The sequence below is a fragment of the Salmo salar genome, chromosome 18 (assembly GCF_965601325.2).
Source record: "Salmo salar chromosome 18, fSalSal1, whole genome shotgun sequence".
Classification (NCBI taxonomy): Eukaryota; Metazoa; Chordata; class Actinopteri; order Salmoniformes; family Salmonidae; genus Salmo; species Salmo salar.
Genome location: NC_138308.1, coordinates 74778073 through 74922251, shown reverse-complemented (window position 1 = coordinate 74922251; position 144179 = coordinate 74778073). Strand labels below are relative to the sequence as shown.

Here is a 144179-nt window from a genome sequence, read left to right as displayed (position 1 = left end):
TTTGATTTGACGTATCATTGGCGTTATCGTAACAATCCCCAAAACATGTCACTACAATTCTACTGGGTCACTACTGGAAAAGCTAATTTGCTTACCCTAAGTACTTTAAACAATGCATAAACATAATGTCTTGCATTTTGTTTTATCATTGATATATAAACCAAAACATGTATGATGTGTAACTACACAATATATATAAAAGTATGTGGACATCCCTTCAAATCAATGGATTTTCCCATTTCAGCCTCACCCATTGCTGACAAGTGTATAAAATCGAGCACACAGCCATGCAATCTCCATAGACAAACATTGGCAGTAAAATGGTCTTACTATAGAGCTCAGTGACTTTAAACATGGCACCGTCCTAGGATGTCACCTTTCCAACAAGTTATTTTGTAAATTTCTGCCCTTCTAGAGCTGCCCCGGTCAACTGTTAGTGCTTTTATTGTGAAGTGGAATCATCTCGGAGCAACAACAACTCAGCTGCAAGGTGGTAGGTGACACAAGCTCATAGAAAGGGAATGCATAAAAATAGTCTGTCCTCCGTTGCAACACTCACTACCGAGTTCCAAGCTGCCTCTGGAACATCAGCACAAGACCAGAATGCCAAGCGTCGGCTGGAGTGGTGTAAAGCTCCCCGCCATTGGACTCTGGAGCTGTGGAAACGTATTTTCACGCTTCACTATCTGGCAGTCGGCAGACAAATCTGGGTTTGCCAGGACAACACTACCTGCCCAATGCATAGTGCCAACTGTATTGTTTGGTGGAGGTGGAATAATGGTCTGTTTTTCATTGTTTGGGCTAGAACCCTTAGTTCCAGTGAAGGGAAATCTTAATGCTACTGCATACAATGACATTCTAGACGATTCTGTGCTTCCTACTTTGTGGCAACAGTTTTGAGATGGCCCTTTCCTGTTTCAGCATGACAATGCCCCCATGCACAAAGTGAGGTCCATACAGAAATGGTTTGTCGAGATATTTGTAGAAGAACTTGACTGACGTGGACAGAGCCCTGACCTCAACCCCATTGCACACCTTTGGAATAAATTAGAATGCCAACTGCAAGCCAGGCCTAATCGCGCAACATCAGTGCCGACCTCACTATTGCTCTTGCGGCTGAATGGAAGCAAGTCCCCGCACAAACTCCATATTAATGCCCATGATTTTGGAATGAGATGTTCGATGAGCAGGTGTCCACATACTATTGGTCATGTAGTGTATTTGTAATTACTGTTTTTCATGGTTGCAAAGGTGAGGGGCCTCCCGAGTGGCGCAGTGGTCTAAAGCACTGCATCGCAGTGCTAGCTGTGCCACTAGAGATCCTGGTTTGAGTCCAGGCTCTGTCGCAGCCGGCTGCGACCGGGAGACCCATTGGGCGGCGCACAATTGGCCCAGCGTCATCTGGGTTAGGGGAGGGTTTGGCCGGCAGGGATGTTCTTGTCCCATCGTGCACTAGCGACTCCTGTGGCAGGCCGAGCGCAATGCACGCTGAAACGGTCCATGTGCACACCAGGTTTCTACAATATTTGCACATTATTCTTTTTTAATTCTTTAAGTTTTGTCAAGATGGTTGTTAATCATTGCTGAAAGCCCTTTTCATGCCTTGCCATAGATTTACAAGCCGATCTAAGTCATTCAGGTACATTCAATGTTGTCTTGGTAAGCAACTCCAAAATAAAAAAATAAAATATATATATATATACACTGCTCAAAAAAATAAAGGGAACACTTAAACAACACAATGTAACTCCAAGTCAATCACACTTCTGTGAAATCAAACTGTCCACTTAGGAAGCAACACTGATTGACAATACATTTCACATGCTGTTGTGCAAATGGAATAGACAACAGGTGGAAATTATAGGCAATTAGCAAGACACCCCCAATAAAGGAGTTGTTCTGCAGGTGGGGACCACAGACCACTTCTCAGTTCCTATGCTTCCTGGCTGATGTTTTGGTCACTTTTGAATGCTTGCGGTGCTTTCACTCTAGTGGTAGCATGAGACAGAGTCTACAACCCACACAAGTGGCTCAGGTAGTGCAGCTCATCCAGGATGGCACATCAATGCGAGCTGTGGCAAGAAGCTTTGCTGTGTCTGTCAGCGTAGTGTCCAGAGCATGGAGGCGCTACCAGGAGACAAGCCAGTACATCAGGAGACGTGGAGGAGGCCGTAGGAGGGCAACAACCCAGCAGCAGGACCGCTACCTCCGCCTTTGTGCAAGGAGGAGCAGGAGGAGCACTGCCAGAGCCCTGCAAAATGACCTCCAGCAGGCCACAAATGTGCATGTGTCTGCTCAAACGGTCAGAAACAGACTCCATGAGGGTGGTATGAGGGCCCGACGTCCACAGGTGGGGGTTGTGCTTACAGCCCAACACCGTGCAGGACGTTTGGCATTTGCCAGAGAACACCAAGATTGGCAAATTCGCCACTGGCGCCCTGTGCTCTTCACAGATGAAAGCAGGTTCACACTGAGCACGTGACAGACGTGACAGCGTCTGGAGACGCCGTGGAGAACGTTCTGCTGCCTGCAACATCCTCCAGCATGACCGGTTTGGCGGTGGGTCAGTCATGGTGTGGGGTGGCATTTCTTTGGGGGGCTGCACAGCCCTCCATGTGCTCGCCAGAGGTAGCCTGACTGCCATTAGGTACCGAGATGAGATCCTCAGACCCCTTGTGAGACCATATGCTGGTGCGGTTGGCCCTGGGTTCCTCCTAATGCAAGACAATGCTAGACCGCATGTGGCTGGAGTGTGTCAGCAGTTCCTGCAAGAGGAAGGCATTGATGCTATGGACTGGCCCACCCGTTCCCCAGACCTGAATCCAATTGAGCACATCTGGGACATCATGTCTCGCTCCATCCACCAACGCCACGTTGCACCACAGACTGTCCAGGAGTTGGCGGATGCTTTAGTCCAGGTCTGGGAGGAGATCCCTCAGGAGACCATCCGCCACCTCATCAGGAGCATGCCCAGGTGTTGTAGAGAGGTCATACAGGCACTTGGAGGCCACACACACTACTGAGCCTCATTTTGAATTGTTTTAAGGACATTACATCAAAGTTGGATCAGCCTGTAGTGTGGTTTTCCACTTTAATTTTGAGTGTGACTCCAAATCCAGACCTCCATGGGTTGATAAATTGGATTTCCATTGATTCTTTTTGTGTGATTTAGTTGTCAGCACATTCAACTATGTAAAGAAAAAAGTATTTAATAAGATTATTTTTTTCATTCAGATCTAGGATGTGTTGTTTAAGTGTTCCCTTTATTTTTTTGAGCAGTATATATATATATATCTATATTTTTTTTTAAAATATTTTTTTTATATATTTTCTTTATTTTGGAGTTGCTTACCAAGACAACATTGAATGTTCCTGAATGACATACATATATATATATGTTGGTTTTGACCCAAAAACACAACACTTTGTAGGACAAAGTTAATTTCTTTGCCACATTTTTTGCAGTTTTACTTTAGTGCCTAAATGCAAATAGGATGCATGGTTTGGAATATTTGTATTCTGTACAGGCTTCTTCCTTTTCACTCTGTCATTTAGGTTAGTTTTGTGGAATAACTATGATGTTGTTGATCTATCCTGAGTTTTCTGCTATCACAGCCATTGAACTCTAACTGTTAGTCACCATTGACCTCGTGGTGCAATCCCTGAGCAGATTCTTTCCTCTTTGGCAACTGACTTAGGAAGGTTGCCTGTATTTCTGTCTCAAATCAAATTGCATTTGTCACGTGAGCCGAATACAACACGTGTAGACTTTACAGTGAAATGCTTACTTACAAGCCCTTAACCAACAATGCAGTTAAGAAAAATACATGTTGAGTAAAAATAGATAAGTAAAAAATAAGAAATAAAAGTAATTAAAGAGCAGCAGTAAAATAACAATAGCGAGGCTATATACAGGGGTACCGGTACAGTGTCAATGTGCAGGGCACCAGTTAGTCGAGGTAATTGAGGTAATATATACATGTAGGTAGAGTTAAAGTGACTATGCATAGATAATAAACAGGGAATAGCAGCAGCGTAAAGGGGGGGGGCAACGCAAATTGTCTGGGTAGCCATTTGATTAGCTGTTCAGGAGTCTTATGCCTTGGGGGTAGAAGCTGTTGAGAAGCCTTTTAGAACTAGACTTGGGGCTCAGTAGTGACTGGGTGTCTTGATACCCCATCCATAGTGTAATTAAACGTAATCTGGCTAAACCGATGGAAGTGGTGATGCTCTGGTGGTGGGTGGGGCCTGTGGGGTGAGCTGTGTCTGGTGGGGCGTTTAAAGAACGTGGCACTTGGTAGACAAACACCCCATGCCGCACTGGACAGAGGACCACCCAGAGACCCCTACCAGACCACTGACCACCAAGGAGCCCCAGTCCCCCTCAACGCCAGACCCAGCGCACCCCACAGGCCCCACCCACCACCAGAGAATCATCACTTCCATCGGCTTAGCCAGACTGGACCGGGCCCAGCCTACTACCCCACACCAGACCACTACCTCTACCAGACCAGAGAGGAAGCCCCCCGGGCCAGACCTGGCCCCCCTCCACTCCACAGGGCCCAACAGCAGGACCAGTGCAGCTACGCAGAGGTCGTCAGAGGACAGGAGAACCCTGTAGGATTGAGTGAGATTAAACAGCTCCTCCAATACATCTGCATTAAACACACACACACACATTGTACTAAAAGTTTACTTGTTCAATAAATATATATAACAAAAAAAAAAAAAAAAAGTCCTCTCACAGTCAACTGCGTTTATTTTCAGCAAACTTAACATGTGTAAATATTTGTATGAACATAACAAGATTCAACAACTGAGACATAAACTGAACTGAGACATAACCTTCCATAGACATGTGACTAACAGAAATGGAATAATGCATCCCTGAACAAAGGGGAGGTCAAAATCAAAAGTAACAGTCAGTATCTGGTGTGGCCACCAGCTGCATTGAGAACTGCAGTGCATCTCCTCCTCATGGACTGCACCAGATTTGCCTGTTCTTGCTGTGAGATGTTACCCCACTCTTTCACCAAGGCACCTGCAAGTTCCCGGACATTTCTGCGATCCAACAGGTCCCGGACGTGCTCAATCGTCACGACCATCGTATGAATAATTGGACCAAGGCGCAGCGTGAGTAGAGTTCTACATTTTAATGATAGTGAAACTTCCAAAACAACAAAGATATAACGATCGTGAAATACATAGAGCACATAGGCACTCCTACAAAACAATATCCCGTATAGCAGGTGGGAAAAAGGACACACTAAGTATGATCCCCAATTAGAGGTAACGATATTCAGCTGCCTCTAATTGGGAACCATACACACACACCAACATAGAAATGTAATACCTAGAAAAACCCCTAGTCACGCCCTGACCTAAAACACCATAGAGAACTCTCTATGGTCAGGGCGTGACAGTACCCCCCCCCCCCCAAAGCTGCGGACTCCGACCGCAAAACCTGAAACTAGATGGGGAGGGTTAGGGTGGGCAACTAGCATCGGTGGCAGCTCCGGTGCGGGACATAGCACACGCTCAGACCATGGATCCGGCCATGGAGCCGGGCTGAACGACGTACCCAGACTGGGCACCGGCGCAGAGGAAGGCTCCAGCCATGGAGCGGGGCTGGACGCCGTGCCTGGACTGAGCACCGGCACAGAGGAAGGCTCCGGCCATGGAGCGGGACTGGACGCCATGCCTGGACTGAGCACCGGCACAGAGGAAGGCTCCGGCCATGGAGCGGGACTGGACGCCGTGCCTGGACTGAGCACCGGCACAGAGGAAGCCTCCGGCCATGGAGCGGGACTGGACGCCGTGCCTGGACTGAGCTCCGGCACAGAGGAAGCCTCCGGCCATGGAGCGGGACTGGACGCCGTGCCTGGACTGAGCACCGGCGCAGAGGAAGGCTCTGGCCATGGAGCGGGACTGGACACCGTGCCTGGACTGGGCATCTGCGCAGTGGAAGTAAACACCCACTGGTGGAAGAGTGCGGGGAGCCGGCACAGGACATACCGGACTGGGGAGGCGCACTGGAGGCCTGGTGCGTGGAGCCGGCACAGGTTGCACCGGACTGATGACACGCTCCTCAGGGCGAGTGCGGGGAGCCGGCACAGGACATACCGGGCTGGGGAGGCGCACTGGAGGCCTGGTGCGTGGAGCCGGCACAGGTTGAACCGGACTGATGACACGCTCCTCAAAACGCCTGCGCTGCAGCATACTCCTAGCCAACATCTCTCTCCAATATCCCTCCTCAAACTGCTCCATCGACTCCCAGACGGTCTCTGGCTCTCTCCTCGGCTTGGCCGACCACCCCTTGTGCCCCCCACAAAAAAGATCTTGGGGTTGCCCTTGGGTTGTTTGTGGCCGCGGACCCCGGCATCGTTGCTGTCCTCCTTTACTCCTTGGTGACTCCCGCCAAGGAAGGGTCTCGTATCTACCTAGTATCTCTTCCCATGACCAACTCTCCTTCACCTCCTGGGCACACTGCTTGGTCCTGTTTAGGTGGGATATTCTGTCACGACCGTCGTAGGAATAATTGGACCAAGGCTCAGCGTGAGTAGAGTTCCACATTTTAATGATAGTGAAACTTCCAAAACAACAAAGATATAACGATTGTGAAATACGTAGCGCACATAGGCACTCCTACAAAACAATATCCCATATAGCAGGTGGGAAAAAGGACACACTAAGTATGATCCCCAATTAGAGGTAACGATATTCAGCTCCCTCTAATTGGTAACTATACACACACACACCAACATAGAAATGTAATACCTAGAAAACCCCTAGTCACGCCCTGACCTAAAACACCATAGAGAACCCCGAGGGCTCTCTATGGTCAGGGTGTGGCATCAATGGGATTGAGATCCGGGCTCTTCGCTGGCCATGGCAGAACACTGACATTCCTGTCTTGCAGGAAATCATGCACAGAACGAGCAGTATGGCTGGTTGCGTTGTCATGCTGGAGTGTCATGTCAGGATGAGCCTGCAGGAAGAGTATCACATGAGGGAGGAGGATACCTTCCCTGTAACGCACAGTGTTGAGATTGCCTGCAATCTGGGATGCTGGCCTTCTAGGCAGAGTTTCTCTGTCCAGTGTCTGTGTTCTTTTGCCCATCTTAATCTTTCCTTTTTATTGGCCAGTCTGAGATATGGCTTTTTCTTTGCAACTCTGGCTACAAGGCCAGATACCCGGAGTCGCCTCTTCACTATTGACGTTGAGACCGGTATTTTGCGGGTACTATATTAATGAAGCTGCCAGTTGAGGACTTGTGAGTTGTCTGTTTCTCAAACTAGACAATATATGTACTTGTCCTCTTTCCCAGTTGTGCACCGGTGCCTCCCACTCCTCTTTCTATTCTGGTTAGAGCCAGTTTGCGTTGTTCTGTGAAGGGAGTAGTACACAGCGTTGTACAAGATCTTAATTTTCTTGGCAATTTCTCGCATGGAATAGCCTTCATTTCTCAGAACAAGAACGAGTTTCAGAAGAAAGTTCTTTGTTTCTGGCCATTTTGAGCCTGTAATCGAACCCACAAATGCTGATGCTCCAGATACTCAACTAGTCTAAAGAAAGCCAGTTTTATTGCTTCTATAATCAGAACAACAGTTTTCAGCTGTGCTAAAATAATTGCAAAAGGGTTTTCTAATGATCAATTAGCTTTTTAAAATGATAAACTTGGATTAGCTAACACAACATGCCATTGGAACACAGGAGTGATGGTTGCTGATAATGGGCCTCTGTACGTCTATGTAGATATTCCATAAAGAATCAGCCATTTCCAGCTACAATAGTCATTTACAACATTAACAATGTCTACACTATATTTCTGATCAATTTGATGTTATTTTAAAAATGGACAAAAAAAATGCTTTTCTTTCAAAAACAAGGACATTTAAGTGTTATCCTGTTTATCTCACTCTTAACAACTTAATAGTTAGTAGTTACTGTATTTCTGACTGTGCTATTCTTTCTTTTTGCAACATGAAATCACTATCAGTTAGCATGGCAGCGAGGTGTGGGGTCCACATGCAAAACAAGATTTCACCAAATGGGACAAACACCCCATTGAAACCCTGCATGCAGGGCAGAATTAGGCCAATATCCACTAATTATAAAAACTTTAAAAAAAAGAGCAATTCAGTTTTTGAAACATCTAAAATGCAGTGACCACCTCTCATATCATTACCAAGCCCTGCAATGCCAAGAGCTGAGCAAAGAAAAGTCCCCTCATACAGCTGGTCCTGGGGCTGAGTTCACAAACCTGTTCTACTAAACACACTGAAGCCTCAGGACCAGAACATCCAATCAATCAGAATAAAACAAATTACGACACAGTCAAAACAAAATCACGTTGCTTATTGGGAAACACAAGCACAAAGCAAAATGCAGTGCTATCTGGCCCTAAATCGACAGTACACTGTGGCTAACTATTTGGCCATGGTTACTGATCAAAACCTTAGAAAAACCTTGACAAAGTACAGGCCCAGTGAGCACAGCCTTGTCATTGAGAAGGGTAGACACAGGAAAACCTGGCTCCCTGTAGAGGAAAGGCTGTGCAACCACTGCTCAACAGCAGAACCTGAGACAGAGCTGCATTTCCTGACAAAATGTGGAAAATATAAAACAATTAGAGAGTGTAATTTCCCCAAATTTGAAACCCTTATTCAAGGTTTCAAAGACCTCTCTGGTGAGAATAGGCTACCCATCCTGTTGGGGGAGGACGCAGAGAGCTGTAGGTCGGCAGCGCACTACATTGCTGCCTGCCATAAGATGAGGGACAGTGTCTGACAGATCAACTAACCTGCACATGTCCTCTATGCTTATTGTTATTCTTCAATGTATGGTTATTTTGACCCTTGGTTAATGTTCTTACTGTTGTCCCATTGACAATTTTGATTCTTGTAATTTTAATATTGTAAATATCCAAAGTAAGCGTTGGAAATATGTACATTGTGTACACAATATGTACATCGTCAATCGCTGTGCAGTTGCCATACCGGGCGATGATGCAGCCAGTCAAGATGCTCTCGATGGTGCATCTGTAAAAATTGGTCAGTATCTGGAGGTGCTATGCCGACTTGGCAATGAAATTATCTAACATGTCGGGTGTAATATGTTGGGTTTTTTATTTAGTCTTTGTGAACTGCCTTAAAAACATTTTATTTGACTAAACACAGAGACAGTGTGGCACAAGTAGACTTAATTCCACTCCACCTCCTTTCTAGTTAACTGAACGTGTGGCTCTTGTATGCTATTCTGGTCGGTCTGAAATGATAAATATGACAAACTGTGGAAATGCAACATAAGCCATTTGAAAGCAAAATTCAATGGTATTTTAATGAAATAGTATATCCATTGACTCATGAAGAATAATCATACCTTTCCAATGTCATCATGAATCTAAAGTAAAAGATTTTCTTACTCCACTGTTTTTTTGTCATCTGATATGCTTACAACTATTATATTAATTTCATGGACTTTCAGTCCTTACGTTTTTTTCCCCACCTAAGCCTGAGTGGTTACACTTCTCCAGCCCCATCCTTAGCATCAGGCTATAGAAAATCAAGTAGCAGGGCTACCGTTTTGCTGAAATATGAAATCAGTATTGTGGCTTTCTTCTGAAACAACTAACAACTGGCCCTCTCTTCCTCCACATTAAACCTATGGTCCCCATCTGTCCCCTGGTGCCATCGATGGTGATTGGCTCCTTTAACTTCTCTTGTGCCACCCCCACGTGACAGTCATGTTCATACCGTTATAATATGATCTTTCTCATTTGAGTAAAATGTAAACATTATGTGAACCATCTGATAACTCTCTGATTTGACTAAACACACTGACCTGCATGGCACAAGTGAACCCCACTCCTCCTTTTCTCTGTCCCAAGTCAGCTATTTAGGATGTTGGTCATTCTGAAGGATTAACTATGAAAGGTGGTGTAGATATGATACACATTGTTTAATGTGTTGAACTCATCATCGGATGCAGTTTTGAGTCAACAATAGCCACCTATAGGTAATGTTAACATTCGTTTCTTATTTGCTTGTTTACTTGATATTGTAATTTATTTTAGGGGGGAGCCATTTAAAAGCATGATTTGCAATATTTACTGCTATTGAATTGTCAATTTAATTAATTATACAGTATAACGCAACCTGGGCTTTTGGGGCGGCAGGTAGCCTAGTGCATTGGGCCAGTAACCGAAAGGTTGCTAGATCAAATCCCCAAGCTGACCATGTAAAAATCTGTTGTTCTGTCCCTGAACAAGGCAGTTAATTCACTAGGCTGTCATTGTAAATAAGAATGTGTTCTTAACTGACTTGCCTAGTTAAATGAAGGTTAAATAATAAATGTAAAAAAGTACATTTGCACTGCAAATCTAGTATGCAGTTAACATTTCCTCCTCTCACAGGCTTTTATGCATGAGACTTGAATATCCTGTAGCTCTGGGTATTTTTTATTACTGTCTGAAGTGTCCCACTGTTGGCTTAAGGGTGAATATGACATTATCTATTCCACAGTTACCACAGCCAACACAAACTGGGGCTAGTTGGCTGTGACTCTCCACCGCAGATGCGGAAGGGCAACATAGGCATATTTGGTGGATTGAGACGCATCTCATGCACAAAAATAAAATAAAAAAACTCTAGCTTAAACTGACAGATTTTTGGGGGGATTTTTTCATTATGTTACTTAGATTGACACACCAATTCCAGTCAAATAAGATACTAAACTAAATTCCAATTCCAAATTCTCCTCATTGAAAAGCATTGAGGATAAATTGGATTTTCCATTTACTGAGGAGGAGATGCACTTCAGTACTTAATGCAGCTGGTGGCCACACCCGATACTGACTGTTACTTTTGATTTTGACCCCCTCTTTGATCAGGGACACATTATTCATTTTCTGTTAGTCACATGTCTGTGGAACTTGTTCAGTTTATGTCTCAGTTGTTGAATCTTGCTATGTTCATACAAATATTTACACATGTTAAGTTTGCTGAAAATAAATGCAGTTGACAGTGAGAGGACGTTTCCTTTTTTGCTGAGTTTGTGTCGTTTGTTACCTGGTTCTGACGCTGTTCTTGTCCTGTTCCATGTCTGTTCTACATTAAAATGTTCAACTCCCCGTACCTGCTTCTCATTTCCGGCGTCAGTCCTTAGACAACGACTTTTGGTCTTCAGCAATGTTGATGCAATTTTGCAAGTTCACATTTGAAAAAAGTTATTAATTCAAGTTTAGTCTCATTGAATGTACATATTATATAATTCCTAAGTCGTAGACGACCATGATTGTTACTACCAGTGGAGGCTCCTCAGAAGAGGAAGTGGAGGACCATCCTCTTCAGTGAATTTCATAAAAATTGAAATTGTAAAATATTTGTTTTAAGTTATGCTTTTTAGATAACTAGACTAATTATAATCACGTCACCAAATAACTGATTAAAACACTATTTTGCAAAGAAGATCTACAGTAGCCTCAACAGCACTCTGTGGGGTAGCACCATCATGTAGCCGGAGGACAGATAACTTCCATCCTCCTCTAGGTACATTGACTGACGTACAAAACCTAAGAGGCTCATGGTTCTCGCCCCTTCCATAGACTTACACAGTAATTATGACAACTTCCGGAGGATGTCCTCCAGCCTATCAGAGCTCTTGCAGCATGAACTGACATGTTGTCCACCCAATCAAAGGATCAGCAAAATAATATAGTACTGAAAGCATGAGCTACAGCTAGATAGCACTGCATAAAAAGTCATGAGTACTTGACTCAAATTAGAGAGAAAGACAATAGTTGAACAGTTTTGAACAAATTCATTTCTTCCAAAATGAAGGAGAAGCAAGAGAGAAAGCGCGAGAGAGATTGTCATTTTCTTTTTCACTTTCAGTTTCACTTACTTATCTAACTGCTTACTGACTAATGTTACTGCATGACTGACTGTAGCGGGTTTGCTAATGTATTGGTTATATTAGCTATGCTGGCTATGACGTTACTTTAGCTAATATGGTGACAACTATGTCGACTGTTTGTAGAGGTTTGGCTTGGAAAGGTTTTTACGCCTGGTCACATACAGCTGATTTGTTGTGCATTGAAGTTCACAAGCGAAGGGAAGAGAACGAATACAACATGACTGTTATGAGAGAGAACTCTGTATAAGCGAGATCAGGGGTGTATTCATTCTGCTAATTCTGTAGAAAAACGTTTCTTAAATGGAAGCAAACGGAACAAACGTGGATAAACATCCCTGAATTTGTCCAATAGAAACTCGTTTGCAACTGTTGGACTAATGATTACACCGTATATCAGATAGATGCCGGTAAGAGTATGCAAGGCGTAAACTTTCATTCAAAGGCTAGGTTGTAGCAACCTCATGATGGGTATAGGGAAAATTCAAGTATCATGTTGTAGCCTACACCTATCACTGTTACATTGAACTTGGTGAATGGAATATGAATGAGAGTCATCCAATATGCCATAATAGCATGGCCTTGCTGAAGAGCCGAGTGACTTTCAACGTGGCACCGCCGTCATAGGATGCCACCTTTCAGTTCATAAAATGTCTGCCCTGCTAGAGCTTCCCCGGTCAAGTTAAAGTGCTGTTATTGTGAAGTGGAAGCATCTAGGAGCAACAACGGCTCAGCCGCGAAGTGGTAGGCCACACAAGCTCACAGAACAGAATGCATAGTGTCAACTGTACAGTAGGGTGGAGAAGGAATAATGGTCTGGGGCTGAGCCCCTTAGTTCCAGTGAAGGGAAATATTAATACTACAGCATACAATGAAATTCTACACAATTCTGTGCTTCTAACTTTGTGGCAACAGTTTGGGGAAGGCCCTTTCCTGTTTCAGCATGACAATGCCCCCGTGCACAAAGCGAGGTACATACAGAAATGGTTTGTCGAGATCGGTGTGAAAGAACTTGGTTGGCCTGCACAGAGCCCTGACCTCAACCCTATCGAACACCTTTGGGATGAATTGGAACGCCGACTGCGAGCCAGGCCTAATTGCCCAACATCAGTGCACAACATCACTAATGCTCTTGAAGAAAGTCTTGTGTTCCAACATCTAGTGGAAAGCCTTCCCAGAAGAGTGGAGGCTTTTTATAGCAGCAAAAGGGGAACGCCTCCATAATCAATGCCCATGATTTTGGGATGAGATGTTCAACAAGCAGGTGTCCACATACTTTTGGTCATGTAGTGTAGTTGGTACGCTACAGATGTTTTCTTGAGATCGATTTGCGGGATGTCTCATGGTCTGACAAACACCACTGTAGCTCGGACATGTTCAACCGCAGATGCGGAAGGCCGACATAGGTGGAAGCGGTAGATTGAGAAGCAGCTCTCTAGCTAAAACGGACAGATTTTGCTGGTATTCTTTTTATATGCTACTTAGATTGAGGCACGGGTGAGTCAGGAGACACTTAAGGATTTGAAGAAATCATGAAAAAACAGTAACTAATGATTGTTACAGGTGTGAGAAATGCCAATAATGACTGTTTTTGCCCATGTGCTCCCTAAAATGTGTTCCTGAAATGATTGCTTCATTGAACAATTTGATTGCCTCGCACTGTGATTTGCTCCCAATGTTATTGACTCTGTTTATAACCTTTGTTTCTTCTGTTTGATGCGCAGCTGCCCAGGAAAAAGGTGCAGGTGAGAAGGAAGCTTTGGCAGAAGGCCTTTGGAAGCCTTGGTTTTACATTTGAGTTATTTAGCAGACGCTCTTATCCAGAGCGACTTACAGTAGTGAATGCATACATTTTTTTCCCGTACTGGTCCCCCGTGGGAATCGAACCCACAACCCTGGCATTGCAAACACCATGCTCTACCAACTGAGCCACACGGGACCATGCGAAGAGAAATATTAATTTGATGAAATGTTAAAGTTAGTTGTAGTGCTTTCCCACCACCGGCATTGGACCCTGCTTTTGTTATATTGTGTAATTGTTTTGTGTTCTATCCTCACTGCTATTTTGAATGCCATTTTCAAGGGGTTAAATGTCAATCTGGTGAAAATAATGGAAATAGTAATACTTAATTCAAATATCCTGAAATCATCAAAAACTGAGTGGATTATCAAACGAACACTATGGAATGGATGCATTCGTTACTTTTCATACAGTTATGCTTTAAGACATGCAAATATACAGTCTATTCGGAAAGTATTCAGACCCTTTGACTTTTTACACTTTGTTACATTACAGCTTTATTCTAAAATGGATTTAAATAGTTTTTTTCCCCTTATCATGCTACACACAATACCCCATAATGACAAAGCAAAAACAGGGGGGTTTGGATTTTTGCAAATACAAAAATACAAAACGGAAATATTACATTTGCATAAGTATTTCAGACCTTTTGCTCATTACTTTGTTGAAGCACCTTTGGCAGCGATTTCAGCATTGAGTCTTCTTGGGTATGATGCTACAAGCTTGGAACACCTGTATTTGGGGAGTTTCTCCCATTGTTCTCTGCAGATCCTATCAAGCTCTGAGGTTGGATGGGGAGCGTCGCTGCACAGCCATTTCCAGGTCTTTCCAGAGATGTTACATTTGGGTTCACGTCCAGGGTCATTGTCCTGTTGGAAGGTGAACCTTGCCCCCAATCTGAGGTTCTGAGCGCTCTGAAACAGGTTTTCATCAAGGATCTCTCTGTACTTTGCTCCGTTCATCTTTCCCCTCGATCCTGACTAGTCTCCCAGTCCCTGCCACTGACAAACATCCACACAGCATGAGGTTCCACCACTATGCTTCACCGTAGGGATGGTGCCAGGATTCCTCCAGATGTGACGCATGGCATTCAGGCCAAAGAGTTCAATCTTGATTTCATCAGACCAGAGAATCTTGTTTCTCATTGTCTGAGTCCTTTAGCTGCCTTTTGGCAAACCCCAAGCGGGCTGTCATGCCTTTTACTGAGGAGTGGCTTCCGTCTGATTGGTGGAGTGCTGCAGAGATGGGAGAGCCTTCCAGATGGACAACCATCTCCACAGAGGAACTCTGGAGCTGTCAGCGTGACCATCGGGTTCTTGGTCACCTCCCTGACAAAGACCCTTATCCCCCGATTGCTTAGTTTGGCTCTAGTAAGAGTCTTGGTGGTTCAAAACGTCTTCCATTTAAGAATGATGGAGGCCACTGTGTTCTTGGGGACCTTCAATGCTGCAGTATGTTTTGGTACCCTTCCCCAGATCTGTGCCTCGACACAATCCTGTCTTGGAGCTCTACAGACAATTCTTTTGACATCATGCCTTGGTATTTGCTCTGACATGCACTGTCAACTGTAGGACCTTATATAGACAGGTGTGTGCCTTTCCAAAACATGTCCAATCAATTGAATTGAGTGGACACCAATCAAGCTGTAGAAACATCTCAAGGATGATCAATGGAAAAAGGATGCACCTGAGCTCAATTTCAAGTGTCATAGCAAAGGGTCTGAATACTTATGTAAATAAAGGTATTACTGTTTTGTATTTGTAATACATTTGCAAAAATTTGTTTTTTTGTAACTATTTTTGCTTAAGGGTGTCGTGTCTTTACTATCATTACTGTGATGACGATTGTTTATCAAATCGATTAACTGTTTAATTATTACGATGATTAAATTAATCCTGTAACAATTAACTCATTAGCGTTCTTGGGGCACCATGGAAAAATATTATTTAACTGTTTTCCCGAATTAACTCTTAATGATATAAAGATCTTACATTTCAGTCAATCAGCCATTAATTAATTGTTGTCTTCTATCAGTCTCATTCTGAATGTCTGAAAATCCTTGGATATCTGCACGAACCCTAGCATAAATGAGGAATCAGTGATATACAAATTCGTTTAATTATTTATTTACTAACTAACTTAATCACACAGAAATACATAAACAAGCAGAATAGCTTACAGATTGATTACTACATAATGCAATGAAAGGTCCCTAGCAGACTAAACCGATATGACAGCTTGTTACACAAAATGAAAATGGAGGGGCATGTAAGAAAGAGCGGGAGAAAAGAGAAAGGACCTCACTATCGTACATTCAGCTGATAACTATACTCATGGAAATGCTAATACTTTGCACATGAACGTCCACTCATTCGAAAATAATTGCAATGTACATATTTACGAGTGTATGCCTTTATTGTCTCTGTTCAAATCGCCGGTCCATTTTCTGTAGAGTCAGTCGACTAAGTCTCTTTATTTATTTATTTAATTTCACCTTTATTTAACCAGGCAGGCAAGTTGAGAAGTTCTCATTTACAATTGTGACCTGGCCAAGATAAAGCAAAGCAGTTCGACACACAACAACACAGAGTTACACATGGAGTAAAACAAACATACAGTCAATAATACAGTAGAAACATAAGTCTATATACAATGTGAGCAAATGAGGTGAGATAAGGGAGGTAAAGGCAAAAAAGGCCATGGTGGCAAAGTAAATACAATATAGCAAGTAAAACACTGGAATGGTAGATTTGTAGTGGAAGAAAGTGCAAAGTAGAAATAGAAATAATGGGGTGCAAAGGACCAAAATAAATAAATAAATACAGTAGGGGAAGGGGTAGTTGTTTGGGCTAAATTATAGATGGGCTATGTACAGGTGCAGTGATCTGTGAGCTGCTCTGACAGCTGGTGCTTAAAGCTAGTGTTTCCAGTTTCAGAGATTTTTGTAGTTCGTTCCAGTCATTGACAGCAGAGAACTGGAAGGAGAGACGGCCAAAGGAGGAATTGGCTTTGGGGGTGACCAGAGAGATATACCTGCTGGAGCGCGTGCTACAGGTGGGTGCTGCTATGGTGACCAGTGAGCTGAGATAAGGGGGGACTTTACCTAGCAGGGTCTTGTAGATGACCTGGAGCCAGTGGGTTTGGCGACGAGTATGAAGCGAGGGCCAGCCAACGAGAGCGTACAGGTCGAAGTGGTGGGTAGTATATGGGGCGTTGGTGACAAAACGGATGGCACTGTGATAAACTGCATCCAGTTTATTGAGTAGGGTATTGGAGACTATTGTGTAAATGGCATCGCCGAAGTCGAAGATCGGTAGGATGGTCAGTTTTACGAGGGTATGTTTGGCAGCATGAGTGAAGGATGTTTTGTTGTGAAATAGGAGGCCAATTCTAGATTTAACTTTGGATTGGAGATGTTTGATGTGAGTCTGGAAGGAGAGTTTACAGTCTAACCAGACACCTAGGTATTTGTAGTTGACCACATATTCTAAGTCAGAACCGTCCAGAGTAGTGATGCTGGACGGGTGGGCAGGTGCGGGCAGCGATCGGTTGAAGAGCATGCATTTAGTTTTATTTGTATTTAAGAGCAGTTGGAGGCCACGGAAGGAGAGTTGTATGGCATTGAAACTCGTCTGGAGGGTTGTTAACACAGTGTCCAAAGAAGGGCCAGAAGTATACAGAATGGTGTCGTCTCTGGTTGTGTGAGTCTCTGGTTGTCCCGTGTGGCTCAGTTGGTAGAGCATGGTGTTTGAAACGCCAGGGTTGTGGGTGCGATTCCCACGGGGGACCAGTACGGAGAAAAAAATGTATGAAATGTATGCATTCACTACTGTAAGTCGCTCTGGATAAGAGTGTCTGCTAAATGACTAAAATGAAATGTAAAAAAATGGTTGTCCACCAGAGGTCACTATGTCCTTTGTAGTCGTAGCTTGTTCAGTGGCTCTGTTCCTTAGAATAGAGTGGTGAGAAGGAATTGTTCTTTGTCTTCGGTCGAGTTTCCTGGACTATTTTACATATATAGCTGCAGACTGTGAATGTGTAGTCTTTAGTTTTGTAGATTTCTTCACCATTTGTAACATATTCAGCTGGCGCTGCACATAGCTGGTCTAGAGAGTCTAACCATTCTAACTGCTCGGTCTTGTAGAGATTTTCTTCTCTGTTGAATGTTTCAGAGTTTCTAGCCATTCTGTACATTTCAGCTCACGCTGCCGGTCTCATTGGCCTATAGAGTGGTAGCCATTTCAACGTGGGGACTCCCGTCCTTCTGTTTTCTGGACAAATGTTAATTTAGTCAGAAGTGGGTTTTATGCACTCTGGGAAAAGGGGGCGTTCCATGACACCGACGTAATGTCTGTGCTGACTGACTGGTTAACCTGTTGGGGACCCCTTCCGCTCTAATCCCGGTATTGGGATTTATTGTCAAGAGACCATGGCGGGAAATTCAAAACTGCAAGAATCGAATAATTTCAATTTCTCAAACAATCAACTATTTTTCACCATTTGAAAGATAAACATCTCCTAAATCCAACCACATTGTCCGATTTCAAAGAGGCTTTACGGCGAAAGCATAAAGTTAGGTTATGTTAGGAGAGTACATTGAAAATAGCTGTGTGTAATGTTTTGTCAATTCAAAGACAGGCGTCACCAAAAGCAGATAACCAGCTAAAATTATGCACTAACCTTTGACAATCTTCATCAGATGACACACCTAGGACATTATGTTATACAATACATGCATTTTTTGTTCCATCAAGTTCATATTTATATCCAAAAACAGCATTTTACAGTAGCGGTGAAATTCAGATTTTTTTTCTCCCTCAAATGCTTCCGGTGAATCAGAGTTACAATTTACAAAATTACTATTCGAAAACATTGGCAAATTATAATATTGTCATTCAAAGAATTATAGATTAACATCTCGTAAATGCTACCACATTGCCAGATTTCAAAATAACTTTACTGGGAAATCACACTTTGCAATAAACGGGGTGCTGTGCTAAGAACAATAGGCTAGGATATACAGGTTAGCACCATATTGTAACCATCTAATATCAATAATACTATTGTCAATAATCCCTTACCTTTGATTATCTATATCAGAAGGCACTTCCAGGAATCCCAGGTCCACAACAAATGTGGTTTCTTTTGACAAAGTTCATAATTTATGTCCAAATAACTCCAAGTTGTTCCATGTTGTTAGCGCTTCGGTAGGCTACTCAAAAGTAGGGCGGGGGGGGGGGGGAAGTCACGATGAAAAGTACAAAAAAAAATCTATTTACGTTCGTTCAAACATGTCAAACGTTGTTTAGCATCAATCTTTAGGGCCATTTTTAACGTGAAACATCAGTAATATTTCAACCCGACCTCTCCTGTGTCTTGAAAAACGTTTTTGAAAAATGTCTCGCCTCACATGAACTCACATGAACGGTGCAGGTGCACCGTTCATGCGTGCAGGTGCACGCAATAATGAAGTGACGACATCCCAGGGACGTCAACTTCTCTTCCTTGTCATCCGGTCTCTGTTCATCATAGACGCTTCAAACAACTTTATAAAGATCGTTGACATCTAGTGGAAGCCGTAGGAAGTGCGAAATGAATCCTTTGTCACTGTGTGATCTATTAGCAATGACTCGAAAAATAGTACAGCCACAAGATTCTAATTTCCTGGTTGTATTTTTCTCAGGTTTTTGCCTGCCATATGAGTTTTGTTATACTTACAGACACCATTCAAAGAGTTTTAGAAAATTCAGAGTGTTTTCTATCCAAATCTGTTAATAATATGCATATCCTAGCTTCTGAGTTGGTGTAGGAGGCAGTTAAAAATGGGCACATATTTTTTTCAAAATTCTCAATACTGCCCCCTAGCCCCAATTCTCTCATTTATAAGGCTAACATCACATTTCATCTTCTCACAAATAGTTAATCATATAAGTCCCACTGTGGAGAGAGAGCGGGGGGGGGGGGGGGAATCTGGCGCCTATGATCCTCATCCCAACAGGGCAAGTCGTGACAAGGGCTTGTAAGTAAGCATTTGTGGTGGCTAATTTCTGCATTACCAAATGAGGAGAGTTACAAACTTCACACACCAGTCAGAGTTATACTTAAAACTACATCTTTAATAATTAAGATGCTTTTGCAAAAGCTCTTTGACTTTCAATGATGCGCTATCTCTAGTGAACCATTGAAAAGTGACTACACAAAAGTACAAAGATCTTTTATAGCCAAGATACACCCCTCTCAACGTACATGACGAACCACAGATACATAGAATGGGTCACAAGGTAAAGTTTTGTATGAAAGATATCTATAAAACATATCAGACAGCAACTGCTGTATCAACATGGTTCATTGTATAGACCAGTGTCTGGTCCTCCTACTCCAAACTGGAACCGTCTCTCCCTGGTACGGTATAGAACAAAACCATTAGCTCATGTCCTCTGGAATGCTCTTTAGGCATTATTATCAAAAGACATCGTAAATCTCCTCTGTCAGTGCTATCTCATAGAGGCCCATCCTCAGTAAAACACACACACATACACACACACACACACACATATGTAGACAATGTTCCATTTGGTCCTCTTGCCTTTCTGATATTCTGCATTGCACCAGAGACATGTAAAAGACAAGCCTGACCTCTCCCCTCTCTGGGCCCCAAGTGACTGAGACCCAGCTGAGGGAAAAGTGCAACTGAAAGACACCAGAGTCCAAAGGGATACATTCTAATGACAATTATCTCACATAAGCATATTATGCAAATAAAACATCTTAATTATCTATGTTACCCAACTAATTCTGATTCATCCGCCACACATTTCACTGTAAGGACTACACCTGTTGTAGTCAGTGCATTTTATTTACACGTCTGTAACACATCTGGACAAGAGGAACACCTATGTGAGAATGCTATTCATTGACTACAGTTCAGTATTCAACAATATTCTTCCTTCCAATCTCGACACCAAGCTCAGCGCCTTGGCTCTGAACACCACCCTCTGCAACTGGATCCTGGACCTCCTGACGGGCAGACCACAGGCTCTGAGGATTGGCAACAACACCTCCTCCACACAGGGGTGTGTCTTCAGCCCTCCCAGGGGTGTGTCCTCAGCCCTCTGCTGTACTCCCTGTTCACCCACGACTGCGTGTCTTTGAACGACACCAACTACATAATCAAGGTTGCTGACGTCACCACGGTTCTAGGTCTGATAACCAACAACAACGAGTCAGCCTATAGGGAGGAGTGGTCATTGGGTTTTTGGTCACCTCCCTGACCAAGGTCCTTCTTGCCCGGTTGCTCAGTTTGCTTGGATGGCCAGCGCTAGGCAGAGTCTGGGTAGTTCCATATTTTTTCAATTTCCCAATGATGGAGACCACTGTGCTCTTGGAAACTTTCAACACTCTAAAAATGGTTTTATGCCCTTCCCCAGATATGTGCCTCATCACAATTATATCTGGGAGGTCTTCAGACAGTTCCTTGGACTTCATGGTATAGTTTCTGCTCTGACATGCACTGTCAACTGTGGGACCTTGTATAGACCGGTATTTCTTTCTAAATCATGTCCAAACATTTGAATTGGCCACAGGATGACTCCAATCAAGTTGTTGTGACATTGCAAGGATGATCAAAGGAAATTGGACGCACCTGAGCTCAATTTGGAATGTCATTGCAAAGGGGTGTGAAAACGTATGTCAATTTGATTTCTGTATTGCATTTTCAATACATTTACAAAAATGTCCAAAAACATCTTTTCACTTTGTCATTATGGGGTATTGTGTGTAGAAAAAAATACATGTAATTAATTTTGTATTCAGGCTGTAACACAATAAAATGTGGAATACGTCAAGGGATATGAATACGTTCTGAAGGCACTGTACAACATAAGTCTCATGGCAAAACTATCACTATTTGGTTTATTACATAATGATGATTTTCTCTGAATAAAAATATTTAAAATCATGAAATGAAATGTGTTTCTAAAGTCTTCTCTTTCTGTCAAACGTTAGTTTTTGTAGTGAGCTTGTGATATCATATTAATGAAATAAACAAATACAAATATTACGTTTCAAAGATAACTAACCTACAGTAGCAAGGACGTTGGTGTAGAACAAATGTCCGATACACATTTTGATTTGATTGTTTTCTGTGCTATACGACACTTAGCAGAAGTATTTATCCAAAATAACTTACAGTACAGTATACCCATGGTATACAGAATGTGGTGAGGATTTCAAGAAGACGACTGTAGAATGAATAAATACTGAATTTGAGCGGTAGTGGAAATGTGGTCATATTGTGTGCTCAAGGGGTAGTCCTACAGATTCCCATCTTTCAATGAGAAGTTCATTCGAATTAGATCAGTAAGGGGTCTTGTAACTGTTGCCAAATAATGACATAACACATACAGTATTGCTAAGAATGTGAGAGTAGTGTGACTCCCCTACCTGGTCTCGAACCCAGGTCACCAGCACCAATGATGAACACCCTGATCATTGTCCCAATAAGGGATATCCTTAAGACATGTGCTTAATGGGCCAGTATAGTTACGCCCTGTCCAGAAGCAAACCTTAAGGGACAGATCACAATTTACTGGGGGGAATGGTGGTCCAAAATAGGGGAGGGTTTTCAAACTTTTTTTTTTGCTTTTGGGAGGGTTGTTTGATTTTTTTATTGGGCACAGGGGAGATTAGTGAATTTCTTTCTCCCCTGGTTTACATTTGCTCTTTTGCAGGTTTTACTATCTAATTTCTTCCATCCTAGCCAAATACCTCATCTGCTTGCATGCGCCTGACCTATATTGGAGGTGTTTTGGTACTTCCCTTATGCACTACACTTTTCTGTGTGCTCATTTTTTACTTTTGTTTCATTCTGTTGAGATATCTTCATTGGCTAAATTTAAATCTGATCTCTTTTTAATTGTGGGCTCCATATTTAGTTTAAGATAGGATATAAGTAGGTCTGTTGTAAAAAAAAATAACATTAACCTATTTCTGTAATTTGTTGGGTATGGTAGGCATATGGTATTACCCTAATAAAGTTTAGAAACGTTTGTGAAGGTTTGATATGGCTATTATTAAACTTTAGCTACTGAAAGCATATGATATGAAGGTAGTGTGCACCGGCCCTCCAACTGACTCAGACAGTTGAACTTGAGGCGAGGAAGAATGTTTCAGGCCTACCAGAGTTACTCCTATAATCTAACAATATAAATCGGCATCAAAATCCAAGTCTGGTGCTACCTGAGCCTGATGAACCATACATTAAAAACATTTTATGTATCCTACATTAAAAACATTTTATGAGCCCAAGCCCAGAAAGACCAAACGATTATGCCGTTATCCAATATGCCTACGATATAGGCTACCGCACATTACGCACAACAGAAAAACATAAAAAACTCATAGATGTAGCTATGTTAAAAAATAAGGTAACCCCCGAAAGCCAGACAGCGATGTGTAAATTAGCTGTGCATTCGGTCCTTATAATACTGTAGCAAATGCTACAGCAAATGTAAGTGCCACAATGGAAATAAGTCCCTGACTTTATTGTCCAATCCCAGTCACTTTTGCAATTATTTGTGTATATATGTATTTTTTTTATTAACTGAAAAATAAAATCAATCAATCATTCCAAACAGTGCAGAAGCAATTTGATGAATGGAAAGAGACATCTGTTACAAAACATTAAAAAGTTCAATGGCATTCAGAGATTGTCAAGCCAAGTCTTCGATACTGGGTAAGCCTACAAGGTATGGAGAGGTGTGTTCTCTGTTTGTTCGAGATTGACATAGCCTATTTATCGTTGTGTTGAAAACGCAAACCATGATGGTATGTTTTGTTTGTTGGTTGTGTGGTTCATTGGCACAGAAACCTGGTGGTGGACAATTTGTTGCATATATTTTATATAATTATAGATATGGCATCAAAACTTGATTCCCGTAGCTGATCATTGTCTGCAACCGGCTCTGATCGTGAAGTAATAAAACAGGCAGGGAGAGAGAGTGAGCTCCTCTGTGGTGGTCAGCGAACCGTCAACCTTCTGGCCCGCAGCCCTGCGTGGCATTGACTGTGCCACAAAAGCAAAGGGTCACTACAGTTATTGTTATTTGTGGTCATGAACCTTATTTTGCGTTAATTCTATGAGGGAGGAGGGTGTTCAATTTATTTTACAGTACAAAGGGAGGGTCATGTGAAAATATGTTTTATGTTGGGGACCAGAGTAATGACACCTTGAGTTGGAACAGATGTGTGATATAACCATTGAACATTAATATATTATATTCTGAGAACATGGCAACCATGTTCTTTATATGTTTGACGGGACGTTGGTGGAATATTGTCCGAACTCTCACAAAACTGGATACAGGAATGTTCTTGCGTTCCAATGAAATATTGGATATTCTGAGAACATGGCAACCACATTCTGGGTAAATTGTGTTTGACATTAGGGAATGTTCTCATAAATTTAACACCAAAACATGCTAAAAAGGTTCTCTGGAGGTTTTTGCAAACATACATAGAATGTTCCCCTTACTAAAGGAGAACTGGACAGTCAAAAAACTAGGGAATATTGCAGGTGACATTACAAAATCGCTCTCTCTCCCAAGAATTGTTAGCTGGGTTGAGTTGTCAACTAATGTGAATTGAATGTGAAATCAACAAAATATTGAACCATGTCATTTTGATTAAAGTTACAAACATTCCCCAAATTCCTTTACATTAATGATTTTTTTGTAAATGCAATCCCTTTTCCACGTTGATTCAACATCATCACATTGAATGTTTTGTTTTTTAAAGGACATGGAAACAACATTGATTCAACCAGTTTGTGCCCAGTGGAATGTGATCCCGTAGGTAATTGAACCCATAACATTGGCGTTGCCAGCATCATGCTCTTAACACGTGACCCACAGAGGACTGATCCAATATATCTGTCACGTCCTGACCCTTGTAAGAGATCATTTGCCATAGTAGAGCGGTCAGGGCGTGACAGGTGGTTGGGTTGGGTGGTTTTGGGTTTTCTGTTTATAGGTGGGGGTTTTCTAGTATTCTATTTCTATGTTTTGATTTCCAGGTTTTGGCCGGGTATGGTTTCCAATCAGAGGCAGGTGTCTTTCGTTGTCTCTGATTGGAAGCCATACTTAGGCAGCCTGTTTTCCTTTGGAGTTTGTGGGTAGTTGTTTTCCGTTTTGTATACGTACCTGACAGAACTGTTGGCTGTCGTTTTGTTATTTTATTGAAGTGTTATCATAAATAAAAGAAATATGAGCACTTTACACGCTGCGCCTTGGTCCCCTTTCAACGACCCCTGTGACAATATCTTGCTTGTTTGAAAATGAATACAATTTTCAGCATTAAAGCTACAAACAGCAGCCCTCCCACTTGACTTATGTCTGTCTGCCTTATTAGTGTTACCAAAATATGTAATGTTTTATCATCTCACGCCACTCCATTGTCAGTGCTCAGTGAGGAGGGTATCCATAGAATATTGCACTGCAAATAGCCAAATGGAGAGATGAGCCAAATGGAAAAAAGCCTCTGATGCATCTGTTATGAGATTTTCCATTTCTGTTTTTTGTCTTTCTCCCATTGCCTTGAGGCGTGTCAGAAGATGAATTGACACTAAGTACCATCTCAAACATATTAGAGTCCATAGATTATAGCCATTATAGGTAAAGCTCCTGGCTAAAAGATTAGTCGTCTAATTATAACTTTGCTCATCTTTGGTTGTACATTATTTGTGATGGATTGCCTCTGATGCTTGAGTAGCAAGCGGAATGCCACTTTAATAGTGTTTTCCATCTTCCAATCTGTTTACTCTCATTGCCATAATGGTTGCTGAAATGCTCAAATGGCTCTTGCCACACGTTATGAATGATGTCCTCCTGCTAAATATTTGTTTTACACCCAAATGAGAATGGTATAGGCGACGGAACATTGAAGAAAGAAGTCAAGCTCACATGCTGACATTGACACCCTCAACTTTGAGGACATCTTCCATCACTCACTTCGAGTTTTTCCCCCCAAAGATTGATTCCATGCTTCCCATCTCTCACTGCTAAAATAAGCCTAGACAGATGCATGACAAATGTTTCGATATCTATCGGAGGCCCATGACCTAGCCTTGTTTTTTGTCTGTGGATCCGCTGCCGATCCATCAGTGCGTTTAATCCCAACTGTCCCCACTGTCTGCTAAATGTCACATAAGTTTCCAGACAGCCTGGCTGTCACAGTGGAGTGTGTGGTTGTGTGTGTGCGTGTGCGACTGCGTGCGTGTCTGCCTTTCTGTGTGCGTGTCTGGCTTTCTGTGTGCGTGTCTGCCTTTTAGCGTGTGTGAGTGTGCATGTGTGTTTGTGTCTGTGTGTCAGAGTAAGGAGGGAGCCTTATCCAGAGCAGGGTAAATCCAATCGGTTACCTGGCGAGGCTCAGAGCAGCTCGATCGATGACATTTTCCGTTGTTGCTGATGAACTTCCCTCTCTGAAAAGGTGTATCAATCAGACCTGTCGTCAACCAGGGCTCTGTCTTGCATTTAAAATACATATCCAGCATATGGGACCAGACAGTGTCTTTTCCAATCCTGGTCCTATGGAGTAGGGACGTACAGAATGTTCAGGGTTTTGTTCCAGCCTAGTACCAACACACATTATAGGTCGCTTAAGGTACATAATCAAGTGCTTGATGATTAGTTGACGTGTGTCAGTACTGGACTGGAACAAAATATGGTGCATCCACAGGGTTGAAGAACACTACACTCTTAGAAAAAAAGGTGCTCTCAAGAACTGAAAAGGGTTCATCAGCTGTCCCAATAAGATATCCCTTTGAAGCACCCTTTTGCTTCCAGGTAGAACTCGTTTGGGTTCTACCTGGAACCAAAAAGGGTTCTCCTATAGACGGTTTGGTTGTTTAGCAACAAAATCAACGCGTGCGTAACTATGGGGCAAAACAGACGGGGTTGGCTTAGATCAGGGTTTCCCAAACTCAGTCCTGCCCTCCGGGGTCCACATTTTGGTTTTTGCCCTAGCACTACACAGCTGATTCAAATAATCAAAGCTTGATGATGAGTTGGTTACTTGAATCAGCTGTGTAGTGCTAGGGCAAAAACCAAAACGTGCACACAGGGGGGCCCCAGGACCGAGTTTGGGAAACCCTGGCTTAGATTGTTGACAACATGTAAACTATATTTTGTCTCCAAATGTTTATTGAAAACATAAATACATTTACACAATGACCACTTGTCTCTCATACATCGTTACAGTTGTTGGTTAGCTAGCAAGCCATTTTTTGCCATAGTAGCATAGACATGACATGAGTCAAATCACCTCAAAACATGACATGGTATCAATAACAAGATACAACAAGCTGACGAGCCACCTACAATGAGCCACCTACGAATCCCCACATGGCAGCTTCTTGTCATTTTTGCTAGCCAGTGTTGGGGAGTAGTGAACTACATGTACCGTAAAACTTAACTGGGCAAGGGCACACATTTCAGCAAATAAATGCTTGATACAAATAAACAGTGTGTCTAAATGAATTGTTTTCGAGGTTACCATGAATTACCATGAATTGTTTAAGGTTTAATGTTTGATTTGTTACATTAAATAATTCAGTAATGAATCAAAAAAATGATGGCAATCATCCGTTTTTATTGGCAGTAAGAAACTGCTAGCTATCGGCTGCTAACAGCTTGAGAACTGATAGCTAACTGACATGCACAAAACTGGTCAACAACTTCGGGAGTAGAGACTAAAGGTCTTCACGGATCCACCTGAACCTGAATACACGAGACCCGATCTGGGATCCGAACGTGTCTGGATCCAGAATTCTAAATAATGTCATGGGTCTAGGTCGGTTCTGATATGATTGTCACGGTTTCGGGTATGTCCAATTTTAACTGACTTGTCCGTAAGGGCCTGTAGACATCTGAATGTGACTGCTGCTATAGAGAGATAGAAATGTTATCATTTATGCTGCAGCTCTTGCTTTTCATGAGAGTAGAGAGTGCTTGTTGTTGTTGGCCAATCAAAAGTCATCAAAGCGGCAATAGGCTACAGTCATAGAGCCTTTGTTTGTGGCAAAAGTTATAAGCTATGTAATCAATGGAAGATGGAATCAAAATGGCAGAATTCAAAGTTAAAGGAGAAGGATTGGCTACAACGACCAAGAGCCACCAGGTAGGCTGCTACATAATATTCTGAATAGAGTTGCTGTTATTTGTTACTGTAGGTTAACCTGTTAGGGCTAGGGGGCAGTATTGACACGGCTGGATAAAAAACATACCCGATTTAATCTGGTTACCACTCCTACCCAGTAACTAGAATATGCATATACTTATTACATATGGATAGAAAACACCCTACATTTTCTAAAACTGTTTGAATGGTGTCTGTGAGTATAACAGAACTCAAATGGCAGGTCAAAACCTGAGAGATTCCTTTACAGGAAGTGGGCTGTCTGACCATTTCTTGAACTTCTTTTCCATCTCTATCATTTACTAAGGATCTCTGCTCTAACGTGACACTTCCCACGTCGTCCATAGGCGCTCAGAGCCCGGGAAAAAACAGAATGTCGTCATTCCAGCCCCAGGCTGAAACACATTATCGCCTTTCTCAAGTGGCCGATCAAGGGACACTGGCCTTATGCGCGTGACCCCGACCGCCCCCGCCTTTGGGATTTTTTCCTCTGTTTGCCGAAAAGGAGATTCCCTGTCGGAATATTATCGCTTTTCTACGAGAAAAGTGTCGTAAAAATTGATTTTAAACAGCGGTTGACATGCTTCGAAGTACGGTAATGGAATATTTAGAATTTTATTGTCACGAATTGCGCCATGTGCTCGACACTTCTTTACTATTTCGGATAGTGTCTGGAACGCACGAACAAAACGCCGCTATTCGGATATAACGATGGATTATTTTGGACCAAACCAACATTTGTTATTGAAGTAGCAGTCCTGGGTGTGCATTCTGACGAAGACAACAAAAGGTAATCAAACTTTTATAATAGTAAATATGATTATGGTGAGTGCTAAACTTGCCGGGTGTCTAAATAGCGAGCCCGTGATGCCTGGGCTATGTACTTAGAATATTGCAAAATGTGCTTTCACCAAAAAGCTATTTTAAAATCGGACATATCGAGTGCATAGAGGAGGTCTGTATCTATAATTCTTTAAATAATTGTTATGCTTTTTGTGAACGTTTATCGTGAGTAATTTAGTAAAATGTTAGCGAATTCCCCGGAAGTTTGCGGGGGGTATGCTAGTTCTGAACGTCACATGCTAATGTAAAAAGCTGGTTTTTGATATAAATATGAACTTGATTGAACAAAACATGCATGTATTGTATAACATAATGTCCTAGGGTTGTCATCTGATGAAGATCATCAAAGGTGAGTGCTGCATTTAGCTGTCTTCTGTGTTTTGGTGACATTATATGCTGGCTTGAAAAATGGGTGTCTGATTATTTCTGGCTTGGTACTCTGCTGACATAATCTAATGTTTTGCTTTCGTTGTAAAGCCTTTTTGAAATCGGACAGTGTGGTTAGATTAACGAGAGTCTTGTCTTTAAATGGCTGTAAAATAGTCATATGTTTGAGAAATTGAAGTAATAGGATTTTTAAGGTTTTGAAAATCGCGCCACAGGCTGGCAGTGGCTGTTACGTAGGTGGGACGCAAGCGTCCCACATAGCCCATAGAGGATAAGATGCCTACGAACTCCAAAAAGCAAGTTCTGCAGCCTATAGTTTTGTCTAAGCTTGATTATTGTCCAGTCGTGTGCTCCAGTGCTGCAAGGAAAGACCTAGTTAAGCTGCAGCTGGCCCAGAACAAAGCGGCACATTTTGCTCTTAATTGTAATCAGAGGGCTGATATAAATACTATGAATGCCAGTCTCTCTTGGCTAAGAGTTGAGGAGAGACTGACTGCATCACTTCTTTTTATAAGAAACAATGATGTGTTGAAAATCCCAAATTGTTTGCATAGTCAACTTACACACAGCTCTGACACACACACATATCCACCAGACATGCCACCAGGGGTCTTTTCACAGTCCCCAAATCCAGAATAAATTCGAGAAAGCTTACACTATTATATAGAGCCCGTATTGCATGGAACTTCATTCCATCTCGTATTGCTCAAATAAACAGCAAACCTGGTTTAAAAAAACAGATAAAGCAACACCTCATGGCACAACGCCTCTCCCCTATTTGACCTAGACAGTTTGTGTGTATGCATAGATATGTAGGCTACATGTGCCTTTTTAAAAATGTATGTAGTTCTTTCCTTGAGCTGTTCTTGTCTATTGATGTTCTGTATTATGTCATTCTGTATTATGTTTCATGTTTTGTGTGGACCGCAGGAAGAGTAGCTGCTGCTTTTGCAACAGATAATGGGGATCCTAATAAAATACCAAAATACCACTGCAGCCTCAATTAGCCTAGCTAGCTAACGTTAGCTAGCTTAACTAGTTTCTCCCAGTTTGATGCAGTCAAGACAGGTACTACGTAATCATATTTATTCCTAGGTACGACAGCTATTAGTCTACTATATTGCGAGTCGCCTTGGTTGATTTCTGTCTCTCATCTCTCCCTCCCTCCTCCCTGCGCCCCTTCCTCCTTCATGTGTCACTCACTCACAGTACGGCCACTTCCCCACTTGCTAGAGTGGCACCTCTCACTCCCTCCTCTAACTCAAACTTTATCAGCTCCGGTTAATATAGTAGCTTAAAATATTACTTTTCTGGATGCCTACACCTCCGATGTTACTACAGTAGGTGGCAGCATAGGCCTCTCCAACCCAGCTCCTCTTTTTAAATGTTCAATTTCAAAAAAAAATTATGTAACTCTTGCAAAAAAAAACACATCTGCTGACAATCTCTTTAAGTGTTGGAGAACCATCTGCTTTTTTCCTCCATCATGGAGACTGTGCACATTCCATGTGATAAGTTGGATTTTGTTGGTCTTTACTTGTATAGAATCAAAGTTTACCTTATTTGTTCCATCTATCATTGAAGAACCAAGTAAAACATTTTAGGAGACAGGACATATGATGGCGGTGGGCATTCCATAGAATAGGAGGATCATAGTATAAATACATAGTTATTGTATACATTACATACACTACCGTTCAAAAGTTTGAGGTCACTGAGAAATGTCCTTGTTTTTGAAAGATAAGCAAAAAATGTTTGTCCATTAAAATAAAAGTGTAGCCATCTTTAATGTTCTAAATGACTGTTGTAGCTGGAACCATCAGATTTTTTATGGAATATCTACATAGGCGCACAGAGGCCCATTATCAGCAACCATCACTATTGTGTTCCAATGGCATGTTGTGTTAGCTTTTTAAAATTATAAACTTGGATTAGCTAATTGATCATTAGAAAACCCTTTTGCAACTATGTTAGCACAGCTGAAAACTGGTGTACTGATTAAAGAAGCAATAAAGCTAGAAGCAATAAAGCTGGCCTTCTTTAGACGAGTTGAGTATCTGGAGCATCAGCATTTGTGGGTTCGATTACAGGCTCAAAATGGCCAGAAACAAAGAACTTTCTTCTGAAACTTGTCAGTCTATTCTTGTTCTGAGAAATGAAGGCTATTCCATGCGAGAAATTGCCAAGAAACTGAAGATTTCATACAACGCTGAAACTTGTCAATCTATTCTTGTTCTGAGAAATGAAGGCTATTTCATGCGAGAAATTGCCAAGAAACTGAAGATCTCATACAACGCTGTGTACTACTCCCTTCACAGAACAGCACAAACTGGCTCTAATCAGAATAGAAAGAGGAGTGGGAGGCCCCGGTGCACAACTGAGCAAGAGGACAAGTACATTAGCGTGTCTAGTTTGAGAAACAGACGCCTCACAAGTCCTCAACTGGCAGCTTCATTAAATAGTACCCGCAAACCACCAGTCTCAACGTCAACAGTGAAGAGGTGACTCCGTGATGCTGGCCTTCTAGGCAGAGTTGAAAAGAAAAGGCCATATCTCAGACTGGCCAATAAAAAGAAAAGATTAAGATGGGCAAAAGAACACAGATACTGGACAGAGGAACTCTGCCTAGAAGGCCAGCATCCCGGAGTCGCCTCTTCACTGTTGACGTTGCAACCCACTCCTCTTTCTATTCTGGTTAGAGCCAGTTTGCGCTGTTCTGTGAAGGGAGTAGTACACAGCATTGTACGAGATCTTCAGTTTCTTGGCAATTTCTCGCATGGAATAGCCTTCCTTTCTCAGAACAAGAATAGACTGACGAGTTTCAGAAGAAAAATATATTCATGCATATCTGGCCCAGGTGTGAAAGCCACAGGTCAATTTCAGAACGGGTCCAACAGATTCCCAGAAATCGGCCGATCACCCTCTAGTGGAGAAAGTAAGAACAGTCAAAGAGGAGAATAATTATTCTGTCAAGGACGTTTTTTTTCTTCTCCAAAATAGACATACTAAGACAAAAGAAGCGTGACACGGTGTGTAAATGATAACACATTCGAGCAGGAAATGAATAAATGTATTTAAATGCTGTAAATGAAGGCTGGAATTAAACAATTAACTATGCAAATGAGTGTGCATGAAGGAAATAGACACATGGCTCAAATAGAAACCTGTTTCTAATAAGCATCTCTTGTATTCAGTGATTTCAGCAAATAAATGCCCAGGCTATTAATTGAAGTTTTACAGTAGTTCAACTACTAATTAATCTAAATTCAGTGTTTTCTGTAGTTAATTACTTTGTTTGCTATGTAGTGGTGTAGCTAACAACTGGAATTACACAATACTCTTTTTTTTCCAAAAAGAAAAGAAAAAATGGGTGAAGTAGGCAATCATTTTCTTTCTTTTTCGGCATAAGACCTGCCTAATTCTCACTTGAAACATTGTTTTTGTGTTTAATAGGCTAAATTACAGATTATATTAACGTGTATGACACCAAAGTGATCTGTTTTTTCAATTTGTTGTCCATGGCATTTCAGATGATCATTTTTCACAAAGTAGTTTGGCTGTAGTGAAGTATTATTTTCAAAGTAACTTTAGTTCAGTAAACTATACTTTTCTTAAGGGTAGCCTTAGTGTAGCTGAACTTCTTTCAGTGTGAAGTAATTGGTAGCTTGGTAAGCTTTATTTTCTGAGTAGATTCCCTAACACTGTTGCTGGCTATCTGACTGTTCAGAATCATAACACCACGCTGTCTTCTGCCTAATCGATGATTGCACATCATTTTCATGATGTCGTCAGCCAACCAGTCTATGGGGACAGCTAAAGAACCCTTTAGGAACACTTTTTTCTTAGAGTGTAGGTGGATAGGTTTTTGGTGATGTCTGTAAGTTGGTGACGCCACATGCACGTATTGTCCTCATAATACCCTAAAGCGAGCACCCGTAGCAAATGTGTTGCCATTATTATTTTGCATAGAACAAAAGTGAGGAAAGAAGGGTTAATGATGCTTGATGATTTTCAGTGTAGCGGACACACTGCAACATGTTCACGTTATTTCTTATAAACAGATTACTTATTGACGTTGTACAATCAGTTAATGCATGTATTAATCACAATAACTTGTTAGAGCAGCAAATGTATGTGCTGGTCAAAACATGTTAGCTGCCATTTCACCTCAAAGAGAGAAAAGAAAGGAAGATAGAAGGATAGGATCGGATGGAGAGTCAGTCTGTGTGAAGGAAGAGATCAAGCGTCGGAGCAGTTATGAGATGGGTGTCTGATGCCTTTTCAGACGTGCTGTTTTGGCCGCTGCGCCAGTCAATCACAATTATAATGGCAATGGGAGACGAGAGCAGCGGCGCAGAAGGAGCAGGAGTGATAATTACAATGCAAGGGACAAGATAATGAGAACGCGCCTTGCTCTCCCAACCATTTCCTGTATTAACTGCTGACTGACATCCGACAACTGGCAATCACAGGTAATATTTGTGAAATCCAAAATGAATGAATTTGACGTTGGTGGTGGTGGTGGTGGTGGTGGTGTGTGTGTGTGTGTGTGTGTGTGATAGAGAGAGAGAGAGGGTGTTTGTTCATTTATGTGTGTGTTTGCGTGTATCGGCACACATGTGATTGTGAGTGCATGTGTGAGAACATGTGTCCGCACAAGCTGATGTGAGCATGTGTATTATGTACAGTGCATTCAGAAAGTATACAGACCCCTTGACTTTTCCCACATTTTGTTATGTTACATTCTTATTCTAAAATTGGTTAAATAAAACATTTTCCTCATCAATCTACACAATACCCCATCATGACAAAGCGAAAACAAGTTTTTAGAAATTGTTGTAAATGTATAAAAAATTAATTCAAAAACGTATTTACATAAGTATTCAGAGCCTTTGATATGAGACTCGAAATTGAGCTCAGGCGCATCGTGTTTCCATTGATCATCCTTCAGATGTTTCTACAACTTGATTATAGTCCACCTGTGGTAAATTCAATATATTGGACCTGATTTAGAAAGGCACACACCTGTCTATATGAAGTCCCACAGTTGACAGTGCATGTTAGAGCAAAAACTAAGCCATGAGGTTGAAGGAATTGTCCGTAGAGCTCTGAGACAGGATTGTGTCGAAGCACAAATCTGGGGAAGGGTACCAAAAAAAAAATGTGCAGCATTGAAGGTCCTTAATAAGAACACAGTGGCCTCCGTCATTCTTAAGTGGAATAAGTTTGGAACCACCAAGACTCTTCCTAGCGCTCGTCACCCAGAAAAACTGACAAATCAAGGGAGAAGGGGGTTGGTCAGGGAGGTGACCAAGAACCTGATGGTCACTCTGACAGAGCTCCAGCATTTCTCTATGGTGATGGGAGAACCTTCCAGAAGGACAACCATTTCTGCAGCACTCCACCAATCAGGCCTTTATGGTAGAGTGGCCAGACAGAATCCACTCCTCAGTTAATGGTCCAACAGCCCTCTTGGAGTTTGCCAAAGGGAACATAAAGAACTCTTAGATTATGAGAAACAAGATTCTCTGGTCTGATGAAAACAAGATTGAACTCTTTGGCCTGAATGCCAAGCGTCTAATCTTTAGGAAACCTGGCACCATTCCTACGGTGAAGCATAGTGGTGGCAGCATCATGCTGTGGGGATGTTTTTCAGGGACAGGGACTGGGAGACTTGTCAGGATTGAGGGAAAGATGAACGGAGCAAAGTACAAAGATATCCTTGATGAAAACCTGCTCCAGAGCGCTCTGGACCTCAAACTGGGGTGAATGTTCACCTTCCAACAGGACAACGACCCTAAGCACACAGCCAAGACAACACAGGAGTGGCTTCGGGACATTACATTATCTGGCAACAGCTCTGGTGGACATTCCTGCAGTCAGCATGCCTATTGCACACTCCCTCAAAACTTCTGTGACATTGTGTTGTGTGACAAAATGGCACATTTTAGAGTGGCCTTTTATTGTCCCCAGCACAAGGTGCACCTGTGTAATGATCATGCTGTTTAATCAGCTTCTTGATATGACACACCTGTCAGGTGGATGGATTATCTTAGCAAAGGAGAAATGGTCACTAACAGGGATGTAAACAAGTTTGTTCACAAAATTTGAGAGTAATAAGCATTTTGTGCGTATGGAACATTTCTGGGATCTTTTATTTCAGCTCATGAAACGTGGGACCAACACTTTACATGTTGTGTTTATATTTCTGTTCAGTATAGTAGACATTAAACATCTATAACCAAACTGGCTAATACTCTGTTGTTGATCGATGGTAGCTATAGCATGCCAGATGCTAATCTGAGTGCTACTACTAGCAGCAGTAAATCCAAATAATGGATAACACAAACATTGGCCACCATGATATCCTGCAAGTTATATCAGCCAATAAAGATCATGCAGTTTCGCAAAAATAAAGACATACCAAACAATTACATTTATCCTATTGGTTTTTATTTGCCCATTCATTTCTGCAAAACTTGCATTATTCTGTTGGAGTTGTTGTAGCTAGATCTGTATGAGTGGGCCAGTTCGTTTTGCATGGCCCGGTGCACTTATATAGCTGGCTATCTTAATTTTTTATCATCAACGAGCAACATAACATGACCAAACTCCAGGCCCCGTCACTGAAGCCGTCCACCGTGGCACAGTAACACCGGTGGTGTCAGTTGACTTGGAGCCTACAGAACTGGTTTTAGCTTCAGCTTCATGGCAAATCCACTCTTCCACTGTTGGAGAGCCATCGTAATCATTTGGGACAAAGTGAGGCCCGCATATGACTGAAGTGCCAGGGGCTCCCCAGACCCAGTCTGCCTGAAGCCAGTACAACTTTTTTCACATCTTTACCAAACATGCATGATGGTAAACAGTGCATTGCCACCACCACCAAGCCGTTCCTCTCTTGGCGTCAAAGCTGCAATGTATTGTTGGTATAGGAGTTTTTGATGAATGTAATTCCAATTGCGAAAATACAAATGTATATTTATTTGTTTAATAGACTTTTGCATTCAGACTGTTTAGATGTAATATCAGCAATCTACGTTGTTAGATTTGTGGAAATATAAAGTGCAACCTGTCCTTTAATAAAAATAAAAAACATCATCCCCAGCATCCCTCTCAAGTGTAGCAAGCTGCAGGCATTTATCTGTGTAGACTAATGAAAATGTGTCGTTATTGGGCTTAATGAAAATTAAGTTGTTTATGAAGTGCTTGATTACGAGGGTTTAATGTTTAATGTACATACTTGAGATGAGCAATGGGGTACACACATAATCGTACACACCGCAGATGCCCAAACAGCACTCAAGCAATATTATGCATATTGATTTTGATCAGAACAAAACATATACCCCGATGATAAATAGATACAGTATATACACTACCGTTCAAAAGATTGGGGTCACTTAGAAATGTCCTTTTTGTCCATTAAAATAACATCAAATTGATCAGAAATACAGTGTAGACATTGTTAATGTTGTAAATGACTATTGTAGCTGGAAAAGGAATATCTACATAGGCGTACAGAAGCCCATTATCAGCAACCATCACTCCAGTGTTCCAATGGCACGTTGTGTTAGCTAATCCAAGTTTATCATTTCAAAAGGCTAATTAATCATTAGAAAACTGTTTTGCAATTATCTTAGCATGGCTGAAAACTTTTGTCCTGATTAAAGAAGCAATAAAACTGGCCTTCTTTAGACTAGTTGAGTATCTGGAGCGTCAGAATTTGTGGGTTTGATTACAGGCTCAAAATGGCAAGAAACAAATAACTTTCTTCTGAAACTCATCAGTCTATTCTTCTTCTGAGAAATGAAGGCTATTCCATGCCAAAAAATGCCAAGAAACTGAAGATCTCGTACAACATTGTGTACTACTCCCTTCACAGAGCAGCGCAAACTGGCTCTAACCAGAATAGAAAGAGGAGTGGGAGGCACCGGTGCACAACTGACACTGGACAGAGGAACTCTGCCTAGAAGGCCAGCATCCCAGAGTCGCCTCTTCACTGTTGACATTGAGACTGGTGGTTTGTAGGTACTATTTAATGAAGCTGCCAGATGAGGACTTGCGAGGCGTCTGTTTCTCAAACTGGATATGCTAATGTTGTGCACCGGGGCCTCCCACTCCTCTTTCTATTCTGGTTAGAGACAGTTTGTGCTGTTCTGTGAAGGGAGACTCTTCTCTGCTGTAATGTTAAGATTTCAATTCACTGGAATTAAGAGCCTAGCCCGGACCATGACAAACAGCCCCAGACCATTATTCCTCCTCCACCAAACTTTACAGTTGGCACAGAGTCCAATGGCGGCGAGCTTTAGACCACTCCAGCCGACACTTTGCATTGCGCATGGTGATCTTTGGCTTGTGTGCAGCTGCTTGGCCATGGAACCCCATTTCATGAAGCTTCGGACGAACGGTTCTTGTTCTGACGTTGCTTCCAGAGGCTGTTTGGAACTTGATAGTGAGTGTTGCAACCAAGGACAGACAATTTTTACCCACTACGTGCTTCAGCACTTGGTGGTCCAGTTCTGTGAGCTTGTGTAGCCTACCACTTTGCAGCTGAGCCGTTATTGCTCCTAGACCTTTCCACTTTACAATAACAGCACTTACAGTTGACCAAGGCAAATCAAATCAAATCTTATTTGTCACATGCGCCGAATACAACCGGTGTAGACCTTACAGTGAAATGCTTACTTACAATTCCTTAACCAACAATGCCGTTTTAAGAAAATACCTAAAAAAGAGTCAATGTCAATGTGCGGGGGCACTGGTGTCGAGGTAATTGAAGTAATATGATCATGTAGGTAGAGTTATTAAAGTGACTATGCATAGATAATAACAGAGAGTTGCAGCAGCGTAGAGGGGGGGGGGGCAATGCAAATAGTCTGGGTAGCCATTTGATTAGCTGTTCAGGAGTCTTATGGCTTGGGGCTAGAAGCTGTTTAGAAGCCTATTGGACCTAGACTTGGCGCTCAGGTACCGCTTGCCGTGCGGTAGCAGAGATAACAGTCTATGACTAGGGCGGATGGAGTCTTAGACAATTTTTAGGACCTTCCTCTGACACCGACTGGTATAGCGGTCCTGGATGACAGGAAGCTTGGCCCCGGTGATGTACTGGGCCGTACGCACTACCCTCTGTAGCGCCATGCAGTCGGAAGCCAAGCAGTTGCCATACCAGGCAGTGATGTAACCCATCAGGATGCTCTCGATGGTGCAGCTGTAAAACCTTTTGAGGATCTGAGGACCCATGCCAAATCTTTTCAGTCTCCTGAGGGGGAATAGGTTTTGTCGTGCCCTCTTCCCGACTGCCTTGGTGTGCTTGAACCATATTAGTTTGTTGGTGATGTGGACGCCAAGGACTTGAAGCTCTCAACCTGCTCCACTACAGCCCCGTCGATGAGAATGGGGGCGTGCTCGGTCCTCCATTTCCTGTAGTCCACAATCATCTTGTTTGTCTTGATCACTTTGAGAGAGAGGTTGTTGTCCTTGCACCACACGGTCAGGTCTCTGACCTCCTCCCTATAGGCTGTCTCATCATTGTCGGTGATCAGGCCTACCACTGTTGTGTCATCAGCAAACTTAATGATGGTGTTGGAGTCGTGCCTCACTGTGCAGTCATGACTGAACAGGGAGTACAGGATGGGGCTGAGCACACACCCCTGAGGGACCCCTGTGTTGAGGATGTGTTGTTACCTACCCTTACCACCATCAGGAAGTCCAGGTTCTAGTTGCAGAGGGTGGTGTTCAGTCCCAGGGTCCTTAGTTTAGTGATGAGCTTCAACGGCACTATGGTGTTGAATGCTGAGCTGTAGTCAATGAATAGCATTCCCACATAGGTGTTCCTTTTCTCCAGGTGTGAAAGGACAGTGTGGAGTGCAATAGAGATTGCATCATCTGTGGATCTGTTGGTGTGGTATGCAAATTGGAGTGGGTCTAGGGTTTTGGGGTTAATGATTTTGATGTGAGCCATGATCAGCCTTTCAATGCATTTCATGGCTACAGACTTGAGTGCTACCGGTCGGTAGTCATTTAGGCAGGTTACCTTAGTATTCTTGGGCACAGGGACTATGGTGGTCTGCTTGAAACATGTTGGTATTACAGACTCGGACAGTGAGAGGTTGAAAATGTCAGTTAAGACACTTGCAAGTTGGTCAGCGCATGCTCGGAGTACATGTCCTGGTAATCCGTCTGGCCCTGCTGCCTTGTGAATGTTGACCTGTTTGAAGGTCTTACTTACATCGGCTGCAGAGAGCGTGATCCTACAGTCGTCCAGAACAGCTCTCATGCATGTTTCAGTGTTACTTGCCTCAAAGCAAGCATAGAAGTTATTTAGCTCGTCTGGTAGGCTCGTGTCACTGGGCACCACTTGTCTGTGCTTCTCTTTGTAGTCTGTAATAGTTTGCAAGCCCTGCCACATCTGACAAGCGTCGGTGCCGGTGTAGTATGATTCGATCTTAGTCCTGTATTGACACTTTGCCTGTTTAATGGTTCGTTGGAGGGCATAACAGGATTTCTCATAAGCTTCTGGGTTGGAGTCCCACTCCTTGAAAGAGGCTCTACCCTTTAGCTCAGTGCGAATGTTGCCTGTAATCCATGGCTTCTGGTTGGGGTATGTACGTACAGTCACTGTGAGGATGACATCCTCAATGCACTTATTTATAAAGCCAGTAACTGATGTGGTGTACTCCTCAATGCCCTTGGAAGAATCCTGGAACATATTCCAGTCTGTGCTAGCAAAGCAGTGCTGTAGTTTAGCATCTGCTTCATCTGACTACTTTTTTATAGACCGAGTCACTGGTGCTTCCCGCTTTAATTTTAGCTTATAAGCAGGAATCAGGATGATAGATTTATGGTCAGATTTGCCAAATGGGGGGCAAGAGAGAGCTTTGTACGCATCTCTGTGTGTGGAGTACAGGTGGTCTAGATTTTCCTCTGGTTGCACAGTTTCCCTACATTAAAGTCCCCCACCAAAAGGAGCGCCACATCTGGATGAGTGTTTTCCTTTTTGCTTATGGCGGTATACAGCTCATTGAGTGTGGTTTTAGTACCAGCATCGGTCTGTGGTGGTATGTAGACAGCTACAAAAAATAAAGATGAAAACTCTCTAGGTAGATAGTGTGGTCTACAGCTTATCATGAGATACTCTACCTCAGGCAAGCAAAACCTCACGACTTCCTTAGATATCGTGCATCAGCTGTTGTTCACATACATGCATAGTCCCCTGCCCCGTGTCTTACCAGAGCCTGCCGTTATGTCCTGCCAATGGAGTGTATGTTCTTAATGTCGTTGTTCAGCAACGACTTGGTGGAATATAAGATATTGCAGCTTTTAATGTCCCGTTGGTAGGATATACCTGCTTTCAGCTAGTCTCATTTCTTTTCCAGCCATTGAACATTAGCTAGCAGGACGGAAGGCAAGGGCAGATTAGTCACTCATCGTCTGATCCTTGCAAAAATCCTCGCAGTTCTAGCTGGGCAGAAATTTGACGAACTGACTTGTTGGAAAGGTGTCATTCTATGACGGTACCACTTTGAAATCACTGAGCTCTTCAGTGAAGCCATTCTACTACCAATGTTTGTCTATGGAGATTGTCTATACACCTATCAACAACGTGTGTGGCTGAAATATCCGAATCCACTCATTTGAAGGGGTTGTCAACATACTTTTGAAAATTTAGTGTATACTGTGCCTTGCAAAAGTATTCAGACCCCTTGGACTTCTTCACATTTTATTGCGTTATAAAATGAAATTAAAATGGATTAAATAGATTTTTTGGGCCAATAATGTACACAAAATAACCTGTCAGTGGAAGTAAAATTTGATAAAAAATGTATAACTAAAATAGACGTTGCATAAGTATGCAGCCACTTTGTTTTGGCCAGCCTAAATTAGTTCAGGAGTAAAATGTGGCTTAACAAATCACATAAGTTACATGGACTCACTTTGTGTGAAATAATAGGGGTTAACCCTTCCTTTGTCCCCCATACAGTGAGGAAAAAAAGTATTTGATCCCCTGCTGATTTTGTACGTTTGCCCACTGACAAAGAAATGATCAGTCTATAATTTTAATGGTAGGTTTATTTGAACAGTGAGAGACAGAATAGCAACAAAAAAATCCAGAAAACGCATGTAAAAAATGTTACAAAATGATTTGCATTTTAATGAGGGAAATAAGTATTTGACCCCCTCTCAATCAGAAAGATTTCTGGATCCCAGGTGTCTTTTATACAGGTAAAAAGCTGAGATTAGGAGCACACTCTTAAAGGGAGTGCTCCTAATCTCAGCTTGTTACCTGTATAAAAGACACCTGTCCACAGAAGCAATCAATCAATCAGATTCCAAACTCTCCACCATGGCCAAGACCAAAGAGCTCTCCAAGGATGTCAGGGACAAGATTGTAGACCTACACAAGGCTGGAATGGGCTACAAGACCATCGCCAAGCAGATTGGTGAGAAGGTGACAACAGTTGGTGTGATTATTCGCAAATGGAAGAAACACAAAAGAACTGTCAATCTCCCTCGGCCTGGGGCTCCATGCAAGATCTCACCTCGTGGAGTTGCAATGATCATGAGAACGGTGAGGAATCAGCCCAGAACTACACGGGAGGATCTTGTCAATGATCTCAAGGCAGCTGGGACCATAGTCACCAAGAAAACAATTGGTAACACACTATGCCGTGAAGGACTGAAATCCTGCAGCGCCCGCAAGGTCCCCCTGCTCAAGAAAGCACATATACATGCCCGCCAATGAACATCTGAATGATTCAGAGGACAACTGGGTGAAAGTGTTGTGGTCAGATGAGACCAAAATGGAGCTCTTTGGCATCAACTCAACTCTCCGTGTTTGGAGGAGGAGGAATGCTGCCTATGACCCCAAGAACACCATCCCCACCGTCAAACATGGAGGTGGAAACATTATGCTTTGGGGGTGTTTTTCTGCTAAGGGTCAGGACAACTTCACCGCATCAAAGGGACGATGGACGGGGCCATGTACCGTCAAATCTTGGGTGAGAACCTCCTTCCCTCAGCCAGGGCATTGAAAATGGGTAGTGGATGGGTATTCCAGCATGACAATGACCCAAAACACACGGCCATGGCAACAAAGGAGTGGCTCAAGAAGAAGCACATTAAGGTCCTGGAGGGGCCTAGCCAGTCTCCAGACCTTAATCCCATAGAAAGTCTGTGGAGGGAGCTGAAGGTTCGACTTGCCAAACGTCAGCCTCGCAACCTTAATGACTTGGAGAAGATCTGCAAAGAGGAGTGGGACAAAAACCCTTCTGAGATGTGTGCAAACCTGGTGGCCAACTACAAGAAACATCTGACCTCTGTGATTGCCAACAAGGGTTTTGCCACCAAGTACTAAGTCATGTTTTGCAGAGGGGTCAAATACTTATTTCCGTCATTAAAATGCAAATCAATTTATAACATTTTTGACATGCGTTTTTCTGGATTTTTTTGTTGTTATTCTGTCTCTCACTGTTCAAATAAACCTACCATTAAAATTATAGACTGATAATTTCTTTGTCAGTGGGCAAATGTATAAAATAAGCAGGGGATCAAATACTTTTTTCCCCTCACTGTACATACACTACTGGTCAAAAGTTTGGGGTCACTTAGAAATGTCCATGTTTTTGAAAGAAAAGCACATTTTTGTCCATTAAAATAACATCAAATTGATCAGAAATACAGTGTGTTTGTATTTGTATTTATTATGGATCCCCATTAGCTGCCAAGGCAGCAGCTACTCCACTTTCAGCCAGGAGAGATTGACATGCATATTATTAATATTAGCTCTCCGTGACGCCCTGTTCTGAGCCAATTGCAATTTTCCTAAGTCCTTTTTTTGTGGCACCTGACCACACGACTGAACAGTAGTCAAGGCGCGACAAAACTAGGGCCTGTAGGACCTGCCTTGTTGATAGTGTTGTTAAGAAGGCAGAGCATCGATTTATTATAGACAGACTTCTCCCCATCTTAGCTACTACTGCATCAATATGTTTTGACCATGACAGTTTACAATCTAGGGTTACTCCAAGTAGTTTAGTCAAGGCGAGACCCAAATGCACACAGGAGGCAGATGGTTGAGCTCCGATATTTATTATTTATTATACCAAAAGTGCTAGGCAAAAGGCAGGTCGGGGACAGGCAAGAGTTCATAAACCAGGTCAGAGTCCAAACAGTACAAGGGGATAGGCAGGCTTGAGGTCAGACCAGGTAGAGTGGTCAGGCAGGCGGATTCGGTGTCAGGACAGGCAAGGGTCAAAACCAGGAGGTCTAGGAAAAAACAAAGACTGGGAAAAATAGGAGCAAGTAGAAACACTAGTTGACTTGGCAAAACAAGATGAACTGGCACAGAGAGACAGGAAACACAGGGATAAATACACCGGGGACTAATGGGGAAAACAGGAGACATCTGGAGGGGGATGGAGATGATCACAAAGAAACAGATCAGGGCGTGACTGTATCCCCCCCCTCTAGCGATGCCTACATGGGCGCATACCTGGCTGGCCGGGATGTCGGCGGTGAAAGTTGGGTCCAGGATGTCTCTCGCGGGAACCCAGCACCTCTCCTCCGGGCCGTAACTCTCCCAGTCAACCAGATACTGGAAACCCATGCCCCGTGGTCGAACACCCAGGATGCGTTTCACAGTGTATGCCAGATGGCCATCGATTACATGGGGGAGGGGGGGGGGGAATGGGCCTGGAGACAGAAGACAAAGGGCTGTGAGACACGGGCTTAACCCTAGACACATGGAAAGTCGGGTGAATACGGATGGTACGGGGTAACACAAGACGGACAGCAGTGGAACTAAGGACCCTAGAGATGGAAAAAGGACCAATGAAACGGGGGAACAGTTTGCGGGACTCCACCCAAAAGGGCAGGTCCCGAGTGGAAAGCCATACCCTCTGCCCAATGCGGTAGCGAGGAGCTGGAGTCCAGTGGCGGTCCGCTTTTCGACGATACTTGGAGTTGGTCTTGAGAAGTGCTGCCCGAGCTCTTCTCCAGGTACATCGACAGCGGCGGACAAACATCTGGGCCGAGGGTACGTTGACCTCCTGCTCTAGTTCTGGGAAGAGTGGAGGTTGATACCCCATAGAGCACTCAAAAGGGGAGAGTCCCGTGGCTGAACAGGGAAGGGTGTTCCGGGCATGCTCCACCCAGACCCGTTGTTGGCTCCAGGTGGTGGGGTTGGTTGAGACCATGCATCTTAGGGTAGTTTCTAGGTCCTGGTTAGCTCGCTCCGACTGGCCGTTGGATTGGGGATGGAATCCGGAGGACAGGCTGGCCAATAACCCAATAAGGGTGTAGAACGCCTTCTAGAACTGAGACGAGAACTGAAGACCCCGGTCGGAGACCATGTCCACCGGGAGTCCATGCTGACGTGCTGGACCATAAGCTGGGCCGTCTCCTTGGCAGAGGGTAGTTTGGGGAGAGGGATGAAATAGGCGGCCTTGGAGAACCGGTCCACTACCATCAGAATGACAGTGTTGCCATCAGACGCAGGTAGCCCAGTGACAAAGTCCAGAGAGATATGGGACCAGGGATGATGAGGGACAGGTAGTGGTTGAAGGAGGCCAGAAGGAGCTTGCCATGGAGTCTTGTTCTGAGCACACACTGTGCACGTGGCGACGAAGGCAGAGATGTCAGAAACCATTGTGGGCCACCAGAAACGTTGTCGGAGGAAGGCTGGGGTACGACGGGAACCTGGATGACAGGTCAGCCTGGAGGAATGAACCTATTCCAGGACGTGGGACCGGACTGAGTTAGGGACAACAACAAAAATCGGTTAGCCGGGTCCTCTTCAGGTTCAGGCTGGAAACGTTGTGCCTTGCGGACCAATGTTTCAATACCCCAATCCACTGAAGCCGCAAGGCATGAGGTAGGGAGAATGGTTTCGGAGACCAAGGGTGTGGCAGAGGAACTGTATAGGCGGGAGAAGGCATCAGGCTTCACATTTTTGGACCCTGGGCGGTAGGAAATGGTGAAGTTGAATCTTGTAAACAATAAAGTCCACAGGGCCTGCCTGGAGTTAAGGCGCTTGGCTGCACGGAGATATTACAAATGTTTATGGTCGGTCCAAACCAAGAATGGCTGTTCTGCTCCTTCCAGCCAGTGCCTCCACTCTTCCAGCGCCATCTTGACCGCCAGGAGTTCTTGGTTGCCTATGTTGTAGTTCCTCTCTGCAGGATTGAGACGATGGGACAGGAAGGCACAGGGATGGAACTTCTGGTCCTGGGCAGATCACTGGGACAGGATGGCCCCCACTCCAACATCAGAAACATCAACCTTACCACAAATTGACAGGATGGATCTGGATGGACGAGGATAGATGCTGTGGTAAACCGATGCTTCAGGTCCACGAAGGCTCTGTCGGGCCGCTGGAGACCATGTGAACAGTACCTTGGGAGAGGTGAGTGCAGAGAGGGGGGCCGACAGGGTGCTGTAGCCCCTTACTTCTGCCATGAATTCTTCCACACAGCTGTTGACCAGGAGAGCACCCTTCCGGACATTAGGGTGATTAAATACTCTATCTTCGATCAGTCCGACGGGAACGAAGAGGGCTGGAGTTCGAAAATGAGAGAGCACTGGGAAAGGAACGCCCGGCAGGTACCAGGATTGCCTGCATAAAGCTTCGGAGGAGGTAAGCGGGGTTCTCGAGGAGCCGGGGAAGGGTGAACAAATCCACTAGTAGTAGAAAGGTTACTGGGTGGTTGGGAGGTTTCAGAGGTGGCGGGCTGCCTATGAGCTAACTCACTAATTTGCTCAATTATAGCTTTGAACCCTTGGTCGTGGTGTTCCGTCCGGGAACGACGCCCTTCCAAAAGGTCCAGCAGTAGCTCCTCATGCCTCCCAATGGTGGCTCCCCGCAGGGAGACAGCGTGACGGAGCTGGTCCTAGTCTGCTCGGTCTGCATTGACCAGTTCGTACTATAAGGCCACAAGGTGAGACCCAAATGCAGACACAGGCTCCTGCATTTCTCCTTGCTCCTATACCAGCAGCGTTTCTCCTTGCTCCTATTTTTCCTAGTCTCTGTTTTTTCCTGGCCCTCCTGGTTTTGACCCTTGCCTGTCCTGACGCCGAATCCGCCTGCCTGACCATTCTGCCTGTTCTGACCTTGAGCTTGCCTATCCCCTTGTACTGTTTGGAGTCGGACCTGTTCACTGAACCCCTGCCTGTCGTGACCTCGAGCCTGCCTATCCCCTGGTACTGTTTGGACTCTGACCTGGTTTATGAACTCTCGACCTGCCTTTTGCCTACCCCTTCTGGTATAATAAATATCGGCGCTCAACCTTCAAGGCAGAGTTCCTCTGTCCAGTGTCTGTGTTCTTTTGATATGGCAACTCTGGCTAGAAGGTCAGCATCCCAGAGTTGCCTCTTCACTGTTGACGTTGAGACTGGTGGTTTGAGGGTACTATTTAATGAAGCTGCCAGTTGAGGATTTGTGAGGGGTCTGTTTCTCAAACTACACACTCTTGCTCAGTTGTGCACCGGGTCCTCCCACTCCTCTTTCTATTCTGGTTAGAGCTAGTTTGCGCTGCTCTGTGAAGGGAATAGTACACAACGTTGTACGAGATCTTCAATTTCTTGGCATTTTCTCGCATGGAATAGCCTTCATTTCTCAGAACAAGAACAGACTCACGAGTTTCAGAAGAAAGGTCTTTGTGTATGGCCGTTTTGAGCATGTAATTGAATCCACAAATGCTGATGCTCCAGATACTCAACTAGTCTAAAGAAGGCCAGTTTAATCAGAACAACGGTTTTCAGCTGTGCTAACATAATTGCAAAAGGGTTTTCTAATGATTAATTCACCTTTTAAAATAATAAACTTGGATTAGCGAACACAACATGCCATTGGAACACAGGAGTGATGGTTGCTGATAATGTGCCTCTGCACGCCTATGTAGATATTCCATTAAAAATCAGCCGTTTCCAGCTACAATAGTCATTTACAACATTAACAATGTCTACACTGTATATCTGATCAATTTGATGTTATTTTAATGGACAAAAAAATGTGACCCCAAACATGTGACCCCAAACCTTTGAACGGTCAAGTATTGAATTTCAAGCACAGATTTAACTTCAAAGACCAGGGAGCTTTTCGAAAGCCTCATAAAGAAGGGCAGTGATTGATTGATGGGTAACAATAACAAATCAGACATTGAATATCTCTTTAAGCATGGTCAAGTTAATAATGATGATGTGGAGTAAATATAAAACCACCCAGACACATCAAAGATTCAGCCGTCCTTCTGAACCATTGGGGATTTTAAAACAGCTAACAGTTCAATGTCTGTGATGGTAGAAAATTGAGGATGGATCAACAACATTGTAGTTACTCCACAATAATGACTTAAATGACAGAGTGAAAAGAAGAATACAAACAAAAAAAACTTGCATCTTGGATGCAACATGACACTAAAGTAATACTGCAAAAAAAATACAGTAAAGGAATATACTTTTTGGCCTAAATGCAAAGCCTTGTGTTTGGGACAAATCCAACACAACACGTCACTGCCTCTCACTGAGTGACTGTCTCTTTATTTTCAAGCATGGTGGTGGCTGCATCATGGTATGGGTATGCTTGACATTGGCAAATTCTGTGGTTTTCAGGATGAAAAGAAACGGGATGGAGCCAAGCACAGTCAAAATTCTAGAGGAGAACCTGCTTCAGTGGGCTTTACACCAGCGACTGTGAGAGGAATTCACCTTTCAGCAGGACAATAACCTACAATACAAAGCCAAATCTACGCTGGAGTTGCTTACCAAGAAGACAGTGAATGTTCCTGAGTGGCCAAGTTAGTTGTGACTTAAATTAGCTTGAAAATCTATGGCAAGAGCTTGAAGAATTTTGAAAAGATAAATGGGCAAATATTGCATAATCCACGTGTGCAAAACTCTTACAGACATACCCAAGAAGACGCACAGCTGTAATCGATGCCAAAGGTGTTTCTAACATGTATTCACTCAGGGAGCTGAGTATACTTATATTTTAGTTATTTAATTTCTATTTATAAAAAATAAAAATACATTTTTGCAAATTGTTCACAAAAGAAATCACAATTAAATCAATTTTAATCCCACTTTGTGGCTAGTATATTAGACATTTTTTAAAGACTATCACAATGTCTGAAAGACACTGTTTGGAAAGATTAGTGTGATGTAAGCCTGATCAATTGACTAAGAAACAAGTCATGGCTACTCGTAATCAAATGTAAAATAATCACAAAAGTTATTCATTCTTGTTGTTACCATTCCAGAGGAGAATACAGTAACCTACATTTTGGAGGGAAACAGTAGAATACTCACAACCGTCCCGTTAAGAAGCCTCCTTGCCTTTCTACTGCTCACAACACATCACTCAACAGTCATCTAGCGAAAAAAATGAAGGAAGCTGCTAAAAGCTGTTTACACGCAAGCAGGCAGTGTGTGGGGGGATTACGCCAGTCCCTAACATACAAGCTCACTGCCATGGTCTTTTTATACAAGTGTCAAAGATAAGGTTACATTCTTTGCACGCGTATCAAACGTCACCGCTGGAAAAAGTTGAGCCCACTCGAGGATGATTGAAGGGTGGATTATTAGAGTGACGATTCTGCATGTTCCAGAAGATAACCTCCTTTTGTTGTGCTGCTGCAAATTATGCAAATTAATCCTGAATGAAGGAGGACGCAGAAGGAGAGCTGTGTGTCATTGCGCTTTTCCCTCATAGTCACTTGCTCATGCTTAAAACAAACACACACACACACACACACACACACACACACACGACTCACATGCATGCACATCTCACGTGTGTGCACATGGACACACAGATACACAGACACACACAAACACACTCACAGACCACACACAAAGCAAAGTTACTTGAGGGGGAAGACTGGAAAAGTTCATCCCTGGTTATTAAGTCTTTAAAGCTTGCAGCCTTCAGAGCCATTTGCAAAAACTTGTACTTAATTTTTTCTTTATATGTTACTTTTCCATCATGTACCCCTGTGTTTCACCTAGTGACAGAGTGGCTGCAAGTGGCAGCAGCCGGGGAATGGTTTCCTAGGAGATGGCGAAAGCAGCACTTGTGGATGTACTAGTGGTTCAATGCATTATGCCCCATTTCTACACCGAAGTGTCAGCCACCGACTTCTCAGCTCGGTAGTATGTCGACTGCATGATGACAGTGTAACACACTGTAATGATTTAAATGGCATTCTAGCATGGTAACGTAAAGAGTTTGATGTAAAATTTTGACTTGTGCATTGCAAAGTGGTAATCATCCAGCACTTGTTACCACAAGATCCCCAATTACTGAGTAATGATGACTCTATAGGGAAATTAATGCACACGTAAGATAATCTGAGATATCATCAGACTCCTTTTGTGGTAGACTGCAGTTCAACGGAAAATATCATCAGATCTCATTGAATCCCATCTAACTCACCAGTCAACAATATTGTGTGGTGGAAGTCTGAACGAAGCTATATTTTCCTGAAGAGTTGTTAAATTCTCAAAGTGAATCCTAGTGGTCAGATGATTTTGATATGGATGTGATATTTACTGTAACTGTTAGGTCAGTGTCACGTCTACTCCCGCTCCTCCCCTCCGCCGTTTGACGTCGCCGGTATAATAACCACCGGTCCTGGGATCCATCATTACGCACACCTGGCATCCATCATTACGCACACCTGCAGATCATTAGGATACTCACCTGGACTCCATTACCTTCCTGATTACCTCCGCTTTATCTGTCACTCCCTTAGGTTCCTTCCTCAATTGGTTTTGTTCCTGTGTTCATGCCTTATCGCCACTGTTATGCTGTCTCATTTCATTTTTGTTGTTTTATTAAACGTTTCACCTGCTTCTCGACTCACAGTGTCTCCGTTACAGAATACCAACTCAAACTATTTGAATATCTTTGACGGTCGACGAACAGAGTTACCTTCTACGTCAACACCATGACCAGCTGGCACAACTGGGGATGGCTATGGAGGAGGTTCTTCACAGATTGCAACATCTCGAACACACCCAGGAGGCGTTGCCTTCAACCAGCAGAGAATACTCTACAACCAGTCGAGCCAGCACAACAGCCCATTCAGCAACCCGCTCAGGTCAGCGATACCCGTTTATCCCTCCCGGATAAATATGACGGTACTCCATCCAAATGCCATGGCTTCCTACTTCAGTGGTCCCTCTACTTTACACACCAACAACCTCACCTTGGACGCACTCATTGCGATGGCCATCCTTCCCGATAACCTAGTTTGGGAGCGCCGGTACTCTCATCGCTTTTCTCCTTCCCTCAGTGAACACTCAGAATCAGAGCCTGAAACATAGAGGTAGGGGGTCACGCCTCCCCGTGGCGGAGCGTCACAGAAGGATACAGCTGGGGCTCTGTCTGTACTGTGGACAAAGAGGGCACAAGCTCCAGAGATGTCTGAATCCGGGATCCACAAGAGCCAAGGGACGGTCGTGATCTTTCACTCCCTGGGACAGGAGTGAGTATTCCATCTTCATCACTGTCTGCTAGGCTCTTTTTGGTGTCCATCACACTAGCTGACTGTCTCTCATGCACTGTGTCTACAACATTAGTGGATTCCGGACGGCGGGGATCTTTATTGACCAGACCCTTGCCTCCTCCCTTAACATCATCTCATACCCACTCTCCTCTCCTTTTCCGGTTCAAGCCCTTGATAGTCAGCACTTAGGATCCGGAAGCATCACCCACGTCACTCAACCACTCACCCTCACCGTGTAGTCCATTCATCAGTAGAACATCCCCTTCTTCATTACCAGTCCACAAGCTCATCCTCAGCCTCCCTTGGCTTCAACGCCATAAACCTACCATTTCATGGTCAAGGATGAGAATTACAGATTGGTCACCCAAATGCCAGAGGACCTGCTTCCCTGTCCCCTGTGGTTCCACGTCGGTTGAGAGTCCTGTGGTTGCCCTTCAGCCCAACATCCCGGAGGTATACCAGGATCTCCGGTAGGTATTCTCCAAGACTCGCGCCACCTGTCATCCTCCTCATCGCCCCTGGGACTGTGCCATTGACCTGCTTGCAGGTTCAGCGCCTCTGTGCAGATGCATCTACCCTCTGTCGGTGGCTGAGAAACAGGCCATGTACAGTGGGGGAAAAAAGTATTTGATCCTCTGCTGATTTTGTACGTTTGCCCACTTACAAAGAAAGGATCAGTCTATAATTTTAATAGTCGGTTTATTTAAACAGTGAGAGACAAAATAACAACAAAAAAATCCAGAAAAACGCATGTCAAAAATGTTATAAAATGATTTGCATTTTAACCTGTATAGGATAGGGGGCAGTATTTTCACGGCTGGATAAAAAATGTACCCGATTTAATCTGGTAATTACTCCTGCCCAGAAACTAGAATATGCATATAATTATTTGATTTGGATAGAAAACACCCTAAAGTTTCTAAAACTGTTTGAAGGGTGTCTGAGCATAACAGAACTCATATGGCAGGCCAAAACCTGAGAAGAATTCTACTCAGAATATTGCAAAATGTGCTTTAACCGAAAAGCTATTTTAAAATCGGACACCGCGATTGCATAAAGGAGTTCTGTATCTATAATTCTTAAAATAATTTATGTTTTTTGTGAACGTTTATCGTGAGTAATTTAGTAAATTCACCGGAAGTTTTCGGTGGGTATGCTAGTTCTGAACGTCACATGCTAATGTAAAAAGCTGGTTTTTGATATAAATATGACCTTGATTGAACAAAACATGCATGTATTGTATAACATAATGTCCTAGGAGTGTCATCTGATGAAGATCATCAAAGGTTAGTGCTGCATTTAGCTGTGGTTTTGGTTTTTGTGACATTATATGCTAGCTTGAAAAATGGGTGTGTGATGATTTCTGGCTGGGTACTCTCCTGACATAATCTAATGTTTTGCTTTCGTTGTAAAACCTTTTTGAAATCGGACAATGTGGTTAGATAAAGGAGAGTCTTGTCTTTAAAATGATGTAAAATAGTCATATGTTTGAAAAATTGAAGTTTTTGGATTTCTGAGGTGTTTGTAATTCGCGTCACGCTCTATCATTGGATATTGGCGAGGTGTTCCGCTAGCGGCACATCTAGATGTAAGAGGTTTTAATGAGGGAAATAAGTATTTGACCCCTCTACAAAACATGACTTAGTACTTGGTGGCAAAACCCTTGTTGGCAATCAGAGGTCAGACATTTCTTGTTGTTAGCCACCAGGTTTGCACACATCTCAGGAGGGATTTTTCCCACTCCTCTTTGCAGATCTTCTCCAAGTCATTAAGCTGGTGGGGATAGGGGGCAGTATTTGCACGGCCGGATAAAAAACGTACCCGAATTAATCTGGTTATTACTCCTGCCCAGTAACTAGAATATGCATATATATTTGGATAGAAAACACGCTAAAGTTTCTAAAACTGTTTGAATGGTGTCTGTGAGTATAACAGAACTCATATGGCAGGCCAAAACCTGAGAAGATTCCAAACAGGAAGCGCCCTCTCTGACCATTTCTTGGCCTTCTTTGTCATCTCTATCCAAAACAAAGGATCTCTGCTGTAATGTGACATTTTCTAAGGCTCCCATAGGCTCTCAGAAGGCGCCAGAACGTTGAATGATGACTCTCCAGTCTCTGGCTGAAAAAAAGTAGCGCATTTGGTAAGTGGTCGATCTGAGAACAATGAGACGGGCGCTCGCGTGCACGTGAAGAGTCCATTTTACTTTCTCTGTCTTTGAACGAAAACAACGACTCCCGGTCGGAATATTATCGCTTTTTTACGAGAAAAATCGCATAAAAATTGATTTTAAACAGCTTTTGACATGCTTCGAAGTACGGTAATGGAATATTTTGAAATGTTTTGTCACGAAACGCGCCGGGCGCGTCACCCTTCTTTACCCTTCGGATAGTGTCTTGAACGCACAAACAAAAAGCCGCTATTTGGATATAACAATGGATTATTTGGAACCAAACCAACATTTGTTGTTTAAGGAGAAGTCCTGGGAGTGCATTCTGACGAAGAACAGCAAAGGTAATCCAATTTTTCTTATAGTGAATCTGAGTTTGGTGAGTACCAAACTTGGTGGGTGTCAAAATAGCTAGCCTGTGATGGCCGGGCTATCTACTCAGAATATTGCAAAATGTGCTTTCACCAAAAAGCTATTTTAAAATCGGACACCGCGATTGCATAAAGGAGTTCTGTATCTATAATTCTTAAAATAATTATGTTTTTTGTGAACGTTTATCGTGAGTAATTTAGTAAATTCACCAGAAGTGTTCGGTGGGAATGCTAGTCACATGCTAGTCACATGCTAATGTAAAAAGCAGTTTTTTGATATAAATATGAACTTGATTGAACAAAACATGCATGTATTGTATAACATAATGTCCTAGGAGTGTCATCTGATGAAGATCATCAAAGGTTAGTGCTGCATTTAGCTGTGGTTTTGGTTTTTGTGACATTATATGCTAGCTTGAAAAATGGGTGTCTGATTATTTCTGGCTGGGTACTTTGCTGACATAATCTAATGTTTTGCTTTCGTTGTAAAGCCTTTTTGAAATCGGACAGTGTGGTTAGATTAACGAGAGTCTTGTCTTTAAAATGGTGTAAAATAGTCATATGTTTGAGAAATTGAAGTAATAGCATTTCTAAGGTATTTGAATATCGCGCCACGGGATTCCACTGGCTGTTGACTAGGGTGGGACGCAAACATCCCATCTAGCCCAGAGAGGTTAAGGTTTCGAGGCTGACGTTTGGCAACTGGTACCTTCAGCTCCCTCCACAGATTTTCTATGGGATTAAGGTCTGGAGACTGGCTAGGCCACTCCAGGACCTTAATGTGCTTCTTCTTGAGCCACTCCTTTGTTGCCTTGGCCGTGTGTTTTGGGTCTTTGTCATGCTGGAATACCCATCCACGACCCATTTTCAATGCCCTGGCTGAGGAAGGAGGTTCTCACCCAATATTTGACGGTACATGGCCCCGTCCATCGTCCCTTTGATGCGATGAAGTTGTCCTGTCCCCTTAGCAGAAAAACACCCCCAAAGCATAATGTTTCCACCTCCATGTTTGACGGTGGAGATGGTGTTCTTGGGGTCATAGGCAGCATTCCTCCTCCTCCAAACACAGCGAGTTGAGTTGATGCCAAAGAGCTCCATTTTGGTCTCATCTGACCACAACACTTTCACCAGTTGTCCTCTGAGTCATTCAGATGTTCATTGGCAAACTTCAAACGGGCATGTATATGTATTCTTGAGCAGGATTTCAGTCCTTCACGGCGTAGTGTTTTACCAATTGTTTTCTTGGTGACTATGGTCCCAGCTGCCTTGAGATCATTGACAAGATCCTCCTGTGTAGTTCTGGGCTGATTCCTCACCGTTCTCATGATCATTGCAACTCCACGAGGTGAGATCTTGCGTGGAGCCCCAGGCCGAGGGATATTCTTCCATTTGCGAATAATCGCACCAAATGTTGTCACCTTCTCACCAAGCTGCTTGGCGATGGTCTTGTAGCCCATTCCAGCCTTGTGTAGGTCTACAATCTTGTCCCTGACATCCTTGGAGAGCTCTTTGGTCTTGGCCATGGTGGAGAGTTTGGAATCTGATTGATTGATTGCTTCTGTGGACAGGTGTCTTTTATACAGGTTATTTAGCTGCGGTTAGGAGCACTCCCTTTAACCTCTTACATCTAGACGTTCCGCTAGCGGAACACCTGCTCCAATATCCAATGATAGGCGTGGCGCGAATTACAAATTCCTCAAAAATACAAAAACTTCAATTTTTCAAACATATGACTATTTTACAGCATTTTAAAGACAAGACTCTCCTTTATCTAACCACACTGTCCGATTTCAAAAAGGCTTTACAGCGAAAGCAAAACATTAGATTATGTCAGCAGAGTACCCAGCCAGAAATAATCAGACACCCATTTTTCAAGCTAGCATATAATGTCACAAAAAACAAAACCACAGCTAAATGCAGCACTAACCTTTGATGATCTTCATCAGATGACACACCTAGGACATTATGTTATACAATACATGCATGTTTTGTTCAATCAAGTTCATATTTATATCAAAAACCAGCTTTTTACATTAGCATGTGACGTTCAGAACTAGCATACCCCCCGCAAACTTCCGGCGAATTCACTAAGAATTTACTAGATTACTCACGATAAACGTTCACAAAAAGCATAACAATTATTTTAAGAATTATAGATACAGAACTCCTCTATGCACTCAATATGTCCGATTTTAAAATAGCTTTTTGGTGAAAGCACATTTTGCAATATTCTAAATACATAGCCCAGGCATCACGGGCTAGCTATTTAGGGCACCCGGAAAGTTTAGCACTCACCAATATCAGGTTTACTATTATAAAAGTTTGATTACCTTTTGTTGTCTTCGTCAGAATGCACTCCCAGGACTGCTACTTCAATAACAAATGTTGGTTTGGTCCAAAATAATCCATCGTTATATCCGAATAGCGGCGTTTTGTTCGTGCGTCCCAGACACTATCTGAAATGGTAAATCAGGGTCGCGCGCATGGCGCAATTCGTGACAAAAAAAATCTAAATATTCCATTACCGTACTTCGAAGCATGTCAACCGCTGTTTAAAATCCATTTTTATGCCATTTTTCTCGTAAAAAAGCGATAATATTCCGACCGGGAATCTCCTTTTAGCTAAACAGAGGAAAGTAAACAAAGCTTTCGGTCGACGCGGGCACGAGCCTGAGTCTCACAGTACTGTAACCAGCCACTACCCAAACGCGCTACTTTTTTTCAGCCAGAGCCTGCAAAGCCACGATTCAGCTTTTTACCGCCTTCTGAGACCCTATGTCAGCCGTAGGAAGTGTCACGGGACAGCTAAGATCCTCACTCTTCAATAAACAGAGACAAGAAGAACGACACCTTGTCAGACAGGCCACTTCCTGCCTTAAACCTTGTCAGGTTTTTGCCTGCCAAATGAGTTCTGTTATACTCACAGACACCATTCAAACAGTTTTAGAAACTTTAGGGTGTTTTCTATCCATATGTAATAAGTATATGCATATTCTAGTTACTGGGTAGGAGTGGTAACCAGATTAAATCGGGTACGTTTTTTTATCCAGCCATGAAAATACTGCCCCCTAGCCATAACAGGTTAAGAGTGTGCTCCTAATCTCAGCTCGTTACCTGTATAAAAGACACCTGGGATCCAGAAATCTTTCTGATTGAGAGGGGGTCAAATACTTATTTCCCTCATTAAAATGCAAATAAATTTATAACATTTCTGACATGCGTTTTTCTGGATATTTTTGTTGTTATTCTGACTCTCACTGTTCAAATAAACCTACCATTAAAATTATAGACTGATCCTTTCTTTGTCAGTGGGCAAACGTACAAAATCAGCAGGGGATCAAATACTTTTTTCCCCCACTGTAGGATTACATCCAAGAGGCACTCCAACAGGGTTTCATCCGCACGTCCACGTCCTCTGTGTCGGCTGGTCTTTTCTTTGTGGCCAAGAAGGATGGAGGGTTATGTCCCTGCATTGACTACAGAGGACTCAACTAAATCACCACAAAATATCGGTACCCACTCCCATTGGTGCCATCGAACAGCTCCGCAAGGCCTGGTTCTTTACCAAACTGGACCTGCGGGGTGCGTACAGTCTCATCCGCATCCGGGAGGAGGATGAGTGGAATACAGCATTTAGCACAATGTCTGGTCACTACGAGTACTTGGTGATGCCAAGTGATGGGGCGGCAGGTAGCCTTGTAGTTAGAGCGTTGGGCCTGTAACCGAAAGGTTGCTAGATCGAATCCCCGAGCTGACAAGGTAAAAATCTGCCGTTCTGCCCCTGAACAAGGCAGTTAACCCACTGTTCCTAGGCCGTCATTGTAAATAAGAATTTGTTCTTAACTGACTTGCCTAGTTAACTTCTAAGGGCTACGTGGGACGCTAGCGTCCCACCTGTGGGACACAGCCAGTGAAATATCAGGGCGGTAAATTCAAAAACAACAAAATGTCCTAATTCAACTTTCTCAAACATAAAACTATTTTACACCATTTTAAAGATACACTTCTCCTTGATGTAACCACATTGTCCAATTTCAAAAAGGCTTTACAGTGAAAGCAAAACATTAGATTATGTCAGAAGAGTACCCAGCCCAAAATAATCACACAGCCATTTTCAAAGCAAGCATATATGTCACAAAAACCAAACCACAGCTAAATGCAGCACTAACCTTTGATGATCTTCATCAGATGACACTCCTAGGACATTATGTTATACAATACATGCATGTTTTGTTCAATCAAGTTCATATTTATATCAAAAACCAGCTTTTACATTAGCATGTGATGTTCATACCCACCGCAAACTTCCGGTGAATTTACTAAATGACTCATGATAAACGTTGACAAAATACATAAATTATTTTAAGAATTATAGATACAGAACTCCTTTATGCAAACGCTATGTCAGATTTTAAAATAGCTTTTCGGCCAAAGCACATTTTGCAATATTCTGAGTACATAGCTTAGCCATCACGGCTAGCTAATTTGACACCCCCCAAGTTTGGGGCAACCTAAACTCAGAATTACTATTAGAAAAACTGGATTACCTTTGCTGTTCTTCGTCAGAATGCACTCCCAGGACTTCTACTTCAACAACAAAAAAATTGTTTTGGTTCCAAATAATCCATAGTTATATCCAAATACCTCCGTTTTGTTCGTGCGTTCAGGTCACTATCCGAAGGGTAACGCGCGAGCGCATTTCGTGACAATAAAATTCAAAATATTCCATTACCGTACTTAGAAGCCTGTCAAACGCTGTTTAAAATACATTTTTATGCTATTTTTCTCGTAAATAGCGCTAATATTCCAACGGGGCAACGTTGTATTCATTCAAAGGCTGAAAGAAAAAAATTGAGTCTCGTGACCTCGCATCTCCAGTCTCACTGTCCCCAGGCTGACCACTCACAAACAGAGCTGCTGTACTTTGCCCAGAGACAGCAGACACCCCATTTCACTTTCTTGGCGGCTTTAGAGAGCCAATAGAAGCCTTAGAAAGTGTCACGTTACAGCACAGATACTGTAATGTTGATAGAGATGCAACAGAAGGACAACAAATTGTCAGACAGGGCACTTCCTGTATGGAATCTTCTCAGGTTTTGGCCTGCCATATGAGTTCTGTTATACTCACAGACACCATTCAAACAGTTTTAGAAACTTTAGAGTGTTTTCTATCCAAATATATATGCATATTATATGCATATTCTAGTTTCTGGACAGGAGTAGTAACCAGATTAAATCGGGTACGTTTTTTTATCTGGCCGTGAAAATACTGCCCCCTATCCCAAAGAAGTTAACAGAGGGTCCAACAAATTTCTCCTATTTGTCTGCCTCTTCAGTCCAGGGTGCATTGCATGGCCGTTTCGCATGTCAGAGTCCACTCTGCGAGGCACATTGATCTGCAGGTTAAACATGCTGAGATTGAAGACTCCTAAATTGATAGTTCAGTTTGTTTAGGTGATTGTAAAGCTAAATAGGTACTTAACATGCTGATATTGAATTTGGTATTATGGTGTGAAGCTATGGGCTTGCTAGCCAGCCAGTCTATAGAGGGAGCATTACCTTGTGGGTTTTGTAGTCGATTTAAACTGCAACCAATTTCCACGACTTTCATGTTGTTACCAACCGTACTATAAAGACAAAATTAAACATTGGTTCACAAAAAATAACTAACACTGTAAATTATAGGAATTTGTGGTTTTGGGTGGAATATTCCTTTAAAAGCAAGATTTGCTTGATTTGTCTTCTCTCTTGCTTCCTTCCTTTCTCTCTCTAATCTGCGTATTTTCCCTAAAGGTCCGCTAGCGTCTGAGCTTTGAACTTCTTTTGCCCTGCAAAATGTCAATTAACCTGCCAATGGAAATCGGGGTGGCCTGACCGGAGGTTTGCCATCACCTTCAGGAAACTTCACTGCAAGGCATTAGTGTTTTACTGCGACTAATCTGAAAGTGGACCTGGCAGCTTGGCTTTATGGGAAAAGCCAACATGTTGCCACCATGATTGTAATTTTCTTCTCTCTCCCTCGGAGAGACTTTTACTTGCCAATGTGTCTGTGTCACATAGTCATTACATTGGTCTCGTTTCATGCAGCAAGTGGAAGAGGTACTTGTGTCTTCTCTGCCAGATAGCCTTAGGATAGAAGGGACATGTGAAATCTCACTGCCCCCTAGTGTTGAACTACACCAAGGACTTTGTCTTGACATGCCCTAACATAATACAGGGAGCTTCCGCTTTATTGAGACTTGAAAGTGATTTCCTATGGTAAAATAAATACTGATCTTATTGAATATCGTAATATGGTACTATATCAGCCAACTCAAATTTCAGAGGGCAAGTAACAAGATAAAGATCTGACCCAAATCAGATACAAACAACAAATAAAACAAACATGTATCAGAATCTACAGCATCTCATCATACAACCTGAGGAAGGTTGCTTGCGAGAGCTTCTTCTTCTTTAGCCTAGCCTCCAGTCTGCTCTCTCTGGGTACTTCATTAAGCCACCCTGTCAAATCTCAACATTTGGCAAATACCCAGAACGAACTACACCCCTACCGCTTTACTTCCCCAGCCAGCTCCTATTTAGGTTTCCACACAACTCTCAGGCTCCCAGTTTTTTAAATCTTCCAAAGCAATCAGATTTCACACTTTCAACTGACCCAAATTAGTGGCTTCTTCCTATCATCTACTAGCCCAAGTTAGAGACTTTTTCTTATAATTCGGTTCCTACAACTTGTCAGGATGAAGGTGAACAGAGGCCTGGGGGCTTGAGTGTGCATGTGTGTCTCCACACAAGTTCATATGAGGGAGTGTGGTCTAACGAGGGGAGAACGACTTCCCCCTCGCATTGAGGATTTCAAGTTGAAAGCTGTCTGCGCTACTGCAGGTATTGTTTCCAGAAAACAGGATCCCCCATTATAGTGAATGGGGAAATGGCCGTCTTCGTGTTCAATATTCTTGGATAACAAAAACATTTCCCCAACACAATCATGGTACCAATAATTGCTTTTATTTCACCAGATGAATGTCATTGAACCGATAATTTAAAATAACACACAGGCAAAGTTATCCCGATAATTTAGTTGCTAATGGCAACTTGAGATACTCCATAAGAGTGGGCAGCACTGTGCTAGCCTGCAACTTCACTTTGTAAAATAGCTCAAACTGCGCATGCAATGTTTCCAAAAACTCCTACATGTACCAAGATGGCAACACGCTGAAATGACACTTCCTGATCATCAAATGCACCACCGAGCATTCTCATAGGAAATAACGGGTTGACGTCATCGATGGCTTCGTCCATCTTTTTTACAGTCTATGGGTCTAACGGATTAAGGAAAAGACAAAAAAACGGAGAGAAATACAGAAAGGGAGGGAATGGAAAGGATATAGACAGAAACGGATATGGTTCAGAAAGAGAGTTCTGGAGGGGAAGAGAAATTGAGACACAGAAAGAGGAGGAATAACACCAGGAGAAACAACAAGGTTGGAAAGGAAAGTTAAAAAAAAATAGAGATGAGAGTTGATCTAGAGGAGGAGGATGTGATGGAAGGATGAGGACAGGAGGGAGAAGGAGGCAGAGTGAGGGAAGGGGTAAATTTAGCAAGGGGAAAGAGATTGAGGGAGGTTGACAGAGTAAAAAATCACATGGAGATGGAGTGTAGCGAGAGAGGGAGAGGGGAAAAGAGAGAGAGAAGTGAGAGAGAGGGGGAAATGAAAAAGCAGAAGCCTGCCTCTGACAGCGTGCTCAGCCTGGCTGATGGCTCCTAATGAAGTAAGTCAGCTGCAAAGGAGGAGCCGCCTGACAGGCAGCGAGTCAGAAGAGGAAACACACACATACACAACTCTCTGAGTCAGCCAAGACTTAAACACCCAAACTCTGTCTTTGACAGACAACCCATGCAATCAGGAGGAGACTTCTACCCAAATGGCAGGAAAGATAGAGATGGACACCTTACTTCCTTTTAGTTTTCTATGTTACGTCATCAATAGGGGTTTTGTGATAATCTAGGTGAGTTTACTCACCCTTGGAGTTAAAGAAAATAGTAACCCCTCAATTAATCACAAGCCTGACACCAAATCAATGAATTGTGGCGTCTAGTACACTGGTCTACCTTGATTGCAACCATACCGTTGACAGACTTGATATAATTGATGACAACGAATCACTAGTCTCATAGGAACTTTACAAATGCATGATCACATCTCTATCAGTCTTTCATTATTTCTTTCCCCTCTTCTCCTTCTCAAATGAAAAGTAGTCAGCTGGCAGGTCAGTTTGTTTTCAGTCAAAACACGGTCGACTGCCTCACAACGCCAACCTGAAAATAGGAAGAAATATTGGAGAAGACGTGAGCCGTGCAGTTTCCATTCAGCCTGGTTCTCTCCTAGACGCGAATGGAGACAGTCCTGAGATCAATACACTATTTGTGCATAGAAATTGTGCAGGGAGGGTAGGCCAATTAGCTATGATTAGCAAAATGGGCTGCGGTCGAGACATCGCAATTACTACAACAAATAACAAACTATAAATACATTTCTAGGCTGATTGCATGCAGGGATTATTGAGATTAGGGGTCCTTATCTTGTAGATGAAATGTATTTTTGTGAGAAATATCTTTAACCTGCTTATTATGGATTCTGTTATAATTTTGGAGAGACAGGCAACTGTTTAAGAGATGTGCAAGGGCGTTAGTTGCTGCCCTCTAGGGGACGAGGAGGTGAATAAAAGTAGTTTCTTCTTCTAAATCAAATCAAATTTTATTTGTCACATACACGTGTTTAGCAGATGTTATTGCGGGTGTAGCGAAATGCTTGTGTTTCTAGCTCCAACAGTGTGGTAATACCTAACAAGTAATATCTAACAATACACACAATCTAAAGTAATGGAATGAAATTAAGAATATATAAATATTTGGATGAGCAATGTCAGAGCAGCATAGACTAAGATACAGTAGAATAGGATACAATACAGTATATATGTATGAGATGAGAAATGCAAAATATGTAAACATTATGAAAGTGACTAGTGTTCCATTATTAAAGTGGCCAGTGATTTCAAGTCTATGTACACTACTGTTCAAATGTTTGGGGGCACTTAGAAATGTCCTTGTTTTTGAAAGAAAAGCTAATCTTTTGTCCATTAAAATAACAACAAATTCATCGGAAATACAGTGTAGACATTGTTAATGTTGTAAATGACTATTGTACCTGGAAACGGCTGATTGTTAATGGAATAGCTAAATAGGCTTAGAAAGAACTATTATCAGCAACCATCACTCCTGTGTTCCAAGGACACGTTGTGTCAGCTAATCTAAGTTTATCATTTTAAAAGGCTAATTGATCATTAGAAAATCCTTTTGCAATTATGTTAGCACAGCTGAAAACTTTTGTTCTGATTAAAGAAGAAATAAAACTGGCCTTCTTTAGACTAGTTGCGTATCTAAACTGCCCCAGAATCACATTAAGGCAATCGCGGCTTAGCATGGGTTTATCTAGCTTGGCTAGAAAGCAGTTCAAATGCTTTCACTATTCGTTTCCAGGTGTTCAATATTCCAGGGGCCTTTTTTTTAATTTATTTTATTTCACCTTTATTTAACCAGGTAGGCAAGTTGAGAACAAGTTGTCATTTACAATTGCGACCTGGCCAAGATAAAGCAAGCAGTTTGACACATACAACAACACAGAGTTACACATGGAGTAAAACAAACATACAGTCAATAATATAGTAGAAAAATAAGTCTATATACAAAGTGAGCAAATGAGGTGAGATAAGGGAGGTAAAGGCAAAAAGGCCATGGTGGCGAAGTAAATACAATATAGTAAGTAAAACACTGGAATGGTAGATTTGCAGTGGAAGAAAGTGCAAAGTAGAAATACACTGCTCAAAAAAATAAAGGGAACACTTAAACAACACAATGTAACTCCAAGTCAATCACACTTCTGTGAAATCAAACTGTCCACTTAGGAAGCAACACTGATTGACAATAAATTTCACATGCTGTTGCGCAAATGGAATAGACAACAGGTGGAAATTATAGGCAATTAGCAAGACACCCCCAATAAAGGAGTGGTTCTGCAGGTGGGGACCACAGACCACTTCTCAGTTCCTATGCTTCCTGGCTGATGTTTTGGTCACTTTTGAATGCTGGCGGTGCTTTCACTCTAGTGGTAGCATGAGACGGAGTCAACAACCCACACAAGTGGCTCAGGTAGTGCAGCTCATCCAGGATGGCACATCAATGTGAGCTGTGGCAAGAAGGTTTGCTGTGTCTGTCAGCGTAGTGTCCAGAGCATGGAGGCGCTACCAGGAGACAGGCCAATACATCAGGAGACGTGGAGGAGGCCGTAGGAGGGCAACAACCCAGCAGCAGGACCGCTACCTCCGCCTTTGTGCAAGGAGGAGCAGGAGGAGCACTGCCAGAGCCCTGCAAAATGACCTCCAGCAGGCCACAAATGTGCATGTGTCTGCTCAAACGGTCAGAAACAGACTCCATGAGGGTGGTATGAGGGCCCGACGTCCACAGGTGGGGGTTGTGCTTACAGCCCAATACCGTGCAAGATGTTTGGCATTTGCCAGAGAACACCAAGATTGGCAAATTCGCCACTGGCGCCCTGTGCTCTTCACAGATGAAAGCAGGTTCACACTGAGCACGTGACAGACGTGACAGAGTCTGGAGATGCCGTGGAGAACGTTCTGCTGCCTGCAACATCCTCCAGCATGTTTGGCGGTGGGTCAGTCATGGTGTGGGGTGGCATTTCTTTGGGGGGCCGCACAGCCCTCCATGTGCTCGCCAGAGGTAGCCTGACTGCCATTAGGTACCGAGATGAGATCCTCAGACCCCTTGTGAGACCATATGCTGGTGCGGTTGGCCCTGGGTTCCTCCTAATGCAAGACAATGCTAGACCTCATGTGGCTGGAGTGTGTCAGCAGTTCCTGCAAGAGGAAGGCATTGATGCTATGGACTGGCCCGCCCGTTCCCCAGGCCTGAATCCAATTGAACACATCTGGGACATCATGTCTCGCTCCATCCACCAACGCCACGTTGCACCACAGACTGTCCAGGAGTTGGTGGATGCTTTAGTCCAGGTCTGGGAGGAGATCCCTCAGGAGACCATCCGCCACCTCATCAAGAGCATGCCCAGGCATTGTAGGGAGGTCATACAGGCACGTGGAGGCCACACACACTACGGAGCCTCATTTTGACTTGTTTTAAGGACATTACATCAAAGTTGGATCAGCCTGTAGTGTGTTTTTCCACTTAAATTTTGAGTGTGACTCCAAATCCAGACCTCCATGGGTTGATAAATTGGATTTCCATTGATTATGTTTGTGTGATTTTGTTGTCAGCACATTCAACTATGTAAAGGAAAAAGTATTTAATAAGATTATTTCTTTCATTCAGATCTAGGATGTGTTATTTTAGTGTTCCCTTTATTTTTTTGAGCAGTATATAAATAATGGGGTGCAAAGGAGCAAAATAAATAAATACAGTTTGGTCTAAATTATAGATGGGCTATGTACAGGTGCAGTAATCTATGAGCTTTTCTGACAGCTGGTGCTTAAAGCTAGTGAGGGAGATAAGTGTTTCCAGTTTCAGAGATTTTTGTAGTTCGTTCCAGTCATTGGCAGCAGAGAACTGGAAGGAGAGGCGGCCGAAGGAGTCTTTGGGGGTAACCAGAGAGATATACCTGCTGGAGCGCGTGCTACAGGTGGGTGCTGCTATGCTGACCAGCGAGCTGAGGTAAGGGGGATCTTTACCTAGCAGGGTCTTGTAGATGACCTGGAGCCAGTGGGTTTGGCGACGAGTATGAAGCGAGGGCCAGCCAACGAGAGCGTACAGGTCGCAGTGGTGGGTAGTATATGGAGCTTTGGTGACAAAACAGATGGCACTGTGATAGACTGCATCCAATTTATTGAGTAGGGTATTGAAGGCTATTTTGTAAATGACATCGCCGAAGTCGAGGATTGGTAGGATGGTCAGTTTTACGAGGGTATGTTTGGCAGCATGAGTGAAGGATGCATTGTTGCGAAATAGGAAGCCAATTCTAGATTTAACTTTGGATTGGAGATGTTTGATGTGAGTCTGGAAGGAGAGTTGACAGTCTAACCAGACACCTAGGTATTTGTAGTTGTCCACATATTCTAAGTCAGAACTGTCCAGAGTAGTGATGCTGGACGGACGGGCAGGTGCAGGCAGCGATCGGTTGAAGAGCATGCATTTAGTTTTACTTGTATTTAAGAGCAGTTGGAGGCCACGGAAGGAGAGTTGTATGACATTGAAGCTTGTCTGGAGGTTAGTTAAAACCTCTATGGGCTAGGTGGGACGCTTGCGTCCCACCCTACTCAACAGCCAGTGTAATCCTGTGGCGCGTTATTCAAATACCTCAAAAATGCAAAAACTTCAATTTTTCAAACATATGACTATTTTACACCATTTTAAAGACAAGACTCTCGTTAATCTAACCACACTGTCCGATTTCAAAAAGGCTTTACAACGAAAGCAAAACATTAGATTATGTCAGCAGAGTACCCAGCCAGAAATAATCAGACACCCATTTTTCAAGCTAGCATATAATGTCACATAAACCCAAACCACAGCTAAATGCAGCATTAACCTTTGATGATCTTCATCAGATGACAACCCTAGGACATTATGTTATACGATACATGCATGTTTTGTTCAATCAAGTTCATATTTATATCAAAAACCAGCTTTTTACATTAGCATGTGACTAGCATGTGACTAGCTTTCCCACCGAACACTGCCGGTGAATTTAATAAATTACTCACGATAAACGTTCACAAAAAACATAACAATTATTTTAAGAATTATAGATACAGAACTCCTCTATGCACTCGATATGTCCGATTTTAAAATAGCTTTTCGGTGAAAGCACATTTTGCAATATTCTCAGTAGATAGCCCGGCATCACAGGGCTAGCTATTTAGACACCCAGCAAGTTTAGCACTCACCAAAGTCAGATTTACTATAAGAAAAATGTTATTACCTTTGCTGTTCTTCGTCAGAATGCACTCCCAGGACTTCTACTTCAATAAAAAATGTTGGTTTGGTCCCAAATAATCCATTGTTATATCCAAAGAGCGGCGTTTTGTTCGTGCGTTCAAGACACTATCCGAAAGGGTAAATAAGGGTGATGAGCATGGCGCATTTCGTGACAAAAAAATTCTAAATATTCCATTACCGTACTTCGAAGCATGTCAACCGCTGTTTAAAATCAATTTTTATGCCATTTTTCTCGTAAAAAAGCGATAATATTCCGACCGGGAATCTGCGTTTAGGTAAACAGACGAAAGAAAATAAAGCATGGGGTCGACTCGGGCACGCGCCTAAGCCCATAGTACTCTGATCGGCCACTTGCCAAACGCGATAATGTGTTTCAGCCAGAGGCTGCCTCGATATCGTTCCGCTTTTTCCCGGGCTCTGAGAGCCTATGGGAGCCGTAGGAAGTGTCACGTTATAGCAAAGATCCTCAGTCTTCAATAAAAAGAGCCAAGATGAACAACAACTTGTCAGACAGGCCACTTCCTGCATGGAATCTTCTCAGGTTTTGGCCTGCCATATGAGTTCTGTTATACTCACAGACACCATTCAAACAGTTTTAGAAACTTTAGGGTGTTTTCTATCCAAAGCCAATAATGATATGCATATTCTAGTTACTGGGCAGGAGTAGTAACCAGATTAAATCGGGGACGTTTTTTATCCGGCCGTGTCAATACTGCCCCCTAGCCCTAACAGGTTATTAACACAGTGTCCAAAGAAGGGCCAGAAGTATACAGAATGGTGTTGTCTGTGTAGAGGTGGATCACCAGCAGCAAGAGCGACATCATTAATGTATACAGAGAAAAGAGTCGGCCCAAGAATTGAACCCTGTGGCACCCCCATAGAGACTGCCAGAGGCCCGGACAACAGGCCCTCCGATTTGACACACTGAACTCTATCGGAGAAGTAGTTGGTGAACCAGGCGAGGCAATCTTTTGAGAAACCAAGGCTATTGAGTCTGCTGATGAGGATGAGGTGATTGATAGAGTCGAAAGCCTTGGCCAGGTCAATGAATACGGCAGCACAGTATTGTTTCTTATCGATGGCGGTTACGATATCATTTAGGACCTTGAGCGTGGATGAGGTGCACCCATGACCAGCTCTGAAACCAGATTGCATAGCGGAGAAGGTGCGGTGGGATTCGAAATGGTCGGTAATCTTTTTGTTGACTTGGCTTTCGAAGACTTTAGAAAGGCAGGGTAGGATAGATATAGGTCTCTAGCAGTTTGGGTCAAGAGTGTCCCCCCCTTTGAAGAGGGGGATGACCGCAGCTGCTTTCCAATCTTTGGGAATCTCAGATGACACGAAAGAGAGGTTGAACAGGCTAGTAATAGGGGTTGCAACAATTTCGGCAGATCATTTTAGAAAGAAAGGGTCCAGATTGTCTAGCCCGGCTGATTTGTAGGGGTCCAGATTTTGCAGCTCTTTCAGAACATCAACTGACTGGATTTGGGAGAAGAAGAAATGGGGAAGGCTTGGGCGAGTTGCTGTGGGGGGTGCAGTGCTGTTAACCGGAGTAGGGGTAGCCAGGTGGAAAGCTTGGCCAGCTGTAGAAAAATGCTTATTGAAATTCTCAATTATAGTGGATTTATCGGTGGTGACAGAGTTTCCTATCCTCAGTGCAGTGGGCAGCTGGGAGGAGGTGCTCCTTTTCTCCAAAGACTTTACAGTGTCCCAGAACTTCTTTGAGTTTGTGTTGCAGGAAGCAAATTTCTGCTTGAAAAAGCTAGCCTTGGCTTTTCTAACTGCCTGTGTATATTGGTTTCTAACTTCCCTGAAAAGTTGCATATCACGGGGGCTGTTCGATGGTAATGCTAATGCCTTTGAGGGGAAAAAGTGATGCTTATCTGTGACAGAGCATCAGGAGCTGCGCAGTTCCTGTGACATCTCGGCCTCTGCCGCCTTTTAGTTAGTCAATAAGACAGACTGGGAATATGCCACACAGTGTCGGCTGTCTCTATGCAATGTTGTTGGTCAAAAAGGGTTTTATTTTTAAGGTTATGTGTTGGGAACCTAGGGCAGGATTCAATCCGTAATGCAGAAGTAGCGTGGAAGATCCGGGTTATAGCTCAATTGAAATTGAAAAGCAATGTTCCCATGTTCGCAGAGAATGCATTCACTGTAAATGCTGCATGTCTGCTCAATCGGAAATTACCTTAGACCATAATATACGCTGTACTGTATGTATTTTTTATGTGAGAGCCCAAAAATAAGGGTATTTTTCATCAAGAAACTATAACACAGTGGTGTATAGCACAGGACATTGTGAAGTACAGTATCAGATAGTTTGTTGGTGTCCATTACCAAAATGGACACCAAACACATCTTGAATTTAAAAGATTAATATTCACCAATTTGCGCCAATAATGTCAGTCTTGTCTGATTTTAATCCTATTGATGTCTGTAAGCAGGAAGTTGCCCTGGGAAACTTTGTGTACGATGATGTCATCTTGCTGGGTCTACCTTGATGATAATGATGTCGTCTTACTGGACCTACCTTTAAGCAGGAAACTTAAAAATATCTGAAGTGAGACACTATTCAGTCAACTCTCTTTGGGGATGCCAAACGTCAAGTTAGTGCAAGCCTGGGGGTCAAGGGAGCTGTAATGCCTGCTAAATGAGTGGTGGCCCGCTTGCTCTCCAGTCCACGTCCCGTCTCGGTAGCGCACCGTCTGGGGAGTCCATCTCTTACCATAAATGAACAAAGCCTTGAGTGAGCTCTTCATCAGTGTGGACCTTCCTTTGTCAAGTGTTTAGTCAGTTAATTACTTGAGGGACCAGTCCATCTGGTGACCAATAAGCATATCATTTGCCTGCCTGTTTCCCTGCAGGGGTTTGGGGCCAACACAGTGACTTTTAGATAGGGTAATTGGTGAGCATGACACTAGCACCTGTGTTGGAACATGCAACATCTTCCAAGAGAATCATGAGTACTATGAAAAACCAACCTTTATGTAGGACTCTAGAAATATGGGTATTGATCAAAAGTTCTAGTTGCTTTGTAGTCAACTGTCAAGGTCATGCCAAAAACCACAAAGCTGGTTGAATAGTGTATGCAATTGAGGTATAGACAAAACAACCCTTCATTCCTTTACATGTTTGATGATCCCTCACCCATCTGAAAGAGTTGGATGGAATTAGTAATATGGTACAGGAGTTTAAAATGTTACAGTAGGGTCAGCCAAACAAAGTATCTCAGTACATGGATCTTTAATCCTGACACGATTCCTCCAAGTAGTGCTTAGTTGTGAATCATGAACCTAATAACAATGGCTTGATGGGCAGGTTTCATTGGAAAACGTGCAGCTGCAGTTAAGTTTAGATAAATTCTGACTGCTGAACTCAGAAAACACTGTCAGCCCCAGTAAGACCACAAGATGGTGCAATGTCAGTAGAAGTCGAGAGTGCACACTGGCAAAATTTGCTGTACATATCACCACGACGGTCTAAACAAAGTTGTGTGTATTAATCCTTTTTCATCTCTCATGGGCCCTGTGATGTATAACACGTGCTAAAACAGTTTTTATCCACAAATAATATCACAAGTATGTAGGAGAGACAGCACAATGGTTGTGTTAACATTTATGTGTGGACAAACTCTATTGTATCACAAAAATAGCAGTTGTATCACAACCATTGTGTCAAATGTGTTGCACATCAGTTGTACAACTTGAGTGTGTGCTTGGCCATGGTGTGGGGCTACATCACTATACATCCAATGGTGTGACAAACAATGTGAGATGCACATTGAAATCCCTATCACTTTAGGGTTCTGTCTGATGAAAAATAGTTGATACAGTGCAATAATTTCTCCACAAATATAATGTAGCTACAATATTTTGCACACTGTACAGTTAATTGAAGAACATGTCATTTAGAACTGTACAGGAATGTATTGTGTTGTTGTGGGCCTTGCTTCAGACAACGGTGACCATATATTTAACTTCAGTTACATTTAAAATCCATGACTTAAATATGTAGAACTATAAGATTTTTTTTTAAAGTTCAGTTGTGAGAGAACTCCATAAATTCTGCGTCAGTTCAGTTGTGAGGGATCTCCAGTTCAGTCGTTTTGTATTTTTAAAGACCTTGGCTATGTCCTAGTTATCTCTCCTTCCTCCCCCAGTGTGCACTAGTTCACTTCCCTTTTCTGAATTGAAAGGAAATGACTAGTATAATACATTTTGGGGAACTCCCACAAGGCCATGCATACACTAATCCAATGCTTTTAGATGTGTGGACTAATGAAGGAGTGCACACTTCAGAGCCTTATACTACGAATGTAGTTTGAGGAGTTAGCGAGGTAACTTTGATAAACTCTGTGTAATTCACAACATTCATACTACCGCAAATTGGAGCCCGGAACAGTCAGAGTCCAAATCAAAGTATGCGAAACGGAGCATGAAGGGCAGGTCTCATGCACGATTCAACTGAAATATTTCAAGGATTGTTGAATCGAAATGCATTCCAGGTGACTACCTCATGAAGCTGGTTGACAGAATGCCAAGAATGTGCAAAGCTGTCATCAAGGCAAAGGGTGTCTACTTTGAAGAATCTCAAATATAAAATATGTTGATTTGTTTAAACACTTTTTGGGTTACTACGTGATTCCATATGTGTTACTTCATAGTGTTGATGTCTTCACTACTATTCTACAATGTAGAAAATAGTAAAAATAAAGAAAAACCTTTGAATGAGTAGGTGTGTCTGTCATGGGTGTCGTAAGGATTAGATCAAAACGCAACGGGAATGTGTATACTCATCTTCTTTTATTCGGCAGAAAGAAGGAAAACCGAAACAAAACCCACGTATACAAAAAAATAAAAATACGACGATAACAGTCTTGTCAGGCACACAGCTAAATAAGAAACAACTACCCACAAAATCCCATAAAAAACACCCCTCTTAAATAGGACCTTCAATTAGAAGCAACTAGGAGCAGCTGCTTCCAACTGAAGGTCAACCCAACAAACACCACATAGAAATAGACATACTAGAACATAACCCAACAAACCCCGAAACACTCTAAACAAACACCCCTCTTAAAACAGAACATAGCCCAACAAACCCCGAAACACTCTAAACAAACACACCCCTGCCACGTCCTGACCAAACTACAATAACAAAAAAAAACTTATACTGGTCAGGACATGACAGTGTCCAAACGTTTGACTGGTACTGTATATTAATAGCCTATGGAAGTCCAGAGAGGACATACAGTTGAAGTCGGAAGTTCACATACACTTAGGTTGGAATCATTAAAACTTGTTTTTCAACCACTTCACAAATTTCTTGTTAACAAACTATAGTTTCGGTTAGGACATAACTTTGTGCATGACACAAGTAATTTTTCCAACAATTGTTTGCAGACAGATTATTTCACTTATAATTCACTGTATCACAATTCCAGTGGGTCAGAAGTTAACATGCACTAAGTTGACTGTGCCTTTAAACAGCTTGGAAAATTCCAGAAAATGATGTCATGGCTTTAGAAGCTTTTGATAGGCTTATTGACATAATTTGAGTCAATTGAAGGTGTACCTGTGGATGTATTTCAAGACCTACCTTCAAACTCAGTGCCTCTTTGCTTGACATCATGGGACAATCAAAAGTAATCAGCCAAGACTTCAGAAAAAACCTTGTAGACCTGCAATTTCTGAATGCCTGAAGGTACCACATTCATCTGTACAAACAATAGTACGCATGTATAAACACCATGGGACCATGCAGCCGTCATACCTCTCAGTAAGGAGACGTGTTCTGTCTACTAGAGATGAACATACTTTGGTGCGAAAAGTGCACATCAATCCCAGAGCAACAGCAAAGGACCTTGTGAAGATGCTGGAGGAAACAGGTACAAACGTATATATAGCCACAGTAAAATTAGTCCTATATCGACATAACCGGAAAGGCCGCTCAGCAAGGAAGAAGCCACTGCTCCAAAACCATTATAAAAAAGCCAGACTACGGTTTGCAACTGCATATGGGGACAAAGATCGTACTTTTTGGAGAAATGTCCTCAGGTCTGATGAAACAAAAATAGAACTGTTTGGCCATAATGACCATCGTTATGTTTGCTTGCAAGCCGAAGAACACCATCCCAACCATGAAGCACAAGGGTGGCAGAATCAGGATAGACTGGTGCACTTCACAAAATAGATGGCATCATGAGGGAGGAAAATTATGTGGATATATTGAAGCAAAATCTCAAGACTGTCACGGTTGTCGTAAGGAGAAGCGGACCAAAGTGCAGAGTGTGTGTCGTTCCACATTTTATTTTCAGCGTGAAACAATGCGATACATAAACAATAAACTGAACCAACAACAAACCGTGACGCAGAGGTGAAACATACACTACTCAAAGACCATCTCCCACAAACCCAGGTGGGGAAAAAAACCTACTTAATTATGATCTCCAATTAGAGACAACGAGGACCAGCTGCCTCTAATTGGAGATCATCCTAAACAAACCCAACATAGAAATACAAAACATAGAAAAACACCCCCTGTCACGCCCTGACCTACTCTACCATAGAAAATAACATCTTACTATGGTCAGGACGTGACAAAGACATCAGTCAGGAAGTTAAAGCTTGGTCGCAATTGGGTCTTCCAAATGGACATTGACCCCAAGCATACTTCCAAAGTTGTGGCAAAATGGCCTAAGGACTGCAAAGCCCTGACCTCAGTCCTATAGAAAATTTGTGGGCAGAACTGAAAAAGAGTGTGTGAGCAAGGAGGCCTACAAATCTGACTCAGTTACACCAGCTCTGTCAAGAGGAATGGGCCAAAATTCACCCAACTTATTGTGGGAAGCTTGTGGAAGGCTACCCGAAACGTTTGACCCAAGTTAAACAATTTAACGGCAAGCCTACCAAATACAAATTGAGTGCATGTAAACTTTTGACCCACTGGGAATGTGATGAAAGAAATAAAAGCTGAAATAAATCACTCTACTATTATTCTGACATTTCACATTCTTAAAATAAAGTGGTGATCCTAACTGACCTAAGACAGGGAATTTCTACTAGGATTAAATGTCAGGAATTGTGAAAAACTGAGTTTAAATGTATTTGGCTAAGGTGTATGTAAAACTTCCGAAATTGAGCTCAGGTGCATCCGGTTTCCATTGATCATCCTTGAGATGTTTCTATAACTTGATTGGAGTCCACCTGTGGTAAATTCAATTGATTGGACATGATTTGGAAAGGCACACACCTGTCTATTTAAGGACCCACAGTTAACAGTGCATGTCAGAGCAAAACCAAGCCATGAGGTCAAAGGAATTGTCTGTAGAGCTCCGAGACAGGATTGTGTCGCGGCACAGATCTGGGGAAGGGTACCAAACATTTCTGTAGCATTGAAGGTCCCCAAGAACACAGTGGCCTCCAACCTTCTTAAATGGAAGAAGTTTGGAACCACCAAGACTCTTCCTAGAGCTGGCTGCCTGGCCAAATTCCACAACCGGGGGAGAAGGGCCTTGGTCAGGGAGGTGACCAAGAACCCGATGGTCACTATGACAGAGCTCCAGAGTTCCTCTGTGGAGATGGGAGAACCTTCCAGAAGGATAACCATCTCTACAGCACCCCAACAAATCAGGCCTTTATGGTAGAGTGGCCAGACGGAAGCCACTCCTCAAGCCCGCTTGGAGTTTGCCAAAAGGCACCTGAAGACCATGAAAACCTAGATTCTCTCGTCTGATGAAACCAAGATTGAACTCTTTGGCCTGCATGCCAAGCTTCACATCTGGAGGAAACATGGCACTATCCCTACGGTGAAGCATAGTGGTGGGAGCATCATGCTGTGGGGATGTTTTTCAGCGGCAGGGACTGGGAGAGTAGTCAGGATCGAGGGAAAGATATTCTGAGCCAAGTACAGAGATCCTTGATGAAAACCTGCTCCAGAGCACTCAGGACCTCAGACTGAACAACGACCCTAAGCACACAGTCAAGACCATGCAGGAGTGACTTCGGGACAAGTCTCAATGTCCTTGAGTGGCCCGGCCAGAACAGGGTCTTGAACTCGATCGAACATCTCTGAAGAGACCTGAAAATAGCTGTGCAGTGACACTCCCCACCCAACCTGACAGAGCTTAAGAGGATCTGCAGAGAATGGGAGAATCTTCCCAAATACAGGTGGACCAAGCTTGTAGCGTCATACCCAAGACTTGAGTCTGTAAATCGCTGCCAAAGGTGCTTCAACAAAGTACTGAGGAAAGGGTCTGAATACTTATGTAAATGTAATATTTCAACAACCAAAAATGTAACATCTGCAAAAATGTATAAAAGACATGTGTACATTGAAGGGGATGGGGAACTATTTAATCAATTTTAGAACAAGGCTGTAACATAACAAAATGTGGAAAAAGTCAAGGGGTCTGAATACTTTTCAAATGTACTATGTTCTCTCTGGACTTCCGTAATAGCCTGCTGAATTTGCAAGGTAACTTTTCTTTCATTTTGATTTCAGCACAAATTAAAATATGGCACTGACTTGCCCATTGATTGATGCTTCATTATCTCAATGAAAAGTTTGGCGTTCAACTAGCCACGTGCGACATGCATGCGCATTTACAAGCCTGCTGGAGTTAGTGGAAGGCAGACGAGCCATATCCACCGTCGTAGAACAGATGAAGCCTGAGCTGGAATGGGAAGCTAACTGAAGCTGGCTAGCTTTAGAAAACCCTGAATAGATCTAACTTTCTTCATAGTATACCCCTCTGGAGAAAGGAGACATTATTGGTACACACCCTTTGTATATATGTTGTCCACATCCGGAGGCATACCATAATCTCCTCCATGCAGTAGAGGGCAGCAGAGCTTCAGGTTTCCAAGCCTCCATGGCTAAACCTTTTGTGCTCCATATATCACAACTCATCTTACATTTACATTTTACATTTAAGTCATTTAGCAGACGCTCTTATCCAGAGCGACTTACAAATTGGTGGATTCACCTTATGATATCCAGTGGAACAACCACTTTACAATAGTGCATCTAAATCTTTTAAGGGGGGGGGGGGGGGGGGGGGTTAGAAGGATTACTTTATCCTATCCTAGGTATTCCTTAAAGAGGTGGGGTTTCAGGTGTCTCCGGAAGGTGGTGATTGACTCCGCTGTCCTGGCGTCGTGAGGGAGCTTGTTCCACCATTGGGGTGCCAGAGCAGCGAACAGTTTTGACTGGGCTGAGCGGGAACTGTGCTTCCTCAGAGGTAGGGAGGCGAGCAGGCCAGAGGTGGATGAACGCAGTGCCCTTGTTTGGGTGTAGGGCCTGATCAGAGCCTGAAGGTACGGAGGTGCCGTTCCCCTCGCAGCTCCGTAGGCAAGCACCATGGTCTTGTAGCGGATGCGAGCTTCAACAGGAAGCCAGTGGAGAGAGCGGAGGAGCGGGGTGACGTGAGAGAACTTGGGAAGGTTGAACACCAGACGGGCTGCGGCGTTCTGGATGAGTTGTAGGGGTTTAATGGCACAGGCAGGGAGCCCAGCCAACAGCGAGTTGCAGTAATCCAGACGGGAGATGACAAGTGCCTGGATTAGGACCTGCGCCGCTTCCTGTGTGAGGCAGGGTCGTACTCTGCGAATGTTGTAGAGCATGAACCTACAGGATCGGGTCACCTCCTTGATGTTAGTAGAGAACGACAGGGTGTTGTCCAGGGTCACGCCAAGGTTCTTAGCTTCATGTTTGCTCTTACAATACAATGTATAACTTCATATAGGGTGTTCAATTGTATTTACCCTAATCTCTCATGGACAGACATATCCATAAAATACAATAGTTTACGTAAGATTTTGTTTGGCAGAGATTACATTTACCAAGTTTTCTTTTTATTTACATTAATGATGTCATGAGAATAACTTAAAATAGTGAGAATTTCATGGTTTAAAATAAAATGTGTAGACAATGCTATGGTTAAATAAAATGGTTTATTAAACAATTTTTAATCAATAAAAATGAAATCAAATGTTATAAAAGCAGTTTTGTACAAATAATGGCTACTATTTAAACTCCTCTCGACATAGAAAAATAGAAAAGGCACTGTGCAGTGAAGTCTGCCGAGCAATATATAAAACATATTTGACAACAGAAATAATAATAAACATAACTTTTTACAGCATCACTAGCCAATGTGATCATCTCTGGGGGTCAAGCTAGAACAATACCTGTGGAAAAGGAGGCCTTTTCTACCTCATTAAGACACTCTTAAAATCCATTACTCAATCCATTCTTGAGGTTTAGGCTTAAGATTAGTTAAACCAACAGACCTCAGTCAAATTCATATGTCAAATACTTACCAGTTTGAGATGGGCTTGATTTAGCTTGGAGTTTGGACTTTTGGAACAAATTCTATTGGTTCCATTGTATGGGGAAAATGAAATGAAGCACACCTAAAGTATTTGACACATGTATTTGACCCAGGAGTAGAAGACAAATATATAGAAGCATGGTTTGACCTAACATACCTTTAACATACTACCCAGTATGGACAGGAGCAACATTAAAAAGAGCAGACAAAGAAGCTTATATCTGGAAAGGAGTATGAGACACAATGTACTGCGATCCGAACTAGGGATAGAAAACGTATAAAACACAGCAGCGAATGTTTATGAAAATTAGCGATTCTTATTGGACAAGTCTGGTTAGTCCCTCCCCACTTTGGCCGTTTGCTTCCTAGTGAATACACAGTTAAAAAAGGCAGATCACATACTGTGCCAATGCCAATGAATTGAGACACATCTCTCCTAACAATCACTACTCGCATTCAACCTCGGACTAGAACAGATTCACCCAACACCCGGTGCCTCTGTGGCCACATGAGGGGACCCTTGGGATCCATTTTAAAGTAGTGCTCCTACAAACCGTGACTATTGGACTTTATTGGGGTTAAAACATCCCCCCCCCCCCCAAAAAAAAGTTAACATTTACACTTAATTTACACTAGCTCTAATGCAAGAGTAGCAATGTTTTTTGATGACGTCATTAATTAATCAAACAGACCTGAGCCACGCATCAGCCCGGCACGGAATAATGCGACCAACAGTTTCAACAATCTGTGGTAGCCTAACACCATCACTATCAGCAATAGCCTAGCGATAAGTGACACATCAAAAGGTGTCAGTAGGCCCCCAATCATAACCAAAAACACAACCATTAAAATGTACAACTATTACTTCCCATTGCAAACATTTTATCACGTTAAGCACACAAAATAACCAGTGATCTAAAGTTTAAATGCAACAATGTTTCACATGCATATTTTCAAAGTGATAGCGAACAACACGCGAGCTGCAAAAAAAAAAAGTGACACTTACCAAACTATGAAAATGTGAAACTTAACTTCTTGTTAAAAAGTTCATCTTGAAGGGGGGGGGGGAGTTAACAAATCAGAAAAAACATCGTCCTCGATAACACTTGTGGCTGCAGCCACTGCACACGGCAACAAAAGCTAGGTAGACCGTGGGAAAACTAGGCTACTGCTCATACTATCAGGAGTGAAGTGTCTAGGCCTTTGAGAAAGCGGAAGATTAAAACAATACTGTAAAAACGGTCCTACCCAGTCAAAATGTAATTAGTTGATTTCCCTGTCACTGTTGAATGGCAGATGTCTAGTTTCTGAGGGCCTAACCATGGCTGGCTTAACTAGCAAAATATTTATCCTCTGAGACCACCAAAGAAAAATCCAGATTTAGTATTTTTTTTCTCTTCATTGTTAAACACTCCCTTTCCAACACAAACTGAAGAGATTAAATCAGAATATCATTTAAATTATAGAAAATATAATTTATAATAATTTTAAAAATACAAAATAATACATAATTTTATAAATCTTTAGGAATCCTTAGACCTTCTCTTCCCCAACTGGCTCTTACGAAAACAATGGATGAGTGTACACTAGGGCTGTGACGGTCATGGAATTCTCGATGACGGCAATTGGCCAGCCAAATAACCGCAGTCTCTGCAATAACATTAGAACAGAAAACAAAACCATATATTTTTTAGATGCACATTTTCTCTGCTACTGACTGCATGTGCTGCCATATAAATAGAATGAATAGAACAGGTGTCCCCATTCAAGTCAATTATCGCATAATGGGTGGACTGGGAGTGAGTGTACCCATAGCAGAGAAGGAAGATGAAGTGAGAAATCCCACTTTCACATTTGTTTTAAATGGAAGTCAATGAACTAAGTAGACCAGACCCAGATGCTATTGCATTGGTGTCTACGGGAGAACCACCCCCTTAAGTAGACAGGAACTGATCAAAAAAAAAATATGGTAAATGGCCTGAGTGAACCATCTTCATTCATCCACAATCTTTGCCCATAGGAGCAAAGTAGGAAGTAAAAATATATGTATTATATATTATCTTCAACCTAGAGTACCAATCAATATGTGTTGTGATTTGTTGATTCAACTCAACTGACATTACAAAAAATAGATTTCATTGCATGAGTCACATTTGAATGAACAATCTACATAACCATTGAAATTATTGCATCACAATACCAGGCAGCCATTGAGTGTACCCATGAGTTTACAAGTCAAATTTCCAGGATTAGAGGTTCCAAGCCTGGTCTATTCATTCTATTTCTATGTGTGCTGCTGCATTGTGGCCCCCCGTTGCATAGGCACCACCTTGCTTGTTTCAGCAAGGAGCAACCAAGTTTCATCACGTTGTTAAGAGTCCATATTACCACAGAAAGGGACTCAACTGCACGAATGCCCAGCCGTCCCGTCTTCAGTCATCTGTTAGTTTACAAATGTATATATATTTTTTACAGTTATGACAGTTATTTTATTTTCATGACAGTCTTAATCCATAACCGTTGGTCACATGTTAAATGGTAATTGTGCCAGCCCCAGTGTCCACAAACTGAAACCTTATTCCAAGAATGAATCAACACTGAAGACTAAAACTAAAAACCTGCTCAAGGCTTATTTACCTCACCCTGCATTGTTACATAGGCAGAAGTAGCACAGTAACCGTATATAACACTGAAATTAGCATAATTCCAGAAAGAAATACAAGTATTCCATTGATTATCTGCGTAAATTGTAAATGGGTTAGAGACGGGTTATTGTCACGGGTATTTTATTTGATATACTCTTAAAGGGAAAAAGTGGCTTCGTGGGAGACATTCTGTGATTCAACTCAGTGGATGCCCTTGGAAGTAAGTTCGAGGAGGTGGACCAATAACCATCCTAGGTTTAGATCCTCTTTCGGTAGTTTTTGGGGCTTTCTACTGTGCAAATCCACAATTACTGCTGCTGCCATCTAGTGGCCACAATCACAATGGTACAAAGATTTTTCTGCAGAAAGACTGTTCTGCAGGGGTGGTGCAAGACTCCTGTGACTACTGCTGAACTGAAAAGTACTCTTCAGACTAGTTGTTACTGCCTTTGGGAGTTACCAATCTCTTTGGCATTCCAGATTCATGTCTGACTTCTGATATGAGACCTGTACAAATAAGCATCACCGTAAGGTTTCAAAACATGTAGGAGGAGATGATTGTTTTAACTGTGGCTTTCGTACCAGGCCCTTCAACAGGACTTTCTATCATAGAAACCCATGTTCATCAAGTCCTTTGGGTGTTACAGGATTCCATTTTGCAGTATGTTTACTGGTGGAGTAACCTGCAAAAGACCAGAGACATAGATTAGAACACACGAAGAAAACAGTATCCTCCACTGTAATAGACTTTAATGAAAGTTCTGGTCCTTTTGGTAACATTTATTGATGAGAAACAAATCTATAGCAGGAACATACTTTTACTTTGGTCATAATAAACAAATGGTGAAGTGGGTATGACCACAAACAATTTGGGCTCCAAGTGTTTTCACGTCCTGTGGCAAATTATCTACAGACAACTCCATTTACCTGATTCAGGCCGGCTCTTGGGGGGGTCTGCAGGTTGGGCCTCAGGGATGGGGAGCCACCCATCTCCCAGGTCGCTCTCACCAGACGACGCGTGCTGTTCCCCACCTTTAGTGTCCGTGTATAGGGTGGACCTCTGGTGGTACTTGGCCCGGTATGTGTCCGTCATACAGTTGTCCACAGAGAAGTATGTGGTGGGGAGGACCATGGGGAGAACCATCCCCCGTGCGATCGGGGAGTCTAGGTCATCCATGTCGTCCCCTGGCCTTGGGCTGGGGAACCTCTCCTCTCCACTCTCACTGGCCGACAGATCGTTCCGGTCCTGGTCCGACGAGCCTGACTTGGAGCTTGCATCAGACGAGAGCTTGTGCTCGGGGGGTGTCTCGATCCACCGGTGGAGGGTGGTATGGGAGAGGGACGGGATCGGACCATTTTTGCTCTCGTTCCAGGTACTCGTCCGGGAGGGCTCTTGGAGATGGTGAGCGCGGAAGCACGACTGGTCTGTCGATCGGTGGGTGTAAGTCTTTGGGGGGAGAGGCGGGGCTAGGTTATGGTAATAGGGTTGGGGGGAGGGTTCTCTGGGGACCAGTGGCTTGGTCTCTTCCTGTTCGGAGAAGGGCCCGGTGAGGTTGTCGGAGCTGTTCCACTCGGAGCTGCTGGTCTGGGCCAGGTATGGGGGAAAGGGGCTGACCAGGCTGGGGCTGCCATCGACGTTATCCTCCTGCTTGTCATCCATACCGTCCCTCCTCTCCAGAATTCCAGGCGTATATCGGAAGGCTCGTCTTCTGTTGCAGGGAGAAAAAAAAAAAAAAAGAACCATACATCAATGAAACAGTCTATCCAGAATAAGATTGCATACTTTATCACTAGCATCAGTACTGGTACTTCAAAATGGGTGAATAGCAGAGACCAATCTTTGGAATCTTTGCTCTATATCCAGTTTACAGATCAAATAATCAAAGAAACAACCCTTTCACTCAACTGTAAGTAGTAAAATAACCATGCTTTACCTTTGTAATCTTGGACTCAATTTGAGGAGATGTGCATCTTGCAGGTCTGGAGACTTTGTTGGGTGTTCACCTGGAAGATAAGAATAAATTCATTTGATTTTATAGATTGCTACTAATTTGCTACAACTACACAAACAAGACTGCCCTATTCCGAATCAAGTACTCAAAACGACTTTTCAAAATACATTTAACCCTTAACCTCACTGACACACAACCCCAAAAAATTCTGTTACTCTGCTCTGATCCCATGTTTGAATAGACTCACAGTATTTTCCTGCCTGTCTCTAGCACAGACATGTTATCTAACTTGGTTGTGGGCCTAGCCCGGTGCTGGCGGAGGACGCATCAAAGTAGAGAGGCAGTCTGGTAGAGTGCCTTCGGGCCCCATGTACCACTGTCTGATCCGGCATGAGCGAGGCCAAGGCCCCTCAGAGGATGCTAAAGTCCAAAGCCCAGGCCAATCTGCTAGCCTTTAGGCTAATGATGCTAATCCTTGCTAATGCAAAGTGAGGAATTCAACCCAGTGGGGAGAGGGGGACGGGGGAGAGGGTCGTACCCTGAACCGAGGGGGGTGGGGGTGTGACAGGCAGAGGGTGCCCAGCATCTGGACTTTCTGCACCTTGCAGATTTAGGCCACAGTGGCAGAGCCTGACCCAGTGAGCTATGTCAACAAAGCAAGTGACAAGCAGATTAAATAGGGAGCCATCAGTGGTAGTGGGACAGTTGCAGAGAAGGGCATGACCACGATTAAAACAAACTAGGGCAAGAAAGTCGGGCCATGTCATGTTTACCTTTCATGTCATTGCAAAGAGACGTGTGTCAATATAACCTCTTAAGGCCCTTGGGCTCTCACAGGAAGTGTGGCTAAAAGTTTATGGTTGAAAATGTGCATCATTTTATAAGGCTTAGGCTGTCTTGTGATGTGTAAGCATTCTCGGCTTTCACCCTCTCACCTTTTCCTTTTTTTTGTGCTCTCCGCAGGAGCATTGCTGGCTAAAACCCTTCAGCTGGCATGCATTTATTACGCTCGGATCTGACTTTTTTCTCTCTCTCTCAACGCTGCGTGCTTTTATGTCTCTAAGTCCGTGTCGCGATTCTCAATTTGATGCTATTCATTTGCAATTTTGGCAAGCAACCATAACAATATCAATATGAAAACAAAGTGGGTTGGAGTTTACATTGCTTCTTACTGTAGCAAATCCTTTCTCTTCGTGTCGGCTGTTGCCGAGAGAACCAGAGGGACTGGGGAGCATAGCTGTTGTATAACAAAGAGCAAGGCAGCTGCGGCTCTCCGGTTAGAGAAATGCCTCTAACCAGATCCCAAAATGGTTCAGACATCGGCAATCCGATTACCATCAAATCAATGGTTGAATAATCTCTTAAGTGGTTAACGGCAGAGTTGGGGTCACTCTGATAGTTGTAAAACTATAGGCATTAGAGACCAACAACTTAATTGATGTATACCTCTGTAATACGGTGCATTAACAAAGTCATGTGGCATTGTTCCATCTCTTCGCACTTAGGGGCACAACAAGTTCAACAGTATAGTTCAGAAACTGTGTGGCTAACAGTGGCATTAAGTTGCTCATGCTGCCATAAGAAACAACATGGATAAGCTTGTGTCCCTATGAATCAAAACCGCTAATACGGTTTCTGCAGTAAGAAAAATACATATTTCCGCACAACGAGATAGCATATTTTGAATATGCTTCTTTGGTTCAACACTGTAAAAATAAATGTGTTTTACTGGATGAATCCAAAAGAGCACACACTTTGAAACCCAGTTATGCCAGGTGTACACTATTTTCAAAATCCTAACGTCGCTGAGCCGCTCACATTTAACGACCGTCTTTCCTGTAGTTTTTTTTGTCTTGCCAACGTCGTGGTGCCCACACTAAACGATCTGGCACAAATGGGTGTCACACACTCCAAGATTCTTCACTTGGGCGTGAGGATTCTCCATACTATGCTCTCTTGCAAAAACAATGTGATGATGTCATTAGATTGTTAATGTAGCTAGAATGAGCTGTGGCTCAAAAGCAGCCTCATAAATGTTTTCAGTCAGACATTCACGCTTGCCATATAGAGTTTAAATATCTAGCCAACATTTTGAACTGAATAACATTGCTTGTGAACGCATACTAGTACTAGTCGTCGCTCCTGCTCGAGAGTAGGCAACGACATTGTCTCCGATCTTAAAAACCTGTTTGGGACAGCCAAATCGGGGCCAAAACCATGTAGTGTACACCCGGCTTTGCTGTCTTTGATAGAATATGGCCTCTGGTGTTTGTGTACATAATATTTAGTGTTCCAGTGGTGATTTTTATACGAAGATACTGTTTCTGTGGACGAAAATCACTGATGCCACTGATCCCATTTCAGTGAATGGGACTATCCTGAGCAGTCGAAAGGACAGCTGTCAATCAAATCAACATTTTACTAATCACATTCTTTCAAAACGCTATGATCATAGCTCAGCATCTATATAGGAGCTTCAGGTTACTTACCAAATATCTCACGTGGTGTCACAAACTCCAACCTCTCCCAGTTATGAAACATTTTAAAACTAGAATTTAAGAGCTTTTTGAACGTCTTAAATAGCTGTGTTGAAGCAACTAAATGAAACAACTTCAGACGTTTCAATTTCAAGATTGCCGAGTCAAGATTTGTAGAGCGCAGGGTTTTCTGCTGATCTGCAGTCCTTCAAATTCATTGACATCAATCATACTTGCATTCACACTACCTATTCAGTTTCGTGCAAATCAATTATGGGAGGAGAAAGAGAGAACCATGGCAAAAAATGTAGAGCTTTTGACAAGTTTAAATTCGATCTGATGGTACATCTGAGTAATCAGAGGACCCAAAAGCTGTCGAGAGTATTTATTGACATCTAAAGATAGTTTCTTTTCCAGCTTGAAACTGGATAAGACACTGATCAGAGGGATGTAACTCAAGCTGGTGTGGATGGCAGGGATCCAAAGATATCAGATCTCACAAGCGAATTACCTTTCACGTTGCTCAAATTCACACTTTTAAATTAATCGATCAGTCTGTACATTAATCGATCAGTTCTCTGGGGTGTTAACTCCACATTTACTTAGACAAACAGTTTGTTAAAATGCTGACAATTTAACCAATTATTCATTTTAAAGTCATTACGAATTTCATAAATACAATAATTGAAATTGTTATTAACCCCAATGCCTGTTCATATTGTTGAATATTGAAAATATTTTAAAAATAAAATCGTCTCATCACTCAACATAATCCACCCACTTGGTATGGCTTATGGGAGTGCTGATAGGACCCCAGTCAAGCCGAAAGGTGCAATATAAATTTGGACTCTATCCCAGGGCATTAACACGAAGTTTAACACATCAGTCACAGGCTTGTTAAGTGGTGTCAATGGGCTTTCTAAGCCTGGGAGCATGGGAGCATTACAACCCAGCTCCCAACTCGCTGAGTCATAGGTTTCGTCCCAAATGCCACCCTATTCCCTAAATATTCCACTACTTTTGAACGGGCCCCATATAGAGCTCTGGTCAAAAGTAGTGCACTGTATAGGGAACAGGGTGTTATTTTGGATGCGGCATAGACCAAAGTACAGTAACACAACACAGGACTGAGAAAGAAATCCTTCTCGGAAACTGCTTTATGTTAATCATTTCCATGAATTTAATCTATTTACTATCTTCATTAAAATGTGAGTATTAAAAATTGAGAGATTTGGTAGCTTACATGACTGGATAATTGTTTGAAATTAATATGCAGAAGAGTCCTATTAAGCTTTTGAGAACATGGAAATGCTTTGGTTGTGCTTGGTTACCCATTGGGAGCCAAAGGCACTCTTTCCATCTAAACAGGCTGAGGCAGCAGAGCCAAGGCGTGCTCTCAAAAGCAGCGGGCGCACACACACAAAGGCATGCCTTAAGTCTAATACACGCCACCACAAATGCTTGAACACAACGACGTTAACTTCATTCAGAGGGGTTGGGTTAAACGCGGAAGACACATTTCAGTTGAAGGCATTCAGTTGTACAACTGACTAGTTATCCCCCTTTAATATTTTAAATTGTTTGTTTGCTAAAAATATTCCGTCTTTCACAGACAAATTAACACCTACATAGCAATAAATAGAGACAGTTTGTGTCTTGGTGACAGAGGTTGGTGCATGTAGGTGTTCATTTGGGGGTAGTTTGACACTGCACAATATGGCTTTCATTGTGAATGAAACAGGTCGATATTCTGAGGAAGGAGAAGGGAGGGCATATTCAGTAAGTGTTAGCAATGTTGTGCTAACACTCTAGCAAAACAAGAAATTAGCACGGCAGAGTGTGTGTCTATGCCTCCAGACAAGCGTCTGGGGAACCACGGGAGCCAATCGGAGTAAATCAAGCGAGGGCATGATTTACTGCTTGGATACAGCCGTTTGAAGTGGCTGGACTTTCCACCCATCTCCCAGCAGCCTTGACCTTTTCGAAGCCCTCACATTTTAGCACCCTGTGGTTTGTCTGGCATCTTTGTAACAAAAACAATGTAACGCTGTCATTTAGGTGGGCAAAGTCTGGACGGCTGTTCCAGAAGAGATCTAGACATAACATCCATATTCTCTACTTTTATGACTGTTGTTTGTAGACATAACAGTATATCCAGACAAAACAAAGGTTTGTCGTTTATAAAATGGTGTTTACTATTTACGTCTGTACTGAATCCTGGCCAGCTTTGATCTTAAAAAGCATTGTAGCCTCTAATGGACCTCTGGAATCTGCAGCGCAGCCCGGGCTCACAGCTGAACTCCTGCCAAATTGAATTCAAAAACATTTGCTGGAGCTTGTCAATACAATTTGCAAATGGCGGGGAGTAGAGGCAACAGCCCTGGCTCAAATAGGGTGACTCAAATATCAAACACTCAGGTTATCAACAAGTCAGCCTTCCTAAAAAGGTAGCATATAAATAGTTGGAAAATTGGAAAGATCTGACATTTTGTTACAGATTATATATCACCGGAAGCAAAGAACATAGCAATCAAAGTGTTGCCAGAACAATTAAATAAATGGATTTTCTTGCAGGCCTACTGTGTGTGCAATAAGCTAATACAATTGTGAAGGAATTAAAATACTATTTAATTGATCCCCACTGTTTTAAATGAAACTGCTAAAAATGACAGATCCAGAAAAAAAAAAAACCTAAGGGGATCAGAAATCGCAGCGGTGATAAATACATCAAGGCTTCAAAAGTGTTTGTTTCCTTGCCAGGGAGTGTTTCCACATGGATTGCTCTGCTCTGCACACACAGATGCTCACAGGCCAGACATAAAACACAACCCTTTTCCGCTTCGATTAGTCAGCTCACCAGACTTACGTAAAACCAACCCACCGTCCCGCTGTTCTAAACACTGATGTTTGAGACCTCGCATTCACCCCATTTGTTGTTATTGAGAAGAAAGGACAAAATAAAAGGAGGGGAGGGGAAAAGTGTGGTGCCACAGAAAATGGCATTTTATTTATGTGTGTGTGAATGCCACCTTCTGACAGGCCGGGTCATGGCATTTTCTGCCCGGCTTGGCACAGCTGGGAGGCCCCCGTGAGCTCGCTCATCATTCCTGCTCTGTAAGGACAAACTCCACGGTCAATTCTGAGAATCGGTGACGGGTGTTTAAAAGGGCTGCCGTAGATTGGAGCATTACAAAACAAATCTATTTTTCTCTCTTGGAATGGATGGTTCAGACAGTGGGAACGTGATGAAAAACAGATACAGTATGTGAGGGGTGGCCGAGCGGTGAGCTCCCCTGCTGCTATTCATATCAACTAATCTCCCTCTATCTTGTCTGGGGGCTAAAATAGCTAGTTGTAAACCTGACTTGTATTTATTTGTTTGTTGTACTAAAAGCTTGTTGCCTTCAATCAGACACAGGAGTTATTGATTAGTTTGTAAGATTTGTTTCACTTCTCTTTGAAACAGGGTGCCTAGGTGGTAAGTGTTAAAAGTGTTCCAAATTAAGGGTTAAGTGTTAAAATACCGGATACATTGATATTCACCCTTCTCCTTGCCACTTTTCAGGCTCATACATGCATTGTTCAGGGCAGAACACACCATATAACTCTCTGTGCACTGCAAAGCACACATTAACTTTGCTCTGGAAAAGGACCGGTCCAGTAAATGACAAACCAATCCCACGTGTACTTCCATAACAAATCGCCACCATTGGGCTCTAACCTTAGCACAACTGATGGGACCATAAATCAAGGAAATTACAGAGTGGTGTTTCTTAATAACTCTAGACTTTATACTGCACAATAAACGTCTCGGGGGCAAAAAAATGTAACTTCCGAAGCACATATCATTCTCTGATAATGACCGCACCAGAGTCTATTTTCTCTCCATATCAGACACATTGGGTTAAGCGACTGAGAGAAAAATATATTTCCTACCTATTTTTTCCCCATCGTCTACACAATAATACATTTAGTCTTGATGAGAGCTCATCCAGGTAGCCAAAATATTGACTCAAAATTAGCACAGCTGCCTCATTTCATATTTTTTGTGTGTTTATGCTTGGGCAAAGGACAATATGACAAGGTGGGGTGTAAATTGAGGATTCTGCCAGATTCTTTGGCTTTTCTGAGAACTTACAAACAAGCAAAACAAATAAGGAGTGAGGCCCGAAAGGTAACTGGCACAAAACATCATGGGATGCAGGACAACTAACAGCTAATTTCCACAAAGGATTAACCCCAATGTTTAACACAATTTCCTTAGTATAACATCAGTGTGTTGCATTTTCTCCACTAATGGTTATGGTTTGGATTGGGGGAGGTGAAGATTATCATAGATCTGTACCTAGGGGAAACTTTACCCTGTAGTACTTACCATAGGAGAAGGAGGAGTGCAAGATGTTGTCACCTCTCCGGTGAGAGAAAGGGTCCCTGAAATACACAAATTGAGTAGGGTCAAACGCTGACGCCACATGACAAAGGCCTTTCTATGCATGTCCCTTTGTACGGTGTCTCTCCGCATTCAGGTTTTTCCCCCAACTGACCTTTTAAAAGAGATTAAGTTGGATCTAAACTGCTAGCGTAAACACGGAAATCCACACTACTTTGTTCTGTATATGATTTATTGTGGAGTAATACGATACTAATCCACCAAAAACAGCTTTTTTCTTTTGGGAAATGTATGGCTCACATCCATTTCTCTTCTCGGTTGGTGCATTGATGAATTCAGGACATTGAGAAAAGTCAATACTTATTGTGCCCCAACAGCAATGGAGCACTGAATCGTAGGATGCCAATACAATAGCTACAGTGTTTAGATACAGTTCCACTATCGCCTCTTAAAATCAACTACCAATGAAGTTCAGAGATCTAAAGAGATGATCTATATTAAAGCCTTTGTGAGATTTCACTTACAGATTTGTACATGGATTTCTATATAGTCATTATCAAATCAAAGTTTATTGGTGGTGTACACAAACTTGCATTTGTTATAGCAAGTGCAGCAGAATGCTTATGTTCCTAGCTCCAACAGTGCAATAGAATGTCTAATTTAATACTAGTCATTAAGACCCATATAGTCTTAATATTGACTTATCAAAAAACAGATAATTATTCACTCCAACATATTGAGCAATGTATTTATATTGTATATTAATGTTTGTTATATACATCGGGATGAATTAACATATTTAACTATGTTGTTATAATGAAAACACCACTGTCAGGAGACATTGGCTTGCACTGGTTAGACCTGTTTCGGCCATCGACTGGCTGTCCCTCTTGGGAGCAGAGCAGTCGTCAGCTAGTTGGGATCATCGCCAAACAAGACACCCTGCCGAGACGACAAACGATGACCCTAGTACAATAACGTTGGCAGATTCTGCTCCATGTGCACTTACGTAAAAAATGTCTTGCTCTATTTTTAGAATGAGTTGTTTGCACCGGTTAATTATTCAGAAATGGCAGGGATTTTGACTCTCAGTCGAATCATAACACGAGTGACAAAGAGATTATAGCTGGAGGAAGGCAGAGACAGCGTTTGACTTGGAACTGTTTGAGTGAGTGAATACAAGGTGTGTCTATCAACAAACTAGTACTGAATGAAGTTGGATATATGATATGATCTTAGAGAAACAACAACATGAGACAGAAAATAACACTCCTGTTTACCTTGTCAGGTGTACTTCAGGTATGGGCCTCAGCTCTTTGGACATAAAGTTCTCCACCACGGGTGAGTCCAGGTTGGCCGAACCGTTGCTAAGCCGGTCGCTGCTCTCGTATCCTGACTCTGTGCGCTGGATCTTCCAGTTGTCGCTGCGCACCTTTAGTGTGTTCGCCATCACAGTGGTGCCCTTTGACCTGTCCTTGCCCTCTGACTCCACCGAACTGCGGCTGCCGCCCGTTTCAGGACGCTGCTCATCCTCATAGATGGTCATCAGGCTCTTGGGCTTGTGCTCTTCACGCCCACCCCATGTGAAGTCCCGGTCCCTGTCTTTTTCGTTGGGGGGTGGCGTCCTCTCCTGGCTGGAAGGTCTCCGGTGGGGGCTGTGCTGCCGGCGCTCGTGACCCCCTCCACCACCACCGCTTATCACACTATCCACGTTTAGCACCTCACGCATGGGCTTCCATGGCCGACTGGGCCTGCTGCTACTACTGCTGCTGCTGGAGCTATCATTACGGCTGCCCTCCCGACTGCTGTCTGTGTCATAGCCGTTGGAGAGCTGCTCCAGTCTCCGGCTGTAATGGCCGCCACCGAAACCCCTACTGCTGGAAGGGGCTGGTTGTACTTGGACCCTGGAGTGGGAGCGAGGAGGCCCCTCGTGTGAGGAGGACCTGCCGCCAAAGTGGGGCGTCCTCTCTGTCTTGGTGGGTCCTTTGCCCTGGCTGGCATACAGGTGCGTATCCAGGTACTGCTTGAAGCCATTCTCCGGTGGGGAGGCGGAGCGTGAGTACCTCTCTGGGATTGGATCTGAATGAAAGGATTTTATGAGAATTTGTTCAAGTGGTTTAGGAGGATATGTGCATTGTGTGGGTACATGTTTTGTAAGGACATTGTCCTAGAGGTACGTCTGCTACTTAAAAGGATGTGGAAAAGCTTTTTCTACAGATTTTGCTGTACATATATGAAGGAAAAAACGATCAAGATAATTTACCCTAGAGCTTATTAAGCTGCTTTCCGTTCTTGTAGGCTAGAATGAGGTAGAAAGCGTCTAGCAAAACCTATTTGGAGCTTCATTGCAAGAAGTTATTATTCTATATGACATGAAATTATCTTATGTTTTTCTTACAAAATGGGAAAAAATAAACACATTGGGCGACATTACACCAAGGCTTGACTGAAAAGATGAGGCAAACAAAACCCTATCAATTAATCTGAGGCCAAAGTAGGGTGGGAGGAGAGAAGTGGGTGGTTTAATGGTCCAAATAACCTTTTCTGGTTGAGGTCGCTAGGAAAGTCACTTTTTTTTGCAGGGCTAATTCTGATTCCAACATTGCACTCAAGCTGGCGTAGTATCCAAACTGCCGCCTGTAATGCCAAATGCCAGTAGATTGTGACACGTTGCCAAGTGCAGCAACTGACTTTCAATGCCATTCCAACCCAAGACACAGGGTTTGCTAAGGAAGACAGCAGGGGCGTAGTGTGGGATGTGAACAATGGGGTCGTGGTGAAGTTCACTGTAGGGACATACAGTACCAGTCAAAAGTTTGGACACACTTACTCATTCAATGGGTTTTCTTTATTTTTACTATTTTCTACATGGTAGAATAATAGTGAACACATCAAAAAAATCAAAAAAATTTTTTTTTAAGTGTTAAACAAATCCAAATCTATTTTATATTTGATATTCTTCAAAGAAGCCACCCTTTGCCTTGATGATAGCTTTGCACGCTCTTGGCATTCTCTCAACCAGCTTCATGAGGTAGTCACCTGGAATGCATTTCAATTAACAGGAGTGCCTTGTAAAAAGTAAATTATTGGAATTTCTTTCCTTAATGCGTTTGAGCCAATCAGTTGTGTTGTGACAAGGTAGGGGTAGAATACAGCCCTATTTGGTAAAAGACCAAGTCCATATTATGGCAATAACAGCTCAAACAAGCAAAGAGAAATGAAAGTCCATCATTACTTTGAGACATGAAGGTCTGTCAATGTGAAAATGTAAAGAACTTTGAAAGTTCTTCAAGTGCAGTTGCAAAAACCATCAAGCGCTATGATGAAACTGGCTCTAATTAGGACCGCCACAGGAAAGGAAGACCCAGAGTTACCTCTGCTGCAGAGGACAAGTTCATTAGAGTTGCCAGTCTCAGATTGCAGCCCAAATAAATGCTTCAGAGTTCAAGTAACAGACAACATCAACTGTTCAGGGGAGACTGCGTGAATCAGGCCTTCATGGTGGAATTGCTGAAAAGAAACCACTACTAAAGAACACCAACAAGAAGAAGAGACTTGCTTGGGCCAAGAAACATGAGCAATGGACATTAGACTGTTGGAAATCTGTCCTTTGGTCTGATGAGTCAAAATTTGAGATTTTTGGTTAAACCGCCGTGTCTTTGTGAGACATAGAGTAGATGAACGGATGATCTCCGCATGTGTGGTTCCCACCGTGAAGCATGGAGGTGGTGGGATGGTGCTTTGCTGGTGATACTGTCAGCGATTTATTTAGAATTCAAGGCACACTTAACTAGCATGGCTACCACAGCATTCTGCAGCGATACGCCATCCCACCTGGTTTGCGCTTAGTGGGACTATCATCTGTTTTTCAACAGGACAATGACCCAACACACCTGCAAGCTGGGTAAGGGCTATTTGACCAAGAAGGAGAATGATTTTTTAGTAAGATGGCGCCAAAGAGCATGGCTGACATTTTACATGCCCGTAACCAATTGTGCTATTTTGTTCGGTTTTTTTGCATCGTTTGTAACTTTTTGGTTTTAAACTTATTTTGTACACAATGTTGCTGCTACCGTCTCTTATGATTGAAAATAACTTCTGAACTGGGATTACTCACCACGAACTGGAAGAAGCTTTTTCCTTTAACGAGTCCGACGAGAAAGATATACTGCTCTCCCGCGAACAGGTCCAGATTAATTTTCGTGAACAAAAGATGGAAGAAAAGATGACGCAGATCAGGCTGCCTTTTGAGAATCTGTAGGCAAGCGAGTAAACTCCCACTACCATCAATTCTACTTGCTAACATGCAATAAATAAAATTGATGATCTAAAATTATCCTACCAACGGGACATTAAAAACTGTAATATCTTAGGTTTCACCGAGTCGTGGATGAGCAACGACACGGATAACATAGAGCTGGAGGGATTTTCAATGCACCAGCAGAACAGAGAAGCTACGTCTGGCAAGACGAGGGGTGGGGGTGTGTGTCTTTTTGTCAATAACAGCTGGTGCATGATGTCTAAAATTAAAGAAGTCTCGAGGTATTGCTCGCCTGAGGTAGAGTATCTTATGATAAGCTGTAGACCACACTATCTACCAAGAGAGTTCTCATCTATATTAAAACCACACTCAACTAACTCTGTAAGGCCATAAGCAAACAAGAAAATGCTCACCCAAAAGTGGCGCTCCTAGTGGCCGGGGACTTTAATGCAGGCAAACTTAAATCAGTTTTGCTAAATTTTTACCAGCATGTCACGTGCAACCAGAGGGAAAAAAACAAACTCTAGACCACCTTTACTCCACACACAAAGATGCATACAAAGCTCTTCCCCGCCCTCCATTTGGAAAATCTGACAATAATTAGATTCTCCGGATTCCTGCTTACAAGCAAAAACTAAAGCAGGAAGTACCAGTGACTCACTCAATACGAAAGTGGTCAGATGACGCGGATGCTACAGGACTCTTTTGCTAGCACATACTGGAATATGTTCCGGGATTCATCCAATGGCATTGAGCAGTATTCCACCTCAGTCATCGGCTTCATCAATAAGTGCATCAACGAATTCAACCCTACAGTGACCGTACGTACATATCCCAACCAGAAGCCATGGATTACAGGCAACATCTGCATCGAGCTAAAGGCTAACACTTCAAGGAGCAGGACACTCCACGCCTATAAGAAATCCCGCTATGCCCTCCGACGAACCATAAAACAAGTAAAGCGTCAATACAGGATTAAGATTGACCTCTTGACACTTGTCGGATGTGGCAGGGCTTGAAAACTATTACAGACTACAAAGGGAAACACAGACGTGAGCTGCTCAGTGACGCGAGCCTACCAGACGAGCTAAATGCCTTTTATGCTCACTTCGAGGCAAGCAACACTGAAGCATGCACGAGAGCACCAGCTGTTCTGGAGGACTGTGTGAAAACGCTGTCGGTAGCCGAGGTGAGCAAGACCTTAAAACAGGTCAACATTCACAAAGCCGTGGGGCCAGATGGATTACCAGGATGTGTACTCAAAGCATACGCAGACCAACTTGCAAGTATCTTCACTGACATTTTCAACCTCTCCCTGACTGAGTCTGTAATACTTACATGTTTCAAGCAGACCACCATAGTCCCTGTGCCCAAGGAAGCGAAGGTAACCAACCTGCCTAAATGATTACTGCCCCGTAGCACTCACGTCGGTAGCCATGAAGTGCTTTGAAAGGCTGGTCATGGCTCCCATCAACAGCATCCTACCAGATACCCTAAACCCACTCCAATTCGCGTACCGCCCCAACAGATCACGCAATCTCAATCGCCCTCCACACTACCCTTTCCCACCTGGACAAAAGGAATACCTATGTGAGAATGCTGTTCATTGACTACAGCTCAGTGTTCAACACCATAGTGCCCACGAAGCTCATCACTAAGCTAAGGATCCTGGGACTAAACACCTACCTCTGCAACTGGATCCTGTACTTCCAGACGGGCCGCCCCCAGGTGGTAAGGGTAGGCAGCAACACGTCTGCCACGCTGATCCTCAACAAAGGGGCCCCTCAGGGGAGTGTACTTAGTCCCCTCCTGTACTCCCTGTTCACCCACGTCTGCATGGCCAAACACGACTCCAACAAAATCATTATGTTTGCTGACGACACAACAGTGGTAGGCCTGATCACCGGCAACGATGAGACAGCCTATAGGGAGGTCAGAGAACTGGCAGTGTGGTGCAAGGACAACAACCTCTCCCTCAATGTGAGCAACATAAAAGGAGCTGATCGTGGACTACAGGAAAAGGCAGGCCGAACAGGCCCCCATTAACATCAACGAGGCTGTAGTGGAGCGGGTCAAGAGTTTCAAGTTCCTTGGTGTCCACATCAACAACAATCTATCATGGTCCAAACACACCAAGACAGTCATGAAGAGGGCACGACAACACCTTTTCTCCTGAAAAAGAGGGCACGACAACACCTTTTCCCCCTCAGGAGACTGAAAAGATTTGGCAGGGTTCCCCAGATCCTCAACAAGTTATACAGCTACACCATCCAGAGCATCCTGATCAGTTGCATCACCGCCTGGTATGGCAACTGCTCGGCATCTGACCGTAAGGCACTACAGAGGGTAGTGCGTAAGGCCCAGTACATCACTGGGGCCAAGCTTCCTGCAATCCAGGACCTATATAATAGGTGGTGTCAGAGGAAGGCCCATAAAATTATCAGAGACTCACCCAAGTCATAGAATGTTCTCTGCTACCGCACGGCAAGCGGTACCGGAGCGCCAAGTCTAGGACCCCCCTCCATTTGTTTTGTACACTGCAGCTACTCGCTGTTTATTATCTCTGCATAGTCACTTCACCCCTACCTACATGTACAAATTACCTCTAACCTGTACCCCCGCACACTGACTTGGTACCCCCTGTATATAGCCTCGTTATTGTTATGGAGTTACTTTTGGTAATTTTTTACTTTAGTTGGGAAATATTTTCTTAACTCTTCTTGAACTGCACTGTTGGTTAAGGGCTTGTAAGTAAGCATTTCACGGTAAGGTCTACACTTGAAATATGCGGCGCATATGACAAATAAAGTTTGATTTGATGGAGTGCTGCATCAGATGACCTGGCCTACACAATCACCTGACCTCAACCCAATTAAGATGGTTTGGGATGAGTTAGACCGCAGAGTGAACGAAAAGCAGCCAACAAGTGCTCAGCATATTTGGAAACTCCATCAAGACTGTTGGAAAAACACTCCAGGTGAAGCTGGTTGAGAGAATGCCAAGAGTGTGCAAAGCTGTCATCAAGGCAAAGGGTGGCTACTTTGAAGAATCTCAAATATATTTTGATTTGTTTAAAACTTTTTGGGTTACTACATGTGTTATTTTATAGTTTTGACGTCTTTACTATTATTCTACAATGTAGAAAATAGTAAAAATAAAGAAAAGCCCTTGAATGAGTAGGTGTGTACAAACTTTTGACTGGTACTGTACGTCTGTAGACAAGAGGAAGGTGTAAATAATGGACGCCGGGAGGCTGTATGTGTCTCTGTGGTGTAGCAGTAGGGGAAGTGACCTGACGTTGTGACGTCTGTGAAGATATTATTGATGAATGGTGTGTGTGTGTGTGTGTGTGTGTGTGTGTGTGTGTGTGTGTGTGTGTGTGTGTGTGTGATTCCCTGCTGGCTGTCCATGACTCCTTGAACTGATGAGTCTGTGGCCTGGAGATGTGCATGATTGAGAGGACAAAGTGTTTGTATGCGTGTGTGGTTGTCTTTCAAGGACACCGAGTCATGCCCGCCACTTTCGAAAGATATGACCGCGGGGCACACGCACACACAAGCTCTCTTATTTCTATACTGGATGACACTTGTACCCTCGCTGTATCCACAACTAATAGAACATGAAGCTACTATACATACAGTACTACCTCTATCAAATTTGATTTCTCTTGGGAATATTTAAAAGAAAATCTGAATAGAAACAATTGACTAGCACTTTTTAATGGAAGAGGATGAAATATTTTTAAGCCCTAAAAGTGTTTGTACCACAAAACAAGGTGTGCAGTATGCAATAGCCCGTGGTATAATTGGTGTAATCGTGGACCAGCTGGGTCCATGTAACACATTTTGGGCTACATATGTCAAATGAGAAAAAGAGACACTGTTAAAGCTTTACTTGTGAAAAATATGCTCTTCTAATGATTCCAATGGCTCTGTTGGATGGAGCATTGTTCTTTCAACATCAGGGTTGTGGGTTTGATTCCCACACCCACACACACACACACACGTCCAGTCCAGTCCAGTCCAGTCCAGTACGTGTGTGTATGTTTTATAACTGAAAATACGTTTGGATAAAAGTGTCTCCTAAATCACCATATTAATATTCATTAATAACGTGACAGGGTGTGTGATCTAGGATTGAGGCCTGCACTGAGTCTCAGGTGTTCAGAGAAAGTTATGTGAAGTTATATTCCACAGTGCCTTAGATGTAACCTCTCCTGAGAGATGGAGTCGCTACAGAGATGGATTCTGCTGACGGGGCGTGCGAGAGTTAAATCACCTCGAACATAACTGTTCACATGGCGTGTGTGTGAGACTCATGTGTGATTTTGTGTGTGTGTGTGCCTGTGAGTGAATTTGTGTAAGAGTTTCTGTTAGCTGTGTGTGTGTGTGTGTGTGTGTGTGTGTGTGTGTGTGTGGTGTGTGTGTGTGTGTGTGTGTGTGTGTGGGCGACAGAGATGGTTTAACTATGCCTGTGATGAAAACACAGCACGTTTGTCTTTTCGGGTTGGAAGTTAAAAGTCAACAGTTACACTATGCTAGATGAAAACTGGGTAATGTGTTCTGGTAACACTAACTCCTATGTTTCCTACATAGTGCACTACATTTTACCAAAAACCTGTGTTCATAAATAGTGCACTATATCGAGAATAGGGTGCCATTTATGATGAAGCCAATGTCTCCCATTGACATCCACACCTCCTATCTGACTCGAATGCTAACTTTCTTATGCTTCTGTTTTTCCAAGTATGTCCAGTAGCTTTGAGGTCAGCTTTTTAGTGGAGCGCTAGCCTGAGCACGAGCAGCACTAGAGATGGATTTATTCCACCTACATCAACTATAGTGTCACTTCCAGTCTCGCCATTCATCACGGGCATGACGCTAGCCTCTGTTAGCCTGGCGCATTCAATCATAAATGGACGTGAGCCTGGTGCTAACAGGGCCGCTGTGGATTCATGGTGGATTTGGAGGCTAGTTCATTTTCAGTTCCTAGCACCTTGCCCCTAGTTTCTACCCCTTTGGTGTTCAGAGAAATTAAAAGACAGGATAGGTGAGAGAAATATGACAGAGGGTTAGAGATTAAAATTGGGGGGGTGATGAGGGCAGGCTTGAACAGATGTCAGAGTTCTAATCCTTATCCTGACACAATGCTCCCAAACCACCCTGCCTGGTTGATTATGTAAGGGCCAGTACAGTGAAATGCTAGTCGTTTGTGTTGGTCAGGTGATTTGATGTTATGCATGTTGATAATGGTGGGTTGCGTGTGCATTGTGTACACCATTGTGTCAAGGGTTATCTTGTCTTTTCATTGGTCTGTCTGTGTGTCTGTGTGTGTGTGTGTGTGTGTGTGTGTGTGTGGTGTGTGTCTGTCTGTGTGTGTCTGTGTGTGTGTATATGCATGGTATGTGATGTATTGTTTCATATCTTTAATTTAATTTTTTCTCTCTTTATGTGTGTGCGCATGTAAATCTGTGTGTGTGTGTGTGTGTGTGTGTGTGTGTGAGAGAGTGAGAGAGAGAGAGTGTGCCTGTGCGTAGTTCCACACCTCTGTAGTGGGCATCCTGTCTCCTCCTCTCTATCTTGTCCTGGTCTCTCCTGGAGGGGTGCATCCCCCGGACTTCCCCTGCCTTCTGGGCCACTTCTCTGGAGATGTCCTTCAGACGGCTCTTAGGATCACTGGTGCCCAGTGTCACTGCAAGACGGGAAGAAAGAAACATATTATGTAACACATTCCATTTCAGTAATTTTGAGAAACTGATTGAGTGACTTAAATTCCAATAGACAATACAAGGGGCAGAAACACAGCAAAAAGAATGTGTAGCAAGTCAAACACGCAAGTGGGAACTTTCTTTCTCCTTCTAAAGCCCAATAGAAGAAGAGAGACAAAACTATAGTAACTTAGGCCACCCCAACTCCCTCTCCATCTTCCACACCCTCCATCCCTCCTCTACCCCACTCCCCTCTATCCCGACTAGACCCCTGGACGCATTGAACAGTGCGGAGTGTGTAAAGGAGGGAGAGTGGGGGGAACTTTAGGGCCGACCAATGTGCTAATGTATACGGTGGGCTTGTCTGCTGGGTGAGGGGAAATGCAACGAGGTGGAACCCGTGGAGCTGCAGAAACCATTTCCCTCTCCTTCTGAGTCTTATCTCTCGCCATGTAGGAGAAAGTCAGAGACGACGGATAGAACTAGAACTATGCACTGCGGTCATTTCAAACCCACCCTCTGTAGCACAAAGAATGTGCTAGAACAAGTTCTCTGTGAATATGAGTCATGATCATTCCCAGCTCTCCAAGATATAGGCCTCCAATTTGAAATCAATGATAAGAGAATTTGGTCTTACGGCATGCACATTGCAGTCACTCCATTGCCTGAATTAAGTGTTGTGAGGACAATTCATCTCTTTTCCCACAAGGTACTTGACTGCTATTGTTGTCAGTCATTCAGAGTGGATTTGCTGTTCTCAAAATCCTGAGCTACTGGTAACATTTTCCATTGCTGGGGGATAGAAAACAGTCAAAACACATTGTACAGTTGAGCTGCTGGCTTTAAGCAGGGAGTAACAACAAAGGGGGACCAAAACAAGGGCAGATATTACGCCATGCTCCGCAATAACAAAAGAATGTGCAATAATAACTATGGCTGAATCGCAAATGGCACCCTATTTCCTATATTGTGCTCTACTTTTGACCAGAGCCTGTATGTAAAAATACCCATCCCTCCCTCTCTCTCTCCCACCCCCCAACCCCAAGTGTCGTACCTGGTCCTCGGCCCCCGCTAGTCTGGCCGCTGTCCCTGGTAAAGGGGGAACTATGGGTAGAGGGGTTCTGGCTCTTCTGTTTCAAACCGCCAAGGCCCAGCAGGGCATTCAGGTTCTCCCTGGTCAGGTCCAGCTTCTTGGGGCCTGGAACTGTAGGCTCAGGCGCTGGGTGGTCGGAAAGGAGAAGAGAGTGAGAAAAATCAGGGTTGGGATCAATTTTATCAATCCCAAAAAAGCAATTCATAGGTATTATGTAATTTAATGCCATTAGCTTTTCAGTAAATTCCCCAAATATCCCCAATAATTAAAAATAAATACAAAAAAGTGGAGCGCTACCCAGTTAACAAAATGTGTGATAACTGAAATTGATGACAATTCAAAAATAAAAATGGTTGCTCTTTCTTCTTAAGCTCGTCTGTAACACTGCGCTGCCTCTGAAGGCAACATGGCAATGTGACGACCTGGGGCGAGGCCAGCTCAGCGAGTTAGAGGGAGGATCATTAAGGGGGATAAACCCCACACCAAACATATCCAAAAGGTTTTAAATCCCCACAAAGAAATGTTCAGCTGTTGTCATCAACAACTTCCTGCCATTGCCAACTGCAATGAGTATTATGGTTGAGGTTGACGTCAGAAATAAATAAATCATACGAAAAAAGAAGTGGGCACCCGAGTGGCACAGGGGTCTAAGGCACTGCATCTCAGTGCTAGAGGCGTCACTACAGACACCCTGGTTCGAATCCAGGCTGTGTCACAACCGGCCGTGATTGGGAGTCCCATAGGGCGGCTCACAATTGGCCCGGGTTTGGCCGGTATAGGCCGTCATTGTAAATAAGAATTTGCTCTTAACTGGCTTGCCTAGTTAAATAAAGGTTAACAATTTTTTAAATAAATACAAATAAAAAAAGGCCTTCTGCTCATGAACTTTAGTCGTTCGGTTTCAAATCAAGTATTGATCAGTTGGAACACCGTTAGCTAATACCCTTAAACATTAATCCAACTAGAATTGCTCAAATCTGACAGCTATCCCAAAATTCACAGCTTTTCCAGAAATCCCAGTGGAATATTCCTGTAATCAGGAGGCAATAAGCAGGACATTTTCCAACCCTAAATCCAACTGAAGTGATGGCACACAAACTTGTTTTAAAGTGCAGCACGTATTTGTAGAGTTATAGTCACTTCAGTTGATAGGTCTTTTCTGGTCATCCACAGTCTAGACACTTGACATAAATGTCAAATGCATGGTGAGACTTCAAAAGACACCAAAATTGCATCCCGAACAGACCCAATTGACCCCATCACTTTTTTGTCCACACTGCAACGTGTACAGTAGCTCAACTTTTCTTTTTACGATTCTCACTCAAACTGAATGAGGTGGGGCTGACACTTAATAAAAAGCTATTCATGTGCGTCTGGCAGGGGGCTCACGGTTTGACCAAAATATTTAAAGTAAGTTCTGGTCAAAACTTTAAGAACCACTGCTCTGTGGCAGTGGCAGTCATTTGGTTAAGTGTGCATTTCAGCACACGCCGTCAAAATAAAAAAAAGTTAACCACCGTCACACCATTGGCAACACTTGCTGACATTACTTCCAAATGGCTGGTGCTGCAGAACTCTACTTTTAAAAGAACATATTGACTGTGAATTTACTGCACGACTTAAATATAGCACCCCCTTGTTAAGCTTGAATTAAAAGAAACTATGAATTATAAACGTGGTATGTGGTTCCTTGGAATTGGCACAGGTGAAGCTGAGGAATGGTGGTTTAACCACTTTGGAAAGGGGGACAGTTTTAATCTGGTCTCCAAAAGACCTAGACCAAGAACACATTTTGGTGTCAGGTTGTCGCAAGTCAAAGATCATTAGATAGACTGCATCTGCATCGCAAAAGCACATCTTGGTTTGATGACAACATGAAAAATGATTGACTTGGCATTCTGGAAAAAAACTATTTCTGCATGATTTTGATTTGCAAATTGAAAGCAGTTATTCCCCTCAACGTGCTGGAAAGTTCCATGACTCTAGGGTTAGTTGTGTAGTTCTTCCCATAAAAGGAACGAAAAGAGAATGTCCTTTTGTCCGATGTCTTGTATACCTTGGACGTCTCCATTGACGGGAGCCTTGTAGCGGGAGTGATCGCAGTTCTGGCGCGAGGCGTCGTCTACGGAGATGGCGCTGCCGTCTGGGTTGGAGTAGAATAGGAGGAGGGGCTGGAAGTGGCCTTTAATGCATTTGGTGGCCACGTCTTTCCACCGGGTCCCAATCTAGGATAGAGGAGGTGAGATATAGAGGTCAATAGTGTGTGTGTGTGTGTGTACACTTCTGGAAGGCTGTTTGTCTGTGTACCACACATACACACAAACTGGAATTTTCCCAATGTGACAAGAAGTCACCTTCGTCTTACTGGCAGCAACCAGTTTCCTCATCTCATTACCCTGAGAGGTCTTTTCAGAAGATGTGTTCTTTAGTGACAATATACATTACTACTTTTGAAGCTCCTGTATTTGATGAGCACCAGTTGCCAAAATCTACATTTAAAACTGAAGGTACCCAAACCCTAGCTCTGATCTGTGTACACCTTTCAGAAAACACTGCCTCGTTCAAAATGGTTGACACACTTCAAGCGGTTGGGCTCTAAGGAATACTCCGCTGCAAGTAATGTCGAATGCATTGTTAAAAATGAGACACATGCATAGCGCACAAACAAAACAAACAAATAGATTTTGACACAATGCTTTCTGTGACGTTCTTTGTACCGCTACCCCAAAACATGTAGTGACCATAGACCAGAAGAAGCGCAATTGGATCCAAGCTTATCACCAACTGTTCAGAGATTAATTTTACTTTTCTAATTCCACACAAAACTCTGATTGGCCAAGGAGGCATTGTTGTACACTGCGAATGCACATTTTCCCTTTGTCCTGGATCTTAAGTGAAAAATATGCACTGAAGCGAAGTCTCACAATCACATTAGCTGAGCTGGGCTAGGTGTGTGCCTCGCTAGAAAATGCCACAGAGGCAGACTGGAGGCTAACAGATGCTAGTGTGCTCCCTAATTAACCAAATGAACGAAGGGGGAGAGAGGAGCAGAAGGTAAGACACAGTGAAAGAGGAAGAGAGAGAATAAAGAGGGAAGAGAAAGAACAAGAAAGGAAAGCAAAATGAAGGGAAGAAAAAAGGATGGAGAAACAAAGGTTGGAAGAGGTCGCTTTGAGTTGACATTTTGATGGTGAAAACTTATCCTTGCCTGGGACAAAACACACAAAAAAAATATATAGGAGAAACACTGAACCACTACTGCAACAATACATTAAAAAAAGAATGGAATGACAAGAATGATAGTCAACAAAACACAACCTGTAAAATATAAATATAGTGGAAGTTTTAAAAGCTATCCATAAACTGTAGGGCATGTCTGCTCGTCACTTGGTGTGAGGCAGTGAGAGAATGAGGAGCAATACAGCAGGTATATGGAGTGTTATTTAGCTGGCTAAGAGTGCTGTACTGTAGCCCTCCGTCCCAGTAGGGCTGAAGTGCACACACTGCATAAGCTGCTGATGGATTGACTCGGAGCCAGCCAGCCCCTGCACCGCAGTCCAGTCAAATGCACTGGACACTGTGCCGTTCATTAGCACACTCACTTATGCACGCGCTCACACAGTCATGCGCACGAAAAAGACCAATTCCAACCACGAGTCATTTCAATATATCCAAAAAGTCCACTAAACAGTGTATCTCAACTGTGGATGACTGATGATGCAATTAATTGCTTTAATAGTTACCATTGGGAAACCCTAGTACACTACTACTGTACAAGTGCTGCTGCTGTGTGTGCGCGTACACTTGAGTGTGTGTGTGTACTTGTGAACGTGTGTGTACTTGTGAACGCGTGTCTCTCCCCCGCACAAAAATAATTATTAAAACTAACACCTTTGCCTTTCTTGAACTAACACTTATCCTTTCTTACAAGCTCTGACTTTGTTTATAGCTACTTTGAGGAAAAATGTACTAACTACGACTGTGATGTGTGGTTGTCTCACCTAGCCATCTTAAGATGAATGCACTATTTGTAAGTCACTCTGGACAAAAGTGTCTGCTAAACGACTAAAATGAAGGGGGAAAAAAAGTGTCCCACTGGGCACAGACGTCAGTTCAACGTCTAGTTTTGATTTACACTGAACAAAAATATACACGCAACATGTAAAGTGTTGGTCCCATGTTTCATGAACTAAAATGAAAATAAAATAAAAAGAACCCAGAAACGAACAATTGCATTTTATTGATGGCAATTTGAATGCACAAAAATACCGTGACGAGATCCTAAGGCCCATTGTGAGGACCATTTTTTTTAAGGTATCTGTGACCAACAGATGCATATTGGCGTCGGCTAATGGGATCCGAATAAATAAATGTAAAAAAAATAAAAAAAATATGTATTCCCAGTCATGTGAAATCCATAGATTAGGGCCTAATCAATTTATTTCAATTGACTGATTTCCTCAAATGAACTGTAACTGAGTAAAATCTATGAAATTGGTGGATGTTGGGTTTATATTTTTGTTCAGTATACATTTGGTTGAGTTTGGTGAAAAAAAGACGAAATACCCTTACGTTGATTACTTTTTGCAACACCAATTAGTTTTCCATGTTGATTCAACGTCGTCGCCTTGATTTTTGGGGGGGGGGTTGATTCAACCAGTTTTTGCCCAGTGGGTGTGTGTGTGAGCGAGCCTCCTTGCGTTCATGCGCGCATGTGCGCATGCTTGCTTGTGTACGTGTCTGTGTGGGTGGTGGTGGTGGTAGTGATTATAGCAGACTTTTCAACCCCGGGGGTGGTGAAGGGCGGTCGATGGGGCCCTTAGACGATAAAGACTGTGGCGATGGAGATAAGAGATGGAGCGGGGCGCTCCTTGCTCTCTCTTAAAACTGCCTGCTTTTATCGGTTCAGACAAGTACATTTATGCACTGCGCTTTGAGTTGCTGCCTGGGTACAGTTTAGCTCCCTGTGGACTGCAGGTAGCCGATAGTATCTAAATCATTTTATGGAAACCGTTCCATTGATATCAGATTGGGATTATAGTTTTATTTAAATAGTCAAAGAACTATTCAAGCCAGTTACCAACCTAACATTACTTTAGTTAGTCTTGTTATAAAACGTATGTGCGCACTAGTGCAGGTGTGGTCTGAGCTTCATATCTCACCACAGCAAAAGACTCAGAGGCTATGAGGGCATTAGATGTGGTATGTGTGTGTGTTTGCTTACTTGCTTGGTGAGTGTGTATTTTGGTGTTCAAGACGCATCAACGTGCTCTCACCTCTTTGACGGTGGCATCGTCGAAGAAGACCCATTTGGCGGATTTGGTGTGGAAGGCGAAGGCACAGTAGTGGCGGCTGGAGTAACAGATCATCCCAACCAAGAGCAACTCTCCCTTTTTGGCGTGCTCGTCTGTCACCCGATAGAAGAGCTGCGGACACATACGCACATTTCAATTACTTTATTTGGATCAAATTAGATAGAAATTACCAAAATACACAAAAACAATCCCATGCTGCCCACGAGTAACCTTGCCTGATGACTTACGTTAGCTGCCCGATCTAATGCCTAGGCTTTAGCTCAATGGACTAACACAGTCTTGCATTATGCAGCAGAACCGGGTTTGAACATTCTTAGTCACATATACAGCCCTTTGGCCAAAACTATCATTTTTGTCATCCACACGTTAGCATTTGGACAGTATAATTGCCCTTCAACTTGGACTGTTGCGGGTCTTTTTTGCATTGTACATTTCCACAAATCGAGCAGTTTCCATCAAGCTAGTTCAGGCAATTATCATTGTAACCACCGCCTCCCACCAGTTTGAATAGACCGCTGGATGAAGAGTTTGTGAAATAACCTGTTTTTCCCCACCCGTATTTCCTGAATGGCCAGTTCTCTTTGGCTATGGGAGACAATGGATTCCTAGGAAGGGGGAGGTTTTCTCCGACACCCAGCACAGTCACATGAACAGTGCGAGTATGAATCAAGACCTTTGTGGTACTTGGTGGGGCTTCTACTAGACTAATCCAGTTCTGGAATGCATTCAAAACAAGGACAGGGGCAAAGAGGAATCTGTGCCTGTAGTCTAAGGGGGCTGTTGTGTAATACGTTGGGCCTGTTCTGTGAGAGTTTAGCTTAGGTTTGACACAGGTTTCACAGAAGCTCATTCTGTGCCTGTAGTCTTCAAGGGAGATGGAGTTGCGCAATATGTTGGGCCTGGTCTATAAGAGTTTGTTCTAAGTTTGTAGTAGGTTTAACCGAAGCTCATTCCGTTTCTGAAAAAAAAAAACATCTTGAAGGAACAGTGTCAGCCAGAGTAGAGTGTTACAAATTAAACCTCCTGCATGCCCACGCCAAGGACACTCTGTACTCCAACACAGTCCCAACTCACACATGTACAGAAAACACACGCCACATCTTCCACACACACAAAACCTTTCTCTGACTCGCTCTCTCTCACACACACACTGTGCCTTTCCATCGTGGCACGGAGGAAGCGTTGACACGAGCTGGCCTGTGCAGCAGAGGCTTTTTGATCGGCGACGTGGGCCAACTGGGCATCGCACCGCGCACTGCTTACGCAACGCTCCGACAGACAGAGGGATAAAACCCACTTTATTTCCCACATATGCTCCACGGCACCAAAATAAACAGACCCCAACAGAATCAGGGCAAGGAATGGCAGCTGTGGAGGCTCCGACAAACAAACATACACACAAAAACACAAGACAGAAAGCAAATTGAGTAAAACCAGAATGCAGTGATTCCAAACATATTCTAAACAAAGTCACAACAGTATTGTTTTTCCTATTCTAGTGTTCACATAATTTTGGAGCGGAGGCAGACATTTTGTTTTGATGCAATCAGTGCCTTGGCCAATTTAATCAGACTACTTGAGTAATCTGTTTTAGTACGGGCTGACAGTCTTTTGATTATTGTGATTCTTGGAATAAGACATTTTTTAATCGCGTGTGAAGGTTTTTGGCCATCTCAAACTTTCTTCACAGGTATTTGGCTTGTCCCTTCTTGTCCTCCATCAGAGATCCAACTTTGGATCTCCATCTTTTTGTGAGAAATTACACTGGTCACGCAAAACATTTATAAAAGTATTTATAAAGTATATATAGCCCACACTTTAGATGAGACCATATAAAAAGACGTAACTAATGGTTAGTAAATGGTTTATAATGACCTATATTAACACTGGAACCACCAACACGGTCAATCTGACCGTTTTACATTCTGTCATTTTAATAAATTAATTTCAATAAAAACCTTGAAACAACCTGTCCCTGACTTTTCCTAAATGTGTGTTACACACTCTAGCAGTACTTTCAGAAAGATATCATAGAAGACTAAAACGTTTTGAACATTTCATCCTCAAAGCGGTCAAAATAACCATATGCATATTTAACAGTACAATAGCCGGACCTCGAGGAGTACCAATAGCCACCAGTCTAATAAATCACTCAGTCTATGAAGAAAATATCTGAAAATATCAGTAGCCTAAACATCGGTATAAGCGCCAAGCATGTTGGTGAATAGAGAAAATCAGCACAAATAATGGAATTATAATGAATATACAGTTGAAGTCGGAAGTTCACATTCACTTAGGTTGGAGTCATTAAAACTTGTTTTTCAACCACTCCATAAATTTCTTGATAACAAACTATAGTTTTGGCAAGTCGGTTAAGACATCTACTTTGTGCATGACACAAGTAATTTTTCCAACAATTGTTTACAGACAGATTATTTCACTGCATCACAAATCCAGTGGGTCAGAAGTTAACATACACTAAGTTTACTGTGCCTTTAAACAGCTTGGAAAATTCCAGAAAATGATGTCATGGCTTTAGAAGTTTCTGATAGGCTAATTGACATCATTTGAGTCAATTGGAGGTGCATCTGTGGATGTATTTCAAGTCCTACCTTCAAACGCAGTGCCTCTGGGAAAATCAAAAGAAATCAGCCAAGACATCAGAAATTTTTTTGTAGACCTCCACAAGTCTGGTTCATCCTTGGGAGCAATTTCTAAACGCCTGAAGATACCACGTTCATCTGCACAAAAAAATTGTACGCAAGTATAAACACCATGGGACCACACAGCCATCATACCGCTCAGGAAGGAGACGTGTTCTGTCTCCTGGAGATGAACGTACTTTAGTGCGAAAAGTGCAAATCAATCCCAGAACAACAGCAAAGGACCTTGTGAAGATGCTGAAGGAAACAGGTACAAAAAGTATCTATATGCACAGTAAAATGATTCCGATATCGACATATCCTGAAAGGCTGCTCAGCAAGGAAGAAGCCACTGCTCCAAAACCGCCATAAAAAAGCCAGACTATGGTTTGCAACTGCATATGGGGACAAAGATCGTAGTTTTTGGAGTAATGTCCTCTGGTCTGATGAAACAAAAATAAAACTGTTTGGCCATAATGACCATCGTTATGTTTGGAGGAAAAAGGGGTATGCTTGCAAGCCGAAGAACACCATCCCAATCGTGAAGCACGGGGGTGGCAGCATCATGTTGTGGGGGTGCTTTGCTGCAAGAGGGACTGGTGCACTTCACAAAATAGATGGCATCATGAGGCAGGAAAATGATGTGGATATATTGAAGCAACATCTCAAGACTTCAGTCAGGAAGTTAAAGCCTGGTCGCAAAATGGCTTAACGACAAAAGTCAAGGTATTGCAGTGGTCATCACAAAGCCCTGGCCTCAATCCTATAGAAAATTTGTGGGCAGAACTGAAAAAGAGTGGGCGAGCAAGGAGGCCTACAAACCTGACTCAGTTACACCAGCTCTGTCAGGAGGAATGGGCCAAAATTCACCCAACTTATTGTGAGAAGCTTGTGGAAGGCTACCCAAAACATTTGACCCAAGTTAAACAATTTAAAGGCAATACCAACAAATACTAATTGAGTCCATGTAAACTTCTGATCCACTGGGAATGTGATGAAAGAAATAAAAGCTGAAATAAATCACTCTACTATTATTCTGACATTTCACATTCTTAAAATAAAGTGGTGATCCTAACTGACCTAAGACAGGGCATTTCTACTAGGATTAAATGTCAGGAATTGTGAAAAACTGAGTTTAAATGTATTTGGCTAAGGTGTATGTAAACTTCCGACTTCAACTGTAAGCGTTGATATGACAGGGGTCAAAAATAGTTTGTCAGTTATTGGACAAATTATTTGTGGCCTCACTCGTGCTTACAGTATAGTGTGCGTCTTCACGCAACCATTGGATCTCATTTAGCTGTAATCCCTTGTCCTACAGTACCTTGCAAAAGTATTCATGCCCCTTAGCGTTGTTCCTATTTTGTTGCATTACAACCTGTAATTTAAATAGATTTTTATTTGTATTTCATGTAATGGACATACACAAAATAGTCCAAATTGGTGAAGTGAAATCAAAAAAATAAATTGTTTCAAAAAATTCTAAAAAATAAAAAGTGGACAAGTTGTGCTTTTGTATTCACGCCCTTTGCTATGAAGTCCCTATATAAGATCTGGTGCAAACAATTACCTTCAGAAGTCACATAATTAGTTAAATAAAGTCCGCCTGTGTGCAATCTTGGTGTCACATGATCTCAGTACACACACACACACACACCTGTTCTGAAAGGCACCAGAGTCTGCAACACCACTAAGCAAAAGGCACCACCAAGCAAGCAGCACCATGAAGACCAAGGAGCTCTCCAAACAGGTCAGGGACAAAGTTGTGGAGAAGTACAGTTCAGGGTTGGGTCATAAAAATATATCCGAAACGTTGAACATCCCACGGTGTACCATTAAACCCATTATAAAAATATATAAAGAATATGGCACCACAACAAATCTGCCAAGGGAGGGCCGACCACCAAAACTAACAGACCAGGCAAGGAGGGCATTAATCAGAGAGGCAACAATGAGACCAAAGATAACACCTAAAGGAGCTGCAAAGCTCCACAGCGGAGATTGGAGTATCTGTCTATAGGACCACTTTAAGCCGTACACTCCACAGAGCTGGGCTTTATGGAAGAGTGTCCAGAAGAAAAAAAAACATTGCTTAAAGAAAAAATAAAATAAGCAAACACATTTGGTGTTCGCCAGAAGGCATGTGGGAGACTCCCCAAACATATGGAAGAAGGTACTCGGGTCAGATGGGACAAAAATGGAGCTTTTTGGCCATCAAGGAAAATGCTAATTCTGCCGCAAACCCAACACCTCTCATCACCCCAAGAACACTATCATGCTGTGGAGATGTTTTTCCCCATCGGCAGGGACTGGGAAACTGGTCAGAATTGAAGGAATGATGGATGGCGCTAAATACAGGGAAATTCTTAAGGGAAACCGGTTTCAGGCTTCCAGAGATTTGAGACTGGGATGGAAGTTCACTATCCAGCAGGACAATGACCCCAAGCATACTGCTAAAGCAACACCCGAGTGGTTTAAGGGAAACATTTAAATGTCTTGTAATGGCCTAGTCAAAGCCCAGACCTCAATCCAATTGAGAATCTGTGGTACGACTTAAAGATTGATGTACACCAGCGGAACCCATCCAACTTGAAGGAGCTGGAGCAGTTTTGCCTTGAAGAATGGGCAAAAATCCCAGTGGCTAGATGTGCCAAGTTTATAGAGACCCCAAGAGACTTCCAGCTGCAAAAGGTGGCTCTACAAAGTATTGACTTTGGGTGGGTGAATAGTTATGCACGCTCATGTTCTGTTTTATTTCTTGTTTCACAATAAAAAATATTTTACATCTTCAAAGTGGTAGGCATGTTGTGATACAACAACCCCCCCCCCAAAAAAATCAATTTTAATTCCAGGTTGTAAGGCAACAAAATAGGAAAAATGCCAAGGGGGGTGAATACTTTCACAAGCCATTGTAACAGTCAGGACAAATCTTCATCTCTTTCACTTGATTGCAACACTTCCCACAAATAAGTCGCTTGCAGGAGCTGCAGCTGAAACAGGTGTTGTGGGTTCTGTTCTGAGTGCATCTGCCCACCTTGCAGTTTCTCCTCCCTGGAAGCTGTGCGCAATTTGGCTCGGGCAATGGCTCCCGTTGAATACTTGCTGCTACCTTGGCCCGAAATGTCGCTCATGTAGCCCGTGTGCCAGACTGATGATGAAGTCTTTCCTACTCATGGTGTTCATGCACAGCTTGAACAACACGTGTGATGATAGCAGCTAAGTCAAGCATGTTGTAGAACACCGCAACAGGCCAGCGGCGAGTTCCTCCTTTCACCTAGCCCAGCTGTGCCATCTTACCCAGAACATAATCCGGAACTCGCTCACCTGCTGCCCAAAATAGATCCTTTCTCAGATATGGAAAGCTATTCAGCATGAATCAGAATAATAATCATCAGAATGTCATGAACCATTTCATCACTGCCATCAGAGTCGTTTTCATTCAGATCTTGTAGCAACGCTAACGCAGCATGTGCCTCCATTCATCTTGGTCTTTCCATTGTAAATGAGGCACACTCTCACTGTGTAGCCTACTCCAAGTAGAAGTAGAGTAAACTGAGAAAACTGCTTGGATTCCAGTGGATTGATATAGGGTACACCGTTTTCAGATTATAATTACAATACATCAATACAATAGAATGGCCCGCCTTGTTCTTCATTCCCAATTGGTGATTAGGCCTACACAATTATGCATAGTTGTTTCTTCTCGCTCATCAACTCACCCATTTTCCCCAATAATACTATACTTCATTTATGTAATCTGCTGTTATATGTGTGAAATTAGTTTCGGTATAGGTTAGGTTCAGTTGAGGCAATTATCGGCATGATTATCAACTGAGCACGGCACATTCACCTATCGGAGAAGGAGCGGGAACCGGCCGATGGAAAACCATTCCAAAAATGACATTCCTTCCTAAAACTGGTTATAACTCCAGATAAAACTACACCTTATGGAATAGTAGGGACTGTGAAGACACACACACACACAGGCATGCATACACGCATACACACATAATAACATACGCACTATACACACACACGTACACATGGATTGTGTTGTAGATATGTGGTATTAGAGTAGTGGCCTGAGGGCACACACTTAATGTGTTGTGAAATCTGTTATGAAATGTAGTGTAAATGTTTTTAATTGTATATAACTGCCTTAATTTTGCTGGACCAATGCTGCATTTTTTAATGGGGATCAATAATAAATACAAATAAAGTGTGTTATATAGACTTATTTAGGAAAAGACAAGGACGAGGGGGACATGACTTTAAAAATGGCAGAGTATTTAAACATTTACATTTATATAAACATTAAAATTTGTTTTGTCATTCTGATGCTCTCTGCCTTGCTAGTTTTAATGTTCACTGAGTATATCAAACATTAGGAACACCTTCCTAATATTGAGTTGCAACGCCCCCCTTTTCCCTCAGAACAGCCTCAATTCGTCGGGGCATGGACTCTACAAGGTGTCAAAAGCGTTCCACAGGAATGCTGGCCCATGTTGACTCCAATGCTTTCCACAGTTGTGTCAAGTTGGCTGGATGTCCTTTGGGTGGTGGACCATTCTTGATACTGTTGAGCGTGAAAAACCCAGCTGTGTTGTAGTTCTTGACACAAACTGGTGCGCCTGGCACCTACTACCATGCCCTGTTCAAAGGTACTTTCACCATCGGAATGGCACACATCCACAATCGATGTCTCAATTGTCTCCTCCCCTTCATCTACCCTGATTGAAGTGGATTTAACAAGTGACATCAATAAGGGATCATAGCTTTCACCTGGATTCACCTGGTCAGTCTGTCATGGAAAGAGCAGGTGTTGTTAATGTTTTGTATACTCAGTGTACACAATCACAAAGAAATCCATTCATATTCCGTTTAGGAAGGTCATGAAAAACATGACACAAAGCAATTTATTTAAAAATAACAGAATAGCATGCTTTGAGTTGTATTATCTTTGCTTAGAAGCCAAGGCTATGGCTGCGCCATGCCAATCTGTGGCTGTGCCTTGCCAACAAAATCAACTTATTCATTTAGCAGACATCCCAGGCCCTGCCCTACCATAGTCAACAAACATATTTTTACAGTAAAAACATGGAATATATATAACAATGGAATATAGCAGAAGAAAATAAAGGATTGTTTTCCAAATGGCTATTGCTGATTGTCACCAGTAGCCTACTCACATGAGGAATGCACAGAGCCACGGTTATTCCTGGAAAAAGTTATATTTTGAAACAGAGACCATCCGCGGAATTTGTAGAGTTGTTTGGCATGAATAGGTTCATTAGAAACCTTGGAATCTGCTCTTTCTGATAGGGTATAGCAATCATAATGTCTGGCCTGCATGAACTCTATAGGATGATATGGAAGAAGTGCTATTTGCTACTCTCAAGTGCAGGTCATCAGTCTCTTCATTCTCGATTTGACGATTGATAATATTGTCACCCATCAGACTATTGTCAATTTAATCTTGTCTTTAGGCAAAATGTAGTATTTTGTGTGTGAAATTATTTTAAATGTAGTTAGATGTAGAGTGGAAGGGCCAGCTTGGTAGGCAAGACTATCGCTTCTGGATCAATCAATACATTTTCTGACTGATTACATTTTAACATAATAAATGCATTCATTTGGCAAGTTATTATGGATTATTTATACAATTGAAATATCATCGTCAGAAAGACCATCATGGCCATTCTAGTAGTTATGGAATTCCGGTACTCTGAGTGTTAAATGGAGTAATGAATGGAGTAATGAATAATAAATGATGAATAAACTATTTACTAATCCATTATAAATGCTTTGTTACGTGGAGTTATTATAAAGCACCACCCAACTTTACATACACTGAGAGTCCAAAACATTAAGGACACCTGCTCTTTCCATGACATAGACTGACAAGGTGAATCCAGGTGAAAGCTATGATCATTTACTGATGCCACCTGTTAAATCCACTTCAAATCAGTGTAGATGAAGGGGAGGAGACAGGTTAAAGAAGGATGTTCAAGCCTTGAGACAACTGAAGTGCCTTTGAACGGGGTATGGTAGTAGGTGTACTTTCATTGAACGAAACACAAGAGTAGACCGACTGACAGCGCTACCGTACAGAACTGAGCTTCGTAGTAATGTGCTTTTTGTCCCTGCTGGCTTGCTGTCCTTACCCCGGAAAGGTTGAGGTGTGGCCCCAGCGAGCGAATTACGTCCTCTGTGAGGTCCGACTGGTCCGAGTCCCACACGAAACCGATGGTGACTATCTCTGGAGAGTTCATGAGGACGCGGCGGATCTTGATCCTCTGGCCACAGTTACTCTGATGACAGAGAGTGGGAAGAGACTTAACCAGTCGAGCAGAGCTAACTAACCAGCTTAACTAACTAAACTAAGCAAAGTAACTAGCCAACTAACTCAGTAACAAGAACCATAAATACAATTTCACAGTTGATCTTAGTTCTGTTGTCTTGCTATTGATTTTCCGAATTTCCCCTCCTTAGTAGTTGTTTAGTGTGATGGAGATGGAGGTGCATCTTGACTTGAGTTTTCCATTGACATGCATGACTTTCTTAATGCTTGATGGGGCAGCCACTTACCGGACAGTTACGGGAATCCCCGATGGTACTGGCCGCTTGCAGCAGCTCTCCAAATGACTCATCCCGCCTCTGATACACCTGTTGACTGAGAATGAAAGAGAGTGTGAGACAAGGAAAGAAAGGTAGAGAGAGACAAAGCTAGAAAGTACAAAAGTCACTCAGTAACCCTATGAGGAACATAGAGAAATGTGTTCTGTGTGACATCAGTTTGAAAACAATAAGCATGGCTTACCAGAGGGCAGTGGTGGAGACATAATGCACTAGCTCAGTGAAGGGCAGGGGGTCGGAGGATGCCCCACAGCTACGGCAGACAGACTGCAGAGGAGAGGGGAACAGGAACACAATACAGACACATGGCCGTTAGCTAGGCGCCGCTTAGCCACTGCCAAGCACTAATTATCAAGTCAGCGTGTCATTTCGCGAGGGGTAGTAGTTTGGGGATGGTTATGGGGAAATTACTACTGTGGGCTGTTTGTGAAAATTGTGATGGGAGAGAGTGGAGTGTTTGTCAGAGTTTAGAGGAAAAGTGGCGGGTGGGTTGTGGTTTGTGTTCGGTCTTCAGACTTAATCTATTGCCCCCTTAACTTCAGGCCTTTAGATCCAAAGCATTGCTGGTTTTCAGCTTCAGTGTGAAGTGTCCACTAGTTACAGGTCAATTAATAAACTACCAAGAAAACAAAACCTGCAGTGCACGTGACCTCAAGGGTCAGATATCAGTTCCTCTGATCTATCATGTATTGTAGACCATGTTGTTTTTTACCCATCAAAGCAACCTTCCAGCAAGAGAGCTACTGGGTGTACAGGCTTTTGTTCCAACCCTACTGTAAAACACCTGATTCCACTAATCAAGGTCCTGTTGAGCAGCTGATTAACGGAGTCAGGTGTGTTAGAGCAGGGCTGGAAAAAATGTCTGAAAACCTACTTGCTCTCAGGGAGGGGAGTTGGCCACCACTGTATCACCATCAGAGTGGTCTGAAACATTGATGCCAGGACAGCTCTGGGGTTTAGGGACATGGCATCAGAGATGAACATCATACCGGCAGGGCAGGGAGGGTGTGTGTGTAGGGGGAAATCCTTGGAGATCCTATGTGACATTGTTCGTCTTGTACTGCTACCGCTCACAGAGATCTGAGGAAAACCACCCTCTGCATTCCAGAGGAGTAGCCCCACTCTGGAGATGTGACGGATTGGGTAGCTCCCATCTCAGACAATGATCCATGTGCCTGCTGCTGCACCCCTGATGGATTTTTTTATTTTACCTTTATTTAAACTAGGCAGCCTACCAGGGAACAATGGGTTAACTGCCTTGTTCAGGGGCAGAACGACAGATTTTTACCTTGTCAGCTCGGGGATTCGATCCCGCAACCTTTCGGTTAATCGGTTACTCTAACCGCTAGGCTACCTGCCGCCCACAAATGGATGGAGTGTGTGCGTAATCCACGTGTCTGCAACTGGATATGGACGTGTGTGTGTGGGGGTGCTGCCAGATGCTAGTGGTTTTCTCTAACCTGTTCATAGAGTGTCATGGCAAACTTCTGGTGTGTGATGCAGGACTTGGAGGTGCAGGCATCCGTCTCCTCAGGCACAATATGCAGGTGGATCCTCTCCAGAATATTCTCCTGTGGGAATATAGTATGCCGATAAGAAATGAGAATACACCAAACATTAGGAACACCTACCTAGTATTGAGTTGCACCCCCTCCCCTCCTCCCTTCTGCACTCAGAACAACCTCAATTACTCGGGGCATGGATTCTAAGTCGAAAGCGTTCAACAGAGATGCTGGCCCATGTTGACTCCAATGCTTCCCACAGTTGTGTCAAGTTGGCTGGATATCCTTTTGGTGGTGGACCATCGTTGATACACACAGGAAATTGAGCGCAAAAAAAACAGCAGCATTGTAGTTCGCCTGGTACCTAGAACCATACCTTGTTCAAAGGCACTTAAATGATTTATCTTGCCTAATCATCCTCTGAATGGCACACATACACAATCCATGTTTCAATTGTCTCAAGGCTTAAAAATCCTTCTTCAACCTGTCTCCTGCCCTTCATCTACACTGATTGAAGTGGATATAACAAGTGACATTAATAAGGGATCATAGCTTCAACCTGGTCAGTCTATGTTCTTAATGTTTTGTATACTCCGTGTATAGGGAATAGTAATCTCGGTTAACCCAGAACTAAAATATTGCGTAATTTGGTCAGATGCTTGAGTAGGTTATGGGGTAAGCGTGTTAGAAATTAAGATTTCTGGTTTGCGAAGTCCCCCACCCTCGCAAAAGGAAACTCTTAGCCGAAGCCACCCCTTACGATCATTTCACTTGTGTTTATCATTCGTGTGGGCACACCAGTTTTAGCACCGCCCTCGCCCAATCCTTATACATCTAAATAAAAACAAATGCTGCTTGTCATCTTACGTATCTCATAGGACAGTGGTTCTCAATTCTGGCCCAGTGGGCCCAATGGGGTGCTAATTTTGGCTTTTTGCCTGAGCACTACACACCCGATTCAAATAATCAAAGCTTGAATCAGCTGAGTAGTGCTAAGGCAAAAACAAAAAATGGGAGAACCACTGCCATAGGATGGGACAGTACCAGTTAGGTTTACGTAGATCTTTCCACGAGAGATTGAGACAATAGTTGTCAACAAATCACAATATATTCCATTAGCAAAGTTTGCTCGATCTTATCCATGGGAACATTCTAATTTCCAAATTGAAACTAGTAATCATCCCCCTCGATTACAATATTACGAATCACCAGCTTATTCTTTATCCCCAGCATGTATTACCCTCAACTCACCCTCAGCCATCAGCTTCTCTCCCCAATGTACCAGTACAGACAAGAAATATTTCCCCCCCTGATACATCAGTATGAGCCTGTATTGTTTTGTGACATTTAACAGCTAGGGAGTTATGCTGTGCCTCACTACTGTAGTTAAGGAACCAGTCCGTGTGCAAGCACTTGAAACTCGCTCCTGTTGCTATGGAATCCCCGTAGGTTTATGAAACATTCAGGCTGCTTTTAGACCTCCATAACCACACAGCCATTTATTCTGACACTGGCTAATTCGGCTCATAAATAAGTCGTACTGCTAAAGCATTCATTACAGAGCCTTGACTCGGTCTTTACTTTACGCATGTAAACCCAAGATTCCCATGGGAAAATCTAGATAAAGAGAGAGTCCCCGTATAACTTTGCCAAATCTTAACATACACACAGTAAAACGTTCATGCAACTTCACGCCCATGGAGAAATAAACACAGAATGAAGTCAGTTTTTACAATGTTAGAATGGTTAAGATGACATGCCTGAGAAAGGACTCTCTGAGCAAACTGCACATAAAAATAAAAGGGGGGGGGGGGAAAGGTTGTACACAGTATGCAGAAGCTCCTTTAACCATTCTACCTGATATCACGTCACCTCAGGTGTTCAAACATTTTTATTCTAGCTATGTAATTGAAACAGCATTGTTGCCACACTGAAAAAGGGGCATTGTTTACAGAACAAGAATTCAAACATCGAATTTTTTGTTTTGTTTGGCACCTGACCTTTCAACCACCACATTGGATTTCATTGGATCGTGGTTCTTTGAAAATCATTGGTTATTCATAACAGACTCGGGTAGGGAATCTGAGGTAAATTTGACGTAAATGGCTCGTGTGACTGGTTCCCTGTGTTGCCGGGAAGCTCGGAGAGTGGGCATATTGGTTTATCGGTTTGGCTGGCCGCTCGTTTTCTCATCACCTCCTGTTCTTGAGAGAAAGAGACTTAATTTTCTCGGCTGTTTATCCTCCACTGTATAATGAGCTCTCCTGAATGAATGTCCTCCCCACTCAAGACCTGCTGCGCTAAACAGGAAATGATTATATGTCTGTGCTGACTCGGTTTAGAGCAATTACGCTACAGTGACAAACCTGATGCAGGCAGACAGAGAACATAATGTACTGTAGTGTAGCCTCACCTAAGCACTATAGCTGAAGGGCTAAAGAGGAACTAATTCATTAGCTAAGATGAAGTCTAAAACTAGATGTAATGTACAGTAAAATTCCTAAAATCCTGGATGTTTCTTAGTTGGTGTTGAAGCGTCTGAACATCGTGCTCTCAGATGGTAATGATCTTTTCTCTGTTGGGTCTAGAATAAGTGTTAAAAAGAACAGGGTAACAAAGCATTACTATTACATAGTGGTGTAAAGTACTTAAGTTAAAATACTACTTAAGTAGTATTTTGGGTATCTGTACTTTACTATTTATATTTTTGACAACTTTTACTTCACTACAATCCTGAAGAAAATTATGTACTTTTTACTCCATACATTTTCCCTGACACCAAAAAGTAGTTGTTCCATTTTGAATGCTTAGCAGGGCAGGAAAATGTTCCAATTCACACACTTATCTAGAGAACATCCCTGTTCCTCCCTTACTGCCTCTGATCTGATGGACTCACTAAACACACTGGCTTCGTTTGTAAATGAGGTCTGAGTTTTGTTGTATGTCCCGGTTATCCAAATTTTTATTTTTTTAAGAATTATAATGATGCCGTCTGGTTTTCTTAATATAAAGGAATTTGAAAAGATTTATACTTTTGATATTTAAGTATATTTTAGCAATTACATTTACTTTTGATAGTTAAGTATATTTAAAACCAAATACTTTTATACTTTTACTCAAGTAGTATTTTACTGGGTGACTTTTACATTTACTTGAGTCATTTTCTATTAAGGTATCTTTACTTTAACTCAAGTATGGCAATTGGGTACTTTGTCCACCACTGTTATTACAGTAGGATAAATGTTTGGAAGTTAGCAAACTAAACACAAATGTACTGAATATCTATGGTGAAAATGACTCAGTCAGAGAGTTCAAAGACCACTTTAAACCACTCAGAGTGATGTTGCATAACACAGTGAGGAAACAGTTAAGGCCCAAAGATTGTGTTTTGGCTTACGTACCCCACCACCATGATATATTAGAGGCTGTGTCGAGGGGATTGATGGGAGAAGGGATATACCTCTTTCAGACGATGACCTCGCTTAAATGTTTGTTACAGCCCCCCCCCCCCCCTCAAGTGTCCCCAACACACTCACACAAACAAACATACACACACATTCCACTCTTGTCGCCTCTGCTCAAAGGCCCCCTGGATACCAGGGATCTGCCAGAAAGTCTGGTCAGTCACCAAAGGAACTTACGAAGCACTCGGCAGCATCGTCCATGAAGCCCAGCTGAAAGCGGTGCTCATCCTTAAAAGTCTCGGCCAGGGCGTGACGCAGGTTGTCTGAGGGCAGGGCGCGCTCCCGACTGTGCTGGAACTGGGAGAAGATGCCCTGCGGAACAGGAAAGGGGGATACCTAGTCAGTTGTACAACTGAATGCCTTCAACTGAAATGTGTCTTCCGCATTTAACCCAACCCCTCTGAATCAGAGAGGTGCGGGGGGCTGCCTTAATCGAAAGAAGTTAATTCATTAAATTCTGCAAAGGAAAACATTTACAAATAATTATTTATAGCAGTTCTCAAGGGACAACTAACTACTCCCTCAAAGCTCATTATCCCCAGTCTGAATGTGTGTTATCAACAAAATGCCAAATCAAATTATTGGTAATGCTATCAAACTAGCGGTAACGTGTCAGCACCGATAAAGTCCTACAAATATATATATTTTTTTACATTTGGGATTGCTTGCAAGAACTAAGACTTGATGAAGGGCGCATACCTTCAACGCACAGAAGATACATGAGTCTCCGAGACAGAAGTGTCCAGGAAGTTGCCTCAGACTGCGTCTGAAGATGTCCAAATGCCACAGTACCTGAACAGGGGATTGAAGAAAACATATTATTGTGAAAGTATTGTCACGTTCATGAAGATCCTCATATTACACACCGAACTTACATTATAACCCCAACTTTCCCAGCTAATATTTCCTTTGATGAAAGACAGGTTTTAAAAAGATTTATTTTAGAAAACACGTTCAGTTCTAAAGGTGACATTTGAAGGCTGGTTAATAATTTGAACAATAATAACAACTTCACGTTGCGACCTGACCTCAAACATTGTCGACTGTGGATTTAGGGCCAGTGATGTCCTTCCTTGGTAGATGGTGCTTAGAGGGGCTGGGTGGTTGTGTCAGGCCATGAGGACAACATGGCCTGGGGCGGCAGGTAGCCTAGTGGTTAGAGCGTTTGACTAGTAACCGAAAGGTTTCAAAATCGAATCCCCGAGCTGACAAGGTAAAAATCTTTCATTCTGCCCCTGAACAAGGCAGTTAACCCATTGTTCCTAGGCCGTCATTGAAAATAAGAATTTGTTCTTAACTGACTTGCCTAGTTAAATAAAAGGGGATTTTTTTTTAAAAAAGAGGAGAGAGGGAGAGGAAAGAAAGGGGGGGGTTCTGTTCCTTGGAAACAAAGCCCTGGGTGGCGGACGTCTTCATCCAGCTCAGCCATGTCTCGCCCTCTGAGTCACGGCCTGGAACAGTCCGCCAAATGCCTTCCCACGAGGCAAAAACAACCTTTCAGTAACTTGCCGGGAAGTACTGAAGCATTTAGAGAGTGACTAAGGTATTGGCTTTGAGGTTGTAAAGTAATGTTGGTGGTGGTAAATATTTTTGGTCTGGAGGGAGATGCTGTCTATTCCTTTATTATGAATAAGCAAAGCTAACATGAGGAATGTAGCCTCCTGGAAATGAGATCATGTTTTGTATTGGTTTACCACGCATTTCAAATCAAGGGATTGGGCATTGTTGCAATTTGCATTAATACACATGTTCCTTATCAGATATTAACAGTGTCTCTACTTCCATCCTATTGTTCTGGATATATAGTCATTGAAAAACAAAGCATTTATTGCAATTATCTGAAAGCATGCAGTAATCATCTACTATTCATTGTTTAGATATGACTCACCTGCACCGCACTGTTGAGAAAGCAGCTGTTTTGCCCCGGCTCGTTCAGCAGGCCTTTGGTGGGGGCTAGAGACAGCATGCTCCCCGGCTGGTAGGACTTGGCGAGATTGCCCCCCGGCTTCCTGAAGAACTTGACCCATGCCATTCGATAGAGGGTATGCCTTTTGACGTGAGTGGAGTCACTCGGTGAGTCAGACTGGGGCTTGGTGGTTGCGGTGGGATCCCTTGTCCCGTCGAGAGGAGGAACCCCAGACAGTCTGAGGTTACGTTATTCCGCTAGCAGCAGTTACTGTCCTGCTACACATGGGCGACTACTCCCACCTCTCCGCAGCTTGAGAGGAAAGTGATTTTACCTTGTCCACAACTTGGAAAGGTCTTAAATGTCATGGAAACCAGGAGAAATGTTTCAGAAAGTCCCTAGCTAGGAAGTCTGGAATCCAGAGAAAATTATTTCGCCACAGATGGCTAGTCCGATTGTTCTTATGCGTAGCTGTTTAACTCCTGAAGTAGGGGTGTTAGGCATTCTCCAGCCTGGATCATTCTCCAGCCTGGATCATTCTGCACTGGGGATTCAGTGCCTCTGGGGGCTCTCCACATTGCCGGGACGTTATAGGGCAGTCAAATGGAATTGATCGACCTTTCCAAGCTTCATCCATAGCGAAGATCTATCCAGGCAGCGCTTGCCATTGTATGTCAATGGGGTCTGATCTGTAAAAGAAAGAGTGAAAAAGACTTAACACCACAAAATAATAAATTTCACTGAAAACAAATGAACATCCAGGATTAACATTCTACGTATCGTAAATGGAAAAACATTTAGTCAGGACAAGAATTGATGGTTGGATCTTCCCAGTTAGTAAATGATTTTTTCGGGCAATAGTAAATATCAGGCTTCACCTATTTCAAGGTCAGTAGTTGACCTCACCCTCTTTATAACATATATCAACAAAGTTTATCCATTAACTTTTATGACTGTCCTCTGTACCCAATGTTTCTAAATAAAACATTTGAAAGATTAAATGTGTATAATCTATCCCCTCTTTCTAAACACATTTAATGGAGAATGGGAAACAAAGTAATTATTGATCATTTACAGATTGTGAAATATCACGTTGTTTAGGTCTTAGAAAAATCAGGTCACAAATTCGAAAGTCCACCAAACTAAGACATTACAGCCGACTGTGCATATTACGTGATTTAAAGCCTAAACCGTTCGTCATCTTGTCACTTTGAATAGTCGTGCCCCAGCTACTGAGTTGAAGGCTAAACAAGAAAGGGAGCTATGCCAAGTTACACAGTAATATCATCAGCCCAGTGAACAATGTAATGCAAATTATCTACTTGCAGCACGCCTTCCTTCAGGTCCAACGGCTTGCCAATGGCCAGTCTTTCAGTCATGTAGTAGTTCTCATAGCCTTTCAACTTATGAGTGTTAGCCTTGGAGCGGACTTAGCATTAGGCTAACATGGCAGACAAGGCATGACCCGGCCCGGCCTGGCCTGCTGCTTGCAATAGCCTCTCGAAAACATAACCAGGACACCAGTGTGTTGTTAAACATTTGAGATTCCTGGAACCAGTGCAGCCCTAATGCTCCAGGTCATACCGACACATTGAACTTCGAACGCAACAATCGAGCCACGACAGAGAGAACAGAGATTTTTTTCCAGAATGCTGCCAGTGTCATCTGTTCCCTTGGACATGCTAGTGTAGGGTTGTTTTAGTAAATTGAATGTGCATACTTATGGTAAAGAGTTTGTTTATGAGCTTCATAAACCAAGTGTTTCTTTGTTGTTCATGTCGGTCTGTTTGTATCTTATCAAATGTTGGCTGAGGAACAAAGGACTCTATACCTAGTCTTTTGCACATAATAAAATGGGGGAACCCCTCTGTATTACTATTCATATTAGTGCTACCATATTGCAAAGAATGTGGTTAGGGGAAGTTATTAGATAATTTCCTGTGAGCATCCCACTTATCTAGAAGCTATAAATGTTAGAATGAGACACTGAGCAGCAGTTTCCACTGTCACATCCGATTCAGACTTCTGTTTTAAGTTAGGCACCTCTGAGTACATGATGATGCAAATATTTTATTCCATAGCTCAAAAGATCCCATTTAAAACATTGAAGTGCAACCTATAACTTGACAATCAACAAATAGATCCACTGCATGAGTAATTTACTGTGCCTGGTTGAAATATCAAGTCATGCAGTCAGATACTGACTGGCTACAGGGCAGTTCTGGCAAATGCCACATGGGCTGGTCCATTTTTTGCCCGGTGGGCCTATCTAAATTGTATTTTTTTGTTGTTGCAAGAATTGTAATTATTTGGCCAATACTGAGGACCGCAAAGAAAAAAAGTTTGGGCTAGAGTTGGGGCATTGAGGGAAGAAAAAAAAATAATTGGGCCATTGTGATAGCAAAGCCCAGGCCAATTTCTGGTCCCAGTCCATTCCTGCATGATGTATGCATTGCAATACATCTCAGGTATTGAATATATCCTGTTTTTACAATCTCTCTAGAGCACATGTCAAACTCATTCCACGGAGGGCCGAGTGTCTAGATCTCATCTCCCCTCACCTGGTTGTCTAGGTCTTAATTGAAAGGAAAGGAGGTGGCAGTACAGAGTTCTGGAGTGTACAAAACATTAGGAACCCTTGCTTTTTCCAGGACATATAGAAAGCTATGAACCCTTATTGGATGCCACCTGTTAAATCCACTTCAAATCAGTGTAGATGAAGGGGAGAAGACAGGTTACAGAAGGATTTTTAAGCCTTGAGAAAAGTGAGACATGGATTGTGTATGTGTGCCATTCCGAGGGTGAATGGGCAAGACAAAATATTGAATTGCTGGGTTTTTCAAGCTGTTAATAATGTTTTGTACACAGTGTCTATTCACTATCAATAATCAATAGAGTGGAAGGTACACTGAGACTTGGTTCCCTCTGGTGGTGAACCTTTCCACATAGAGTATGATGAATGGGCATCTGCTCCAATAGCATTAGCTATAATAAAAGGGGTAAAGTTGTAAGACTGGAGACCCCTCTATATGAGAAGATGGTGATTGTATGCAGAACTGAAATTGTTATAGCTAGGAAGTTGGGAACCGTGCTGTTTTCTTGACTAGGAGATAGCGAAGGTTTGTAGATTTTGTTTTTCAAAATATTATCTCCTTCAGTTTATAATTTTGTTGTTGTTTTCACAACTTTTTCAGGCAGAGCTTAAACTCTTGAGAATATAGCAGAGCAGACTGTGGGACGGCACAAAGTATCATCCAAAACCAGTCGAGCAATTTTTCTTCTCTGGTATTCAAACTATTTTCAACATGTCCTGAAATGTGACCACACAGCTAAAGTAGAGTATGTTTATGGTGGAACCAGAATTTGACCATTCATTCACAATAGTTTCTGATTGACTAAATTCTTTAAAAAAAAGTCTCTCTACTGAAAACAACAGGCTTAGGCCCTGTGGATCTCATTTGCAACTACCCTCCATAGCAACAGAATTCCAAAGGAATCACTTAAGCCTGGCGTTGCTAAAGAGCTCGTGTCTTTGTGATTAGATGCAATGCTGGAGGGGCAAGTGGAAAACTGTACTCTACTTATCCTTCTAGAGTGACTCCATTCAACCATGCATGTTTGTCATGTCTGTCTATACCGGGACGAAAGCTTCCTGTAGACACCAATATATCACATCATCCATCCATTTAGAGCCTATGTTCTCAATGCACATTTGACCAAATGTGCCCATCCATTTAAGGAAAAACTAAATTATTACTCACCATGTCCAATATGCACGGGGAATGATTGATCAAGTCAGCTATAAGAGGCCACGATAAATTTCCTTCATTTTTAATGCCGCCTTCTCACAAACATTACCCTGATGTATCCATCCCTCCAGGTCAAATCAAGGAGGCGGGCATCACAATTCAATCACACATTCGGCCCTGAAACAATACTCAAGACCAAGATAAATCCTTGATTTCCACCATTAGCGAAAGTGATTCCCTGGAATCTTACGTATAGCATAAACCTCAACATAAATTAACTGAATCTCTTCCATATTGTTGACCCTTCAAGCCCAGCCAGTATGCATCCATAGATAATGACCATGAACTAAATAATCCCTTTAAAGAAAATGGCATGCAGTCAAGTGCTTGTAAAATAAGTCCATGTCATCATGACCACATGTTTAGAGGTCAACTACCAACTCTGACAAAAAAATGAATTAATTAAGGTTTCAGTTCAGTGCATAAGACATACTCCCCTTCCATAAGAAGTGCATCCACGGCAACAACAGTAAAGATGACTAATGTATGCTTACCTTATCACAGCACAAATAATACATTACTGTACTCTATCTGCCAATCCGCCAACCTCTCTTATCTTCTAGTATCTCAAAGTCTGAGGTAAATTGGCACTGGCATGACAGACTGCAACTAGAGCACAATATGGAACCAACGTACGTGTCTCAACAACCTTATAGAATGACAAAGGTCTCTCTCTATGCTACTGTTGCTCAACATCGAAGACAGTCCTGTGCTCAGCGGTGCCTTCAAACAATGCTATCACGTGCAGACATCTCTGGTTTCTAAAACCAAACTACTGATTTATCACCATTAACAATCATCACGTTATTACCAATGTCACCTAATTTTCTTAGTCATATCGAAAAGAAACCAATGAACATATCACATTGACCGTAGGTCACACAGAATACTATATGGCACACGTGATCAGGGCAGGTGACAGTGTTCCTAAAGGACATGACAATGCAACGCATGAGTGACAGACATTGTTGTGACCTGGATTGGCTGAATACCATCACATCAGGGAGACAGGCATGGTCCTTCATTCAAACCTAACCTGCTAGGTGAGAACTGGGATAGAGATGCAAGGGTGGAATAATACAAAGTGACTGTGCAGGGTCAGGGTTACAGGTGGCTAAGGTAAAACTGCAGAACATGTCAATAGCCAATGTGCTTTTAAGGTAAAATATTATATTAATCAGACAAATGGATGTTGGTGCTTTAAATACCCTGTGATTTGAGTGTGAGTAGAGTGCAGTTGTGTTGAAATATCTCGGCTTCCTGCTTTCAGTCCTGTCTGGAGAAAGCCTGCTCTCCAATTTGCCACTCTTCTGCAACCGAGCTGAGTGATGTCATGGCATGGGTCCTTGCGTAACCCGAGAGACACACCCTTCCTTTAGAGTTCTGAGGCATGGGTGACATTTCCTCAAGCTGTGTTTATTATGAATTTGATCGGTTTAGACTAGAGGATGTAATTCCATGTCGCAAAGTCACAGTATACAGACGTGAAATCCACCAACTTATCACAAACATTGGCATCATCTGATCTCAGTTCAAAGGCACATTCACCTGAGTGGGCAGGCATTTCAAGGGGCCTACGAATCACTTTTAATTTCTATTTATTGAGTTCCTTTTCCATATCTTTGTTCAACAACATGTCAGTCATTTGTATCCCAGACACTCAGCAAAAGGAGGCCTTTCTGAAAGCGTGGCCATGCCCTCGACACTTATTACCGTATGGAATTATTCATGAGAAGAACAAAACAAAAATGACAAGCCACCCTTTCCAGGTGTGTTTTGTAAATCTGGTAAGGATAAACTACACTTTTGAGGAGTAGCCAAGCAAAGGCATTTCACTGGTCTAGATTTTGAGAATAGACCAAAGCACAGGAAGGAGTTATGAGACTTTCTTTGTAAAGAGAGAGGCTTGCTTAGATGGTGTCTTGCAAATTGAAAGCACAAAGTCATGATGTTTTCTTGACATAGTGAAAATGCTAAGGCTAGCACCTTTGAGCAATCAGCTAGAGTGTCTGTTGTAAATCAGCATCTTTGACAGGACAAGGCTGTCCGTTAGACTTGAACACAGCAAAACGTGACCTGGGCTACAGTGTGGGATATTGAAGTAATCTGATGGTGTATCTTTTAGAGATATGTTGATGGATGGCCTCATTAAGAGGAGTTTAACATTTATATGGTAATGACAAGATCCTTCGAATAGTCGATCTGTCGTTGTTTGACATGTATCAGGTGAATGATCACAACAAAACACTGCCGTTAAAGAAGCAGCCGCTGGAAGAAAACGTGTTGTCATTTACCTCATTTTACAGATACGCAAAAGGCAAAGCTTGAATGCCTTGGTTGGCCTACTTTCTCTACTGAACGCTTGATGTTGGACAGTGGTGCAGTGTGCCTTTGCTCAATGCAGATCCATACATCATCACATCTAGCTGGCGCATTACACACCTGTGTGACGGCTAAAGTGTGTCCCTCCCCGCAACCCGCCGACTCAACCTTGATGGATGACTTTCCCAAAAGGAGACAACATTCAGTGTGGAATAAGGCTGGGAATTGCCAGGGACCTTGGTGTCGACACGATATGTCTTGCAATTCGATACTGTGATTTTATTGGTTGTCCTTAGCTTATGCCTGCCCATACCATAATCCCACCATGGGGCACAACATTGACATCAGCAAACTGCTCACCCGGTATGGTTGAAACCACAATTCATCCTTGAAAAGCATACTTCTTCAGCATGCCAGCACTTCTCCAGCGTGCCAGCACTTCTCCAGCGTGCCAGTGGCCATCGAAGGTGAGCAATTGGCCACTGAAGTCGGTTACGACGCTGAACTGCACTCAGGTTCGGAGATGGTTTCTGATAGTTTGTGCAGAAATTATTTGGTTGTGCAAATGCACAGTTTCATCTGCTGTCCGGTTGGCTGGTCTCATATGATCCCGCAGGTGAAGAAGCTGGATGTGGAGGTCCTGGGCTGGCGTGGTTAAACGTGGTCTGCGGTTGGGAGACCGATTGGACGTACTGCCAACTTCTTTAAAACGATGTTGAAGGCGGCTTACGACTCCTACACCCGTTTGCTTAATTACACTTAAATTAATTGTGGCTAAACAGTTATGTATGATGTTATATATGTATGTATGTATGTATGTATGCATGTATGCATGCATGATTTAAAATCAAAATGGTTTTAAAGAGTGTTCTTTGGTTGCCATATCACAGATAAGCGTTTATTTATTTGCTATAGTTTGCAATTTTTAAATCCTGTGAAACTCATTCAGTGGTTGTAGAAACATATCTATTGGTCTACCCTGTTTAAATCATACATCAATATTCAATTTAGAAAAGATGACTGCTTGAAAGAGACATTTTAAATGTAATTATCCTTAAAAGTATAAATACAATTCAGATGACAAAAAAACATGATCACCTAGTCATGTATGTTTATGACATACAATGCAACAACTTTATTGCTCTGTTATGCAAATCTATAAAATTATATTAACAGTGCCAGCCTTAATTTAGTCTTTTAGGGATTTTAAGTTAGCTGTTATTGCAGAATGTATGGGCACCTACTGCTAAAGCTCCCACTTCAAACTGTAATCCATAAAGAAAAATGTATGGGTGAGTAACATGGATCTGAATTTGGTAAAATCCATCTGCTCTTTGGCAATTCAGTAAGCAGTGTTACATTTCATCTTTAGCTCTGTCTGTTGACCAGCTTGGGCTGCCACCTGTTGCCTGTCGTCAAATACAAATCGTCACCAGTGACCACAACCACAAAGTCATAAACCCTGCCTATTTCTTCTATTTCTCTTCTTAAAAATGTGATTTCAAACCTAGTCCTAAATGTAACCACACTGCTAACCTTATACCTAACCCAAACCTTAAATTAAGATCAAAAAGCACATTTTGGTTTTCATGCATTTTTACGATATATGGTAACTAGTGGAAAACGTCGATTATGGCTGGTAGCTAGTAGACGTAGTGATGTTTTTCCCACCCCTGCCCCGATGCACTTTTGGATTAATTTATGTGTTAGTAAAGACTTGTGTTTTAGGTTGCTCGACCCAGGTGCAAAATAAGTTCTTCCCTACTGCCATTTCTCCAGACTTTCAACAGTACTTACAGAACATTGTGCTGCTAGTTTTGTCCCTACTTAGCCACTTGAATTCACGAAGCCACCCCTTTTTGTCTGAGGATCGGTAGCAGCAGCAGCATCATCTTCTGGTTGTGGTTGATCATTTTCATCATTTGTTTTTTTTGTTGTCAAAAAATACGTAAATTCCACCGCATTTCATTGTTTTTGTTCTTGCTAGTTAGCTTGCTAGCTAATGCCATTACTTAGCTGACAGTTCTGAGGGAAGGTTTGTGCGAAAAGCGGTTAGTTGTGGGCATGGCGTGTGACTGGTGTAATTAGCTACATTTAAAGACTTGTAGCATTATGATCTGTAAAACAATATATCATCCTGTCTTGTTAGAGCAGTGAAGAGAAGAGTGTTGCAGGAAAATATTGTTACGCATTGTGCTTTATTGGGAAATGTTTTAGTGGTATGGTGTTCCCAAAATAAAAGTACTTATTGCACAGCATAAAAAACATTTTGAATGTGCGAGAGGCCTGCCCACGTATGTTCTGGCTCTGCCTCGGGCCCAACCCATCAGTTTCTGGGACCAATCAGAACAATTAGAATGTGTTTGCGTTATAGAAATCGTCGGGGAGGTACTCAGATCCAGACTCGCTGCAGAGAGGAAACTAATTAGACCAATTGGTTTTCAATTTCGATTTTGTGATCAACACAAGTATTCAAAAACGACACAAAAAATAACCTAAGACAGCTTTTCTTTTTTATTTAAAACATTTCCATAACGGATATTCAGTAATTCCTGCACTGAACAGAAGGTGTGCTGTTTTCAAATCCCACTAATCCGAAGGTTAGCAATGCTAACAAATTCATGTAAAATCTCAGAGAATACTAACTAAATGTTATGCAGTCTGACCTAAACTATACAAGTAACTAAAAAAAATGCTACTCACAGGTTGCACGCAAAACAAATATTAAAACAGCAGAAGGGTATGCTCTGCTGTTACCAAGCAAAGCTTGATTTTGGAAGAAGCTAACCACTTAGCTAGACAGCTAGCTACTAAATTAGCAAACCAAATGCACAACTGCAGAGCATTTAGCACATTTTAGACAGTTAACTTAAATAGTTATAAGATATCTAGCCGGCAAACATTTAGTTGTGAATTCCATACTGTAACTAGATCACCTGGCGCGTGCTGCACCACAGTGAGTGACTCACAAGGCTCTGGTCTCTCATCGTTGTGTGCTTGCAAACAAACACCACGTGACTGGGAACTACTGGTTAGCTTCATAATGGCAAATTATGTGACAGGTGTAAGGCAGAACGTAATCTTCTTTATCTCCTAAAGTACTGCACAAGTTGACTCCAGGTATTTACTTAAAAAGTAGCTACAGGGCTCCTGAGTGACGCAGCGGTCTACGGCACTGCATTGCAGTGCTAGAGGTGTCACTACAGACCCTGGTTCGATCCCGGGCTGTATCACAAATGGCCGTGATCGGGAAACCCATAGGGCAGCGTACAATTGACCCTGCGTCGTCCGGGTTAGGGGAGTGTTTGGCCGGAGGGCTTTCCTTGGCTCATCGCGCTCTAGTGACTCCTTGTGGCGGGCCGGGCGCCTGCAGGCTGACCTTAGTCGTCAGGTGAACAGTGTTTCTTCTGACACATTGGTCAGAGGAAACCTTCTAATTGCAGTCGCTGTACTCATAATATACAGGAGAACAATCGCCTTATGGCGAGGATAGCCGTGCTGCAAGCCCAGCTTCAAGCCCAGCTTCAGACGTAATCGTTAGGCAAGGGTAATTTAAGTGTAGGAAAGGATGAAACAGCGTCTGTGCCAACAATAAGTACAGATAGTAGTACCCCTCGCACAGTCCCAGCCGGACAATTTTCTCATGGCTTCTGGAAGGAAATGCTGTAGGAATGCTCAACCGGTATCGCTCATTCAGCCGACAGAAACTTTCAACCAGTTCTCCCCATTAAGCAACGGGTCGGAGTCAGAGGCCGAGCCTTCTCTGGTCTCTCCTCTTCCCGCTACGGGGTCTGAGACGCCGAAGGCTCCCACCATTAGCTCTGACAAATTGAAAACCCTAGTCATTGGTGACTCCATTACCCCGCAGTATTAGACTTAAAACAAATCATCCAGCGATCCTAAACTGTTAACCAGGGGGCAAGGCTACCGACGTTAAGGCTAATCTGAAGATGGTGCTGGCTAATGCTAAAACTGGCGAGTGTAGAGAGTATAGGGATATTGTTATCCACGTTTGTACCAACGATGTTAGGATGAAACAGTCAGAGGTCACCAAGCACAACATAGCTTCAACGTGTAAATCAGCTACAAAGATGTGTTGGCATCGAGTAATTGCCTCTGGCCCCCTCCCAGTTAGGGGGAGTGATGAGCTCTACAGCAGAGTCTCCCAACTCAATCGCTGGTTGAAAACTGTTTTCTGCCCCTCCCAAAAGATAGAATTTGTAGATAATTGGCCCTCTTTCTGGGACTCACCCACAAACAGGACCAAGCCTGGCCTGCTGAGGAGTGACGGACTCCATCCTAGCTGGAGGGGTGCTCTCATCTTATCTACGAACATAGAAAGGGCTCTTAACTCCCATAGATCCACAATGAGATAGCCAGCCTGCCATCTTAGTGGAGTCTGCCACTGGCACAGTCAGTGTAGTCAGCTCAGCTATCCCCATTGAGACCGTGCATGTGCCTCGATCTAGGTTGGGCAGAACTAAACATGGCGGTGTTCGCCTTTGCAATCTCACTGGAATAAAGACCTCCTCCATTCCTGCCATTATTGAAAGAGATTGTGATATCTCACTTCTGAAAATAGGGCTACTTAATGTTAGATCCCTCACTTCAAAGGCAGTTATAGTCAATTAACTAATCACTGATCATAATCTTGATGTGATTGGCCTGACTGAAACATAGCTTAAGCCTGATGAATTTACGGTGTTAAATGAGGCCTCACCTCCTGGTTACAGTAGTGACCATATCCCCCACGCATCCCGCAAAGGCGGAGATGATGCTAACATTTACGAAAGCAAAATTCAATTTACAAAACAAAACGACTGCGGTTTCATCTTTTGAGCTTCTAGACATGAAATCTATGCAGCCTACTCAATCACTTTTTATAGCTACTGTTTACAGGCCTCCTGGGCAGGATACAGCGTTCCTAACTGAGTTCCTTGAATTCCTATCGGATCTTGTAGTCATGGCAGATAATATTCACATTTTTGGTGACTTTAATATTCACATGGAAAAGTCCACAGACCTACTCCAAAAGGCTTTCGGAGCCACTCCGTGGGTTTTGTCCAACATGTCTCCGGACCTACTCACTGCCACAGTTATACTCTGGACCTAGTTTTGTCCAGTGGAATACATTTTGTGGATTTTAATGTTTTTCCTCATAATCCTGGACTATCGGACCACCATTTTATTACGTTTGCAATCACAACAAGTAATCTGCTCAGACCCCAACCAAGGATCATCAAAAGCCGTGCTATAAATTCTCGGACAACCCAAAGATTCTTAGATGGCCTTCCAGACTCCCTCCACCTACCCAAGGACGTCAGAATACAAAAATCAGTTAACCAGCAAACTGAGGAACTCAATTTAACCTTGCGTAATACCCTAGATGCAGTTGCACCCCTAAAACATTTGTCATAAGAAACTAGCTCCCTGGTATACAGAAAATACCCGAGCCCCGAAGCAAGCTTCCAGAAAATTGGAACGGAAATGGCGCTACACCAAACTGGAAGTCTTCCGACTAGCTTGGAAAGACAGTATCGTGCCGTATCGAAGAGCCCTCACTGCTGCTCGATCATCCTACTTTTCCAACTTGAGGAAAATAAGAACAATCCAAAATTTATTTTTGATACTGTCGCAAAGCTAACAAAAAAAAGCAGCATTCCCCAAGAGAGGATGGCTTTCGCTTCAGCAGTGATACATTTATGAACTTCTTTGACAAAAAGATCATGATCATTAGAAAGCAAATTACAGACTCCTCTTTAAATCTGTGTATTTCTCCAAAGCTCAGTTGTCCTGAGTCTGCACAACACTGCCAGGACCTAGGATCAAGGGAGACACTTAAGTTTTTTAATACTATATCTCTTGACACATTAATGAAAATAGTCATGGCCTCTAAACCTTGAAGCTGCATACTGGACCCTATTCCAACTAAACTACTGAAAGAGCTGCTTCCTGTGCTTGGCCCTCCTATATTGAACATAATAAACGGCTCCGCATCCACCAGATGTGTACCAAACTCACAAAATGGGCAGTAATAAAGCATCTCTTGAAAAAGCGTAGCCACCATGCTTCTACACCTGTATTGCTTGCTGTTTGGGGTTTTAGGTTAGATTTCTGTACAGCACTTTCTGACATCATCTGATGTAAGAAGGGCTTTATAAATACATTTGAATGATTGATTGATTGGTGTGGCTGGCTTCCAGATTAAGCAGACGGGTGTAAAGAAGAGCGTTTTGGCGGGTCATGTCTAGGAGGACGCGTGACTCAACCGTCGCCTCCTGAACCCGTTGGAGAGTTGAAGCGATGAGACGAGATTGAAATTGGGGAGAAAAAGGGGGTAAAATACAAAGATATATTTTTTTAAATAGCTACACATATTAAAAGTATAAAAAATAAAAATCTTCAAATAAAATCGTTTTGACGGTATTGAAAAAAATCATTGTGTGGTGTTCTTCAAATACCCCAGTATGCGGTAAACAACCCAAGCCTACAGACAATTGCTTCGGTTTTTCTAAGGTTGACAAGAGAGATTTCTCCCATGTGTGGCTGACAGTTGCACATTGTCATAACGGTTTGTTTGTGTTGTCTTCATCAATGGAAAAATGGATTGATATTCCCAAATGGATTGACATAGTGCTTTCATGCTAAATGTAGACCTTAGTAAGAGACTTGTCTCAGCAACTTGACACCGCTCAGTCAAGCTGACCTTCTCTGTGCTGACCATTTCCAACGTGCACTCAATACTTCACTAAATAATTAATTTAAAGCTGCCACCAGGCGTAACTGTGGTGCTAAAAAGCAGCGAGGTGAGAAAGTGAAGAGAAAACCGACATTTATTGACATTGTCCCTCACACTCAGTCAGCATCTGCCTCATTTTGCTTCATGCACAAATGTTGGCTTCCATTGGTTTCGGTTGAAAACGCTTGTGTATAATCACAATCCCTAGATGTTGCTGATGAAACAAATAAAATCCTCAAATATTTTAGACCATGTAATAATGAAAGCTGACTACTAGGAAACCTTGCTCAGCTATGGGGAAATAAAACAATTTTCTGTTGAAAATCATGAAATAACAGAACGAAACAAAAAATGTGTGAATTCACTGAGGACTGGAGAAACAATGCAAGCAGACGTTTCTCGAGCGGCCTTCCTGCCAAAAGCTTGCTGCGTTCTAGCACACGGTCGCCACTTTGAACCCTGTGAAACTGAACAGGTCACCCACACCTCGCTGAGTCACTCAATGAACGACCCTTCTGTCACAGCGACAATGGAAAAGGGAGAGAACAAAAGTACATGTTCCCAAAACCGGACCCTGCATTTTTTTTAAGGCTCTGATTGAAATATAACATCCTCCCTTGGACTGTTCAGACTACTTCCTAAATGTCTCACTGCTTCCCATGACTTGCCAATAAATGTCAGCGCGACAGCGCTGGCCAAAAACTTTCTTTCCCTTTTTAAAACAGATGAATGAGTTTATTCTGTTCCAGCAGCTAAATGAAATGCTGCATGCGGAGGTCAGGTGGTTTAAGTGCACTCTGGCACAGCCCTTGTTTAATGCCACAGTCTAAGATTTCAGTCATTTATAAGCAAAATATGTATAGCTTCAAAACATGTTTTAAAACGTAATGTTGCTCTCATGGAATGGTAATTTTTAGCACTACAGTGAAAAAGTGAATGGATTTTCAGTTTAGTTGGTAGTCCTACATTCTACAGAGTGAGGCTTTAATGAATGGATGATGCAGCTGCTGACATAGGCCAACAAATGGGACACAAGTTATCATCCATGCCAGGTACCCTTCAATCAAACCTCCAATAGTGCTGATTATCTATGGGAACTAGCTAGTGAACTGCACTCCATTGAGAGTTAGCACTTTCTCTTGTCCGATTGGTACTTGCTTTGACTATCCCAGTGAAGCACGTAAAAAATATCACACCCACAAACTTCCATAGACAACAACAGTGACCTGACATAGTCCTCTGAAACAACCCTGGGAAATGCATTATGTAACATGGGCCATGCTGCTACAAACATTAGCTGTTTTTTCAGCATGCCATTATCTTCTAATCTACCTTACTGGTTCCAATGAAAATATCCCACAGTAAAGTTTGGTATGATGAAAATACATTGTGGGCTAAAAACTGCATAGCATTATCTAGCGGTGTACAATAAAGGTAATTATGTCACAGCAGGATAATACAAATGTTGATGTGTTATATTGAGGAGTGTGTATGTGTGATGTAAAATAGAGAATGAGTAATCCATAATTTCTGAATGAAGTCTTCTTTCCAATATATTCATTGTGATGGAAAGACATTTGCTACCTTGTTCTGAAAGAAAGTATCTTTCCTATCAATTAAACTGAAATTGGAGCATCGTAAAATGTGAAAATCCAACCCTGCCACCCTCTAGGCTTTTTTTTGTCCCACAGCAGATAATTAGGCTAATCGTAACACCTTCCAATTGAGTTGTATGCATAACGTGAACACCACCCTTTCTCACATCTAAATAATTCAAACAATCAGACAAACCCACAATGTATATTAAGTACAATTTAATATACTCAATTCTAAACCATTAGTTTCTGATAAGATGATTTTCATTAGGTTTGTAATACCTTACCCACAACTCAAGGTTTGAATGAGCTTTATGCTTGTGAGGAATATAAAGAGACAGCTATCTAATAATGACAAATCACACAATCAAGGGAATATTCTTGAGGTGTCTGATGTTTGATGACAGGATGAGGTGTTCATTTGCTAGCAAGGCTTTCGGGGGAAAAGAAGGTGTCGTAGAACAATGCATATCACTGAAACTCACTGGGGACTCGGGAGTTGAGTACAAATTGTACTCACTGGTCATACAAAAGATACAGTATTTCAAAAGCACGGTGTTATGTGGTAAAATGACTAATTGACTGTCTGCTTATCACTCAGATGTTTGCTGAATGTTCTGTAAAAGTGAATCATGTTATAATCATGTTAAAACAACTTTGTTATTGTCAGTGTTGAGAAACTAGTGCTGGTCATCATGACAAATATAAAAAGGTATGCTAAAGTAACTGTCTTGTGTTTCCAGATTTCTATATGACCTATAATTAATTAATTCTATGAGTGAAATAGTTATCCTTTCAAAACAATTGTCATTAAGAAGGCCTATGTTGTTTCTGGTTGGAATAGTGTGAGCGTTTACCCAACTACAGAATGGTATGGGCGTATACCGGTCATTAAAAATATGAATGTAAGTAGACCACTTATCCTTCTCAGGAGTATGACATCATACTCTATGAGGAAATAGCAACCATTTTTCAAAGTCTGTTTGAGATGCAAGTGTTTTTTTCTCCAATTTATGCTTTGGCCACATACGAGTATAGGACGAGTCAACAACATTATTTAGGTATGAGTTATCATAATATGAACTTTAAAAAGTGAGATTTTCACTGGACAGTTACTTTAATTTGGTACAGTCAAATCAGTTTGGAAGTAGGAAAGTCTTCTCCAATTCATTCCGGATTATTACAAGCACATTTCTCTATCAGATAATGGCACAAATCTACAATTAAATGGTTGATACCTAACAGTGTTTCGTAAATACAGTCCTTGAGTGCCCCCAACAAATGCAATAGTTTCAACAAAAGGAAACTATTGAATTTGACAGGTTACTTAGTCAATGCTGCTGGATTCTGCATTAAAAATAATCATGCAGATCTACGCTCAAGCATTTCCATTCATTTGCACAAGCTGCATCAGGCTATGTCAGTTCAAGTAGGCTTGCAGTGTTACCCCAACTCCAGTCCTCGGGTACCCATCACCAGCACACCTGATTCAACTAATTATCAAGCCCTCAGTTGAATCAGGTGAGTTTATCTAGGCTACAACAAAAAAATGTGTGCTGTTGGTGGGTACTCAGACTGGAGTTGGGAAACACTGCGGGCCTACTTGAACTGACAGTCTGATGCACTCGTGCAAATTAATGGTAATGCTTGAGCGTAGATCTGCATGATTATTTTTAATAACCTGTCACATTTATTAGTTTCATTTTGTTTCAATTACAACAGTATTTTGGCCTATTTGTAGCAGATTTTAAAACGTAACACGATTGACCAGGCTCACAAAATATCGCATAGCCTATGAGGGACTTGAGTTTGAGGCTCAATTTCAATAACCTAAGTAAATTTTGCGGAATTGTTGTCAGTGTCAACCGGCTTGGTGACAAACTAGACTAGTCTTTGTTCATATGTTATGTTGCTACAATGTCCCAAGCGCAATAATGACATATTGTTGTCAAGCCGGGCACTTTCACAATATTTAGGATAGGTTCTTATAGAAATAAAATGTAGTCTTTTATTTCACGCAGTTATAGAAGCACTACTGATACCGCACGAATACATTGTTGACGTTTTTGTTTTTATAACGTCGGAAGTTAATCAGCGATATCATACGTTTCAGATGAGTTTACCTGTAATGCAGGTACATTTCCGCATCATGCGCGTTGTGCCACAGTCAAAACAACTAGGAACTCTGAAATCCGACCTCAAGACCGTTGACGTCATGATTTGACATCGTTTTTTCCGGGTTCCCAGTTGTTTTGAAAACACAATTGATGCAGGAAAATGGCCAGGGAAAAGTTTGAAGAACAACCCAACCTAAACCAAAAAAACACCCCAACACTCACCTTTTTTAAAGAATTACCAATATCTCCTGCAGTAGGTATATCCAAGGTAGGAAATCGGCAGGATCTTCCAAATGTATTTTTTGTTAATTCTTGAACTGGGAACGGCTGGAGTTTCAGTGAAACCAGAGTGGAATTTGACGTAGCCTAGTGTCCCAATTCCAACAGTCGTTGCGCGTTGTTACAATGCTTAGATGTCGCGTTATAAATTAAACCAAATAACTAAAAGAATAGCATGTGTAACAATTTAGCTGTAATCGTCTTTACGGTTACGGACTCTTTCTTCAATCAGAATTCCAGTTTTTGTCACTAGCCCTCCCATTCACTTGCAGTATGCCGGTTTTAAGAGTCGTGTGTGTTTCTGTTGCAGTTTGAGCAATGGTCGGCTTCCGCACCTGAAATATTGGATTAGTGATGTTTTCAGAGCTGCGAGGTCAAACCCTGCCTCTGGAGCACTGTATTTACTGCAACCGGCTGTACTCTACTGAGACACGTTTGCATAGGAAGCAATTCCAACTGCCTGCGAGCGAAGGGAGGAGTTTCACGGTACTTTTCACCGTCAATCAAGCAGGTAATACCCAGTAGGCAAAACTGGTTCAGAATATGTTAGTTTAACGTCTTTTTAATACGTCTTGTTCTGGTCGCAAACTGGTTGAAAATATATAAAAAATGTTATGTGACTTTTTTTCTGACTACCATATGACCAGATGGTCATAATTTTTACCACTATATTATGTGCTATATTATGCCCTGGTCATAGTTAAATTCATAGTTAAGATCATCATGACCTGGTAATGACCACCACCTGACTACAGTTTATTACGTACTGTAAAAAGTATTGCAGAGGACAAAGTTTGATATTGAAAACATTGATAATTACATTTCTATTTGTTACCATAGGCATCAATTCAAGTGTAAATCTGCAACATATTCTTACATTTAGATATAGATAAAGCAATGGCAAAAACAAATCTACATCACCATTTTTTGCACATCTGCATACAGTAATTGTTTCAAAATTCACCCACAGACATTACATGTATAGAGAGACTGGGACAGAATATATATATATAATATAAAATCAAAATGTATCTGTCACATGCGCTGAATACAACATGTGTAGACCTTACCGTGAAATGCTTACTTACAAGCCCTTAACCAACAATGCAGTTTTAAGAAAATATTTACTAAATAAAGTGAAGTAATAACACAATAAAATAACAATAACGGGGCTATATAAAGCCAATTGTTTTGTTGTACTAATTAGAATGGTGTGATTGAGTAGATCCTCATCAAGGACCTCTGAGCACAGAAGGCGATCTGGAGCATAGTGGCCCTCTTGAAGAGTGGTGTCATGGGTCAGATCTGCAGTGAAGCGAATCAGCGCATTACAACTTCATCAATTTCAGATTGTAAAATAACTAGAAAATGATATTCCTGACAAAACTTTGGACTTAGCTGGCTAAAAATATTTCCATGGTACTAGTTAAAGAAGTTTGTGGCAGTTATAGCTTAGAGATGTCTTCAAAAAAAGAGCAACTTGCTCATATACATATTTTGTATTCTCCTCCACCATGGCGGTCAGAGGCCCGCAACACATCAACCAATCAATGACACTTACAGTAAGCAATAAAATAAATAAACAATTGGCATAATGTGGGCATGCAGGACATGACAGAACAGTAACGCACAGTCAAATATTTGTAACAGATTCTACAAAAAATGTCTCACTGTCCATGTCAAAGGTCACAACCCCCCACATTAACTTACCAACTGCAATGGAATGTTTGGACCTCTGTGCCTTTATATTGAAGTGGGACATTAATTAATTGATCATCAATCTGAAACATTTTAAGAAAGAGGATATAAAAATTTGCCTAGTTGGATAATTATAATTTTAATGTTTAAAGAGAAAATCTAGATACAATAAAATATTATATTTTTCACAAGTTGTCTTTCATATCATTGCTGCAACAAACATTGTTAGAAAGGGGTGTAATTGTCAAATCTCTTCCTGTTCTCTGTAACTGTGCACATGTGTGAGTTTTAGTGAGCGACAGGGAGAATGAGTAAGAGAGAAATGGGAGGAAATGTACATGACTCACCAAGGGAGGTGTCTGTTGAATCAGGACAGAAGGGTGAAAAAAATGTTTAAAATAGGATTTTATTTACTTTACAAACGTATATTAGAATAGGAATAGAATAGGTCACTAATAACTGAGTGGGTGGCCAAGGACTGCTGTAGAGGCCATGCATCAGGTAATTGACATGTTTTAGGAACTGTAAAGACGGAGATTGATCATGATTAGCCATTACCTAAAGTCTTCACTTAGTCTAGCAAGTACATTGACTATGTTGCCCCTCAGCAATCTGGCAGACAGACAGAGAGGGATAGAAAGAGAGCCTATGTTTTGCTGTCGATTTACATGACTCTTTGTTCCATCCTTCCATCCACGATAGAAGATTCCTGCAACAAAAGCGAATCATGAATGGAAAAAGGCAGTTGAGAGGTGTAAAGTTAGAATGAGTGTTGAGGGGGAGCAGGGATAGTATCTTAAAATGTATCGTGTTGTCAAATACAAAACACACAAATATACAAGAGACCCTGATGAATCAAGAAAATCTTCACATCCATATTGGGGTACACACACACACACACACACACACACACACACACACACACACACACACACACACAAAATCAGTGTTTCCTATATGTGTATTTATCAACCATCTCTCTCTCACACACACACACAATGTTGATATAACAATGTTTTCTAAAGTTATTGTGATCATCTCTCTTTCTTCCTACCTCTCCCACACACACGCACGCACATTTACTGTCATTAACTAAACCTATATCAAAAAGCTAGCTAGCTACAACCAATGACTACAACAGGTAAATATATATACAGTTGAAGTCGGAAGTTTACATACACCTTAGCTAAATACATTTAAACTCAGTTTTTCACCATTCCTGACATTTAATCAGGGTACAAATTCCCTGTATTAGGTCAGTTAGGATCACCACTTTATTTTAACAATGTGAAATGTCAGAATAATAGGAGAGAGAATGATTTATTTCAGCTTTTATTTCTTTCATCACATTTCCAGTGGGTCAGAAGTACACTCAATTAGTATTTGTTAGGATTGAGTTTTAAATTGTTTAACTTTGGTCAAACGTTTTGGGTAGCATTCCACAAGCTTCCCACAATAAGTTGGGGGAATTTTGGCCCATTCCTCCTGACAGAGCTGGTGTAACTGAGTCAGGTCTGTAGGCCTCCTTGCTCGCACAAGCTTTTTCAGTTCTGCCCACAAATTTTCTATAGGATTGAGGTCAGGGCTTTGTGATGGCCACTCCAATACCTTGACTTTGTTGTCCTTAAGCCATTTTGCCACAACTTTGGAAGTATGCTTTGGGTCATTGTCCATTTGGAAGACCCATTTGCGACCAAGCTTTAACTTCCTGACTGATATCTTGAGATGTTGCTTCAATATATCCACATAATTTTCCTCCTTCATTATGCCATCTATTTTGTGAAGTGCACCAGTCCCTCCTGCAGCAAAGCACCCCCACAACATGATGCTGCCACCCCCATGCTTCACGGTTGGGATGGTGTTCTTCGGCTTGCAAGCCTCCCCCTTTTTCCTCCAAACATAACAATGGTCATTATGGCCAAACAGTTCTATTTTTGTTTCATCAGACCAGAGGACATTTCTCCAAAAAGTACAATCTTTGTCCCCATGTGCAGTTGCAAACTGTAGTCTGGCTTTTTTATGGCGGTTTTGGAGCAGTGGCTTCTTTCTTTCTGAGCAGCTTTTCAGGTTATGTCGATATATAGGACTCGTTTTACTGTGGATATAGAAACTTTTGTACCTGTTTCCTCCAGCTTCTTCACAAGGTTATTTTCTGCTGTTCTGGGATTGATTTGCACTTTTCGCACAAAAGTACGTTCATCTCTAGGAGACAGAACGCGTCTCCTTCCTGAGCGGTATGACGGCTGTGTGGTCCCATGGTGTTTATACTTGTGTACTATTGTTTGTACAGATGAATGTGGTACCTTCAGGCGTTTGGAAATTGCTACCATAGATGAACCAGACTTGTGGGGGTCTACAATTTTTTTTCTTAGGCTTCGGCTGATTTCTTTTCATTTTCCCATGATGTCAAGCAAAGAGGCACTGAGTTTGAAGGTAATCCTTGAAATACAGTGGGGGAAAAAAAGTATTTGATCCCCTGCTGATTTTGTACGTTTGCCCACTTACAAAGAAATGATCAGTGTATAATTTTAATAGTAGGTTTATTTGAACAGTGAGAGACAGAATAACAACAAAAAAATCCTGAAAAATGCATGTCAAAAATGTTATAAAATGATTTTCATTTTAATGAGGGAAATAAGTATTTGACCCCTCTGCAAAACATGACTTAGTACTTGGTGGCAAAACCCTTGTTGGCAATCACAGAGGTCAGACGTTTCTGTAGTTGGCCTTGGCCGTGTGTTTTGGGTCATTGTCATGCTGGAATACCCATCCACAACCCATTTTCAATGCCCTGGCTGAGGGAAGGAGGTTCTCACCCAAGATTTGACGGTACATGGCCCCGTCCATCGTCCCTTTGATGCGGTGAAGTTGTTCTGTCCCCTTAGCAGAAAAACACCCCCAAAGCATGTTTCCACCTCCATGTTTGACGGTGGAGATTGTGTTCTTGGAGACATAGGCAGCATTCCTCCTGCTCCAAACACGGCGAGTTGAGTTGATGTCAAAGAGCTCCATTTTGGTCTCATCTGACCACAATACTTTCACCAGTTGTCCTCTGAGTCATTCAGATGTTCATTGGCAAACTTCAGACGGGCATGTAAATGTGTTCTTGAGCAGGGGGACCTTGCGGGCGCTGCAGGATTTCAGTCCTTCACGGCGTAGTGTGTTACCAATTGTTTTCTTGGTGACTATGGTCCCAGCTGCCTTGAGATCATTGACAAGATCCTCCCGTGTAGTTCTGGGCTGATTCCTCACCGTTCTCATGATCATTGCAACTCCACAAGGTGAGATCTTGCATGGAGCCCCAGGCCAAGGGATATTGACAGTTCTTATGTGTTTCTTCCATTTGCGAATAATCGCACCAAATGTTGTCACCTTCTCACCAAGCTGCTTGGCGATGGTCTTGTAGCCCATTCCAGCCTTATGTAGGTCTACAATCTTGTCCCTGACATCCTTGGAGAACTCTTTGGTCTTGGCTATGGTGGAGAGTTTGGAATCTGATTGATTGATTGCTTGCCTCTGTGGACAGGTGTCTTTTTTACAGGTAACAAGCTGCGGTTAGGAGCACTCCCTTTAAGAGTGTGCTCCTAATCTCAGCTCGTTACCTGTATAAAAGACACCTGGGAGCCAGAAATCTTTCTGATTGAGAGGGGGTCAAATACTTATTTCCCTCATTAAAATGCAAATCAGTTTATAACTTTTCTGGCATGCATTTTTCAGGATTTTGTTGTTGTTATTCACTCTCTCATTGTTCAAATAAACCTACCATTAAAATTATAGACTGATCCTTTCTTTGTCAGTGGGCAAACGTACAAAATCAGCAAGGGATCAAATACTTTTTTCCCCCACTGTACATCCACAGGTACACTTCCAATTGACTCAAACGATGTCAATTAGCCTATCAGAAGCTTCTAAAGGCATGACATCATTTTCTGGAATTTTCAACTTAGTGTATGTAAACTTCTGACCCACTGGAATTGTGATACAGTGAATTATAAGTGAAATAATCTGTCTGTAAACAATTGTTGGAAAAACTACTTGTGTTATGCACAAAGTAGATGTCCTAACCGACTTGCCAAATTAACAAGAAATTTGTGGAGTGGTTGAAAAACTAGTTTTAATGACTCCAACCTAAGTGTATGTAAACTTCCGACTTCAACTGTATATATATGTTTTTCCTTTCGTGAATTAACTCACACTTTTTTCCCCCTTACTAGCACTGACTTTGTTGATAGCTACTTTATTGAGGAAAAATGTGACTGTGATATGGTGTTGTCCCACCTAGCTATCGTAAGATGAACTGTAAGTCACTCTGGATAAAAGTGTCTGCTAAATGACTAAAATGTAGTGCCGAGTCTCAAACGGAATAGGCCTGAGCACACCGTGTTCATTGGGTACCGTATGCCTTGAGACCCTTACCCACTTTGGTGCGCTCTGCCAGCTGTTGTTTGCCAACTGTGCTAAACTGAGTCATGCAAACCCTGCTGAAAAAAACCACTCACATTTTAATCATTATAATGGTTCTAGTGTCTTATATCCACTGGGTGCATGGCCCACAAACACTATGCACATGTTTTATGTAGGTTGGTGTTTATTAATTGGTGTCATGAAAAATACATCTTAATCTGGTTGTGATCTGGTTATAAGGTGTCTCGACCAGATTCTAACCAGAAAAATATGTCTTCATCACATTGTATTCCCACTGGGATATGCCTTTAATTATGTGGTTGCAAGTCAGTTACCATACTGGTTTCAGGTGTGGAAAAGAGTCATATGCATTTTGATATTATTTATACAGGTTGATAGCCTACTACTTATAAGCTACACACAGCCTACGGACGCCAGCAATGTGGCGACTATTAGGCCTACAACAATCAACAGCTTGATTTTTATGAAGAACTGAAATCAGTTGTACAACAATGTGATATAGGACTCCTGTTACCCAAACACCATCTGCCCAATCCTGTTATATAAAGAAAGCAATGGAATACAATTTTTAAAAAAATGTTGTTGAGCGCAAATATTATGCATTCTATTATTGTATTATTTTCTTTAGTATGGGCTACTTTGCCACACTTCCGTATTTTACTA

At 42.5% G+C, this 144179-nt stretch overlaps 1 protein-coding gene and 1 non-coding gene across 4 annotated transcripts; one reads left to right on the top strand and one right to left on the bottom strand.

The window, feature by feature from the left end:
• The first annotated feature begins 17430 nt into the window (after positions 1 to 17430).
• On the top strand, positions 17431 to 17504 carry trnas-uga (transfer RNA serine (anticodon UGA)). Its single transcript has one exon. It is a non-coding gene; the product is annotated as a tRNA-Ser (tRNA).
• A 58639-nt stretch (positions 17505 to 76143) lies between these two features.
• LOC106577622 (ubiquitin carboxyl-terminal hydrolase 53) lies at positions 76144 to 137817 on the bottom strand. 3 transcript variants are annotated; one of them, XM_014155839.3, is made up of 17 exons: positions 137337 to 137817; positions 120515 to 121221; positions 119326 to 119418; positions 118804 to 118938; positions 115121 to 115231; positions 113845 to 113927; positions 113613 to 113697; positions 113189 to 113335; positions 104344 to 104493; positions 101124 to 101292; positions 99029 to 99193; positions 97812 to 97958; positions 89287 to 90085; positions 87992 to 88047; positions 81122 to 81191; positions 80115 to 80896; positions 76144 to 79870 (listed from the first exon to the last, which is right to left on the bottom strand). In XM_014155839.3, exons 2-17 carry the CDS (start codon positions 120656 to 120658, stop codon positions 79794 to 79796), a joined length of 3213 nt encoding a protein of 1070 aa, XP_014011314.3. In that variant the 5' UTR covers positions 120659 to 121221; positions 137337 to 137817; the 3' UTR covers positions 76144 to 79793. The 3 variants fall into 3 exon arrangements, with proteins under 3 accessions (XP_014011314.3, XP_014011315.3, XP_014011316.3); XM_014155840.3 differs by lacking the exon at positions 137337 to 137817 and adding an exon at positions 124836 to 125004; XM_014155841.3 differs by lacking the exon at positions 137337 to 137817 and adding an exon at positions 121855 to 122062.
• Positions 137818 to 144179: the final 6362 nt, after the last annotated feature.

Coding starts and splice junctions, on each gene's coding strand:
- LOC106577622 (XM_014155839.3), bottom strand. CDS start 120,658: ATGGCATGGGTCAAGTTCTTCAGGAAGCCGGGGGGCAATCTCGCCAAG. Junction 113,336..113,612: donor GGGATTCCCGTAACTGTCCG/GTAAGTGGCTGC, acceptor CTCTGTCATCAG/AGTAACTGTGGCCAGAGGAT. Junction 79,871..80,114: donor CAAGAGCCGGCCTGAATCAG/GTAAATGGAGTT, acceptor GGTCTTTTGCAG/GTTACTCCACCAGTAAACAT.